General features: G+C 39.7%; 6 protein-coding genes and 1 non-coding gene across 11 annotated transcripts; 3 read left to right on the top strand and 4 right to left on the bottom strand.

The window, feature by feature from the left end:
- Positions 1–28,091: 28,091 nt before the first annotated feature.
- LOC131234929 (heavy metal-associated isoprenylated plant protein 37-like) lies at positions 28,092–30,565 on the top strand. Of its 2 annotated transcripts, XM_058231931.1 has the most exons (4): positions 28,092–28,195; positions 28,291–28,374; positions 28,536–28,611; positions 29,360–30,565. In XM_058231931.1, the coding sequence occupies exons 2-4, from the start codon at positions 28,348–28,350 to the stop codon at positions 30,409–30,411; spliced, it is 1,155 nt and encodes a 384-aa protein (XP_058087914.1). In that variant the 5' UTR covers positions 28,092–28,195; positions 28,291–28,347; the 3' UTR covers positions 30,412–30,565. The 2 variants fall into 2 exon arrangements, with proteins under 2 accessions (XP_058087914.1, XP_058087912.1); XM_058231929.1 differs by having other exon boundaries at positions 28,122–28,374.
- A 6,723-nt stretch (positions 30,566–37,288) lies between these two features.
- On the bottom strand, positions 37,289–42,178 carry LOC131235181 (uncharacterized). The gene is made up of 2 exons (XM_058232324.1): positions 41,744–42,178; positions 37,289–38,385 (listed from the first exon to the last, which is right to left on the bottom strand). The coding sequence occupies exons 1-2, from the start codon at positions 41,754–41,756 to the stop codon at positions 37,589–37,591; spliced, it is 810 nt and encodes a 269-aa protein (XP_058088307.1). The 5' UTR covers positions 41,757–42,178; the 3' UTR covers positions 37,289–37,588.
- A 1,802-nt stretch (positions 42,179–43,980) lies between these two features.
- On the bottom strand, positions 43,981–58,982 carry LOC131234883 (uncharacterized). 2 transcript variants are annotated; one of them, XM_058231871.1, is made up of 13 exons: positions 58,718–58,979; positions 56,340–56,422; positions 53,960–54,017; positions 52,783–52,842; positions 51,667–51,796; positions 50,202–50,425; positions 49,495–49,587; positions 49,344–49,415; positions 48,170–48,202; positions 46,062–46,202; positions 45,498–45,554; positions 44,941–45,030; positions 43,981–44,345 (listed from the first exon to the last, which is right to left on the bottom strand). In XM_058231871.1, the coding sequence occupies exons 1-13, from the start codon at positions 58,811–58,813 to the stop codon at positions 44,286–44,288; spliced, it is 1,197 nt and encodes a 398-aa protein (XP_058087854.1). In that variant the 5' UTR covers positions 58,814–58,979; the 3' UTR covers positions 43,981–44,285. The 2 variants fall into 2 exon arrangements, 1 of the variants encoding a protein (XP_058087854.1); XR_009165826.1 differs by having other exon boundaries at positions 44,296–44,345; positions 45,498–45,571; positions 58,718–58,982.
- Positions 58,983–70,212: 11,230 nt separating this feature from the next.
- Positions 70,213–78,302, top strand: LOC131234511 (multicopper oxidase LPR1-like). Of its 2 annotated transcripts, XR_009165732.1 has the most exons (4): positions 70,213–70,489; positions 73,439–74,890; positions 77,752–77,863; positions 78,114–78,302. XR_009165732.1 is itself a non-coding variant. In XM_058231450.1 (3 exons), exons 1-3 carry the CDS (start codon positions 70,283–70,285, stop codon positions 77,803–77,805), a joined length of 1,713 nt encoding a protein of 570 aa, XP_058087433.1. In that variant the 5' UTR covers positions 70,213–70,282; the 3' UTR covers positions 77,806–78,074. The 2 variants fall into 2 exon arrangements, 1 of the variants encoding a protein (XP_058087433.1); XM_058231450.1 differs by lacking the exon at positions 78,114–78,302 and having other exon boundaries at positions 77,752–78,074.
- Positions 77,786–95,417, top strand: LOC131234512 (multicopper oxidase LPR2-like). Its single transcript, XM_058231451.1, has 4 exons — positions 77,786–77,863; positions 89,318–89,527; positions 92,950–94,401; positions 94,876–95,417. Exons 2-4 carry the CDS (start codon positions 89,324–89,326, stop codon positions 94,927–94,929), a joined length of 1,710 nt encoding a protein of 569 aa, XP_058087434.1. The 5' UTR covers positions 77,786–77,863; positions 89,318–89,323; the 3' UTR covers positions 94,930–95,417.
- A 1,290-nt stretch (positions 95,418–96,707) lies between these two features.
- Positions 96,708–115,884, bottom strand: LOC131234450 (pyridoxal kinase). 2 transcript variants are annotated; one of them, XM_058231339.1, is made up of 13 exons: positions 115,735–115,883; positions 115,535–115,637; positions 112,392–112,485; positions 112,133–112,237; positions 110,838–110,921; positions 109,320–109,393; positions 105,172–105,236; positions 103,963–104,026; positions 101,242–101,307; positions 100,643–100,699; positions 97,854–97,898; positions 97,677–97,730; positions 96,708–96,975 (listed from the first exon to the last, which is right to left on the bottom strand). In XM_058231339.1, exons 1-13 carry the CDS (start codon positions 115,797–115,799, stop codon positions 96,835–96,837), a joined length of 1,017 nt encoding a protein of 338 aa, XP_058087322.1. In that variant the 5' UTR covers positions 115,800–115,883; the 3' UTR covers positions 96,708–96,834. The 2 variants fall into 2 exon arrangements, with proteins under 2 accessions (XP_058087322.1, XP_058087323.1); XM_058231340.1 differs by lacking the exon at positions 100,643–100,699 and having other exon boundaries at positions 115,735–115,884.
- A 12,689-nt stretch (positions 115,885–128,573) lies between these two features.
- Positions 128,574–128,681, bottom strand: LOC131235894 (small nucleolar RNA R71). Its single transcript, XR_009166409.1, has one exon. It is a non-coding gene; the product is annotated as a small nucleolar RNA R71 (small nucleolar RNA).
- Positions 128,682–144,179: the final 15,498 nt, after the last annotated feature.

Here is a 144,179-nt window from a genome sequence, read left to right on the forward strand (position 1 = left end):
TAGGATATCCATACCGTCCATCTGTTTTGCCAGATCATTTTAAGGCATGAGTCCAAAAAGGACACAGATAGAAATCTCAGGTGAACCACAGGACAGTAAAAATTGGTGATTGAACGTCCACCATTAAAACTTCCCATGGCCAACCGTAGTGTTTATTTGCGGACGCGGATTCGGATCCGGTGTCGGATCTCACTAGACTTCCCTTCTCGGATCTGACCCAATTAAACTCATTCCTTGGAATTCATGAATTCAATTACTCCCATTTACTGCTCCCAATCTAATAAGCATTTCTCCAACTGAATCTGGACCGTTGCTACAGGCCATACACTAAAATCTAACAAATAGATTTTCTTTTTAGCCATTTTTGGTGCCATTTTCTATATGCAATGGTTTCCCAACAGACCAATGGTTCAGATCATTAAATGATAGGGGCACTTATACAAACTGGAAACCCGAGTACACAATTCACACATCCTGGGGTCGAAAATCACTAACAGCGAAAGTTCGCTGTGGGCGTTTTCCACCAAAATCTCGTGTGCGTTTACCTAACTCTGTCATCTTCACCTAACGAATGGCAAAACAATTAAAACGACAAACTACAATCGAAGTGTATCTTTCCCGTTATAGGTTTCCTACAGTGCATCCTGACGTACTGTACTAGTATACGCGCGACTTTAGCCGTTGATTCTTGTTCGTCTTACAATAATCCAAACCGTTTATATGATGGCCCTCACTTTGTTCTGTGAATTACAATGAATAAAATCTCCTATGTTGATCATTTCAACCTTTAATAGTTTGGATCTTTAGGTTTGAATGTGGACAACCATCATAATCTTTGTATTATCTAAAGATTAAAATATTAATTCAGATAGTTATTTTGGGAATCATCCATCCAAGGCTATCCCTATATCATGAACGGTTTGGATCAATGAAAATATTAAAATCCAATGGTTAAAGTCCCGACCTATCGTGTTGTAATAAGTCCAGATATATTCTATCAAAACCTAGCTTCTAGTTTTAGCCCTTCAACGTCGGAAGAAATGCGAAATGGCCGAAGGGATGCGCATTACTCGCACGGCGTGGGTTAGCATGTAAGGCTCCGTTACTATTTTATCAACGGACCATTCCAGATCCAACCGCCAACTTTAGACACACGTGCCAAACTTGCATCCGTGTGGGAATCTGAACGTTGTTGTGTCAGGTGGGACTCACGTTGCAGATGGCCTGATGCAAGATATCGAGTTGAAATGCATTGGATGTGGACCGTTAAAAGCCAATCATGGTTTCTGCACACTTGTGGCCCACCTTATCTATTTTGCCAGCCCAGATTTTGCTCCGGGTCCATCTATACGGCAACCCACGGATCAGATGACGTGTCGTGTGCCACGTATATAGAACCGTGTATCAAATGGGAATTACCGAACCTCATGCGCCGACAATGTTTTAAAGCCTTATTGACCGTCCGTTGTTTTCGGTGATTTTTAGAACACCTGAAAGTTCGACAGGTGATTTGAAGGTGGGGTCCCACTTGAAACACGACTCAGATGTTTCACACGCTTTGGCACTAGTGTCCACGTGTATGGAGGTCCGGGGCTTGCGAACCTCGAAATTGGCACTGATACGAGGAACGGAATCCGCTACAAGACCTGTTGTGCAGGAGTGTGCAACAGTTGAGCTCTGTGGGTCCGGCTTTGGTGTTTACGAAATCTACTCCGTTCATCTGTTCAGTTACCCAATTTTAATATCTGTTATAAAAAATAAGGCTAATTCAATACTCAAATAGTCCACGTAATAGGGAAGAGTGAAAATGGAATGACAACCATATAAACCATCTGAAGGCCACCGCGTTGTTTATTTTTCATCCAACCCGTTCATCAGGTGGTCCCCACCAGGATTAAGATACATTAAAAAATCGATCTCCAAAACTCAGGCAGGCCACAAAGATTAAACTTAGAAACTCTACACGTAATTTGTGGTGCAGCCCGAATAAATTCCTATACCTCTATTATTTCTACATTTACAGATAAAATAAGATGTTAAAACTTTTGGACGGATTTGATTGTTTATATACGTTACGGTGGGCCCCACGGTGCTAGGGTGTTGCACGCGCTTTCTACTGGAGGGGCCGTAGAGGAGTCCGGTCTCTGATAAAATGGCACAAACGTAAGTAAATGAAAGAGCAGGGGCTTTTATAAAGACTACTCCCTAGATTATTATAGAACGCATGCAGCTGGCAGTAATGATGGACAGTGGTGTGCATTTGCGTGCTGCCACAACATTCACGAAAACCACCCGAAAATGGGGACTGCAAAATTACTAAAGTAGCCTAAACCGACAAAGGACTAAAGAGCGAGGAGGGGCAGAATAGGTAAAATGGCATTACCACGTTAAAAGAAGGCTTTCCTCAGCGCACAAGCGTGTGCGACAAAGCTCATGTACAGACACACGTGTGCGAGCGTGGCGCATGGTTGCGAGATCCAATCCATTCATCTGGTTGTTCCGACGTCCTAATTGTTTTTCCACAAATAAATCTGGTCAGTTCGGCACGTGGGCGCCGATATTGGAAACAGGTCGATGGGTAAGAAAACTCCAGCCAAGTTCTTCAGAGCCGTAAAATTTTCATAAAATATGTTGCCCATTTGATGGACGGATCAACCTGATTCTTGGAAAAGGATATCATTATAGCGGTTCCTTTCTGATGGATGGATTGGATCTTAGAACTATTATTACTTGATGGCAAATACGTATGTGGTGTGTACATGAGCTTTATTGCAGACCGCGTGCTTCGCAATGCTCTTAAAATAATAATAATAAAAAATACGTCATCAAATTCGAGTCTGTCTCGTGCTCCCCCAGTTACTCTCGTGTGTCCCACCTCAGTCACGGGACTCCTATTTTCTCGCGATAAATTAAAAATCTAGTCTATAATATATTGCCTGGTCCTGACGCGATCCTGGACCTGCGGGTAAGCTAGGGAGTAGAGTTTTCTGTATCACCTGTTACAGGGAGTTCCCGTAATCCAAAGCTCTGTGGGGCCCACGGAGATGTTCGTGTAAAATCTAATCCGTCCATCAGATTTTACAGCTCATGATAGGGTGGGCCAAGAGTATATTGGGCCACACCATAAGAAAGAGTGGTTAATGAACTGTCACCAATGAAACCTTCCTGAGGGCTACAGAAGTTTTGGAACGGGCCGATATTTTAGTGTTCGCTCTGTGCTTGTGGTGATCACCTCATCAACGGATTGGATGGCGCAGAAACATCACGGAATGGGCCTTTTCATCCCTACTACTGTGAGGCGTACTTGAGTCTGGGATCTGATCCCTCGCTCATATCTAAGACGAGCTGGCAAAACTGATGGACGACGGAGTAGATTTTACGCGAACACTACGGTAGGCCCTAAAGAGCTTTTGGATTACATGAACGCCCCACATTCGCAGTTAGAACATCTCGGGCCTCTGATTCAGTTATCCAGACCGTTGATCAGATGGGTGAGAACGTGATGGAAGACTCCTGAAATTCCCTGAGGGTTGGTCCAATCTAACTCTCAATCTAAAGTCTCTTAAGAGAAATATACAGTGATGAGTGATCGGATGGACAGGATCATCCAATAGAAAAGGGAAACCATTCCCCGGAAGCCGATGGCCTACTGAGTAAACTCTGTGGTGTCCATAGTGATTTATATATTTTATCCACTCTGTCCATCCATTTTAACAGATAATTTTAGTTCTAGACCCCAAAAATGAAGCATATCCAAAGCTCAAGTGGACCACATCATATGAAACAGTGTGACTTGAACGTCCACTGTTGAAAAATTATTGGGGCCACAAGTTTTGGATAAGCTTACATTTGTGTTTTCCCTTCATCCATATCCATGTAATCTTATGAATAGGTTGCATGACAAATAAACACCACTGCAGGCCTTAGAAAGGTTTCAACACGTAGAAATCATCATTCCCAATGTTTCTCGTGGTGTGGTCCACTTGAGATTTAGATATGTTTTAATTTTGTACTCACCCCTAAAATGAACTGAAAAAACGGATGGACGGCGTGGATAAATCACATACATTCATGGTAGGCCCAACATAGTTTACTCAGCACCATGAAAGCGTAATGAGTAAACTCAATCCGATTTCAACGCGATGATGCATCAGGATTCAGAACGTGAATAGCGCACTAAAGTGACAATTCATGCAAACGCACCCATTTTAAGTAATCGTGACCGTTTATCTGATGGGGCCTAATCTTGGATGGTGGATAGTATAAAAATATGCTACATCCTACATTGGAAGAACTTATTTAATGGATCAGGGTCCTAAAGATAGAAAGTAAAAGAAAAAGGTGCTGCAGCGGTCCAAAAGAAGTACCTAGTAGTATATCTTCATATAAGTGTATTCACCGTCCATTTTGTGGCCCATCAGTACTACGGTTCCAATAAAAGGCCTGTGCCACAACCTAATGTCTCTTCATGACGTTTGAATAGACGTATCAAATTTGTACGAGATAAGATGCATCAACTGCCATCCACAATCTTTGTCGGTAGTAGTCAGGGGGATGGCGATAGATATCCGTTTACTCGATTGCCCAACTTAAAACCCGTGAAAATTTTACTTGGATCCGAAAATTTTACCCGATTACCTGGTATTTTTATTCACGTGGGTCAAATGCAGATTTTTTTCTTCCGGTTATGCTTGTCTGATCATCCGATGATATTTTCAATTTATTTGATAATAATATTTTAAATTAAAATGTTAAATAATAATATTAACAATTTACTTTACATAATCCACATGGTTTATGGTTTAAATAGTCGTACCATCGAAGATGAAAACTTGTATAGAGTGGATGCATTAGGATATGGAGCATCGATGCTGCCCTAACAGGGACCTGTCTAGAAAGGGCCAGTCTTGTCATGGGCTGCGTGTGGGTCACCATGATATATGTGTTTTATCCGACCAGTTCATCCATTTTGATAGATCATACCAATGCAGGAGCCCAAAAAGGAAGCAAATCAAATGCCCGAGTAGATCACACTAAAGGTGGAAGCTACACCCACCATTGAAACCTTCCTAAGGCCCATTGTGATGTTTGTTCGCCATCCAACCTATTCATAAGGTTATGTTAACCTGGGATGAAGGGAAAACATAAATATTAACTTGGTTAAAAGCCTCTATATTTAGATGATAATCAAGATTTTTTTATAAAGTGATCTACATAATAATTATACATACTTGACTTTTGTAATATCCCATCGTTATGGTTATAAGTGAAAATATTCAATAATGTGAATAGTTTAAAGAATAAGAAAATTATAATTATAACAATTAGAAATAACTTCAACATCTTGAATTTTGCAAGTTAGGGATCCCTTAAAAATTGAAAATGGGTGAAATTTCTAAATTGTAAATCTTGTCATGAGATTTATCAGCTACCATTCACAATCCTTGTCAGTAGTCAAGGAAAGATGGCACTGGATATAGTTTTACTAGATAACCCGACTTTAAACCTATAAAAATTGAATTTAATATGAGAACTTTGCTATTTGGCTTTCTTTTTAGTTCTGTTTATTCAATTATTCAAGAGTACTTTATAAACTAATTAATAATGTTTTAAACTAAAATATTAAATAATCATATTGACAAATCAAATAGATTAAATTAACTAACATTAAAATTATTTGGCTTGTGCTACATTTATCATCTTGTAACGTTATGAATTTTCACTGTTTTGCATTATCAAAAACCTTGAAAATTTTTCATTATAAGTAGCTCATGTTGTCACTAACTGACCCTTAATACTCGAGGTAAGCCTATACACTGGTGCTACCGATAAGGAACCCTACAAATCCGATTTAATCAACTGTGGGAAGCCATCGGTTCTACCTGAGCACTTAAACATTGAGTTTAACCACATGATTTGTTCATCTAGGACCCAAATTTAGCCGACTTATCACTGACTAATTGAAACAACTGTAACTAAATAAAGATCTACCCAAAGTCAAGATATCTAGAGGATAGATCTTAATTAATAAACCAAAGTGACCCAATTATCCATTTAGCCTAAGAACTAATGACTTAGAGTAACTTTGATCGAATCACCATTTTCGCTAATTGCGAATAGGCCACGCTACAACTTAGTTAATCCAAACCCTAATCATTGCGCACAAGAAATCTTGATAATCAATTCATTCCATAAATGCCCTGATTATCCAAACAAGCTCTATACCTATCGTTAGTGGGTCATTAAACTCGAGACTATATAAAGACATTCGTCTTAGTGGGCTTGACGTCCATCGCGAGACATCGAGCTGAGGTTGCATCTCGAATTTCTCAACTTGGACCCACAAGCCAAGTGCATAAGATGTATGAATGCATTAAGTGAAAACCTAAAATTTAAATGAAACTAACTCATTGCTCTTTCGTGAGGTTGTAACTTTCAGACCATCGGTTCATGGTCAAATTTAGGGTATCGACTAAAGATATTTTTCACACATATCTGTATAGTCACGGCCTCAATTAATCATCGGTGACCGTCGATCTAAGTTAGGGCCTTCCCGGATGCCCGATCATCATATATTTGTGTCCAAACAGAGATCGCATTATTAGACACTCATTATATAACTTAGATTGATCCATATGCCTTCTGTTGGGTCCCATTAGTAGGAAACAACCTCCCTCAGGGTTAATATAATAAATAAAAAGTCATTATGGCCATTTACACTACTTCTGGTATTATAAATACTCATTCATTTCATGCCCCCCTCTCCGCGCACTAATTTTGAGCCTAGCATTAAAGGAGAAAAGAAAAAGAGGAGAAAGGAGGAGAGAGATGAAGCTTGGAAGTGTGAAGGTTTGTGTACATTCACCCTCTCATCTCCCTTTATAGCCTACCTTACCGCTCACAGATCCGTTGTGAAGTTCTCTCGGTGGCAAATGGAGGTAAGAAATACATTCTAGTATCTAATCTAGTCTTTTTGGGGTTGGTTTTCTAGTCCTTACAATAGTTTTTGTGATTGTTTAGGCTTTGTTGGATTTTCTCTATAACTTTAATCTTGGGAGTGCTTTGAGTTGGACAAATCATTGCAAATGTACGGATTATTATTCCTAGGTTGTCATTTATCAACCCTTGAGGGTCGTAGTTAACGAATTTATTGTTTGCATATAGATTGGTGCATGCTAACATGTTCACATTCCGATTCGATCGCAACATATGTTATTACTCGATTATCGATGCTCACATGTTTGATAAAATGCCTAAATGATTGAATGTGTTGTTCCATTGATGTTTATATGTTCGATAAAATGCATATATGATTCTATTGTGTTATTAATGCTCACATGTTCGATGAAATATCTATATGATTGTGTTGTTTCATTGATGATCACATGTTCAATGAAATGCTTGAGTGATTGTATTGTTAAATTTATGCTCTATATAAAATCTTATCATGATTGCTTAACGATTTATTAACTCTTAGTGATGTTTAAATTTTCTCACGATGTTGGGTCAGTCGGTAAATTGCCCAAACTGATGGGTGGTCTAAGTTAGGTCTGTCATCCTAATCTTGTTCGATTGACTCGAGTCGAACACGGACGACCGATAGTAGTTGGACTAAATGAGATGTTTGCACCCAATGTCAGTTACGTCGGGGTTCTTCCAGATAAATCAAATTAGTCCACTAGCTGACTGATCATGTATATTCAAAATGTGAGACACGACTAAATAGAATTTAGGATACCCCGTTCTTAATGAATCAATCCATTTTTAACTGTTAGTGCGATACGATACTACTAAGATTCATGAGTCGGGCATAGTGGTATGAGATATCGTGTCCGAGTTGTCGGCCTATGCTGGGGTGATGAGCCTCCCCATAATGACCAGTGAGTAGTAATGGAGGTGATAAATCATTATTCGAACGACCCTCGTCAAATTACCTGCCTGATAGTTACATACCAGAGTACCATTCAAACGACTTAGGTGTGAATGTGATTGGTTGATGAGCCATTTTCTTGTAATAATTTGGTTTTATGTGACAAGCCTACACCTCGGAACTAAGTGATCATACTCGGTTTGAATGACGACCCATACCGGATTAATCCTCATACATTTTGATGTCATGTCGTACCTTTGAAATAATTGATTTGTGATATAAATGGGTGACGCCTAAATTTGAATTAAGGGACACTGGCGAAAAGCCGCTACGTGTCGCAATAAGCCACATGATTCGGATAAGGACTAATGATATGACATCGGTATCCTAACTTCGCTAATATGTTAGATGAATGGAACTTAATAATTACTTGGCCAACATATGCATTCACCGCATTGCATTAGATATAATTTTATGATTTAGCATTGGAGTCACTTGTGAGGGAGTATTGGATTGTAAGGCATATGCATCATTACATAATCTCATTTGTGTATTTAAAAAGAGTATTTAGGAAATGCTTGATTTCTTATTCATCATTAACTGCGTTGATTGAGTTGATAACATGTATAATTTAGGACTAATGGAACCACTGAGTTAGCTACTCACTCCCACCTGGAACGATGTTTTAAAACACTAACTAGGCATTATTGTTGATGTAAGTTTTATCGAGGCATCCAGTAGGTAAGCTTGGATCGGATTGCACTTTCGTCGTGATGCCTTAAGAGCGTCGGGCGAAACTGGAAGACATGTGCTTATTTAATTTTGTTCTTATATATGTTAGAGTTCTAACTCGATGTGCTCCATATGTTGATTTTATAGTATGTTCATTGTGACTTATATAATCCCCATTTTGAATGATTACCATTATTGAAATTGTATTTTTTTTATTAGACTTATATTTCTAGATTTTTCATTATTTCTACTTCGATTTGAATCCGCTAAGTTAAATTGCATTACTTTGATTATTTTTATATTAAATGAATGTGAATCTAAATGAATACACATGCACGTTTTATTAAGTTAACACCAGAAATTTGGTATCAGAGTGTATGTACTCGGGTTCTAATTTTTGAGGTGTTACACTTCTACAACGAAGCCTCATGATCTCCATGATCTAAATAGCCATGTTGTCACCTATGAAACCTTGAGTTGCACTCGTATGAGGTGGATGCATGGGACATAGTGCATCTCTAGTTGGTAATGGATGCATGTTTAAGACTGGTTTGAGAGCATGGAATTGAAATCTAAGATTTAAAATCTTGGATTTTCAAAATGCAGGATTTCAAATTTTATGTCAAGGAGCTTGAATTTTGTCTATTTAATTTATTATTATTATTATTATTATTTATTTATTTATTTTTGTGGTGTGCTCATAGGATAATGATTGTGATGAATTTGGCCTTTCAAAATATTTTAAACAAGGCATACTTATGCAACATAAGACGTCCTATTTTTACATGAAGTGGATTATAAGACATCCCTGGCCTTAAAATAGAGTAATTCCAAACTTTTCATTGCTTATAAAAGTGGGCTAACTAATTTCATAATTAAAGCAACACTTATTCTTTTTTTAATTGTTAATTTTTTGTGGTATAAACTATATAATAATTATATATGCTTGATTTTTGTAGCATTTACATCATGGTATAAATGCATGCGAAAACATCCAACTATGTAAATAAATGTGAATACTTTAAGAAAAAAGGAGATGGTAATTATAATAGCTGAAGAAGACTCTAAAATCTCAAATTTTGCAAGTTAGGAATCTTTCTTGGAATTGAAAAGGAATAAAAATCTTAGATTTTGAACCACCCAAGAATTAAAAATCGAGATTTTAAGGATGCCAAACAATCCCATTTTTTAAAAATTTTAAAAAAAAAATCAGATTTCAATTCCCACTAGCCCAAAAGCTAAGATTTCAGTAGGGTGGGAGTGGGCTTGATAAGAGTCTTGCATGACCGAGCATATAGCCCCGAACATTAGTAAAATAGAGGAAGAAAGAAAGAAAGGAAAAGAAAAGAAAAAAATCATTTGGCCCATGCATTCCTAATCCATCCATTAATGAGGTGGGTCGCACATAATTAAATAAAAATTGAGAAAAATAAAAACCAAGGTCTATGCCTAAGATGCTTGCGTTTGAAGTTACCTGGGCTAAGCCTTGGCAAACTCGGTTGGACTAAAATGACCTAAGCCTGAAAGTTGATTGAGCCAACATGCCAGGAGCCTATCCCTTGGTCAAGTGAGCCACACGTTCCTTGAATTTTGACTCTTCATTTTCATGGGTCTAGTGCATATTTCATGGGATACCACACAAATATGTCACTGATCTGATAGGTATTAACCATTTATCAATGTCCTTTAATATCAATGGTCAAAAATATATTTTACACCAAGATAGGTCCAATCAGACAATATGATCCATCTGTTTGTTAGGAGCCATTATGGGTTGTTTATGATTCTGAAGAATCGCTTTTATTAGGCAATTGTAACCGTCCATCCATGGCACACAAAAAGGATCGATGGGTACAGAAAATATCCCTAAGGATGAATTGGATGGTCTGATCGGTGCCATTTCTGTGTCTTGGCACAAAGAATATGATCGGGACTTAATGGACGGTTCTTAGGCATTTGGATGGTCTGAGGCATTTCTCATTAAAAATTAGACCAGGAGAACCAACTATAGGCTCGGACGCGGGTTGCCTGGAGACTTGGTCCCAAGCTACATCCCTAATGACCCGACTCTGTGGGCCCCACCGTGATGCATGTGTTTTATCCATGCCATCCATCCATTTTGCCAACTCATGTTAGAGCAATGTACATTTATTTGGCAGATCGAATTTTCAAGTGGACCACACCACATGAAACGGTGGCGATTGAATGCCTACTGTTGAAAACTTTTTGGGGCCAAAGAAGTTTTGGATCAAGATGATAGTTTTTTCCCCTTCATCCAAGTCCGTGTAACCTTATGAACAGGTTGGATGGAAAATAAACGTCACGACGGACCTTAGGAAGTTTTCAACGGTGGGTGTCATTATCCCCACTGTTCGTGCAGTGTGGTCCAATTGAGCCTTGGATCTACCTCATTTTTGGGATGTTGTGCTAAAGTGATCTGAAAAAATGGATGAACGGCGTGGATAAAACACATAAATCACGGTGGACCCCATAGAGTCAGATAATCAGGGATATGGCTGATGACCGGGCCTTCAGGCAATCCGCATCCCCAAGACTCAGCCCAGGCCCTCTTGGACTTGGACCCGACCAAGACCCGGGTGATATGAAAATGGACATGTCCCAAACACGAACCACTAAAGCGAACTCGCAGGCTGCTAGTTCAATCATGCACATGGAGGATCTGACCCATTCAACGGCAGGTAAGGAATGTCTTTCCATTAGAACATCCTGCCCATTCTATCTATGGACAGACAAGATCACAGATCAGAAAAGGGTACGCATTAAAAAAAAAAAACCCTCGTGTACAACAATCACCTAGTGGATGAAACAATAACAAGAATACAAGACACACGTGTGCAACAGTTCCAATGGTTAGATGGGCCCCACATGTTGTTTTAAAGAAAATGTAGGGTTCGAAATATCGATTGATGACCCACAACATGATTCACATCTGGCAACCTTCTAGCTGGAACCGTCGGATTTCTGGGCCACGATGCATAGATGGTCTCACCTGATACCGGCCAGGATGCCGCACGCATGCTCATTGATCGGTGGGGATCCGCCGCAACATGGCTTAATTTAAAGAACCACGTAGGGATGTAGTGAGATGCCTACCGCTAGATGGACGGAACAAGTATGAGATCCGCACCGTCCATCAGGTCTGCTGCCTTACATTCACTTTGAAATCCTAAAATCAGGCTGATTCAAAACTCAGGTAGGCCACACCACTAGGAACAGTTGGGATGGGGACACACCATTAGTTGTTGTGTGCCTCACTCTAGTGTTTATATGCATCCAATCCATTCATCTGATGGCCCATATCAAGATAAGCGAGCAGACCAAAATTCAAACTATTTCAAAACTCGGGTGGACCATACCACATGAATTTAAAGTTTCAAGGCGTGATTTCCTACCATTCACTGCCATGTGGCCCAGCTGAGTATTGGGTGTTCTGGATTTTTGAGATTGATGCGGAAAATGCAGTTGCCCACGTGATGCATGATGGATGGATGGATCGCATTTACACTGAGACGCTCCCCTGATGTGCGTACGCCCAGGAGCCTCGTGTCTTCATTTAAGACGCCGATGAAGCCCGCGCGGCTTGTCCGAGTCAACTCAAACCCCATCTCGTTCAATACTGCTGAGTCACTCTTTACTGGGGCGAGTCGAGCAATTCGCCCCCAATACAGGTGAGTCGCGACATGACCAACGAGTTTATCAGAGTCACACGCCAGCTTGGCGCGTTAACGCGAGATCTAAGACGATCATGGGGTTGGCCCACCGTCAACATGATTTGGAACAAAAGTTAGGTCAGGTCCACTCATCATGCGAGTCGCACACATACAAGAAGTAGGTGGCCGAAAGTAAAATGACAAACGGTGTATATCCAACTTATACGTCTGACCCATCCTATATGTGGACCAATGTTATCTCTGTCCGAATGAATGATTATGGTGAAGTAAACTGATGAATGGCGTGGATCTTTCAGATGTGTGCAGAATTAGCGTGTATGCTGTGAATAGCTTCTTCAATCTCTCATCACCGGAGAGAGTCATGGTTTTCGAATGCATAAGCTGGGCCGATCGGGTCGGACCGGAAACAGCCAGTCTATGTGGGGTCAAATAGTTGTATACGTGTCATCCACTTCGTACATCAAGTTCTACGCACGATTCTAGGAGCTGGTGAAAAAAATCACCTAGAAACAAGACTCAGGTGGGCCACACGATAGGGAACAATGGGGATGTAATTACAGCCATAGGTTTACGCGGGGTGTTACCGTGGAGTATATATTTCATCAAACCCAACAATCAAGTCTAAATCAGCCTGATCGAAAACTCAGGTGGCCAACACCACATGAACTCAGAGGTTTTAGGATCAACGTCACATTGTTCTCCTTGGTGTGGCTCATCCAAAATTCTTACCATGCTAATCTTTCGTATATACCGTTGAAATAAGGATTTTCACTTGATGGACGGTCTGATCCACGTGGCGTATGATTAGATGGGGACCTGAGTTTTAGGCCCAATAAATAATTGGGTTGGATTACGACAACTGGGGGACAGTGATTATGACGAATATCATCATGATTATGAAATTCTCCTGAAAATCAGGGTGCGGTTTGTTGCACCGAGGATCATGAAATTTCACGATATGTGGTGCAACCAAACGCACCCTTAATTTACGATTTGCAAATCCCACGTGCCTGGGCGTGTCACAATGTGACACGTGTGTAGGACCTGACCTCTCCATCAGGTGAGATATGGTGTTCAGATCTTTCAGCATAAAAAACACGCCAGCAGAAGAAATTTAAAATCACAGATGGGCCGGATCATAAGAAAACAAACGAACGGCTAGTAAAGAATTTGAACCGTCTTAGCTGGTGTGTCCCAACTTAAGGGTGAAATTATCTGATCATTTAGACAGAAGATCTAAGCAGTATTTCCGACCTCACATAAAGCTCAGATGTCATACACGTGTTTCATATTTGCACTTTTGCCACGTGTGTAAACTTGGGAAACTAAAATACCTTACATCTTCTTATATCTATATAAGGGAGTTATTTGATACTCTGCTTGCCTGTGACACTTGATATGCAGGCATGTAGAATGGTACAGTGTCCTATTAAAACTCAATTAAGCTGACTAAACTGTGAAAGTTACTGCCGTTAAGTTAGAGTTTGAAAATTAGATTGGTCGAACAATCTCAACCGCTAATTCATGGATCCTTATTTTTTAAAATCAAGACCGTTGGATATTTTTCATTTTTAACTATCCATCATATGTCTCGCAATTTAATGGCCAGGTAGCCTTATAAATAATCTTATAAAAGTAATATTTTATTCATTATATAGTTATAATGGTATCCATAAGTTGGACGGTTTATTTTGAATTTTTTTATGCCACGTATGCAGGTTTCTCAGTAATTTCTAACTACCTGCGCATCATCCGTCACGCTCCGCCACAGTATCATAGCATTTCTACCGACATCTATGATTTAAATTTAAGAATATTTATATTTCTATTTTTCACGATATTTTCCAGATAATATCGCGAGAAAATCAATTCAGAAGATGTGGAGCCGAGAAACTGCTATTTGTCTTTAAGCTGCTCCCCCTATCGGCCTCTCTCTTTCTCTACCACGAACTTTTGCGTGGGGCCCACTAGCAGGTGGTCCACTGAAAGTTCGTGCACTACCATCCTTTTCTTCCGTCCTTGGACGGTCCTCTACATCAGAAGTAGAAGTTGCTTTTTACCGCAATGTCCTTGCAGATGGGTTTGAAATTGTGAATTTACACAAGGGCCACGAGGGTACGTTTGGAAGCTTCCTCCATTAATTGGCCGATGGACGTGTCCTACCTTCCGACCATACTTTTTCTGACCTTTTATTTTGAGGGTGTAGGGTATTCTGTGCGCGTGCGCGGGAGTCCACGTTTTTTGGACACGGTCTGCGTCCTACCTCTGCCCAGGGCTGAAAGAACCCGCCCGACCCGACATTGGGTTGGGCTTCAGCTTGTTGTATTGGGTTTAGTCTCGGGCTCGGGCTATACAAACACCAACCCGGCTAAACTTGGGTTGGGCTTGGGTTGAGGTCTCGGGTTGCCTAACCCAACCCAAACCCCATTGATATACAATTGAGTGTAGATCATTTATTTTAAATGCACATGAAATTCCAATGCCATCGGGTCTTATTAGCCCACGTTATTTCCGATAACTTAAGCTAATAAGATATGTTAGATTTCTCTCTCTAAAATAGATTGTGTGCTACACAACATGACCTTTAAATGAATAGTTGCCATATATTTTATCTTATTTATTTAGAAAAAATGAAGTTCTTTATATAAATACTTACATATATAATTAATTAAATTATAGGTACAAAAATTAAAACATATATTGAAATATAATAGACTAATATAATAACGAAAATATTAGTATTTATCCACCCGACCAATCCAACCGAGCTCGCTTGGGTTGAGAATTCCCAATCCGAGGTTGGGTTGAGTTGGGTTGGGTTAGGGTTGAGGTATAAGAACCTTGGGTTGGGCTAGGGTTGAGCACTAACCCGACCCAACTCAACCCAACCCAACCCAACTTTCAGCCCTAATTGATAGGTCTGTTAAGTGGTCAAGCTAGATGTATGGGTCCTATCCACACCGTCTATACTTTTTTTCCTATCATTTTAGGATAGAAATCTAAAACTGAGGTAATTCCAAGACAGATGTGGACTACACAATGGGTATTTAACTCTTACAGTTGAAAACTTCTTGGGGGCCACATAAGTTTTGGATAGAGCTGATATTTGTATTTTCTCTTCATCTAGGGCTATGTAATTTTATGAACAGGTTGGATGGAAAATAAACATCATGTGTTCGACCCTAGAAAAGTTTCAACGGTGAGAATCATTATCACCGCTGCTTCCTTTTTTGTGGTCCACTTGAGCGTTGGATCTGCCTAAAATTTAAGATTATATCATAAAATGATACTAAAAAATGGATGGACGGTGTGGATAAAACCTATACATCACGTTGGACACTCAAATCTCCTGCCCGTCCCCAGCTGATGATCGGATCGGAATGATTTTATATTCCAGGGTATCTAAGCAGTAGGGTCCATCTGATGAACGGCTTGGATCTTGCATAGGTTAGCCACATTCCCATGTGTAGGAAGTGTGCAAACTTGGTCGAATGGACGTAGCATTCCTATTCGAGCGTACGACGAGCATCGGATTCTCAATTTTCAGCTGGCACCAGTGGGAGCGGACTAGGTGCGGCCCCGGCCTCACGGCCTCACCCAAGACGGTGCGCCATTACCGTGGGGCCCACTTTGATGTAAGTATTCTATATCCACGCCGTCCATACGTTTTTCTAAATCATTTTAGGGGATCATCCCAAAAATGAAATAGATCCAAATCTCAGGTGGACCATGCCATAGGAAACAGTGGACACTGACCATTAAAAACTTATCGTGGGCTACAAAAGTTTTTGATCAAGCTGATATTTGGGTTTTCCCTTCATCCAGGTTTTTGTGGCCTTACCAACAGGTTGGATGGAAAATAAACATCCCCGAAACATTACATTGGACCCTAGGAAGTTTTTAATGGTGGGGCATTCAATCACCACTGTTTCTCATAGGATGGTCCACCTGAGATTTGGATATGCTTCAATTTTTTTGGAATCATACCCTAAAATGGTCTGGAAAAGGGGATGGATGGCGTGGATGTAGAATACATACATCAAGGTGGGCCCCACGGTAAGGGCCGCACCGTCTTTGGTGGGGCCAAGGCCGCACCTAATCCACTCCCGGTACTGGTGGGGTCCATGGTTCAGTGGACCGCTGACATGATGTCTTTCAACTGGATGTACCGAGCCTTAAAAATCTCCCAGATTGAAAATCAACCAATGGTATGGATTTTTTAGGGGCATGGCACGTCCAATGTAGGCCGTCATATCAATAGCCTCGATCATTGAACTACTGGGCCCCACCTGTAGAAACTGAAAACCTGAGGGCACTCGTACGTTCAATGTTGAATTAGGTTGATCAGCTCATCAGGTGGGCCACACATCTACCTAGTTGCAATTTTACGGGTGAAAGTAATTTAACTTCTACGCAGTCTTATGCACCCCAAATCTGTCACGTGTGGTACATCCTAGCCGCATAAAAGGTCAACCCCTTCTGGCGTGAAGATGAGACGGATCCACTTCACTCATCTGGTGGGCCATGCCTGTGTGTTGGGTCAGGTAGGTGGATGTAAATTGATTTCAATCACATTGATCACATGATATGTAGATTGTCTTAATTTTCACTTGCCCTGATTTACCCTGACATGATGTAATGAGATTTAATTGAGACATGTGCCATTATAACATATGGTTTTCATGGATTTATCCTAACATGACATCGGGTAAATATAGGTGGTGGTGGGCTACCGAGGGTCACCACATAACCTACGTATGACTTAGAGCATGTTTGATTTTTCAAATTCACTGTAAATGCACGGTAAATAAAACTTGCTTATTACAATTTCACCCTATTTGAAAATAGGTAGGTGATTGGGTCTAAAAGGATTAGGGAAATTTGTGGGCACCATGATGTAAATGACATATTCGTGTTGTCCATTTGCTTTACTATGAAATTTTGAAGTATGAGCCGAAAAATGAAGCATGGTTCCAAGAAGTTTTTAACGATGGGTGTTTGATTCATTTTTTCCTGTAGTGTGGTCCACTTGAACTTTAAATTTGTTTAATTTTTTAGCTCATGCCCTAAATTCAGTTGAAATAACGGATGGACGATATAGATATTCCACATACATCATAATGGACCTCACAAATACCTGGCAGCATCCTCAATTTTAATGTTGAGAAAAGTAAGAGTCAAGTCAATCCTACAAAACAATGCCATAATTATACATGGAAATAAATTATTACCTATCTACAATGCAATTACGTTTACTTTAGAAAATCAAACAAGCCACTAATGTAGATTGGGATCTTACGGGGTTAATTTTCTTTTACACTATTTTATTTATGATTATATATGGCTTGAATAAAATAATATTCCAATATAATATTGAGCCTGGATAAAGAATACAAAGGTGATATTATTTATACTTTTTTTTAAAAAAAATCATATATAAGTTAAATATGAATTTTGGTCAAAGAAGTTAGGTATTTAGATAAGTAGATATTCAACAATATCTATAGATAAGTTAAATCTCTAATAAAAAATAAAATTATAATTTCAATTGTGTAATTAGCTAATATTTAGCTGACATAATTATTGAATATTTAGTTAACAAATCCTAAAGCATTTAAAAGAAAAAACTTAGGGTCATTTGGATACTACGTAATAAGTCACTTTTTCTACTTACAACAGTAGGTAAGTAACTTATTTCAAATATGTAAGTTGGGCTTATAATTAGTTATAAGTAACTTTTTTTACTTAAAATTACTTAATCACTTTAATTAATTTCTTTTCTACTTTTCTACTTTTCTGAAGTTGCGGAAGAGAAGCATAGCAACGATGAAAGAGAAAAGAATCTAATAAATATATATTAACAAGTAGAAATTAATATAAGTTACTTGAGGTGTAAGTAACTTATCTTGAGTAACTTATGATCCAAATGCCCTCTTAATGACTTTGATGAAAGATAGATTTAGTTAACGACAATGGTGTTATATCAATGTTATCATTCAAGTCAATTTTAGAATTTAATATTTTAGTTAACAATATCACTAATTGAGGAAATTATGAATTTCTTGAGTCATATAAGTTAGGTAATTGGATAAATGTAAATCCATTGCCAGCCCTAATGTCAACCTAAGATGGCCACCTTACTTTTCTATCTTCATAAGATCTCATATTGAAATAATATTTTTAAAACGACTTTGATTTAGAAATCAAGTTTGTTGTTGATTGTGTAAAAAATAATTGTGAAATTAAAGTTTTATTTAAAAAAAATTATGAAAAAAAAACATGGATTTTAATTTTCTTCAAAACTAATGTCAATTTACAAAGTTGCCAGATACAGGTCCTTTGTCAAGGAAAACTAGGCGCCAAACCAAACAATAAAATTATTATTGGATTCCACGGGTTTCCATTACCTAATGATTTTGTATCGAGTTTCCATGTTTGGCTTTTGAATTTTCTCTATACAAATCGTGGTTTGAGTAAGTACGGCCTGACGTGTTTGTCTGGGCTCATGTTGGCCCAAAGTAGGCTGACACAGGGGTCATGTGGGTAGCATTGATAGTGAATGGTTACAAGATAGCATACACCAATTTCAAACGTTGATGCAATGAGACAAATGTCTCTTTTGGGGGAAATATCTACAATTTCTAGGGCTATTCAGGAGCTTAAAAATCTTGGAAAAGGAATTAATTATTATGAAAATTTACTTTTTAAAGTATATATAAAAATCCATTTCATTTTGGAAGTTTACCATGGAAAACTTGAAAAGTGGTTATTTATTTATTTATAATCATGTTAAAATGTCAATTTTACAATGACGAGAGATGCATCACGCTATTCTACTATTGACTCTTTAATATTTTCCTTAAAAACAACACTCCAAACTTAAAAAATAAAAATAAATTATCATTGGATTCCACTAATTTTCATTTCTTGAGAAATTTAAAAGGGTTTTCACTGTCCACATTTTGGATTCCCTAGTCAAATAAATCAAAGGAAGAGCTTGAAAATGGAAATCGATTTCAAAGGTTACTTTTTCCTTCAAACATGAAAAGTGAACTTTTTTAGAATTTATTACATCACTGTACATCGCCTTTGCAGCACCTGTACATTACACACAGGAAAACTTAAAAGCCTGTTTCGATCAATGGAATCCAAGGAAAAAAGAAAAGAAAAGATAATAATAATTTGATAATAATCTAGCACTTTAGAATATTGATTCCATTTTTTAGGGTTTTTGTAGATAGTGAGCAAAAATATCATACCTACTAAACTGTCATCCATATCTTGTGTTAGAAAATCTTATATTTATATATATAATGCTAATGATTGCATTGTGAAGTCTGTTTATTTTTATTTTTTATTTCTTTTCCACCTAAACAATACAAAAGTAATTACATTAATGTCTGTCTGTTTCACCAATTACTTTAGTAATATAAAAGATTTTACTATTGTTAAAGCAGACACAGAAATTGTTGGTCAAATACATATACGTATTTAGAAGATAACTAAGCTTAGCACTTTTTCATGCCATTATGGAAAAATGTCGAATACAAACAATGATGGCAATGTCTTTTTCATGATGATTTAATATTAGTGAAAAAATATTATCATTATAATTTTACCATTCATGAACCAAATACGGGATGGTCAAATGCAAATATTGTTATCAAACATGTAAAGTAATTCATAATTATTGCACATTTTCTCTAGGGTGTGTTTGTTTTTTCTAGTTTCGTTTTTCAATTACAACAATAAAACAATAAATGATTGTAAATGAGTTATGATTACTTCTATAATTGTATGGTGATATTATTTAAATATGATGTTGTACGAAGCCGCCCCATGATAGGTACGAAAGTAACCTTAGAATGAATTAAACACGCAATAAAAAAATAAAAAATTTGAACAATCATATAGAACACAGAGATTTTATGTGGAAAAACCCTTGCAAAAAAAAAAAAAAAAACTATGACACTAAGCGACAAACAATCTACTATGATAAAAAGTTACAAGAGACTAAATCAACTTATAGATCCGAAAACCCTAATTTTTTCCCTTCAAATCCTTTGGCTCTTAAGCTCTCACGTTTTTACTTTAACGCTAACTCTAATCCCGCATTAACATGAAATATATAACCCATATATAAAATTAGAAACAAAACAATACACTTATGTTGAAGTTGTGCAAACCACCTATTAAATCATCGATCGATTGACTCCAATTGACGACCTCCAATCGATCGACACTCCCTGTTCAATCGAATCAAACATGCCCAAAAGTGTATAAAGAGCAAACTAATTAATTTGAGATTTTCTGATCGATTGATTAAAAAAATCCTGTATTTGTATCAGATTGAAGGCACTCAATCAACAATTTGCACCATAGCTTTAAACTTGCATCTCCATTATTCCAAACTGCACACTCTGTTTTCATTCATCATTCATTAAGCTTAGAGAAGTCGAGTAAAACTTGAACTTCTCTACATGAATCACTTTCGTAAACATATTTGTCGAATTTTCACTGGTTTAAATTTTCTCAAGAGTAACATCGCCTTCCTCTAGTATTTGCTGGATAAAGTGATGACAAATATCAATGTGTTTAGTTTGGGAATGGTTCACTGATGGATTCCTCCTGACGGGTAATACCACCACTTTTTCATATACCTCTTCCTGCGACTCAGCTTCTTTAGGGATTTCACCTCTATCTGTTTTAATATCAACAACCAATTTTTCAGTTTCCTTGTATTCATCCTTCCAATACAAGGAGTCTTTATCGAATTTAAAGTCACAACTAAAAATGATTTTTCATAAAACCTGTTCGTACAATTTATACTCTTTCACGCCATCACCATAGCTGACAAAAGTTTACTTTTTCGCTATTTGGTTGAACTTATGTATCTCAACTTACAGTACATGAGAGTAAGCATCATAACTAATATCTGCAGCCCCGAGTAATCAACTTATTAACCATTCCATATTTTCTCTGAAATTTTATAATCAATCGGTATATACGAAGATCGATTCACTAAATAGCAAGTCGTATTAACGGCATCAACCCATAACTCATTGCTTAACTCAGTATTACTTAGCATACTTTGGGCTCTTTTCAAAAGGATTTGATTTATATCTTAGTCACACTATTCTGCTATAGTGTATGCTTTACTATATTATGCCTCATGATCCCCTTATTCTTACAATTTCTTTAAAAGTAATCTATCCACCATTATTGATCCTTAAAACTTTCAGTTTCCGCCCTGACTGTTTTTCAACCATAACATTTTACAATGTGAAAGTGACAAATACATTAAATTTATGTTTTAAGGAAATAAACCCAAACTTTTCTAAAAAGTTGTCAATGAATGTGACAAAGAATGACGAACCTCCTCCAGAAACAATGAGCGACGACCCTGCACATCAAAGATAGTATAAGATGTGCGTGTAGGAAGAGTATTAAGTCATACTATGCAGGGTTTTGGGCCCAAGGTAGGTGAAAAAAGAAAAATCAAAAATAGTACAATACATGCATGTATGCTAATGTTTTTGATGTTCAGGGTATGTGCAGAGTGGAATACGAATTGATTTAAGATGTAAGAGGGAAAGTGAGAAATTAATATTAAAAAAAACCATTTTCAATCAAAAGGGATGCCCGAATGTCCCAAATTCTGACCATACTCATTGACTTCAATGTTTCTCTAGCTTTGACTTTGACGGGAGATAGTGACTTGGCATGGATGAGTGCTTTAGAGAGGGTAGAGGGTTTGGCACGTACTACTTTAGGAGTAGGGAGAGTATATTATCATCATAATGGATTTTGGCGTAGCCTCCCTTCTATGATAGAACTCCTTGACTAGCCCGCTCTTCTCATTTATATTCTCCTTGTCTCTTTGTCATTCTTCGTCTCGCTTTGTCTCCATCTCCGTCTCTCCCCCTATCCTTATGTCCTTCCTCTTATGGTCACGATCAGCTGCTTAAATAGGTAAGGGAGTTCCTCGAACAGTGATATGTAAGTTTTAGAAACAGGGTTGGACCACGCTGAACTTAAGCCACACCATGAAATACGGTAGGCTTTGGCGAAACAGAAGGTTTGGATTAGGCCATGCGGTTGCCAAATATGAAAACCGGCCACCATATACTGGTTTTGTGCAAATCCGGTCATTGGCATACAGGTTCACAAGGTTATTTCACTTTTTTGTTTTTTGAAATAGTATCTTTATTATGTGGGTGCACCTAAGACCCTACTTTATTTGGTTTGCCACCTATACACTCCCGTGAGAATCAATTTGACATAATGGTTGTTTTCAAGGCATGCCTTATAATGTATAAGGTGCCCTTATATCGTACAGGTGCTTTAACTGAAGTTGATTTGACCTAATGGTTTGCCACTTGTACGCTTGTGTGACAGTCGATTTGACTTGATGGTTTGCCACCTGTACACTTCTATGATAGTTGATTTGACCTAATGGTTTGCTACCTGTACACTCCTGTGACAGTCGATTTACCACCCATACTTAATTGAAGTCTACAAATGAGATTTGATCCCACTTTTTTTATCCATCCACTTAGGGCCTGTTTGATTTTTAGATGCAAGTGTAAATACCTGGTAAATGGCTAATTATGATACTTTCACCCGTTTGGAAATTTTTGGTAATTCCTGCTTTAGAAACCCGTTCAAAAGTGTTAGTTAAAATTTTTAGACCTCATGGTAATGTATATGACATATCTGTTCTGTCCATCCATTTTACCACAACATTTTGAGATATGAGCCAAAAAATAAGGTAAATCCAATTCTCAACCGGCCCACACCAAAAGAAACAGTAGCCCTTAGAATTTTTAACGGTAAGTGATTGATTTACCTTTTTGTGGCGTGGTCCACTAGAGCTTTGGATATGCGTCAATTTTTTGCTCATGCCAAAAATTCAACTGGCATAATGGATTTACGGTATGGATAAGCGAAATGCATCACAGTGGGACTCAGATATTTTGTAATGTTCCTAGTTTTTGTGTCAAAAAAGTAGGCAGCCAAATCAAATATCGGTGAAAATGTTAGAAATGCACATGAAAATAATTATTACCCCCTTTGCAGGTATTTACCCCTGTACTGGAAAATCTCACAAGCCCTTATACACCCCCACCTGCACCACATGGGCACGTGATCCCTTGTCTCAATGTAGAAGCAAAACCCATCAACCACTAAGCTATGGAGTTGGACCCAAGATTTGATCTAGCTTAACGTGAGGCGTATAGAGTGTTTATCATCCAACCTGTTTTTAAGATCACACTGACATGCACGAAGGGTATATACAAATATCAGCTTAATCCAAAATTTCTGTGGACCCAAAGAAGGTTTCAACATTAGCGTTTCAATTCCCACCATTTATAGTATGGTCCACTTGAGCCTTAAATCTCCTGGATAAGTGGCCCCCACAGCGAGTAGGAAGCAACAACAGTGCCGTTGCCTTAATTATATAGGTAAATAATCATTACTTATTTAAAATGAAATACTCTGGTAAATGAAAAATAAAAAATAAAAATCCCTCGAATTACCGTGGTAATTACTGAAACAAATGAGAGGAAGGAAAACATTTTATAGTTTCCCTCAATTTCTACGGTTTTCCACGTATCCAAAGGAGTAGCTGGACAAGAAATCATAGACGACTGACTCGCCACCTTTGACGTGAAAAGTTAGATAAAAGTAATAATTGCTTTTTGCGTACTGTGGCTGAAAACGTACCTCTACCTTCAACAGTAGTACTGACGCCAGCAGCTCATCACTTCTCCAAATATCCATCCTTACAAGTTAAATGGTGGGCCGGGCCTGGGCTTAGAAAATCGTAGACACTGACTAAGCCCAGACTCATGTCAATATGGCACACGTGCAAAGTCCAAGCCGTCCATTAGATGACCCCACCACGTAATTACCCTGCCCAAAGAATAAGGCCAGTCTAGTCAGCAAACGAATAGATGGTTCAAAAATAAGTTTGTCAATGGTCGACATTCAACATACACGTGCACACCCCATGAATTGATTAGCCGGATTCTCGGGCCGGGAGATCTAAATGTTAGGCCCACCAAATAGAGACACTGTGATGACGACACGTGCACTTGTTCAAGACCATAAGCTAAGAACAAGCACAAGCCCAACTTGGCCCATAAATCAATGAATCGGGCCCTGATAGTTTTAAGCCCAACCAAAGACATTGCATGATTTCTTTGTGTTTGGTCCGTGGAATTGAATGGTATTGAATTATATTAGATGGGACTAACATCATTATTGCACCGCGATTACATGTATGGAAATACCATGGTATTGTAGCCTCCAATTCTATGTTTGGGATATAAATTTTACTAAGTGAAAATATGCTATTAAGCAAAATCATGTTTGGTGGACCATGGAATTGTAATCGATGGACCAAATTCAAAATAGATATCGTTCACTTGTACACATATATAACTTTATGCCACGTGTAAATGGTGTATATGGATAGATGACATGGATAAACACATGCATCAATGTGAGACCCACATGTATACTGGATTTCAAAATCCATGAAAATCCTGCATAGAACTGGATGCAATTCCATCCTACCTAATCCTAACCTTTCTCATCCTCTCCAAATGATGGATGGAATTGCATGGGACCAAATACAATTCTATCCCACCTAATGTCATCTAATGCCTAATTTTGAAATCAAGTAAATTTGTAGGCCCCCACATTGATGCAAGTATTTTATCCATGCTATGTATCCACATGTGCCCTTTATAAGTGACAATCCAGTTGCATTTACATACCATCTATTATAATTACATTTTGACGGTCCATTAAACAAAAGTTTCACTTAATACAATGTTTGTTTCCAAATAAAGAGTTTGATCCCAACCACCAAATATTTTTCATTCTTGACTGTCCAATAAACATCCACGGTCTGATAGTCAAATAACAGGAATAAGCTTAATTTTCTATATATTAATGTAAGATACGCAATTTCCATGCAATATCTAATAGCCTGCGCATCATCCATCACCCTCAGCTAGACTAGCCAAGTTTTCCTCTTTAATCTTTTTTATCCCATCACCAGGGGCGGAATATGTGACAGTGTGGCTTTGTTGTAGGGCCCAACTTGATGCATATATTTTATATCCACATTATTCGTCCGTTTTTTCCATACCATTTTAGGCATCAGCTAAAAAATTAAGCAGATCCAAATCTCTCAAACCATACTAAAAGAGTCAATGGTGATTAAGCGCCACACCATTAAAAACTTCTCAGGACCTGGTAATGTTTCTGTGATGGTTTTTTTTTTTTTTGGTTCCATCCAAACTGTTGATAAGGTCACATAAAAGGAAAAAGAAATCAAATATCAACTTGATTCAAAAATTTCATGGCCCATAAGAAGTAACGGTCAATCACCACTGTTTTTTATGGTATGTTCTGGGAAAGTTATGGATGTTGTGGATATAGAATATATACATTAAAGTGGGCCATGGCCGTACAATCTTTGTTAAGGCCTTAGCTGCACCTAATCCTCTCCCCATTACTTAACTAAAGAGAATTGCATTAGAGTTGTACACAAGTTGAGTTAGCTCGGCCAGCTCGCTCGCCTTGATTCAGAAAAGTTCCACATGCTTCGACTCGAAATTGAAATTGGACTGAGTTGAGCTGGTTTTTAGAGTTCGAACATATTTCAAGTCGAATTCGAGCTTGCCCGAGCTCAACTTTACTCGGCTTGAACCTCAACTCAAATTGACTCTAACCAAATCAGCTGAGTGACTCAATTATAATTTTCTTGATGCTGCTCACCAAGTGTTCTATGAAATGACTCAACGAAATATTATGCAGATGCATACATTTTCCATAGAATAAGCTGGTGGTGAGGAAGTAATGGATATGAAACAAATTACTATATATATATATATATATATATATATAGGGAAAAGGTTTTATGTGCTCGACCTCACGATAAGCTCCCGTGAGGTCGAGCTGTGTGGGCCTTACCATGATGCGTGTCGACCATCAACACCGTGCATTTGATGGATCCCCTTTAAATTATGGGATATCCCAAAAATCAGCTGTATACGGAGCTCAGGTGGGCTATACCATCTAAAATCTTGTGAAGACACCGTTAAAACATATAAAATGACTTGGTGGGGCCCACCTGAAATTTGCATGCGTCTGAAACTTGGTCTGAACCCTCATCCAAGTGGGACACACATATTGGATGGGTTGGATTTGCAAACCACATCTCGGTGGGCCCAAAAAATGGTTATGAATGTTTTAATGGTGCATGGCCCCTCTCCACTTTTGTATGTGGTGTGGCCCACACAAGTCATGGATTGACTTGATTTTTGAGACCTAGGCCCACGATGGAATGGTGCATCTGACTGATGGGGTAGATGTTCGAAACGCATCACGGTGGGGCCCACACAGCTCGACCTCATGGGACAGAGGTCGAGCCCATAGTACCTTTATATATATATATATATATATATATATATATATATATATATATATATATATATATATAGGAAAAGGTTCTATGAGGTCGAGTTGTGTGGGCCCCACCATGGTGTATGTCGAACATCAATACCGTGCATTTGATAGGTCTCCTTTAAATTATAAGATATCCTAAAAATCAGCCTTATACGGAACTCGGGTGGGCCATACCATCTAAAATCATGTGAAGACATGCCTAAAACATATAAAGGCACTTGGTGAGGCTCACTTGAAATTTGGATGCGTCTGAAACTTAGTTTGACCCCTCATCCAAGTGGGACACACATAATGGATGGGCTGAATTTGTGAACCACATCTCAGTGAGCCCAACAAATGATTATGAATGTTTTAACAGAGGGAAACCACAAATTGGCTTGATTTTTAAGCCCTAGGCCCACCATGTAACGGTGGATATGACTGATGGAGTAAATGTTTGACACGCATCACGATGTGCCCATACAACTCGACCTCATGGGGGGAGTTTCCATGACCTCGATGCATAGAACCTATATATATATATATCTCGCAGCCATATCTTTTTTTTTTTTTTTTGCTCACGGAGTGTTTGATGAAATATTGGTAGAGTGCTGTCACTCTTTTACCTTATATAGGAAATTGAGGAAACCTCATGTGTGTACGAGAAAATGTCTCACAAGCACAAACTGACCGGAGATGTTGATAAATTTGGGCCGGGTAGGCCAGTCAAGCTCAAGGACTGAGCCGTGCCAAGTTCTAGCATAGGTTTAGCTACCGGCGGAGCTGAGTCCAGCTATATGGACTTGTGTACAGCTATGAATTGCACAACGAGTAAACTCCATGGGCTCACCGAGATACATGTCTTATCTATGCCGCCTATCCATTTTACTTGCAAGCAAATACAAAACTCAAGTGGACCGTACCACACAAAAACGGTGTAAACTGAATTCCTACCTTCGAAAACTTCTTAAGATCCACGAAAGTTTTGAATAAGTTGATATTTGCGTTTATCTTCATCCATGTCTACGAGCTCATGAACAGGTTGGATAACTAAAAAATTTACTGTGGTAGGGATACGGGGTGGATGAGCTTGAAAAACGGACGGACGGCGTGGATGAAACACGTACATCCACGGGCCTAGTTTACTCAATTACGCGATCCACTTCCTCACATACCTTATTCTTCTCTCTCCACGTGCACGTGCCAGGAAACGAGAAAATAACGATATTTAACCTCGTATTCTCAAAATATCGCGATAAATTGGAAGGGGAGGGAGAGACGGGGGAGGAGCTGTCAAGTCACTGTTATCTTTTATTATTTCTCAGTATTTAACGTCAAATCACATCATTTCACAACCCCTACACTCTCTCCCTCTGACTTTCTTCTTCTCCTCTCTCTCTCTTGCATTCGATTGGATTGGTTTTATACAAACATCCATGTGGGTTTTCTGAGAAGAATCTACCGAAGAAGCTCCATGCAACCCTTTTCACTCCATTAAAATTTTTTTCTTCTTCTTCTTTTCCTCTCTTGCAGAGGGATTTTTCTTCTTGGGACCAGCTACAACGAAAAACAAGAAAAAAAGAAGAGAAAATGAAGGAGGAATTCCTCAAGATCCAGGTTTCTCTCTCTCTCTCTATAACTGTCTTTCTGTATTCAGAGACTTTTGAAATCTATCTTTCTTCTTGTATTCTCTTTTGGGTCTTTGGACAAAGGTATGTGGGTGTTGAAAGCAACATTGCTTTTCTCTCTGTGTTTTTTTTTTTGATCTTTTTCCACAGACTTGTGTTCTCAAAGTGAATATACATTGTGATGGGTGTAAGCAGAAAGTGAAGAAGCTCTTACAGAAGATTGAAGGTACCTTTCATTTTCTTTTGATGTTTTCTCTTGGATTGGAGATGAAAATCCTTGCATGGAAAGATTTATTTTTTATTTTAGAAAATTTGTTTTTGGGTTTAGCTTAGATATGTTTAAGATTTGGGTTGAGACATGCATGCATGCATGAATGCATGTTTGTATGTCTATGTATGCATGTATGGGTATGCGAAACGTTAGCAGATGTTGGTATGGGACTTGGTATTCACACCCTCTTTGTTTTTTGGTGTTAGAATAGTACTCTTTTGGTATTAGTTTGATACCTGAAAGTGGAAGAAAGGATGTAGGTGTAAAAAAACATTAGGGCCTCAGGTAGAACAGATGAAACCATGCGAGAGGATGGAAATTTGCTAATATACTGTTTTCTGATGTTTTGTCTTGGTGTGCTTTTGTTGAAAATCCATGAAGATTCTACTGTTTTTTTTCGGTGGCTCTTGATCTAAGATCACCAGAATCCATTAATGTTGCTCTTATTGAGAGTATGAAATGGAAAATTTTGAACTTCGAACTTTTCTAACAATCTGCTGGGTTGTTCTATAGGTGGTTTTTCTTTAAAAATTATGAAAACCCAAGAAAGATTTGTCCCAGATCTCTTACATGTGTGCCATGTATAAATAAATAAATTTACCAATGAGAAAGGGGTTTTGTGTAAAATAAATAAATAAATTTGGGGGTGAAAATAACAGCTACCTTGATCAATCTCATGTGTTATTTTGCATTTGGTATTCAGGGGTGTATACAGTCAGTATAGATGCAGAGCAGCAGAAGGTTACAGTCTCAGGAAATGTGGATTCTGCAGCTTTGATCAAGAAGCTGGTTAGGGCGGGTAAGCATGCAGAACTCTGGTCTCAGACATCCAACCAAAACAAGAAACCCCAACAGGCCCAATGCATCAAAGATGATAAAAGCACCAAAAACCAGAAGCAGGACTTTATGAAGGGCCTGAAAGCTTTCAAAAACCAGCACAACTTCCCCAGCTTCAGCTCAGAGGATGACGACGACTTTGAAGATGAAGACGACATAGATGAGGAGGAAGACCTCAGGTTTCTTAGAGAGAAAGCTAGCCATTTGGGTCTTCTCAGGCAAGCAAATGGGCCCAACAATGCAAATAAAGCTGTTGCAGCAGCTGCAGCTGTAGCTGCAAACACTAAAGCTGGTAATGGGGGTGGAAATAGGAATGTTGGAAAGAAAGGTGGTGGCAATCCAAATCAGAATGCTGGGTTGAAGAATGCAGGTGGCCCACCAGGTCAAAAGAACATCAATGTTGCAGGCAACAGCAAGATGAACAGTGTTGCCCACTTGGGTGGGATGGGAAATCCAAATGGTGGGGAGATAAAAAAGGGTAACGAAATCAATGGAATGGGACTTGGATTTCACCCTGGCCATGGTGCTGGTGCAGTTGGACTTGGAGGCAATGGGCTAGGTGGGCTCCAAGCATTCCAAGCCCTTCAAGCTCAGCCCAACAACTTTCAAGGGTCTGGATTTCCAGCTACTGGGTTTGGTGGGGGACTTCAGCAACCATCACCCATGATGATGAACATGCAAGGGTACCAGCACCATCCATCACCTATGGGCATGAACATGAACATGCAGAGCAGGCCCAACATCATGCATGAGAATAGATACATGCAGCCTCAGATGATGTACAATAGATCCCCTGTAGTCCATCCATACACTGGCTACTATCACCACAATCCACAGCCAAATTACCAATCAGAGAATGCTGACTATGGGACCCACATGTTTAGTGATGAGAACACAAGCAGCTGTGCTATCATGTAGAGAGAGAGAGAGAGAGAGAGATGTGGGAGTTTGTGTTTAGAACTGTTTGTGATAGTGCTTTGGTTTCTGTTTAAGTGTCTTTTCATTAGTTTGGTGTGATGGGAATGTCTTTTGAATGTTTCCTTTGAAGGTTAGTTAAGATGTGATATTTTCTGAGTGCTATTGCCTTTTGTTATGGGTTTTTGTGGCTGTGGGCAACTAATCGACTATGCTTTTTAGACCATATAATAATACCTTAAATGGCCAAGTACTGCTGCCAGTCAACCTGGGGCTGCTGGCAGATTGTGGGGCAGTTGCCTTTTTCCTGTTCCACTAGTGTCCTGCTTGTGCGGAAGCAATTATCTGTGGGGCCCACCATTTGGTGATTCAAATTGTTGTTGTTGGCCCACCATCAATTATCAGTGGGGCTGCCACTAGAATTCCTTGGCTGGATATGATCATGACTTGCTTGTCCTTGACTGGCCTATAGTTGTTCTAGCCCGACCAGAAGGGTCCACAATCCAGGGGGAAAGGGTTTCATTGATTATTTAACCGAGATTTTAATGTGCAACCTGATGTAGAGTGGGTGGGTCACGCAGACACTTTCATGGCCAAGATGGACCAGAGGAGGAAGTGATCAGGACCGTCAGAACCTTAAAGCAGGATTATTTAGAGACATATAAGACATATAATCATATATAATATATGATTTTGGGGTAGGAGAAGCTAATTTAGCCGGAGAATAAATGGTTAGGCTAAATTGGGCACTTACTATTTTTGGCCGAAATCATGATAGTTATAAATAGTAAGTTTACTATTTATAGCAAGTGAGTTTGATTCCAAAACTTATTTCTATGTTTGATCTCGTTATTTAAATGATTGTAAATTCATTTTTATCATCAATCAATTTATTATCTTTGAATTTATTAGAATTTATTTTTATTTTTCTTTGTGAATTCATGTTGTGAGTAATTATTCCCTTGAGGAAGACGGTGATCAACCTCGTCACATCGATCCGTGCATTATAACCCAACTATGATCAATGGATGAGGATGAACGATCACGGGGAAGCCGGTACACCTGTAGTGTTCCTGTACAAACAATGGAAGTTCCTCAGCTGATTACAACTTCCTAATGTGCTAGCTGCATAAAAGAATCTTAGAAAATGAAAAGGTAAAAAGAGAAATTCCAAACCATTAGAGGATCATTTCCATTGGACCTGCACTCTGATCGATTAAATGCGCAAGTGGGGCCCCACTAGCAGGTATAAAATCAAGTTGGTCCACTCATCAGGTGAGCCTGTGTATGAAACAACCAAGGGGGTGATAATTGCATGTGGGATTAGCAAACCTCCTTGTAAAATACTAACAAATAAAAGAACAAACTTTCATGATACAATGGCCATTTTAAGATACAAACAAAAGAACAAACATGCATACAAACTCAGCAGGAGAAATCAGATGGTTAAGATCATCCAATCCGTTGGATTTTCAGGACATGGCCCATCTACTAAGTGGGCTAGGTTAAGATTGCATGTTTACCATGTGTATGGTGGCTGAGCTGCCAAAATTCAATTATCTAATTTTTATTGGCATGTTGCTGTTGGTGTATGGATAACGGAAGGATCATTCAATATAATATATACATATTGGGGGGTTTGTGTTTGGTCATTTCCCTATATTCGTATATTTTTAAATTGCGATTTCTGCTCTTCTGAATTTAGGAATCAAGCAAAAACACAGGACTATGACTGAAAGACTCCTGAATGACAGAGGTCAAACTGTTCTTCAAAAATCCCAAGCGATTGCAATCTGACAAGCATCACATGGAAATTTGATTTTTCTACTGTGAAAAACCAAAAAGAAAACCCCAAGTAGCTCAGCATCAATGGCCTAATCTACAACAGCACCACTCACTAGCTCAAGTAGAATAATCTCAGCTGCACATGGACATGGAAGCTGACTATTATGTGCTTTTCTCACCATTTTATTAAACGGTGGCAACCCATGGACCCCACATGTGGCACACATGCTGTCGATCCTAGCCATCCTGATCATATGATCCTCATTATGCATGGAAAGCAGCCCAAAAATCGAACTGATCCTGCAATCCTAACCGTCCATTCAGTAGGCACTGTACATAAATCAAAGAGAAAATGATCAACGGCTCAAACTCTGCGTGAGAAATCAAGTGGGTGTCTTTGTTCTATGCTTAAGTATCCCGCAATGGGTCTATTATATCGATGTTTTGGATCAAAATACATTAATAAATGGCGGGAAACGTGCACCCAAGTGGGCCCCAATGGAATACATTTCCAGTACCATCAGTACTAGAAAAAAACAGAGTCTGCTTTCAACACAATACAGTGCTTCTGAAAAGGCCTGTGTATTTTTTTATCTTTGTTCTTCCTTTTGTTGGATAGATGAAATGTGGGGAGTCAATGGCGTAAGAGGGCTGGCATCCTTTCAACAGATTGCATTGGTATTTGATCTGTGTTGATTAAAATACTAACTAGTTTAATTAGTATTTTTATGGCAGAGTGAAATCTGAGGAGACAGTCAAACATCATGCCTGCCATGTACACTTAAAACTCCATGATGGACATCCTCTCTTACATGTCTCACTCATCAGTGTCTTGCTTTTCGTACACGTGGCAATGGAAAATTGTGTATGAGATCCAAACCGATTATCAGGTAGGCCATATCTTAGATGGGGTATATGCTAAAATTCAGACTGATCTGACGATGGTAACAATTTTAAAAAAGGGAATCAACCAAAGCTCCTTTGGTAATTCCATTTTTAAAAGCTGCCCTAATCCTAGGGTTAGGATTGTCCGGTCGTGATTTTTGGGTTGTTACCCATCCAAGGTAGGGCCCACCTTATCATCGGTTTTGATATAGTACAGGCATGCCATTTGTACGGATAGCAAGCAATCTTTTAGGTTCTTTTACTTTTTACCATCTCCATGTGATGCCATGCTTGATACAGCGCCTGCAGCAGAAAACTTCCATGCAGTATCAGCCTCTTACTGTGCACGTGGCAATCATGTGATGAACAACAACTGGTGTTCTTGTGGTCCATCACATCCCAAAAATCCTGGGCAAACAGCTGGACAATTAGAACGGTCCAATCGTTTGCAATTTTTGACCTATAGGCTATCCACACGGTACCCCACCTGATTGACGGTCGTGATCACCACATATTTCTAGCATGCACCTTGAGAACGAAGCTATATAGAATTATTGTGCAGCGCTCCGCGTACCGCCGGTTTATATTTTTTAAAGGTAGGTTGAATACTCCCTGATACGCTACGCTAACTCAATGACTAGGATCAGTCTCTCTTCCTTCAAATAAGGGGGTGTCATGTCGGGGGAATGATAGCATGTTTGGATTGTGATGATTTTCGATGCATCCACATGGCACAGACGATGATCCAACCGTTCAATGGGTGTCCCAACCATGGATGAACACAACCCAAAAATAAATAAATAAATAAATCCGCCACTGGAATTATCGAAGCTGTCCGATAGAAGATCAACAACGGTCTAGATTTGCAACTTTTCGGCTGGCAGGAAAGAAGGGGAATGATCACATGGGTTTGAATTGAATGGTACGTTGCAGCTGTGTGGGCTCCATCCGTGATGTTTACGTGCAATCAAAACCATGCATCTGTTCAGCTTCCCCATTTTCGCTGATCCAAAAATCAAGTGGGACGCCACGTAAGCAATATACATCACACCTAAAAATCTATATATTGCTGGTTTGGCCCACCTCTGGTTTTGTGATCGCCTGAGTTTTGGTTTCTCCCTTCAGCCTCGTGGAATGAACGGAAGCGGATTGCGTACTGAGTAACTCAGTACCCTTAGCGTACTGAGTAAACCTTGTGGGGTCCACGGTTATTTATTTATTTTATCCACTCCGTTAATACATTTTAACAGATAATCTTAAGTTTTAATACTAAAATGAAAGCATATCCAAACCTCATGTGGACCACACCACGGGAAAAAGTATGATTGAACCTCTAACATTGAAAAATTCATGGAGGCCACAGAAGTTTTGGATCAAGCTGATGTTTATGTTTTCTCTTTATCCATGTCTTTGTGATCTTAATAACTGGTCGGATGACAAATAAACATCACTGTAGGTCCCAGAAAGGTTTCAACGGTGGAAATCATTATTCCACACTGTTTCCTGTGGTATAGTCCTCTCAAGCTTTGGATTTACTTAAAATTTTGGACCAACCCCTAAAACTAGCGGGAAAAATGGATGGACGGTGTGGATAAACCACATACATTCAAGGTGGGACCAACTGAGTTTACTCAGTACGATAAAAGTTTACTGAGTAACTCAGTACGCAATCCGATTTCGGAATGAACGGCATTATACAAAACACGGTGGATCCCACATTCCGTCCATAAGATTCTATGGTACGCATCACCCTTCCCAATGTCCCCAATTGTTCTCTTTGGGGTGGCCCACCTGAGTCACGGATCAAGCTGGGGAGTGATTGGGTGGTTCAAACGTATGGTATGAGATCATTCCCAAGGAAAGAAGAGAATAATTACAAGGTACTGATACATCAGAGATTCAGACCATGAATACAGACCTATGCACCACAGTTTTATACAAAGTTGGGGAGCTGTTTAAGTGACGGGTCCATCATGGACTTTAAAGACCCCTATATTATTCCGGATTTGATGATCTAAGCCATCCAATACGTGGCCTTTTATCTGGGCCGTAGCTACATTTTTTTCTTAATCGTTGATTTGTAGGCCACTTATCAAAAAAATAAAATAAAATTGGCGCTCTTGAGGTTATGAATTTTCTGTATGGGTTTGGTTTTTATGGAATGTCTCAAGGAGAGAAGGCTGCAGCTACACAGTGGCAATCTTGAGGTCATCGGCTCAATCCCAACTTAGCCAACTACAATGGCCAAAAGCTCTAGATTTGAACAGTTTCAAACTAGTGAAAATGAGGGGATAGGCAAGGTATTCAACAGATCATATTGACCATTACAGCTTGGCCTGATTTAAGCTAAACCAAATGAGATGCTTAGGGTATGTTTGCATGCACTATGGATTCAAATAGCAATTTATTAGTGATATAAGTTGAAATGACCAAATTGTAGCTTGATTCTTTAGGATCAAAGTGAGGGTCTGGGGTCCAAATTCTGATCAGTTTTAGGTTGGACTTGAAGAAATATAGCTGCAACTCCAGAATGAACTAATCAGGCATCTCGCATTGGAGAAAGCAATAGGTTTAGCTAGTTTTACATCTACAATTCAACAACATATCAAGAGAGATGGCTAAACTTACTCAAAAGGAGTATTCCAAGTTGTCGAAAAATCTATAGAATAAGTTTGTTCCTGCTACTTCTTCAACTACTTCCATTCCTACCGCTACATTTGTGGAATCAGGTATGGCATGTTTAAGATACAAGTTCCCTGCTCCATGGGTCATTAACTCTAGAGCATCTGATTATATGATAAGTGAGTCTAGTGTGTTTTCTTCTATTAATACAATATTAACGTGTTCTACTGTCACTTTGATAGATGGTACTCAACCCAAAGTACGTGGAATGGGTACCAACTCTGGAGCATTTGACCATGTGACATGTGAGTCCAGTGCACTTTCTTTTAGTAATACAATGTCAACAGATTCATCTATCGCTTTGGCAAAATGGTACCTAGTCCAAAGTATGTCGAATTGGTACTGTTCATCCAAGTTCTTTCATTTGATTATCGTCTGTCCTTTATGTCCTTAAATTTCCTTTAAGTTTTCTTTTTGTCAGCAAGCTCACCAAATATCTTAATTGTTTTGTGACTTCCTATCATCTACATTATGTTTTCTAAGATCTAAAGGCAAAGAAGAAAATTAGTGGAGGACATGACCATGATGGATTATACTATCTTGACCTTGACGTTGTTAGCACAATAACATAGAAGAACATTTCTACATACCAGTGGCATTGTCATCTTGATCATCCATCCTTGAAAATTCTCAAAGACATTATTCCTTTATTTTATGTGTCAGTTCTAGAGTGTAAGGTGTGTGAGTCAAGTAAACATCATCGTGTTAGTTTTCCGCCATGTGTGAAAAACCACAGTTTAGTTCCTTTTTCTTCAATCCATTCAGATGTTTGGGGACTAGTTAAAATTTTCAATAAGCTATGGTATACGTATTTTATTACATTTGTTGATGATTTTTGCGAATAACTTAGATTTATTTAATGAAAGACATGAATTATTCTCTATTTTTAAGACTTTTCAAATGAATATATAAAATCAATTTCGCTAAAAAGTGTCTATGTTTTGTTCTGGTAATGCCAAGAAATATATGTCCCAATACTTTCGTCAATATTTTTCTGAAACATGAATCCTACATCAAACCTCACATGTTCGGTCTCAGGATTAACCTGCTGAGGCGATCGCCAAGGTCCTTCACAACTACACGCATATACTTCACAACTACACGCATATACTCCAAGCTTTGCATCAACAACATCTATGCTTCTGCTTGAGGAAGAGTGCTAATGCATGAGGACGTGGGTTGTATAGCTGTACGACCCACCTAATGGATGGGGATGTGGGTTGTCCCACTATACAACCCACCCAGTTTCCTTAGTATTTATATTTCACCCACCCAGCTTCTTTTTCTTTTATATTTAGTGTTTATATTGGATTGAGAATTGTTTAAAATATGAACATTATTAATGAGCGTATTTTTGTACCTTTTGGTTTTTATTATTAATACAAAAGGGAAGAATGTGGATTCCAGCCCTAGTCATTTTACTCTCTCCCAACTCTCTCTTCCCTCTTTTTTCTTCTCCTCTTCTTTCTTTAATTTATGATTTTACAAGTACAAAGACAAAAAAAATGTTATTTCCCCTGGACCAAGCTGAATTTTCACGATTCAAATTCACTTGTGCATCCAAATGAAACACATTTACAATGTTCAAACAGCCGCAACCAACCAAGCTCACAAGTCACATACCATATGCAATCCCTACAAAATTCCTGTCAAACAAGTTTATCATATACGAGGCGTAGACGAGAAATATACACTGATAGAAGAAAACAAAAACACAGCCAAACTGCCAAAGAAACCAAAACACCCAGCTAAGAAAATTAAATAAAATCAAAGACTAATACATGGGGATGATTTGTTTTAAAGGAAATAGACAAAACATTACCAACTCTTAGCGCCTCTTGGCTTTCTTTTGTCTAGACTGGGACTTTTGCCATTTCTTCCTCGAGACTAATTTGCTCTTTGGCTTCAACTTCAGCTCCGGAGAGAATTTAAAATTCGGGTCTCTCATACGTGCTTGTATATCCTTGAAGAACTGCATGTTTAGCTTCTTGGGGCCTCCCTCTCTCAGCTCTGCATACTCTGGCCCTGAGACGATATTTTCAAAAGCTCCTATCAAGATATCTATATCACTCATGACCTCCCACACATTTGTGTAGCGCCCATCTGGTCCTTTCTTCAATTTCTTCAAGGCATTTTCAACAGCGATTTTTCTCGCTTGTTTTCCAGGAGACAACTCCTTGGGTTCTTCCTCATCTTTTAGTAGCTCTGCAATTGTTCGATATTTTGGTGTCTCCTCAAACTCAAACAATTTATCAATATATGGGTCACTTCGCTCATTTGGAAGAGCTTCGGTAGGAATGTCGTCGTCATCATCACATTCACTACCTGTCCACAATGTCTTCTCCTCGTCACTTCCGGACCACACGCTTGCCAGTTCATCACTATCATCAGCATCAATAAGCCTTGATCGTTCCTCAGCCTCCTCTTTCAATTTCTTAGCATCTTTGTTGACATGGCTACGATCTTTCACGTCCATTTCATCTTCATCACTTCCTGTCCACAGACAGGTCTCTTCATCCATTTCCTTCTCCCAGGCTTTCTTGAATTCTTCATCCCCCGGTTTCCCATTGCCAAAGAGGTCATAATGTGAGCGTCCACGAGCATCTCGAGCATAGGATCTTGATGCTAGGCATTCAAGAAAAACCCAGAATACAAGCAAAACGTTAATATCATAAGAACTGCAAAGATGCAACAAAGATGTTACATTCTGCAAAGAAATAGCCGTTGCTGCACTAAACCTTTGTTACATTTAGTGAAGACTAAAACTGTGCTATGAGTTAGCTACACCACCAGGGAGCATTAGAATTGGAAATGGACAAAAGAAAATGAGACATAATAACCCATGAAGCAACCGGTTAAAATTGCCTATTGAGCCATGTAAGCACTTTTTTGGTGTCTTTTAGTCTTGCTCATGCTCCCTTATGGTGTAGCAAACTAACAACACAGTTGGCCTGTTCCAAAGAACATAACAACCAGACATCCCAAAAAATAGAAGAAGAAAGATACAGGTCCTATGAAAGAATTGGGGCCCAACCGAAATTGCAAATAAAGTAAGAAAATGTAGGTAATGCTAATAAGCTTATTAAAATACATTCTTTACTTCTAATGTAAAAAGGTGTCTTACATTTTAAATCAGGAACCTAATATTTTGTATGCGAGTAGGACTACAATGTATTTGAGTAAGCTGCTTGAAGTCGCCCATTGTTATTTACCAGGGAAATTTAAAACTTCATAAAATCTACAAGGAATTCACAAGGGACTAGTGTCTCCGGCTCGTTAGATGAAATCGTAGAGAGTGTAGTGTGTGTAAGTGATCCAGGGCTCAATCCCTGGTATCATTACCTTTCCAGAAATAAAAAATAAAAAATAAAAAATCACAAGGGACTAGTGGCTCAATGTTGATTAATCATTTTCTAAATTTCAGAAAGCTTAGCAACAATCCTCCATTTTAGAAAGGTATAACTATATTCTTCATTCTAAGATCCATCATCATCATTGGACGCTTGCTGAATACGACAGATCTTTATCTTTAAAAATGAAAATTCTGTCTTTTTTCTTTAAACAAAAAACAAAAAACAAAAAATAAATAAATAATAAATAAATAAATAAATCTGTCAATATCCGCTTGCAACAGTTTTGGTAGTCATGAATTATTTGGGAATTTACCATTGTTTAAAATTTTGAAAACTCGACTCATCCTTTGAGGATAACTCTGGGTAAGTCATGAAGTCAATAATACTTCTTTTTTGACAGATAACCAAGAGTCTATTAGACAAAATAGAGAAATACATAAAATGAATGAATTCCGCAAACAAAGAGAAGACGGATTGGGTTTGACAAGTTATATTTTAATGGTGCCTAGAATTATTTAGCAGCAGCAGCGGTATTGCCTTGTGAATAATCAGAACTGAAGGTGGAAATTTCTCAGCAGCTTATAGATGTCCCGTCAGATCATCCCCCACAGGACCGGAGGCTAAAGACCTCTAGTGCGGTCTGCGGTTGGCCGCCCACATGGGAATCACCAAAATCATTATAGGATACTCATAGAGTGATTAATGAGATAAATTTGGCTGTCTGCCATTATTAGGAAGTTTCTGAAAGCATAAAAGTATATCATAACTGCAGGGATCAGCTTAGGCATTTCTGTTGCTAGGAGGCTCGGAAGGTGCTAAGTGAGGTGAAAATAGCTGCAGACCCTGTGGGCCACTAAGTGTTCACTCCACTCACAAGTTAGAGCATGTTAACTTCTAAGAATGTTAGTCAACAATTAAAAAACCTACATGCATTTTCTAATTTGACCGACATTAAACATTTACATATGGTTGAAGAAGCCGAGTAGCACAATTTGTAGTTCAGCTGTCCTCAATTACTTGGACAATGACATGATCAACAGACGCTTCTCAAGCAGTGGAAAAGGAGAAACTGAACTTGGGAGTTAGAAAAGAAAAGATCCTCCACTCTTGGCTTGTGGTCTTTGGGAGTTAGTGGATCAGAGCAAAGGGGTTAATGATTTTTTTTTTTTTTTTTTTTTTTTTTTTTGTTTTTGAAAGATATGATTGCAAGTAATGATCCCAAGTATGATAAACTTCATGAAAAGGATGCAGAAATGAAATCTCAGTGAGACTGAGCGAGAAGTGACAAGGAAGCAATTGTCGTCACAGGAAGAAAGATTTCCTAGCAAGAGTCTGCAAAATATAAGTAGTACTTTAATAAAATTAAGGAACCCAAAATCTATGGAGAGTGGCCACAAAATCCCTCCCTCCCTCCCTCCCTCCCTCCCATTCAACAAGAAAATGTCCATTGGTACGATTGTCTGACCATTTTACCTTTTGGGTTGTGCCCCATCAGGCAGTAGGGCCGAATTTATTTTTTTTTTCCTTCTAAATTGATGTATAACCATCTGACATTTAAAGAAGGTTGTGCATATCTATGATCACCAATACTCCACTTTGTCTATGGAAACTTCTGATAAATTAAAAAGTCCAAGGCCAACTTGGGTTGTGTTCAATCTTCAAACTTCCTATTTCACCTAAGCAGAACACCTCATATATATATAGGAGTGTGTGTGTGCGCGCGCGCCAATTGCATATTGCATTTGGGTGCACCATTGAAGCAAAGTGCATTTGGGCGCAAATTGTAAACAACTAAATTGTAATTTCCAAACTTGTAATTCTGTTACTTTCAAGTTGGAATTGAGAGAAGGTTAACCGCAGTGTGACGGATACTTCCTCACTACGAACACCATAAAACACATTTCTTGTTTGAATAAATCAAGCGCTTGAAATTCAAATATTCAATTCACCTTTACAGAACCAAATGCATCCCTATCATTTTGCTGGTATTGGACTAGAAACAAACACTTCGTAGGCAAAAATTTGGAGCCAAAATGGCAGTTGAAAATTGTAAAGAAGCTACTAACATACATTTCTCTTTGCCTCGAAATGTGTTCTCTCATGGATTGAAGCTTGGAGTAGCAAACACGTGAAACAAAGACAATCAATTATCGATTTGCTTGGGAGGCTTTTATGGCACTAATAAGCATTCAAAAGACCCAATACACATGTACAAGAAATTCACATTTCCACCTTAAGATCATCATTGCTTGCTACTCATCATCGCCTGCAGGATCCTTTCTCTATAATAGTTTGCTTATTTACTAAAAGAGTTGAAAAGGAGTTCCTTTGCTTGGTCCTGAAATCGGTACTGTGGAGCCGACCTACTGTTTATCCAAGCCACTCAATTGACAGGCCCCATCACCAGATGGGACATGCCTCAATCTATCCACTATCAGATAATCCAATCCACCCGATCAGTTTCTTGAAATGAAACATTCCAACCTACAGTCCACATTTAAAAAGAAAACGATGGGCTCGATTACTCAGTTAGAATACCCAACTGGACGACCCACCAAATGAACGGCCCAGATCTCTAAAGATGGCATACAATTATTCCTACATCCAAAATCTTCATATTCAGAATGTACCTTGTACAGTCATCCAATCTCCACCGTTGATAAATGGGCCACCCCAACAAAGCTTTAACCTGCCACGATGAAGATTTCATTATCCACTGGGAAAAAAAACAAGAAAAATCAAACACCCAAAACGGACCAAAACACAAACACAAAAAGCGCGGGAAATGATGAGAAGAGTTTCTGCCTTTGAAATACTGACGGCTGGAGATGGGGTCGAGTGCTTTTGAGAAGTGAAAGGAATGAAAGGGAACAAAGACACCGAGCCATTTGACTTGTTCGGAAATCAACCGAGTCGACTCGAGCGAGTTACTAGGAAGAACGCCTCCACTCCTCTTAGCGAGTTTTCCTATCTGTTTGTCAGCGACAAGGAGCGTTTCTTATTTGAAAGAGAGAGCTTTGCTAAGCCCACACGCGTGTACAAAGGAACAGCATCCGCACCCATCATATGTGCCAGCGTGGCAGACGGGTACAATATCCAAGCCGTCCATCAGGTGGATCTAACGGGGTAGATATTCTCTTTCAAAAATAAATCTGATCCATGGTCGTGAACTTAGAAACAGTTGGACGGATAATAAAAGTTCAGCCAAGCTTTTTTGGCCGTGCATTTGTTTCGTGAATAGTGACCCATGTAACAAGCAGAATGGAATGGTTTCTATATTAGAGAATGTATATAGTATTACGCTTCTGATGAATGGATTGGATCTCGTACTCATATGGCATACTAGCACGTGTGTGGCACGAGTATAGGTTTAGCACAGTTCATTATTTGGTCCTTGACCAGAGGAAAACGACCTGTCCTTGGGTTTTCAGTTTCTGCAAGTGGGCCTATGTTATTGTGATCCAGATCGTTGGCCTGATTCAAACTGAACGCGGATGGACGCAGATTGCAAGGTTTGCCTTTCTGCTTTTTTCTACTCGAATGGGAACCGTGGATGTATTTCTCTTTTTATCTGTCAATTTAGAGGGCGTGAATTGAAAGGTGAGGATTTATTTAGCGAGGGAATTTTCAGGCATGGACCATACACGATGATGCCCAACAGCTCAACGGTCTGGATCCCTGAACCATGGGCCCATTTGTGGAGATTAATAGCTCATCAGTCCAAGATTAGAGCCATCGGATGATGGACAAAAGATGTGATAAGACATCACAGCCATCGGATGGACTTCTCAACATTGCATATAGACGTTTGATATACTTTCTTGTCGATGGCCCATTTGCAGGCCAATAATAGGATGGTTAGGATCAAACCAATGGTTGAATAGTGCAGCACCATCCATCCACGGTGGGTCCCAACAGATGAATGATCCTGATCACTAAAAGGTGAGTGCCATGAGTGCACCCCAGAGCTAGAACTTCCCTAAATTCATGGCTATAGGATACGTGGCCTTATGATAGGGGCCATCTTTCGATTATCCAAACCGTTTATATGGTGGGCCCACCTTGGATGGAGGACAGCCAAAAGAAATAAAATAAAATAAAAACTCTAAAATTGGAATATTTCGACCCTTGGAGATCATTTGAGTCTTGTCCTTTGAAAATGGATGACCCCCCTTAAAGGTTCAATAATCAAAAGATTGAAATATTTCAATCTGAGATATTTTTTGTATATCCCCCATCAACGGGGCGAACCATCATTTAAATGGTTCGGGTAATTAAAAAGGACCCTTATCCAACGGCTAAAGCTGCCCATAGTCGGAATGTATTCGGGCAAACCTCAATTCTCAAACAGGGTTTCTCTAGTCACTCCTATATGGTGTCCTATGTTTATCTTATTTTCCTGCAATCATATAGGTGGAGTCCACCTTCATATACAACACTCATAAGGAGGGTCCCAAAAAAAAATGGGCCATGTCTCCTCCACTTAACAATTAGCTGTCCACTGATCAGGTGGTCCTAATGCATGAAACATGACAGATGATTAGGAAAGATGTGGACCATGAATCCAACACCTGAAGAATCGTTTTTAGGATAGAATGCATCATTGGGGCCCACTTGATAAACATCACAGATCTCAATTGCGCCAGTGGTGCTCGATGAATGCCCTGTTTTTTTTTTTTTTTTTTTTTTTTAATGATTGATTCTTGTAAAATGTCTCATTTACTTCTATAAAGCTCGGATCGCACATTCGCCTGAGGAAGGCTTCAAACTTGTTCTCGGTGCACCATATCAATCACCACCACTGCCTGTATCAGGCCATTTTAAACCTTAGGCCTGAGACAGTTTGCCGCCGAGTCTGAGTCCTGTGTATGCCAACCTTGAATATTCTATATAGTTATCACATCACTGAAGTAAACTGTCCACTCTTTTGTTATTTTGAAACTATCAACAAGTTATTTAAAATCACATAGATATCCCATTGTATGGTCTAGATTAGAGTCTGAGCCTGTGGTTGTTGTGACCCATTTCCCATCTGTTGGCTAGGTGATTTGACACAAGCAATGAATCATCACCACATATGAGCTGGGACAAACCAACAAATCCAGTATTTGGGGAGGTTGCATTTGCTCTACCTGGCTGGTCGTATGCATCTTTCTCACTTTCCTTGAAAAGCTAGGTGGATGGGCCTTCACCATAGGTCGTCTGATCCAACATTTCAACAACAGGAGAATACTGCACAAGTGAGATAGAGTTACACGTTAAAAAGACCAGGCATCCATGAAAGCAACAGTCATCAAGGGTGGCAACAGGCTGGGGTCTGCACAAGGTAAGGGTCAGCCCAAACCTGACCCAATTATCAGTCTGGTCTAAAAGTCAGGCCTGGACCTTGCCATTGATGTTATACACCAGCCTATTATCAGAATCAGATCGGGCATTAGTAGACCTGTTTATGAATGAAGCTTGAAAATGAAGCCCATCCCAATCCACAGACCTCTATTGGAGACCCGGGTACAACCTGCATGGTGCAGGCAACCAAGACCCAGCGGGCTAGCCCGCCCTGTTGCCACACCTAATAGTGTCACCACCTTGCCACTGGTAGATGAATGAGAGCTTCTGAAGAAGTAGAGACCATCCATCCATTTTTTGTGTAGGCCCATTATTTTCAGCGGAAAATTGGAGGCCGTTGAAGGTGAGAACAGTGTACTTCATGTATCATCAAAACAGCCCACTTTGTTCTCCTCATCATCCCAATATATTATGGGGATTTAAATTTTTTTTTTTTAAAAAGGAACTACGAAAATTAGTCAGTTCTGCATATTTCATGTACCTCATCATCTTCTCCATAGATGCCATCTGCAGCATCATTCTGGAAATCCCACCCAAGAGTTGTCTCGAGCAGTCCTTTCAGCTTCCTTGTCTGGAAACAGTAAGTTGCATAAACTCGAGAAGTAACAAGGATCCCTACTAAATTAATTTGAATAGTGCACTTGCCAAGGAGCTTACTGGTTCACACACATCCACACATCACATGTGAGAGATACAAACTGCTCCTCAGGTCACCCCCACTATTTAGATTCCCTGGGGTGAAAGTTCAGATTGGCCCACCCATCAGGGGGCCTGTGCATTTACGAACATAAATGGACGGTAAAGAAAAAATGACGGATGGACTTATTTGACCGAGCTGATTTTTGGGCCACTGCATTTAGACAACCCTCTTGTTGAGCAGCTTGGATCTCACAAATGTGTGGCAGATTGGCATGTAGAAGCCATGAGCCCCTTGCAAGGTTAACTTACATTATGTCCATAAAAAGCAATCCTAGCCATTAAGGCACTCAAAAACAAGAAGACGAAATATAGAGCGAGAGAAGGCATTAGTATACACACCCAGGACAAAAGATCACCGTCCACGACATGGGCTTCTAGGACCAATGAAAAGAACTCCTGAAATTAAATGAAATCTAATTGGGCATTAGAAAAGAAAAATAGCTGTTTTGATAACTGGACAAGCTTTAAAGCACTCAACCAAGTCAATGAATCTTATCCACCCGACTTTCGAACCTTTTTCAATATTTCCAGTGTAGGGTGCTTTTGGTTGCACTAAATATCATGAAATTTCACGGTTAATCAGTCTAATTAGGTGAAAAATATCATGAAATTTCATGATATTTGGTGCAGCCAAATGCAAGCTTAGCTACAGTAATTTATGCATCAAACTTGATTGGCTCGCTACCTGTACAGGTGTCACAAGACAGGTTCACTCATCAGGTATGCCACATGTGCATGCTAGATATAGATGATTGGTACTGTCTGCCAACCAAGGCAAATCATTAACCTGGATCTTGCACATGTGAGCAATGCTTGCACTTTTCTCCCAAATATCCTCTTCAATCAGCCTTAGTATGAACCTTCCTAGCATTTCTATATGTTCAAACAACAGAAGAATTCTACCTTGCACAGACGATGCAAAAAGATGTCCTTAGAGAACCATGAATCATCCAGTAACACTGATGCGCCCTTCTCAAAACCAACTGTGTTTGCATGGTCCTTATGAAACCCATGCTTTAGCTGGTAGTATATCACCTTCACAAACTGAACAAAATTGCATCTACAATCAGACATTGATTATTATTAATAATAATATTATTATTATTTTATTTTTAAAAAAAAATGACTGGAAGAATACATAACTGTTGGAGAAATGCAAAAAAAAAAAAAAAAAAAAAAAAAAAAAGAAGAAGAAGAAGAAGAAGAAGGGAGGCTTTTAAAATCATGTATTACCTTAACCATATGCATATGTGTTAGGGCTAAAACAACAATGCATTTGAACATTTATGTCCTTCTTTTTACTAAAAATAGAATATTACGCTAAAATTCCCTTGAAAAATATGTAAATATGGATTTGTGTATTTTTCTTTCCTCTTTATTTCATCTCCAAAATTTAGTGCAACTTTCTTCCATTTCTTATCTCATTCCTCAAAAATTAAAAAAATTAGAAAATTTAAAATTTAATTTTTTTTTTTTTAAAAAAAAAAAAAAAACAACAACAACAAATCTCATTCCTCAAAAATAAAAAATTAAAATTAAAATTAAAAATTTGAAAAAAAAAAAAAAAAAAAAAAAAAACAACAACAACAACAACAACAATAATAATAATAATAATTAAAGGAAGCATGACCAAGTAGCACAACTCAATTGTCTCCCATTAAAGGAAGCATGACCAAGCAGCACAACGCAATTGTCTCCCACCATTAAGGTAACAGGCCCAGCCCGCACTCAGCAAAAAACAAATTCTAGGCCCAGCATCTGCAGTTTGAAATTCAGGTGTGAGATCTTCCTAGGCATGAATCTACCCACCACATACTTCCACGATCAGCTATTGTCTCTTCTCATCTTAGATTGTCTTATCAAGGTTTTTGAGGCATAGCCAATCTATAGTGGGACACACAGACCAATGGTCAGCATTACTGAAGACCCTACTTGTCAAGAATGAAAAGTAAAACATGTATACCATGGTTACTTATGTCCATCTAGTCTTTAATGCTTGCTTTTGACTTTTTCGGTGACCCTATTTACTTTATTTTTTACTGTTTTGAGGTATGTAGTATGAAAATTAGTTGATATGTAAATTGCATGTGATTGTGTGTGAAAGTGAAAAACGCGCGAGTTACTCTAGAATTCTACGTGTCTACGTTAAGATCCCGACAGCAAGAAGGAGCTGCAATTAACCCCTTCCCAAGCAAAAGCAGCGGCTACATCATTTGCCTCTCTTCCCAAACATGAGAAAATGAAAACTTTGTGAAAAGATATTGTTATTAGTTTTACAGTTTAAAGGTTTGTCATAGTACAATTTGAAAAAATTGTGTGTTTGTTTGTGTGCAAGTGAAATAAAAATAACATCTATACTACAACTTTACAGCTCTAAAAGAGAATAGAAAACCCTCTTGACCCTTTCTCTAATAGAAAATAATTTTTTTAAGACAATAAAAGAGGGAAAAAACCTCACAAGAGTTGAGCAATGCGTATTGACCATATCAGTCGATTCAGTGTGATTTCGAGTATGATCGATTCGCATCAAAATACAGTTGCAGGAATCTACGATTCTTGATAAATATCAGCCAATAGCTACCTGCTGGTCAATATTTTGGACCATGCGATATATAAATGGGTCAGGTTTGCGATGACCCCAACCTGGCCCATTACCACCCCTAGGCATCTAGCCAACTACAACCTTCGCATGGAAGCAATGGACCAGCTGGTACTCAGCCCAAGTAAAGGAGGCTTCATGTCACGTAGGCCACCATTCATGAACTTTCTGCCAAGAAATCATGAGAATTTCTGTTTTGAGTTTTGTCAGAGGATAGGGCCTTACACAGGAATGATCAGTGAAACAGGGCTATAATGATGATGATGAGTTTGTTTACAATACAAGCTAGTTATATTTAATTCAACAGTACATCTAAACAATGCTGGAGAAAACTCATTTGACTTTTACCAAGTTTCATTTTACATGTGCATGAGAGGCCGTTTCAAAACAAATGATCCCTTCAGAACATTACCTTTGTGAATAGTTGACTCCTTGTATGGAGAGGCTGCAACAATGAAGAAAATTTATAATTAGATTTTCACAGTAAATTAAAGTCTCCCAATCTGTTATCCCATAGAAATTTGAATCCATGCTATAGGAAAATGTAAGCTGTAAAGTTTCAATGATGATGTAAACATCCAACTAGAACATAAAAGTTTGGGATGGTCCCTTTCACAAGCGACATTAAACTCAGAATAAATAAATAAATAAAGTTCAGAAACCAAATATACTTCCTAAAACAAAGGATTAGCCATTCGAAGTGATATAAGAGACAGCAAAATGTAAGGTGTGAAGGAGACTGAACCTCTAACTTAATCAATGTATTATGAGGCTCTCAGTTCCTACATTGCTACTTGAGAAAGTTCAGAACTTCTTTTCTGTGTTTTGAGGGGGTAGGCAGGGATTCAACCTGCAACCTCATGACATCTATTACCCTTGAACTAATCTCTAGGTTGGTTTAATCTTTGAATGCAGTCATTTCACATCGACAAGCTCATAGCTATAGAATAGAAAACCAAGTGAAGATAAATAAGGTCTAGAATTGCAACATAAAACATGTTAATGTGAGGATTTTTACTGTTTATTTATTTAATTGCAAAACTTATACTTTTACAATTCATGATTACTCCACTGCATTAAACCTTCATTTCTTGATCATGAATGAAATTAAATTCGAATCGTGAATGCTATTATTCAATGGCATTATTTTGATGCAAGATGATATCATATGCGACTTGTATCACATATAATCAGAAAAGCTCTACCAAAGTACCTATCTATTTCTTTGACAGTTAATGAAGCTAAGTTTCGTAGCTGTCCTAGATGAGATGCACTCAACAGCAAACTGATTACAATCATAGAGTTCTCAAGGGAGAATGAATTTGGCAGCTGAAGAGAAGCATCCAATACATTATATCTCATGAAACTATTATAGTTCGTGTTCCATAGATGATCCTTTTCATTACTGCTCCATAAATGCATCACAATGGAGTTAAAACAAAATGGAGCTCTAGATGCATATCTATCATGCAATCCCAAATAAAATATGGACAATCTCTTCAACGTATGCAGTCTACATAAAGCTATGTTTGCTGCATTCTTAGTAACAGGAATTCTACTTCTGTAGCACCCAAACGTGGACTTACTGCTTCTGTACAGCTGAATAGAAGGCTAACTAGAGCTTTCCACTGAAGAAATGCCTCAAGCGATTGCCCCATCTGCAAGCTTTCAAAATTGTTAAGGATCTAGCTAATATGAATTTGCCAGGAAACAGATCACATTGGTTTTGAGTTCTACCAGAAATGCAATATAGGCAAATTGCAGCTCCCCTAGAAGCAGATCTTCTTCACCTCCAAAATCTTTCATCAGGATGATTTCTAATAGTTGTGTCTGAACACAAATGCAAACCAACAAAATATTTACCGCCAATCAGCAAAAATATCACTTATCAGAAGATGAATAATATGGAGGAATTATAGGGTCCTGAACCTCGTCAAACTTTACAGTTCGCTGGTGCTTTCAAGTTTCAACTGAATCAATGAAGCATATTTTGGGTCCATGGTTCGGTGATCTAGACCATTAATCTAATGGGACGCACTGTGGATGGGCTTCACTCCAAAAATCTCCTAGGTTGGAAGACCCTGACACTTTGATCTTTGGCCACTTTCTCATTAAATGTGAACAGTTGCTCTATTTCTTCCTTAATCATTACTTGTATCACATCCATCAAAAGGTTATCATCTATCTGTGTGGAAGATTATTGGGACACCCCCAATACTGGCGAGGCCCATCAGATCCATGGTCTGGATCACCAAACCACGGGTGCCAAATGTCAAGAATTGAAATCAACAGCAAATTGCAGATTTGCAAGCACGGCAGGATCCAGTAAGTCCTTGGTCATTTAATTTCCCAATTTCATGGATGAAGTCAAGAATGGTATCAATTAAGAAAGATATGATTTTATTCTAGTTTGGAGAATATATTGAGAATGTAGTGAGCATTACTTTGTCAAGGTTCAAAGAGGTAAGCTCTTCCCCTGAGATGCCCTTATGCTTGACAACATGTGGAATCGATGTGTAGTAACATCCTCTTCTTTGGGATTTTTCAGCAGACCTTGAGAACTTACTATTTTGTAACTGCTCCATTAAATGTTTCTCCATAGCAGTGTTAGGAACTGTGTCGTCCAATGCAGTTTCACAAGCTACAGTAATTTCCCCTCCAATAGGTTCTGTAAACCAAACAAACTATTCACAATCAAAACCAAGGATAGTGAAGGGTACATCAGTATTTTGTGTTTAATATGAGGGGTACGAAAAATGAGGCATCTAGCCGTGATCTTCACCAAAGTTGACAACCATTTAAATATAAAGATTAAACATCATAAGAAAATATACAATAACATAATGCTCAATGTTGTCAAATGGCATAAGCGATCCTGTGCGATCGCTTATTACACAACCATTTGTGTAATAATGTATATTTACATGCATGTCTTCTAGTTTTATCCTCATGTTGTCAAATGGCATTCTGTAATAATCGCATATGGGATCACTTTAGGCGATATGTGATCACATACTATCCATATGACATATGCGACCATCACATATGCCATACGGATGGCATTATGCGATCGCTTTTGACAACATTGATAATGCCCTTTGAATAAATGAGGATAAAACTACAAGACATGCATGTAAATATACATTATTACAGAATGCCTCTGATTCTCTAACACAAGAAATTACCTACCATATCTGACATCCACACATCATACATGCGTTTAGAAACTCATTATATTTCTAGGGTATTACAATAAAACAAACTGATCTCAGTAAACACTGAGGCATCTAAGGGAATGAAATGACTGATAAACTTACGGCTTGTTTGCATGCAGAGCAGCACGGATCAAGTCAGATAGGATAACCCAAACCATTTCATTTCCAGGAGAAGATGAAAGGAAACTCTTAGGAAGAAGGGCACCACTTTTAGGGCCTGTTTGGACTCACTTCCGCAAACGGCATTCATGCCTGCTTTTTTCAGTCAACTCGACGGAAACCAATCCGATTGGTTTTTGTTCAAGTCGGACTTTTAGCACCTCTTTTGCAAGCTGGGGATGAGACAGGGTTTGCGAAAGTGCATCCAAATGCACAAAGTGAACCGGGGTTTGGCTCAAAACGTCATTTAGACATCAAACATCCCTTTTGAGGATGCGTAAAAATGGGCCCTTAACATGTTTCTCCTTTGTACCACGAAAATGTGGAGAAACCAAACATCTGACCTTTCCAGATTCAAAAACCTTGGATAAATATCCAAAGAAGTCAGGATTATCTACATCTCAAAGATGCCCTTAAACTGGAAATATTGATTAGCATGCCAACAGCTATATTAGATATTTACAAGACCATGAATTCAACTCAACAACAGCTCATACTTAAGAGGATGTAAGTACCATGAGCAAGAAGGATATACCAATCCGTTCAACAGTATTTTTTGTGATGTAGTTTGAAATCTGCTTCCACTCTCCAAATTGGTTCAAAGAATATGGCCCAAGTTGGCGATCGAACTCCAAATTTTTTACTGCTTCACAATACCTTCCTTCCTATGAGAAATATCAAAATAAGAATATCCTGTAATTATTTATATAATAATTACCATCACTAATACATCATCTCAACAAGAAATTCTCCCTTGGAGGTGCTCAACACTGGTATTCTAAATAATTAACCTATAGAAGCAAAATGTGAAGATTTGGATATATACTTTTTTTTAAAGGCACATTTGGATATGATACAGTCAAACTACAACCAAGCTATTATTCGATTTCTGGTCATAAGAGTCATAAGACCACTCAGGCCAAAATATTCCCAATTTCCAACCATACGTTATCAGTTTTCCAATCATAATCATGTTGACAAGTAGGCACATGCTGAACTTGTCTGACACAAATACAATGTCCAATGGTGGTCCATACAAGTTAGAAGAATACAATTTTACCCCAGATGACAGCTTGCTGATGTTGAGAGCCATTTAATCAGCTGTCAAAATCCTGCATTCAGCTCAATGACTTCGACATGAAGTATCCTCAGCTCCTATCCAGACAGGATTCAACATTTGATCATGTAGTTCTCTCAATACAACTACTGAACTGCATCCATACACTGTCTTCTGAAATAGGATTTGATTAAAGGTGAATGATGCAGTTGACTTGAACCTATAAATATAGGTGGTATCAATCATCCCACATGCATGTGCAGACATTGATGCAGACCAACCAAATGAAGTTGGCAGGTCACGACCCAAAACAGCCTGTTAAATTAAAAATGGGCAAAAATCTGTCTGAAACTAACATAACAATTCATGTACACAAGTACCATACCCTTCAAGTAACCATAACTTGTGTTTCTACTGGACACTTTTGGAAACAAAGATTCAAATGCGTGCCTACAAAATTTCCAAATTCTGTAAGTGCCAAGTTCCCTTCTCTGCATTACATTTTCCAATGACTCTTCAAATTGTGAAGCAAGTATACACATGCATTTTGTGGAACAGCACCTAATGAATAAAATAATCCAAATGAACACAGACCTCTTCTTCTGAAAGTTTGACCAACCGTTCCTCTTGTTGATGCCATTTACGAACAATAACCTGTTGCAGCCAGAAGTCCAACGATTCACATCAGGCCAAAAAAGATGTCATCTTGGAAAGAAACCTTATTTGTTCATAAATTGTCATGATGGACGTGCCCATGTGGACATAAGTACGCAACCTGGCAATCATTGAAGTACTCGTTTTAATTCATGCCTTCTACAATTCTTGTATTATATTTCATCATTATTATGTACGTCTAAAGAATGTCACTATTTATGCCACCCTTTTTACGGATATAACTTTGCTACTTCTAGTAAAATGGTACAAAGTTATCATACTACATTAAAAGGAAATAGCAAAGAAAGGGTGTCTTTATCAAATGCAGAAGGCGAATGTATCAATTCCCTTTTTTATATGTTGCATAAAATATATTTCTAGAGCTATTGTCTGAAACTAGGGGCAAGAGATTGTACAATACCCCAGGCATTTTCAGTTTGTAGTACAAGTAGGGAGCATGGTTCAATGATCCAAAATGTTGACATGATGGGATTTGCTACAGATGACCCATGCACCAAACTTCCCCGCATCCAAACATCTTAGCCATAGCATTTTTGGCTGTTTCTAGGTAGAATGGTAAGAGTTGCTGTATCTTCTTTCTTAACGATTTGTTTACTGGTCACCTGTTGAAAGGTATTTCCATCTGCAAGATTTTTGGTGCATGGACTGCTCACATTGAGGCCCATGATGTCAATGGTTGGATCACTGAGCAATCAGCTCCACTTGAACAAACTGAGAGCCTGGATGTTACTTTACATTCTCTGAGCCCGAGCATTGTATAGTAACTCACATTCATATTGTGTGTCTGTGTCTGTGGAGGAAGGTCACTGTGTAGCCACCCTATGTGGACTATGTCCATATCCAAGGTGTACAGATCAGTGTATTAAAATGCTAATTTGAATTGGAACACCAGATATTAGATATATACAAAAGACTTCTTTTGATTGATAAATTAGACATATATAAGTACAACTCATTTCTCAAAAAATAACCATGTAGAATCATATTAGTTTCAAGCAGGTCATATATACAAAGTTTCAAAACACTGCCCTAACTCCTAACTTGAAAATTTAAGCACATGTGGGTAATGAAATTAGACAGTTTACACTTTACCCACCTCTGAAGGGGAAGTAACAACGAAGAAACCAATTATAGGTGAGAATTCACTGCCATCTCTGTACAGGAAACAGTCTATAAGAAAGTGGCTTAAAAATAAAAAAAGGAAAATCAATGAGACATAATCTTCAAAAGGCACATATATGTAACTTATGTGTGTGGGTGCACACACATATACATAATCATAATAGGGACTGCTCACCCAGAATGCTTGAATAACTTCACCTACAATAGGTCCACATGTGCCAATATGTCATGTGTAAAACATCAGAGACATGCAAAAGGTGGTCCCCACCATGAAGATCAGATTCCGCAAAAATCAGGGTGTCAATTCATTAGGTGGGCTACATGTCTACATTGAGTCAGACAGTCTGCAGGTCCGACTTAAACCGTCCATTGTTATCGTACACAGTGACCTACCTGATAAGTTGATCAGCCTATTTTTGCGCCTGGTGATATTCATGGTGGAGCCCATCTTTTTGCATGACTCAGATGTTGTATACAAGTGACAGAATACCACATGCAAATGCTGAATATGAAGTTTTTTGGTTTTTTGAATGGCAAGAATATTATTTATCAAACAGCGAACAAAGGCGAAAAAAGAAAAAAAGAAAAGCAAAACAAAAGAAAAACACTGAATATGAAGTTCACATGCAATATGTTGTAGTAAATGTTCCGCATGCCATATACATGTATTGGGTCTGTGTGCACAATAATTTGATAATGCACGCTTTCAGATGAAAAATATTGTACCTTAAGATAGCATGTAGTACAAGTTCTATTAAAATATCTGAAAATCACATGTCCACTGTATATGGAAAAGTTCTAACCCTTATGCAGGCTGCGTTTTAAGTACAACGGCATAAACCCTCATGTCTACTGTGGGCTGATGAGTTTGTAACCTCAAGATGCCCGATCTCTAACGCACACCCTGTGAAGAATTTTCCTGATATGTCAAACTCCAATAAGCAATAGCATGCGTTGTATAAGTGTTGGCATTTCCTATGTACAACCTTTCTAGTTATTATTATGTTAACAACAGACAACTACATATGACATTAAAAATTGAGAAACCATAGCATACTCAAGCAGAGTACAAAGGTTGATATTCAGCTCATCTCTGCTGAACTGTGTCATACATAATGCTGATTGGGACTTTCCAATTGCAAATGTTGCCATGGATGAGGTGTAGCCCAAAATTCCCAAAGATCAGATGGACCTAACTGCCTCATCAAGGGCCTTTTGTGTGTTAAGGGGTCCGGTCATGATCAGCCTGAACATCCTCTGAAAACGTAAAGCCCAAGCCTGACCTGAACCAAAATGGGCCAAATTTTTTTAGGCCCATCCCAACTAAAAATTTGTCAAGCCTAAGCCAGGTCCATCAAGCAATTTCTATATGTATATTAACGGTATGTAATACATATATGTACAGCTAATATAAATCATTATTATTATCATGGTCAGGGCCCGGCTCAGCCTGGCCCAACCCGACAAACCCATGAGCTTGCCCTGAGCCTAGGCTGATTGGCTGGTCCAGTGAATTGAGACCCTTAAGTCCTGTTTGGTAACCCAACAAAAGTTCTGTCGAGATAGTTTTATCCAGACGAGTGACCATTGCAGTGCCTATTCAGGGTTTGTGAAATAAATTTAGGCAGTGGTTCCCATAAAATTAATGATACAACTATCTAAAAAAATTGACCGTTAGTTTGGATAAGCTAACATAGACAAAAAGTTATTACAAAACTATCCTTGATAGGGTACACGAAGGAATACTACTTTTTGTATGCATGCATTTCACATGTCCCACATGTAAGCCACAAGTGAGACTGTCCATCTTCAAGCACCCCACATGTCACATCCAACCTTCAAGCACCCGAATTAGGCACATGTGTGTACATCCTGCCACATGTGAGACTGCCCATCTTCAAGCACCCCAATGTGACAATGCGTAAATAGACCAAATGTGCCAGTATCAATCCATAGATACCCCAAATGTCCACATGTGCAAATGTGTACAGCTGCTACATGTGTTAGTCCATCCACCTTATTCCAGGGTTTTTCTCCATGTAAGCTTATCCAGACAGACCTCAACCAGACAACCAAGTCCAAAGTAGCCTATCATCAAACAACATTGATTGTTAGTTTCTTACCAACCAGGCCTTTAGCCTTTTCCCAGTGAATGTGGAAACCCACAATGCCGGACATTGTACGTAAATTAGTCATGTGTATCATATAGATGTGGCTTGGTACGAAGTTTTGTACACAACCTGAGGGTGTGATGTTCCTCTTAGCATCAGTTGAAAAGAACCCACAAATAAACAAAAACTGCATTCAAACAAAACTCAAGAAAGAAAGAAATTTCAAACTATAAAGAAACTAACCTGTTCGAGGAACTATAATACACGAAATGCAGACCAGGAGGGATCATCTTTATACCCTTAAAAGCAGGACCTACAGAAAACATCTGCAGGACACATACAGTGTTGGGTTATGCTTAAGAAGATGGCACCAACGTAAACTCTAGACTCAACAATACGAGATGGCATCCCAAGTACACGCCAATAAATGCACACATGTGGCATAAAAGAGCAAGATCCAAGCCATCCATCACATGGATCTGACCATTTAGATGATCTGGCCCAAAATTCAGGCTAGTACACTGTTCAAGTAGGTCACAATTTTAGAAACAAGTACACATACTACTACAGGACAATTAACTACTTGCTCTAAAAGCTCGAACTGATAGAGCATGGCGAATAAATCCCTTTATCTCATAGCCCAAGCCCCACTTCACATAGGTTAGGACCTCGTGGGCCCTACATCACATGGGTTCCGCCTCACACTACCCACCCACCTCACACAGGTGGGGCCCGCTTCACATGAGCCACCTGCCTCACACAGACCGCCCACCTCGACTGTGCCCATGCATCCCACAGGCCACCCCACTCGAACCTGGTGTGAAAACGCCCCTGCATTACATACTAGAACAATTTTAACATCCATTTGTTTCATTAACCGTCACAGAACCGAGTAGTGGATTGGCCTTATCTTCAGGCCAATGCATCTATAAACTGGGATCCAGTGTTTTAAATAGCCACACTATGTAGCGTGTAGCTTATGCTACGTGGTATAGGTTAGCCTTCACGCTGCATAGCTCATGAAAATAGCTTAAGTCACATGTAGCCTACACTGATAATTTGCGTATGTTGCACGCTACATAGACCACACTACATGCTACATAGCTCGCATCACAAGTTATTTTTTACTACAACATTACAATCAATTAATGTAATGATTTATTACATTTTTTTTCTATTTTCAATAAAAATTAATTAATCTTTTCAATGCTTGTAGTTAAACAATATAAGTAACAGTATTAAATCAGTTTCGTTGGTTTTTCTTTACCTTTTCATTGCCATTTCCTATTACTTTAGGTTGTGTTTGGTTGCACCAAATATCATGAAATTTTATTAAAATTCATGATTAATCAGTCTAATTTGGTGTAGAATAAGATGAATTGGTGCAACCAAGTGCAACCTTGATTAAAAATCTAGATGTAGTGTGTAGCTTACGCATCACTCTTCAGAGGGGTGAACACTACGTCTAGGGGTGTACACGAACTGAGCTAGTTCGGTTGGCTCGCTCGACTCGACTCGACTCGGTTCGAAGCTGAGTTTGAACCGAGTCGAGCTGATTTTTAAAGCTCGAAAACGAGTTTGAGCCGAGTTCGAGCTTGCCCCAGCTTGACTCGACTCGGATCAAATCCAGCTTGAACTCGGCTCGACTCGGTGCAGGGGTATATATACCCTTCAAAAAAAAAAAAAAAAAAACCTACTTACCTCTACTCATTTTCCCTCACCCGGCCGCACGAACCCTAACCCCTTTGGCCCTCTTCCTTACTCAGCCCCCCTAAACCCTAACCTGAGCTCGAGCTCCCCTCTTCCGGTCTTCCTCCCTCTCTCTCTCTAGTCTCTCCCTCCTTTCTCAGGCGCTCACCTCAGTCTTCCTCCCTTTGATATTGATGTTGCTCACCAAGTGTTTGATGAAATGACCCAACAAAGTGTGGCTGGTGGCAAGGAAGGTATGTATATGAAACCAATACCCTTTTTTTCTTGATTTTTATGTTTCTTAGAAGGTGTTTGATAAAATACCTGTAAAACCATTGCTGCTTTCTCAAATATAGTGAGATTTTGAAGGTGAAGTCAAGGTGTTTGTGAAAATGCTGCAATGGTGAACTTGGCTCGAACTCGGCTCGAACTGGCCCGAGCTGCTGACCCAACCGAGTTGAGCTGGCCAGTCAGGCAAGAGGACCGTGCCGAGCCGAGTTCGAGCTGAGGCCAGCTCGACTCGATGTACACCCCTAACTATGTCACATGCTATTCGCTATTTAAAACACTGTTAGGACCCACCTGATGGATGGCTTGGATCTTGTATCCGTGTGCCATAGTGGCACACATGGTGGCAAGCACTACCTTCCAATTTCAGTGGGCCGCATACGTTCGAATTGCAAAGTTTCAGTTTAATCAAGAGAGAATGAAACAAGTCAGCGACAGTCAAAAAGAGAATGCAAGTGCAAAATTAAATTTATGCATCTTTCCAGTGCAACTAAAAAGCAACGCAATCGCAATTTGGAGTGCAAACGCTCGATATTTATGCTAATGAATGTAATTACAATTTGGTCATCTTCACTTTTGTTTATTGCAATTCAATTCGATAGTTCATCCAAACGCAACCATAGATTAGTGTATGGAAGCAGTACCTGAGTATCAATGCCGACAAGGGTAAATTGGGGAACGTCGAGAAGGAGAAGAGTGGAGCCCTGCTGTGCAAGCCCAAGGGCAGTTTCGGGATCCATTTCAATATCCCGAGGTTAAAATGGGAAAGAAAAAAAGAAGGGCAGAAAAGGAATTTCTTCTTCACGGAGTCTGCTACTGCCGCCGGAAGTGAAGACTGAAGAGGGGAGAGGCCGAGACAGCTTGGCGCGGGAGGCAGGGCCTAGAAGAGTCTCATTTTGAGTAGTGATCCCTCGATTCGCGGCACACGTGCCAGTCAAAGGGCAAATGGGCCGTGCAGGACTGGACTGGGCCCATTCGCTTTGGGGTGAGCCCGAAAGCGCACGGTCTATAGGGTAGCAATGGGCTGGCTCGGGGTTGGCCTTAGTAGGGGTGCACATGGAACAACCATTGAATCAGACCGGAATCGATCCGGTTCTAAAGTGCGGTTCTGATTCACAGTTCCAAAACTCGGAGAACCAATTAGTTCAATTCAGTTCTCAGTTTGCCTTAGTGCTAAGGTTAATTGCTTAGTGTTTGTTCCCTAGAAAATGAAAATCCTTATTTGAAGCCAAGGTGGAAGGAAAACAATTAAACAATCCCAAACATTGATTATAGGAGACATTTCAAACTTTCAAAAATCCCAGATATCGCATCCATTCTTCCCCCCACCCACCCCCCTAACGGACAGCACCTTTCGCTCACCGTCTACCAACCATCGCCCGACACTCCTCTCTCTCTCTCTCTCTCTCTCTCTCTCTCCATGGTTCTCTCTTGCCCAGAACTGTAGAACCAATTCGGAACAAAGCCGGTTTTAACGGTCCGGTTCAGTTCCAATTTTCACAAAACCATTAGGAATGGTTCAGTTCCGTTTTCACTCCAGAACTGGACTGAACCAACCCATATGCACCCCTAGGCCTTAGTCCCCTAAATTGTGTCTGGTCAGTACCGAGTTGGATTTCAAGTCGAGTTATTAGGTAAGCCAAACCTGACTTAGTTTGGGTTCAAATTGGATGAAGTCTATTCGAATCAAATCAACTCACCCACTCAGTATCAAGTCGGATCTTAAACAAGTCGGACAAGTTAAGTACTTTAATGAGTAGAGTTGTCCCATGCTCAGCTCTATTACTCCTTTAATGAAATAATCATTTTACCCTTCCCATCATGGTCTCACATTTATATATGCGTACGTGACGCTTTTTCATTTGTATCATGACAATATAAACATACCCTCGCAATGTGTATGAGGGATTATGAGGACTAACTTGCTTGATTTTGAAGCTACATCATTTTCGAGTTAAACAAAATGGTTTTTAAGGGTCCTAAAAGAAGAGAGATGAATTCTCAAAATAATCTATTTATAAAAAATAATAAAAGAATTTATGAAATCCACTTTTCTTCTTTAGATGAAGGAAAGTATATGAACTGATTCGTTTCAACTTCAGTCAGCCTGGGACCCTATGCAAAATATTCTCTTTATTTAACATTGACTCATAGCTTTGGATTCTTAGTTTTCCCGTTTCATTAAAGTGTGGCATTCTCATAGTATGCTGTACCCAATTAACGGTTCAGATTACATAATGGACGGCTTGGATCTTGCACATATTTCCCATGTTGGCACGTGCACTGGAGTGTGGACAGCGGCGCATTACAAGTATGTGGGCTTGGAGTATCTGTAGAACACGCCCCAACATGTGTCCACTAAATGTGAAAGTAACACATGATCTGATAATGTTATTAGTGGCCATATCTAGCCCGCGCGAAAAAGGTGGACCACACCATAATGATCTCCTAGTGCAAAAATCAGGCTGATAAACTCCATATGATTTCAAAACCAAAGCACCGCCTATGGTATCATGGCCCTCTATACATGTATGGCCCACTCAATGAGTGGATCAATCTGAACTCAAATCAAGTTAAGTTCGAGTTACCCAACGACTTGACCCGACGCAACCCGAAACTTGATCCAGTAATACTTAACTCGATCCGAAACCAATTCGACTCGGATTCTATATATATATATATATATCTCCTAATTTTTTAATATCTTTAACCTTACGCACTGCACCCATTTTTTAATATCTTTAACCTTATGCACTGCACCCGACTCCACTCTACCCCGACCTGATCCCAAACTCTCTCTTTCTCCCTCATCCTCCTCTTCCAAGCCTGGCAATGATAGCCCATGTTGAAATCACAGAAAATTCTAATGTTGTTGGGTTTCATTAGTCCACTCATTTCCGATTACTCAAGCTAACAAGATACGCCGAATTTCTCTCTCTCAAATAGATTGCTTGATACACAACACAACTTCTAAAGGAGTATTTATCCTATATTTTAGCTTGTTTGTTTAGAAAAAAATGAACTTCTTTACGATAAATAATAACATATATAATTAATAAAATTATAGGTATAAAAAATAATACATGTATTGAAAGTATAATAAATTAATATAATAATGAAAATATTAGCATATATTTACTTGACCAACCCAGCCGAGCCCACTTGGGTTGGGCTTGGGTTGAGAATTCTCAACCTAAGATTGGGTTGGGTTGTCCTCCTCCTCTCTCTCTCTCCTCTCCACTCCCTCCCACCCTCCTCTTCCAAGCTTGACAGCCACCCACCACCATCACCACCCTCTTCCTCCTCTCTCTCTCTCTCTCTCTCCTCTCCACTCCCTCCCTCCCTCATCTCTCGATCCGAATTGGTGTCAATTCGAACCAACTCGGTACTTTTTATCGGGTCAAACTCGGTTCGGATTAATCCAGGCCAAACCTGGATTCAGATCGGTTCAGGTATGCTGGACTCGGTACCGAGTCAAGTTCGGGTCAAGCCTATTTCAAAACCGGATCAAGTCAGATCAGCCCTAACTTGGTCCGACCTGACTCGAGGCCCAGCTCTACACCTAATCCGCTTCCCCCATTCATAGGGCTCCAACCGAATTCGATTGGGTTCTGGTACATGTCAGGTCCTCATCCGGTCTTTGGATAGATGTGAACCCCTCGTTGACGCTCAAAAATGATACCGATCCAAAATTCAGGTGGACCACACCATAGTCCACTTGAGTTTTGAAATGGCCTGGTTTTGGGGGTGTACGTTCTTATCTGGGGTGGATCTTCTAAATGGATTAGATGGCGTATACAAAACCCGGTGGGCCCCACATAACCTGAAAGGTTTTAAATGATGGGTGTCCCTGTTCCAACTATTCCCTGTGGCCCACTTGACTTTCGACCAAAATGAATTTTGGGTGCCTAGGTGAAGATGATTGGCATGCATGCCCTAATCAGTACTTGGGCCGGCCTCAGGCTCTTACGCTCAAGTCATTTTAGCCTGGCTCAGTCCAACTTCATATATATGCTAGTGTTATATAGTACAAATATGCCCTTCCAAATAAGAACATTCAATTGGGAAATAGGGTTTTATGAATTTTCAATCTGGACCCAACCAATCTCTTTCAGGCTCGGCCAAGGTCCATGCCAGGCCTAACCTGGCCCGTTAGCACCCCTACATATCATGGTGGACCCATACATTCCCTTGCAGGTTAATCTTAACCAACAAATCTTTGCCCTTTAATAAATATAATAATAATAATAAGAGGTTAACGGTAACAGCAGCAGCAGCCGCAGCAGCAGTAATAAAGGGTCAAGATGATTGTTTTAATCGATTGTGATAATCCAAGGTTGATGATACCGACAGCCCCGGATTGCATCTACGTGGGTGAAAGACAACTACTACATTACCAAGCACAAGAGCCATTCAAATGAATAACAAAATCCCCTTTACTGCATCATCGTCATCTTCGATTCATTTAATGTTGATTAATTAAAAACAATCATATTTATTAGTTTAATCAAGCAAAAGGTATAGCAATATCATATAGCACAAATGGCATGTGGATGCAAAATGGGCCTTATCAATAGTTACAGATGATATAGACCGTTGAGCTGGTGGGCCAACTTATACATGGCCTATAAACTTTAAATCCAATTGATTGAACAATTCAAGGGCATTTTTATGATATTCCAACCATGATGGGACAGTCATAATGAATAGCCCAGATCTTTTTCTTGTGAGTGAGGTCAGAATCTGGTTGGGCCTTTTTTGGCCAGTATTGGGTCGTGACAGAATTGGGCCTAAGGTTTACTATATGGGCCGGACTTGGATAGACCTTGGCCCCAAGTAGCTCAGCAGGTTATGAATGCCATCTAGGCGTTCTAAGAGATCAGATGACTGGGACCCATATGATGCTGGCTCAATTTCCAGAAGAAAATTGGGATGAGCCCAGATGGGGATGATCCAAACCAGGCTCAAGTTGGGCTGTATGGTTGTGCCAGCCCAGCCCAGCCCAGTTGGAAGTAGCGTTGTTTATGCTCTACAAAGCGTGATCGTTGATACACATGAACTTCGAAAATCTATAGGGTGGAATACACTCTCTGAAATTAAACCGTCCAAAACTAAGGGAACCACTATAGATAGGTCATCATCCAAAATCAGATTGATTGAATAATCTAGCCTTTGACAGGTCATCATCTGTTTATTGAATTTGAGCCGTCCATCAACCGTCCTCGGATCAGTCTAAATAGACACCCATGATTTGGATGGATTAGTTTAAGCATCAGTATGCCACGTGTGCAATTCCTAGTTTCTTCTCCTTTGTAATAGAGAACTGACTACAGACAACGGTACTCCAACTTGTGGCACTGTACCATCTTTCCCACCAACATGCCACTTGAGTAGGGAATCCGTACCATGGAAAGGGTAGCCCCACCATGAAGATCATCCTCCCCCAAAAATCAAATTGATCTGATTACTAGGTGGGCCACATCTGTATGTTGAGTTATATTGTCGGTTGTCCATTGTTCTAAGGTGTTGTTGCCTACCTGATTAGTGGACCGGCTTGATTTTTGTGTGAGATGATCTATTGATCTCCTCCGGTGGGCCGCATGGTTTTCATGGTATTAATTTCCTACACAAATGGCACGTGGGCAGGAAAGATGGCACCGTATCATAATTTGGGAGTACCACAAGTTATGGTACCTTGCGTGTGGTTGATCCGTTATCTTTGGAGTATACATCATACTTGTCTTCTCTCTGTGATTGATTAGCAATAATCCTATACTTTTATTAATGCGCATATATTTATTAAATTGGAATTAATGATTACTTTTCATTCAGTCTTAAACGTCCACTAAGCAATAATCCAAAACTTTAATTAATGCGCATATCTTTATTAAATTGGAATTAATGATTGCTTTTCATTATAGCAGTCTTAAAAGTCCACCAATATTCCAGTTCTAAAAACGAGTGAGTAAATTTTTGTTTATGAAAATGAGCTAGTGAGTAAATTTTTATTTATGATCCATCAAAATAAAGGCCCACAAATTGAACGGCTTAATTTGAATTATTTGGATATTACGGGTGCATTTTCTTTGTGCCTACTTATCAATTTACCACAGTATACGAGTACAACCCCTTCAAAGCGTGCGATTATTTTCCTATACATTTATATCAGGCCGCATGTGTACGTCGAATATGCACAACTGGCCATATTTTTGAACCGTCCATTCTCTCGTGCAATTATGGCCCAACCCTAAATCACACCTGCCTGATTTTTGGACCAGGGATCACTCATGGCATGTCTTACCTGATGAATTGTCCGGATCATGTACATGTCTGACACGTTAGCACGTGTTCAGTGAAGCCCGTGTACCACCCCAGAGAAGGTGCATATTATTCTCAGACATGAAATTCCTTCTAGTGGGCCATATTTCAGTCATCCAGACCGTTGATTAATGTGGCCGCATCAATTGGTAGCGTCTGATTATTTGATCCATAAACATTTTAAAAAATAAAATATTCTGGACCAGTTCCTTGTACATTTCTTGACCGTCCAAATATGAATAATCAATCAGTTAGTTACAAACTTCCAACCTATGCAATCTTTGATTTAGGCTCATCCAGGAGGTGGTCCACTAATTGAGCGGTCCGGATCCATTGACAAAATGACGTACCATTTAGTAAGTAACAGAGTCAATTCACCAACCATGATGCCCACTTCACTGTCACGACTATTGTGCTTGACACTTAGGAAATCCACAAAAGTATTATCTTATTTTTTAAAATATTTTTTGAAGAGATTAGCCAAATCTCTACCAAGGTTGTTATATGATACTCCGGATGCGTATGACGCGTGATACACAGGCACCTAGAAATGGTACACTTGACATTTATTAACTCAAATCAACCAACTAAATTGTGGAACCTACCGGTGTTAAGTTAGAATCCAGTAACCAGATTACAATCCTGACCTTTGATTCATGGAGACTTGTCTGATGAAATAAGACCACTGGATTTTTTTTCCTTCATTTTCAACCAAAATAGACGTCCCCCAATGTTAGAGCCATCTAATTAGATAAACGTAATTTTTGGTTCGTGATACATCTAATGGTCGGTTTATTCTGATTACTTGTAGGCCACGTGTACAATTCATATGTAATTTCTAAGGGCCTGCGTATCATCCATCCCAGTCTGGCAGAGTATCAAGGACTAAAAGCCACTTTTGTTTTTTCATCACAGTTCTTTAAGATCCTTTGGAACATGGAGACCGGTTCCTCTGTCCCGTAGGTAGAATAAGCTTTTTCTACAGCCCACGTGTGTGGGGCCCACCGTGGTGTGCACGTGACAACCATTCCATTCACACCATGTAAAAATATGCCCACCACCACTAAAATCTGTCGGTGAGCCCACCTAATTTTTGGAATGGGCTGGTTTTGTAGGTATCCATTCACCCCAGTGTGGGTCACACCGTCTGTGTATTGGATCAGCCTGATTTTTGGTAAACTGGACGGAATTGAAGGGGCACACCTCATGGACGGAGTGGATATGAGCCCTACACTATGATGGGCCCCACATACGTATTTGTAGAGTAAGCTTATTCGATAGACCGGCCTCCATAATTCTAACGGATCTTTTGGAACATGATGGCTACATGGCCCACCCAGGTTACATCATGTAGTTCATGCGAGAGGACATTGAATGATGGATATGAGAAGAAATACCCACCCACAATCATGGACTTGGATGACTCTGGAAAGGTAGAGAGACCTGAAAAGGGTTCTAGTGCCCAATTGCAGTCTAAGCACAAACGACTGCACATAGCAATTTAACGCATGGGTCCAAGATCTAGACCGTTCATCATGCGAGTTCCATGGTGGATGTGCCTTGAACGAGAAATCAGGACCCACCCACTTTTCAGGTGTGCCAAATGTAGAAGATTATTGGTGAGCCCACTGGTTTGTAATATCAGTGCACCTGTATAGCCATGGGCTAGGGGTGGAAAGGGCTTGATTGGCTGGGCCTTGCCTGAAGAAAATGGTTCAGTGCGGGCCCGGCTAGACCCAGACCTGAAAATTGAAAAAATCCTTATTTTCCACTTGAATATTCTTAATATATTGGTGATCAAAAGGGCAACACATATTTAAAAAATATACACATATTAAAAATATATATATATATTTTTTAGAAGAAAGAAACCAACCATACAAGTGTATACATCATATAAATCATATGTAGGATATAAATCATATAAATAAAAAATATAAATCATATAAATAAAAAAATGGCTGGGCTAGGCTGGTTGAGGAGGATTGGGTTGAAATGACTTGGTCCAACCCAAAAATTGATAGGGCCAAGCATTTGAGGCCTAAGCCTATTCCCAATGCCGACCTAGTAGATCCGGGCTCAGGTGGGTCTGGTTCCATGGTTAAGTGGAGCCAGACTCTGTTTCAACAGGGAAATCTTGAGATTTGCCTATGTGGTGTGAGTGTGTGAAAAAAATAAAAAAAAAACATTTAAGCCTGGTCAAAAGTTAAGACTATGGTTATTCTCATGGTGGCACGCAGACTCTGTTTTAAGATTGAGATCTTAGTTCGAGTGCATATGTGGTGTGGGTGTATGTGAGGAAAAAAGTCTGGTCCGGCCCAAAGTAAGGCCATTGGTGTTCCATTGCTAGCCTTACATTCAACTTTATAAACTTGTCTTTTTGATTCATGAATCTCTCTCTCAAATAGAAAACAATGCAATCTGTCCTGTGCAAAAAGCGTGTCATCCGGAAAAAACAAGTCAATCCAATAATAAAGTGGGCCACATAGTAGAAAACAAGGGACAACCACATACAGCTACTTCCGTGTAAGACAATCTCATTAAAAAAAAATGCATTGGATGTATAAAATCAATTGAAAATATCTTACCAACCGTTATACATTTTAAAATGAAGCCGGATCCACTACAAAGCTAGAATTCGTGGATCCATGTTCTGTTTGGAGGCAATTGAAAATATCTCTCCTCCCCCCCAAATGTTCTATTTGGAGGCACATCCAAAGCTCATGTGGGCCCCACACCATGTAAAATATCAGAAAATAGCACTTTCCCTCAGCCTGCCACGCGCCCCATTAATTAATAATATTACGTCTTTTATAAGAATATTAAATGGTAAATGAAATTCCATTTACGGAGAAGAATTTTAATACTCTGACTGATTGTATGGTTTATGCGCCTGCACTCTGAAACCATACACCTGGCATCCATGATCTAAATCGTTGGCATGTCCATGAACCAAATATTACATTTAACTGCTGAGGTCGAAACTTGCAGGTTGGTGGACAACTTATGGAGAATAAAATGAAGTCGATGACAAAAGCAGCTGGTCCCATGATTTTGACGGTTTTGATCAAGTGATATGTATGGCAGGAGTACAATTGTTAAATGCATCTAATTATTGAATCATCTAGTGGTCAGGACATATGGGTTCACTTTCAAGACGTGGGGTCCACCATAAAAGGAGGGCATTCAAAATTTCCAAGGAGACGTCAGTATCATGGCCCATGGAAGCAGGTATTTGTCTAAGAGAAATGTAGAAAATGAGGCATTGGCCGTGTGAAAGGAATACACTAGAAAGTTAGCATCCTAGCAAGCGAAACAAACGTTAAGGTAGATCTGGGAGAATTGGAATATGGTAGTGACCCATCTCCATTGTACAAGTGTCAGGTGTATGCATCGATCGGGACCAACCTGATCGTAAGCCCTAGCATGGATGTTAAAAATGGAATTGAGAAAATGATATTTGCTTGCAATTCTCTTTACTTCTCACCATTGATTTCTGGCCGTCCATCATTTTTGTTTTCCTTTTTGGGTCAACACCATAGAGAGAAACTATCATCTGGGTGGTGTGGTTCTCAAAAATAGTGGCCCATCTAGGGTCTACGTGTATGGTGCAGCAGGTCTATGCACTGTCTTCCATATTACACCCAAAGTTAGATAATTTCTTTCCGAATAGTGGTTTCTTGTCTACTTCAGTCAATGAAGATACTTGGAAATTGCTTAGACGTTCCCTTCATTTCATGGCACTTGTATGCAATTGCTTGTAATAAACGTCGTATAATTAACAGCATGTCACGTATTAGTGATATCCAAACCGTAAAAAACGTCTTCCCCACGAAGAAGATCAGGCCAATTCACTCATTAGGTGACCAATAGCGGATAACATTGACGTTGTACAATGTTCTGTCTTATGTGAATCGGTTGAGCTAGACTTTTACATGTAAAATCGACGGTCAGAGAGAAAGCGTTCCACCTACTATTCTAGAGTAGATAAATGACTTATGTGATGCGAGGAGCAGACTGTCTTTAGGGCGGGTATGTTCTTGGCAGGAACCACTTGATGGACGATCCATATCCCCGGACACGCTGGCACTCGGCACATGAAAATTTTCTTCTCGCGAGAACCGCCTTAGACATGCACCTGCACGAAGAACATGTTAGTTTTGCTTCGGGATTAAGAATAATTCGTGCATGCCCACCAACTGAGCTCCACATTCTTAGATAGTACAATGATTTGAACCGTCAATATTCTCATTAATAGCACGAAGAAGCCAATGGCTCACCCTAATCACATTCATTTATGACTTTAACCTTTGATTTATAAAGATGATGAGATCCATTGAAACTTTTTTACCATATTATAAATTCATATGTACATAGTGATGGCCAAAATTACCATTGGTTCCGATCATTGGATTATTGATGAATGTGGGCCACAGTGAGCTGTGAAACATGCTGTGTCTTGAATCGCGATTGAGGCAGAAGGAACTTAAAAAATTGCGAAAAAAATAAACCATGCGACGGAAGCGGATTGGCGGGTGTACCATACACTACCGACCAACTGGCTGATGTGGGTACGTATCGTGCGAAGACGATCGCTGACGCTCCTCGAGCTCCGAGTTGTAGGAATGGTTTAAATGAGATCAAAGTTACATGGGCCATACAATGATGTATATATTATATCCACACCGTTCATCCATTTGGCGAGATCATTTTAGAACATGATCAAAGAAATGAATCATACTGTTAAAACATTATGATTCAGTGGACCACACAAAAATTAGCAGTGGGACAATGACTCTTACTGTTAAAACATTCATGGGGCCATGAGAAAACACATATTTTATTGATCCAGAACTTCTGTGATCCCCGTGAGGTTTTCAATGGTATACGTTTAATCTCCCACTGCATTTTGCAGTGTAGTGGCGTCAACACACCAGCCGGTGGGGTGTGGCACACCAGCCAATCCGCTGCCGCATGCGACAGACCCACTTTCTTACTTCTGAGAATTATCGAAGGCCCGCTTAGAAAACGATGCTCCAATCCAGCCAAGCAACTCACTCCCTTGACATGGTAAAAACAAAAAATCCACGAAGGATGATTGCAGCCATTGTAAGTTATCTTTCACATACAACCCCTCCTTTCCCGCAACCAGTCTTACGTGTAAAAAATCTGAGCCACTTAAAAACCAGGCAACATTGCGAAGATTGCCTAGCACTGAAATCAGGTGAGTCCACTCATCAGTCAGGCCATTCTCAAAATCAATGGACGCCCAGTTGTCTGACTCAACATTCACGTGGGCATATCTAATTCGGCATGATTCTCATCCAGGTGATTTTTATGATGGGGCTCACATTCGTGCGAATTGATTTTCCTACACATGTGACACGTTGGCGTGTGTGTTCATTTTCTCAGACAATAGTCAAAACATAATTGAAACAAGAGGTATGCAAATACTACACGCTTGTCGCAGCTGTACACATCCACACGTGGGTGCATATATCAGTGTGACACGTGCATGAGATCCGAGCTTTCCATAAGGAAAGCCACACTGTTTTAATCTTCTGGCATAAAAATCAGACCATTGCACACCTAAGGTGGGCCACACCATATCAAAATAAACGAATATCTAGAAAAATGTTTGTAACCGTCAGTTTACATTGCACGTGATGGCCCACCTCAAGACTGAAATTGTTTAATTTTTAGGCCGAAGATATAAACACTAGTACCAACATAATTGAAATTTCAAAGATCACACACGAGTTTCAAAACTGCACCGTATGTCTAAACGCGTGTGGAATTAACAAACCTCCAGAATCAAATCCTTCCTCGCCTTATATACATGTTCTATTTTTTCAAACCCTTATCTCCATTTCCTTGTGCTGGAAAAAAAAATGGCTACTCTGAAGCTTCTCTTCTTCATACTCTACCTCTGGTGGGCCATCAGAGAAACATGGGCTAACGAACGCCTCATCAGTCCATCAAAGCTGGAGATGTTCGTGGATGACCTTCCAGACATGCCCAAGATCAAGGGTTTCACTATTAGAAATGGCGTCCCAGGGTCGAGATCAATCAAGATAGGAATGTTCGAGAAGAAATGGGTACGTATCATTATCTTCCAACGTTTATTAATATAAAAAACACGACACTTTGAGGGTTGAACACTTGGGTCATTGCCGTTCAGCTGGACGGTAGGCTCGATACGTCGGAAACATCAACCGTTGGATTTAGGTCTTTTTATATAGTGGGCCAACTGCAAGCTAGAACCCAAAAGCCAATGTTTCAGGGGATTAGGTAATGTGCAAGGTGAGATTGAGCAAGTGATTTGGGTACATGTGGGACGAGGCATACCTGTATGAGATCTGGGCCATTCATCAGGTGGGGCAGCTCAGGCTGGCCTTTTTCTAACTTTCCATGCTTCCCTTGCTTATGTGGCCCGCCTGATGAGAATACCAGCCTGTTTTTGGGACCACAGCTTGTTCATGGTGGGTCCCACTTGATGAATGGTCCAGATTGTGTCCAGCCAATCGTCTTACAATTTTTCTTCTATTTTTTTTAAGGTGAAGGAAGACAGCTGCGCATTACTCAGTGATACATGCACCATCACTGGAGTTGGGACTCGAGCCCATCCATGATGTTCGCTGGTGCCGTCCAAGTGTCTGTACGTTCGGATGATTTTGAACTGTCCATCTGGTGGGAAATACAGTGGATGGGCTACGTACCAAAAGAAGGGAGTCTATTGCTATTTTTTTATATCATACCTCTGGTATCATCCAAATGGACGGTTTAAACAAAGTAGTCAACGGTTCACATTCAACAGTCATGTACGTGACCTTCATATGGGCCACCTGGATCATCTGAACATGCAGCCATGTGGGCTCCATCCAACAGACCATATAGGGGCGGGACTCATTGGGGAGTTGTACATAGGCGGGCTCCATCCAACAGTCTGTATATTGGCGTTATACTCTCATATCAAATAGGAGAGTTACTTGATAAGCTTGCAGAGCGAGATGTTCCATACACGTGCACTAATAAACTTTATACGTGACATACGTGTAACTAATTATAAACCGTATATATGAGCCATATCCTCCAAACCGTACTGGTTGGACGATCCTAGCCTTTGATTGATGGACATTTGTTTTCTGAATTCTGCCCACTGAGCACTTTCCATTTTAACCGTCCGTTTAATGTCCCCCAATCGAGCAAATTAGGATATATTCTCAACTTAACTTTTGGTTTATAACCCACATAAAGTGGGGCCGACAATTGGACGGTTCAATTGAAGTTACATGCATAAAGTATGCACACTATATGAGCGAAAGCATCTCAACCATTGGACTATACCAGAGTATAAAGTCTTTCTTTATTACATCGGCATCTTTTAAATTTAACTAATGGGGCCCATGTTTTCAGTGATCTAGACCGTTGGTCCGTTGAAAGCCACAATGGATACTCAGCAATGGTCTGGTAGACCGAGAATAATCAATTTTTTAGGGGTAGTGTCCTCCATAGGAGTGGTCCCAAGATCAACGGTATGGATCATCGAAAAGTGGGCCCCACTAACTGAAAACCGTAGGATTCTATTCATAATGTCGAGCGGAGAATCATAGATTTTTTATTTTTTATTTCAAGATTAGAACACTGCATTTCAACTTTTTTAAAGCCTGACCAGAAAAAGGACAATATTCAATGTTCCAATTCCCTTTCTTCCTATTTCTTGATAGCTTGTTCTGTGAATTGAGAGCCACACATTTTTTGATGATTTTTCCAGTGTCCCATGGATATTTTCACTTTTAGAATCCAGTTGCAGTGAGATTTTGATGCGCCGATAATTCTCTTTGGGGTCGCGTAAGGTGATCAGGTGAATGGTGTCTTCTCTCCACACGTGCCAACAGGGCATGGTGCGAGATCTGGGCCATTCACCAGGTAGGGTGCACTGTAAATGGTCTAGACCAAAAATCAGGGCGGTCCACATGTCATATAAGCTAAGAACCAACGTTGTCATAAGTTTCTGTTGTTCACAGGCATGCAGCATTCAAAGTTCAAGTGGACCACACCACACAAAAAGCAGGGATCAACGCTTATGATTGAAAACGATGGGAGAGATCCTAACCATTAAAATACTCCCCACCTATATGCTATAGTGCCTACCGTGTCTATGCCATCCAGTCCATTCATCAAACACGCTGGGTCATGTTTGCCATCCAATCCATTCATCAAATACGTGCGCTCCACCAGGATGAGTTTCAATGTCTGCTCATGTGTGGCCCACCTGAGTGTCTAATGGGGCTGATCTTAAACTTTAAGGTGAAATGAGGCAGAGCATCTGATGGATGAAATGGATGTCATGTACACATGGTGGGACCCACAGAGGTCAACTAGGAATGGATTTTTCTGGTGGGGACCGGATGATAAGATTCTCCTATGCCAAAAACTTGTGAAAAACCCACCGTCCTACGTCTCATTTTTATCACCATTCCTTTATTGGACAGTGATAGAAGGTGGGCCTCACTCTCCTTGACTGTCCGATATTTCTCGGAACGGTGATTCGATCGATTTGCCAAGGGACTTTTGCATGCGGTCATTGCCCCCCAAAAAGTTTCTATATTACATCAATGCCCTTCTTCAAGACACTATTATGTTCTCTACACGTGACCATCACATTCAAGAGATCATGATCGGATGATCTGGTCCGTCCATCTAGCTGACTGCACCGTGGATGGAGCACTGGCCTCCAAATGGGCACTTAAAAGCAATCATTTTCCTAGTTTTAACCGCTGCCTTATGGGCCATTAATGATGGATACAGCAGGTGTTTCACACTATGGCCCACCCGTGATGCTGTTTACATTGTGAATGTCACGTGATCGGTGAGTCCGATCATACACACGTTGTCATTTTCAACCGTCAATAAACGAGACATAAGCTTAGTTTTGATTCATTACACAATTTTGCTTACTGGTTTATGCCCGCATATCATCCATCACATTCCGCCAGAGTATGAAAGTTTTTCTCAACTCAAAGGACTTTCGTTTTGCATGGCAGAAATTCCACAGGGACCTTCCACCTACACGTGTCTTCGCGTACGGCACTTCCAACGAGACGGCAACTGTACCGGGCCCCACAATCGAAGCTCTCCAGGGAATCGAGACACGTGTCAGATGGAAGAACCACCTCCCCTCCGAGCACATCCTCCCGTGGGACCCAACCATCCCAACTGCCACCGTTACTAAAGGAGTTCCAACGGTCGTCCATCTACACGGCGGCATACACGAGCCGGAGAGTGACGGAAACTCTAACGCCTGGTTCACGGCCGGCTTCAAACAGACGGGCCCATCATGGTCCAAGCAAACGTACCACTATCACAACGTCCAGCAGCCTGGAAATCTCTGGTACCATGATCATGCAATGGGCCTCACACGTGTCAACCTCCTATCGGGTCTGATCGGGTCCTACGTCATCCGCCAACCTGCCATCGAGGACCCACTTGGGCTCCCATCGGGACCCGAATTCGATCGCCACCTCGTGATATTCGATCGCAGCTTCCGAACCGATGGATCGATCTACATGAACTCCACCGGCAATAACCCGTCGATCCACCCCCAGTGGCAGCCGGAGTACTTCGGCGATGCTATGATCGTTAATGGAAAGGCATGGCCACGGATGAAAGTGGGCCGCAGGAAATACCGGTTTCGGATCCTCAATGCCAGCAATGCGAGGTTCTTCCGGTTCTTCTTTAGTAATGGTATGACATTCATCCACGTGGCATCGGACTCGGCCTACCTGGCAAGGCCTGTCACCGTCCGTAAGCTCCTCGTGGCCCCATCCGAGATCGCAGATGTAATTGTCGATTTCGCCACGTCCACATCCGATGCGGTGATCCTGGCCAATGACGCGCCATATCCATTCCCATCCGGTGATCTGGCTGATGAAATCAACGGGAAGGTTATGAAATTCATCATCGATCAGAATCGGACGGTTGACACATCACGTGTCCCACCTAAATTGATAGAATATCCCGCACCGACAGAACATGATGCCGTTGAAACTCGATACATCGCAATGTATGAATATACAAGTGCCACGGATGAGCCAACGCATCTCTACTTAAATGGGAAGGCGTACGAGGAGCCGGCCACGGAGACCCCTAAAGTGGGGTCCACCGAGGTGTGGTATGTGATTAATCTGACGGAGGATAACCATCCATTGCACATCCATCTGGGATTGTTTGTCACGTTGGAGCAAACGGAGCTGGTGGGGATTGAAGAGCTGAAGGACTGCATGATGAAGATAAACGATCCGATCAAGTGCAACGTCAGCAATCACTCACGTGGCAAGCGGATCCCAGTGCCTGCTCACGAGAGAGGGTGGAAGAACGTGTACAAGATGAGCCCAGGGGCAATCACTAAAATCCTAATCAGATTCTCGCTCCTCCAGCCAAACACTCCTTACCCTTTCAATGCGTCCGCGGAGCCCGGCTACGTGTACCATTGCCACGTAAGCTTCTCAACTTTTTTTCTTTTAATTTTAAATAAGTGGTGGGCCGCAGTCATCAGCACCGTTTGTTGTGATCAGACGGTGGTGATTACTGTATGACTTAATGCTCGATGGATTTGGACTTTCACTATGCCGTGGCCACGTGGATGGATGTTCATGGGACGTGTACCATAACTTTCATTACGTTGGAAGGGCATTTTACGGTTTGAAAAGTTGAGAACTAATTAGTTACAGCAAGCTGCATGTTAGCCTATTGTGCAGTTCCATTTTTCATGCGGACTATCTTTTATTTAAAAATCTGATCCATGAAAATGGTGGGCCTCTCCATGAAGATCATCTGATAAAAATATAAATCTGGAACACTCATCAAGTGGGCCTCATTTATACAGATAAATGTAAAGCCGACAGTCTGAAGCAAGATATGGCTTTGGCTGATCTCGGCCTGATTTCTAAAGAACGAATTAGTCATGGTAGGACCAAAGTTCTGCAACTGTCAGATATCCTACGCACATGACAAATTGGTAGGAAAAAAGAGCTGCATGCTAACTTTGAATACAGCCGGCTGTACGTGATCAGTTCTTGTCCGAGTGAACAGGCCTGGGCTTGATCAAGAAGATGTCCATGATGTTGTCCTAACCTTGAGACTCAAAGCTAGATGACTGATCTACTCGGTCTAGGCCTGAGTCTGACAATCTGACCAAAAGCTCAACGGCTGGGATGGAGTACTGGTTAGTTGGCTGGTTCTGTCCCAGATCATTAGATCAAGAACTGGGCCTAACAAACCTCGGTGTGCTCTGCCCAACCGAATATACCTTTTGGGCCGATTAGCGCTCTCCTTTCCCAAAAGACCAAAATACCCCTTGGAGCCCAAATTTGGAATTATATTGCACACATCTAGTTAATGGAAAGAAGTCCACATACAACCACATTCAATCATCTAGAGAGTGTGGCCCACCCCTGAAATTATGAGATTAACCCGTGATAGCAGGTCCCAGGCCTACTTATGAAAGTGACTGGCCATAACTCTTTTGGATGTTTCTCTCTGTTTCTTTTGGAGGAAGGCTCCCAATAGATGAAACCGTCTCTGTCAGGTTCGTAAATGACCTTACTTGTCAGTGGCCTTCAAAAGCGATGGGCAGAAGCAAATATTATCGACCAGTAAAAATGTTCGTGCCGATCTGATGGTTAGGATCATCCGATCGGTGTTATTTTTTAATGATATCAAATGAACGGTCAGGATCACCTTACAATGCAAATACTTGTACGTTGCTGATAGGCGATTGACCCATCTCAGTCAATCACGGAACTGGGAGGTGGAAACATCGTCAGTGTACATGCAGCCGCAGGGTGTCCATCTGGTGGACCTCATTGTAGATGAGATCAAACAATCCTGACCGTGGAAAACCAGATTTGTTAGCATCCCCACTCCACGCTTAGCCCATTGACACGAATTTGGAACTGTCGTACTGGTTCATCCGTCGTGGGCCCCACCAAATGGGCGGTGTAGAATTTCGAGGACAGTCACGGGCATTTGTTCCTTCGTGGACAGTAGACAAAGGATCTGAAACGCTGACTTGTCAGAGGATTCGTTCACACTGAATCGTTGGGGGCCTCAGACGGAGAGCTGTCATATCTGTACATTCAGGGACAGAGACGCTGCGGCGATTCGCGCGAGGATGTGAATCGAGACACACGTGTGCAAGATCCGAGCCGATCATTACGCGCGGCTATCTGTGTGCCAAACCTGGCATATAAATCAGTCCAATCACTCATCAGTGGGAATCGTCCGAGTGCGATGTGACTCTGTGAACACACTCGGCCCACCTGATGAGTTGACTCTGTGATGCGATTAACCTCACACGCTGTAGTATTTGTCACTGAGTAGTGCAGCAACTCATACGAGTCAGGTGCGAATTTTCGTAGTCAACTCAGAGTCGGTCATCTCTGATTGTGTTTGCACCACGAGTCATGACTGAAATAGGGTGACTCGGCACGACTGGCTGAGTCACTGCGACTCGAATTGGACCTAACCAGTCGGTCCGAGTCCCCGAGTCTTAAAACCTTCAAAGGGAACTGGCGAGCGTGAGATGGATCAAGGGCCTTTCCGTACGTGCCAACATGGCGCTTTACGGCAACATCCTGGCCACAAATCAGGTTGGTTCCACTGCAAGCGTTCTCCGGTCGAAAATGAAAAGAGGTTGGTTCAACTGATCAAGTGGGCCACATGTGGCTTGTATCTTAGTTAGTTAGCAAACAACCGTACATGTGGCACTATGTATTCACCTTAGATGATCCTAGCATTGGTTAAGCATTTATCATCGAATGATGGACGCCCATTCACGATATAGGGCCCAATAGATGAAAGTCTCAGATCCTGTTAGAGGACATTGCATCCAACGTCTCTTTTATTGCCAACATGCCACTTGAGTAGAACATCCGAACCATGCAAAATGTAGGCCGCATGATAAATATTACCCAATAGGAAAGTCGGCCCTATCCATTCACTACGTAGGTCATCTGCACCTTGACACAGATGAAGGACTGAAGATTGATTTCGATGGTGTGGTCCACATGATGAGTTGAAAATTCTGATTTCAGTCAAGGATGATCCTTAAGGTTAAAACCACCTTATGTACGGCTTGGATGTTCTACAAGAATGACAAATTGGAAGAAATGAACCCGTGCACGTGAAAGTTCATATTGACACTGTCAACATTTCTCTCGCTTTCATGGAACCATATATGCCCTTTTTTTCTTTTGTTTTTTTACACACTCACTCACACTACATTGGGATTTCACCACAATGGGTACTCGAACACATAGGCATTTGCTTACACGTTTTCTCATGTACGCGTGTGCAGATTTTGGATCATGAAGACAATGTCATGATGAGGCCCTTGAAGATCACTTCCTAATATAAGACAGGGATAGCCGTTGATCTTCTTATTAATGAGATGATACATGCAGATTTAGGTAAATAGTCTTTCATACATTTTCATACATGATTGCTATGTAATGGTAAAAATACTTTACATGAGAACTCGACTCAACTCGGAACGCAGTTGAGTCGACTCAAAAACTCGTCAGAGTTTTTCTGAGTAATTTCGCGGTATTGTTTAATATTTAAAAGTATAGATAATGTACGAGTAATGAATAATTTCGGGTGGAGCTCAGTTGAGTTTTATTTGACAGTTTCATTTGTGGTTATTTGATACTCTGGCAGAATGTGTTGCTTGATACGCAGGAGCTCAGGAGTTGTACACGTAACAAACATTAACGCAGGAGCTCAGGAGTTGTATACGTAACAAACATTAACGCAGGCTATACCATTGGAACTGTGTAGATAGGTTGTACTCTAAAAATCAGATTGGTTCTTGAACTCTGGCTAGTTTGATAAGTTAGTTTGATACCACCTAATGACATTGTCTTCATGATCCAAAATATACACAGCACATTCTCATGTACTGTGTAGATACCACCTAATAAATTATTTTTTAAAAACTCATGTTAAGAGATAAGGTTTTTATTATTATTATTTTTTTTATCACTTTTACTTTAGCTAATAAGTTATTTTTTAAACTCATGTTAAGAAATAATTTTTTTTTTTTTAAAAAACTTTTACTTTAGTTAGTTTGATAAGAATCACTGTAAAAACAACTTATGTGCTTAAATTAAAGCTACTTATCACTGTAAGCTGTTTTTTTTTTTTAATTTTTTAACGTATTCTCTCTCAGTCCATATCAAGGGAGACCTCATATGATGGATTGTCAATATCCAAGGTGGGCCTACACGATGGGCGGTCCACAACAAAGATGGCCTCATGATGGATGATTTATATTACTATGGGCCTATGTATTGGATGATACCCTTATTTTTTGTTAGCTTGTTACTACACCCACTGTCAGTTCACACTTCAGTGTTAGCCACCCCCGCAAGAGAATTAATACCAAGACCTTAGAGTTGAAACGAGGTATCTTTCACTCAGCCTATCACTTGAGCTATGGATCAGGGTGTCATCAAAGGTTGCCCCTAATGATAAATACCACACATCCAAGGCAAGTCAGTATGATAGATGACCCACCTCAAAGGTGAGATCTACACGATGGACAATCCACATCAAAAGTAGGTTCCACGTGATGGGCAATGGATATTGAAGATGGGCCTCACATGATAAACAATCTACATCAAAGGTCATCCCTTAATGATGAATGGCCACATCCAAGGTGAGTCCCACATGATGGGTAAAGCACGTTGAAGGTGGGGTCCACATGATGGATGGTCCACATTAAAGGTGGGATCGACATGATGGGCAATTGATAATAAAGGTGGCCCCACGTGATGGATGGTCCACATCAAAGGCCGGCCCTAATGATGAGTGGCCCACATGCATGGAGGACCCTACATGATGGGTGGTGTATATTAAAGGTGAGCCCCATGTGATGGACAATATCATTGATGGTGGGCCTACATGATGGATGGAAACATTAAGGTGGGCCCTGCAGAATGGATGATGCACAATAAAGGTAAGCCCTAATGATAGATAGCCTACATCCAAGGTGGGCCCCACATGATCAACAACTTACATCAAAAGTGAGTCCTACACAATGGACGGTCCACATCAAAGGCTGGTCCCACATGGTGGATGATGGATAAGAAGGTTGATCAAACAAACTGAAGGGATAAATACTTATGTGATGCTAGGAATGAAGAAGTTCATCCACTTTTTGGCTGACATGTTGTTTACCGAACATACTTATTAACTAAATAAGTAAAAAACCGAGATAAGCTACTTGAGGCATACGTGGCTTATTTGAAGTAACTTATGATCCAAACGCCCTCCCTAAATGTCATATAATAAGCTAGTTAGGTCATTACCAAAGTGCATAAGCTCGTGACATGATCTGTGCATATTGGAGCACACAACTTTAAGGATGTCAGTGGTGGCTGTGTACCAACCATGACACTTTAATAGAGTATGAAGGTTTTTCGTCCACTTACATATGTTGTCATTTTAGATGTTTGGAATGAGAGAGAGAGAGAGAGAGAGAGAGAGAGAGAGAGAGAGAGAGAGGTGTGTTCATGTTAAGAGAATGATATTGTCTAAATGATTTCAATGGTGGGCGACTCATGCCCACTTTCAGGTGTAGTCCGCTTGTTAGGTATGGGTTGGTGGGGCCTACTAGTGGGTGGGTCCCGCATGTTTTTCTCTTGGCTTTATCTTTAAACTTCTTTCAAAATTTAAATTTAAGTTGTAAACTTAAAAAGGGAAGACATACAAGAGAGAAAGATTGATAAAGTAGGACAATCTCATCCAAACCTCTCCCATGTCCTTTGTGATCCATCCCTTGCAACAAGGGATGCATTTTCTCATCAAAGATATCAAAAAAATTTAAGAGTTTACAAAGGGAATATTGAGAGTTAATATACCGATTGTCCATTTGGCAAGTCTCACAGATTAACTTATTGATCATCTCAATTGTGGAATTAGAGGGGTAATAAGATTCTCTCCTCTTGTAGTGATTAGGTAAACCTTTATACATTCGCCTTTTATTTTTAGCGTATCGATTCCCTATTGGGGGTGGCTAACCGTGGAGTGTGTACTAATGGTGGGTGTACTATTCCCAAAAAAAAGAGCTTTGTGGGAAGGTACTAACATTGTTGATGGTACCATATGACTATTTTCTATCAAACCCATTACCCTCTAAATGAGGGAGGAATAGGAGACCATTCACCAACAGATTAGTTGAGAAGAGAGAAATTAAAAGAAAAATAAAAGAGAAAATCAAAACAAAAAGGAAAAATAGAGTTTAAATACAAGATTGGTTTTAAAATAGAGAAAAGGGAGGGGGTTGCCTGTGGATATAGCAACCCCAATAGCCAGCGCCACCTCCAACAGTAGAAACAACACTAAGAGTGCTGGTTACTGCCGTGTGTATGCATATAGACATGATCTAATCTTCCTACTGTCTTGATCATCAATCAGAGAGATATATCCCATGTTGATCAAATAGTGGACAGGAAAGTTTTTTAATATTTTACCGTCCACATTTATTATAAAAGCAAATGTAAAACTTATATTAGATGTCCTCGCATGATCATCGGTTTAGATGTTACTGTGAATTATATGGATGGAGCATTGGTGTCGTTCATCATTCGAGTTCTACAGTGGATATGCCTTCACCCATAAATCAGGACTGTCTCAAATGTGTAAGGTTAATTGGATGGTCCCTAATTAGTGTACATGTTTGGAATACCTAATTAGTGGACTAGCTTATTTATGAGCCGGGGATATTGATCATTTGGCCCTCTGGCTTGTGAATATCAGTGCACCTGTACATATAGCCATCAGACTATGGATTGAAATGGCTTGGTTCAGGCTGAGCCAGGCCAGGGTTGGCTGGACCCTTACTCAACCATGAGCCTGCAGAAATTGGTTGGGTGCATGGCCCGACCTGACCCATTTGGCTACACCCTAAAATTGATAAAATTCCTATTTTTTACTTAAAAGTCCCTACTATACATGGTGATCAGGTGGGCCATGCATACATAAAGGAATGAACCCATCTCTCTTGTGCAGACACAAAACCATGCAATTAAGTTTACCGGCTGTGAAAATGGTTCGACCAAAAAATATTAAGCTAGTTCAAGACCCGGATTGGCTAGTGACACGCTTTGTGGACCGTACCATGGTGTATGTGTTTCATTTACATTGTTTATCCATTTAGAATGTTGTTCATCCATTTTTCCAAATCATTTTATGTTATGAGCCCAAAAATGAGGTAGATCCAAATCTCAAGTGAACCACAGGAAACAATGTTTATTTAAAGCCCACCATTAAAAAGTTCTTATGGTCACAAAAGTTTTGGATTAAGATGATATTTGTTTTTTCCCTTCATCTATGTTTGTATGACCTAATCAGTGTGTCACGCTCCAAATCTCATATAGATTACATTAGGCCTCATACTTGGGCCTCAAATACATCACAATGGGCCGCATCACATGTGTCTAATATACATCACAATAGGCCGCACCCCATGGGCCTAATATACATCACAATGGGCTGTATCACATAAGCCTCACTCATCACAATGGGCCGCATCACATGTGCCTAATACACATCACAATGGGCCGCATCACATGGGCCTCACTCATGGACCACATATACATCATAATGGGCCACATCCCATAGGCCTCATGTACATCACAATAGGCCTTCAAGACAGGCCACATGCTCATTATAATAGGCCTCATATACAGGCGTCATATACATCACAATGGGCTGCATTACATGGGCTTCAAATACATCACAATGGGCCACACCTCAGGGCCTCATATACATCACAATGGGCCACAACAATGGGCCTCTCATATGGCCACAATGGGCCTTGCACATCCATCAGGTGGGCCTTGCTCGTGGCGGATGGGCCCCATCGAGTGGACCGTGTGGATGTGAAACACATACATCATGTGAGTCCCACCATCGCTGCGGATTTATAACACATACATCAAGTTGGGACCCACGGCTGCTGGAAATCGTGGATAACATACATAATGGTGGGTCCCACTTGGAATTTAGATCTATTTCATTCTCTTTGTAATGCCATATAACGATCTCTATAGATGGTTGGACGGTATAGATAAAATACATATATTATGTGGGACCCACATCCTTGGATGGTGAGGATGAAACCCATACATCAGGGTGTCCCACGTCCTCAGATGAACGGTGCGGACATAATGCACATACATCACGGTGGATCCCACCAACCTTACACTGGACGATGAGGATGCCACACATGTGTATCAGGTGGGAGCTCACCGTCCAGATGTTGGACGGTGAGGATGAAATACATACATCACAGGTCGGTCCCTGCGTGGGACCCACAGATGAACGGTTGAGATATAACACATTCCTGTGATCAGACCACACACTTGCTGACGTCAGTATAACAACTATTTGGCCGGTGTGGCCCGATAGGTAGACGATTAAGGTGAAACACGTGCATCACGGTGGATGCATGGTGTGGATTTAACACATGCATGGAGGTGGGTCCCACCGTCCCAGACAGTGGACGGTGGATGGATGGTGTGGATATCACACATACCTCATGATTAGACCCACAGAATTTGGGACGTCAATACAACAGCTATATAGCTGGTGTAAGCATACACCAGTCAATCCTCTTCACAGGTGGGTCCCACGTGGGGCCCAGCATAACGTTTATTTTCCATCCAATCTGCTCATAAGGTCACAAAGACCTGAATTAAGAGGAAAAACAAATTTCATATAGATCGAAAGCTTTTGTGACCCAAATAAGGTTTCAATGGTAGATGTTCAATCTCCTACTACCTTTCGTAGTGTGGACCCCCTGAGTTTCGTATACGGTTGATTTTTGGGGAAATCTCATTTTTAAAGGGGACCCATCAAATGCACGGTGTAGATATTCAACATACATCAAGGTGGAACCAGTGGTGGGACCCACCGTCCCTGCCAAACACAAGCACTGGGACACTGCTTGCTACTCTGGACGCTGATTGCAAGTGGCATCCAGGCCCTTTTTTTGGTTCAATTGTGGTTTTTCATAGGTGGGGCCCATATCAAGATGATCCAGTCCATCTGTTAGATTTTATGGCTCATGATAGACTCAACAAGCCTAATATTCAGCATGTTTTGACGTGCAAAAATATTATAGTGGGCCCTAACAGATTTTAACAGTAAATATCACTATTTTCTATGATGTGGCCCGCCAGAGATTCGGATTGACTTCAATTTTTGGCTCAACACCTAAAATGAGCTAGGAAATTGGATGGACGGTGTGGATCAAATACATATACCAAGGTGGGGCCCAAGTGAGTGGCCCACCAGAATTTCTGGATAAAGCTGATATTTTATGTTTCCCATCAAACAGCCCTGCATGACCAGACGGTCATGCAGGCCCTATGACAGCAGCAAGGTGGGCCCACTAGGTGGACGACAAGGTTAAAATACATACATTAGAGGGGGTCCACGTAGGTGGGCCACCCAACTTGGGATCAAGCTGATCTTGGCGTTTTCCCCACTGTCCAGGCCAGCCCAAAAATGGGCAACAAGGTGGCCCTGGACAGTCCAGCAAGGCTGTCCCATTTGTGAACAGCGTGGATCTCATATACGCATCAAAGGTGGGCCATTAAACTAGGGAAGAGAGAGAGAGAGAGAGAGAGAGAGAGAGAGAGAGAGAGAGAGAGGTGGAGGGAAAAAGAAATGGTGGAGATGGGAGGAGCTTCACCATAATGAGCTCTTTCATGTATATGCATACATCAAGATGGGCCCCAAAAATCATGTGGACCCTAATAAAAAATCAAAATCTAGCGCCATAAACACCTACCGATTTCGCTCATTCTTGGCTCCTTGGAATGCTAGACTCCTAACCTTTCTCTTTGATGGTGGGAGATGAAGATTGAAGGGTTGGATTAAGAGATATGGGATAGGGAGTAGGCCACACACTTGGCTCTCTCATGGAAAAGCTAGGACGGTCTCTCCTCTCTTGGGATTGCTTGGGAGTGAAGAGAGAAATGAGAGAGAGAGAGAGAGAGAGAAGTGATTGGATGAAAAGGGATGGAGTGATGGGTGATGGGTGTAAGGAAGGGATGGGTGGAGAGAGAGAGAGAGTTGACTTTAGATGAGAGAGCTATGGGTTGTCATGCCTTATTGATAAGAGAGGGATGGGTATTGTACTTGATTGATTAATGGGATTGATTTAATATATTGTAGAGATTCTCTTCTCGGGATTTGTAACGCGCGGCGTTTTCTTTAAATAAACGCGGGCCCACAACTCCTCGCATGGGTATCGCATAGGTGCGCAAGACGTAGCGTTGAAACTACGACGACGGCGTGGTCGCTAGGGTACAAGTCTTGAGTCGAGTCGACTTAAATATATAGGATGCAACTTAGGGTCGCGCACAAACGCCAGTTATAGGTCGCAGTTTATTAGAATTCAACAGGGGGATCAATAAGGATCGGTGCGGACTAGGATACGGGCCTTACATAGTAAGCCCTAAGAGAATTTTAATGTTAGATATTCAATCGTTACTATTTTCCTGTCGTGTGATCCACCTAAGATTTGAATCTACATTGTTTTTTGTATCAAACCCTAAAATGATATGGAGAAATAGATGGATGGCCTGGATAAAACACATAATCATGGTGGGGGTCCATAAAGCACCAACCCGTAGCCTAGCCACCTGGCTACTGGCAGCGTAACTAGCCAAACCGCGTCGGCTAGTCCAAGAATCAGGTGGGCCACATCATAAAAAACAATGGACAGCCACGTACAGCTAATTGCGTCTAAGGCAGTCTCATTGAAAAATGCATTGGATGCATAAAATCAATTTAAAAGAATTTCACCGTCTGTTAGGCAATTTAAAATGAGGCAGGATCCACTTCCAATCTTTGAATCCTAGCCTCAAGCAATTGAATGCCGGGTGCGGAGCCCATTGTATTGTGTGAATGACGATGTACGCCCCCTCATGTTATTCTTGGAGGCCAATCCAAAACTCAGGTGGGCCACACCATCTAAAATATCATAAAGTAGGTAGTTTCACTAAGCCTGGCACGCGACCCATTAATTAATAATATTAATTGTCTTTTATAAGATTATTAAATAGTAAATGAAATTCTGTGTACGGAGAAGATTTTTAATACTCTGGCTGAGTGCGTGGTTTATGCACCCGCACTCAGAAATGGTACACATGGCATCCATGTAACTCAAGCTAATTATCTAAAATCGTGGGCATGGCCCATGAAGCAAATATTATATTTAGCTGGTTATAGTTACTAAATTGCAGGTTGGTGGACAACTAAATACCAATGGTGGTTAATCACTGGTTATGATCTTTCAGTCAATTTGATTTTGGCACAGTATCTATATACTTTGCTTCCATTTTACAACCAAATTAGAAAATTTCTTTCTAAAGTGCATTTTGCATCCTTTTAAGTCAATGAAGCGTGTTTCCATTCCTTTTAAGTCAATATAAGTTGCCATAACATACTTGGAAGTTTCCTTTTATTTATATTTTATTTTATGTTTTTTGGCACTTGCGTGCAACTAGTTGTATGATAATTTTAGGGTCCAACTAGTGCATAATTAGCATCATGTCATGTACGGTTAATATCCAAACCGTTGAAAACGTAGCCCTACCATGGAAGATTCGTTATAACTAAGATCGAGCCAATTCCGTTATTAGGTTATGCTGTTCCAGCCCATAGGATTATTGGACTGGACTGATTTTTTGCAAGAGTAGTCCTTCATGGTGGGACCAATCTTCTGGGTTACACATCCCAATAGATGGACGGTTCTGATTGCTAAATCAACCTGCCATGCGTACTGCAATGGCTCTACCATATTCGGTTCTAGTTGTACCGGCCCCACCATATCATTTCCCTTGACTAATACATTTCTAGCAAGGTGGACCACTAAAATTAGCATTTTTCTTTCTCACCTTTTTCTATGTAGATTGTAGACGTGGGACATGTCAAGGGTGATCGGAGCCGTTAATCTAATGGGCTCCTTATAGACGAACCCCTGCCCAAAAATAAGATGACGTGGCTATCTTACTGATTGCATCAGCTGTCTGAATATGAATCGCATGAAAACATCTAAGCATAAAATGAGCAACGGTGGAAATTCATTTGGAAAAGCTGCACCAAGTGGATAAGTCGACTGTCCAACAACATTGGACATGGGGGCCAACTAAATCAAGGGTGTAGATTACACTAGATGTTGTCTAAGTGTCAGGTGAAGATGGTTAGAGAGGAAGAGAGATAAACGCTTACAAAAGCGACGTTGACCATTAACTTTCGAATAAAACACTTCATTTTTCCTAGGCGTGATGGACCGAATGACAAAGATCACATGAGGCAAAACCCAAGATGGTCCATTCATCAGGCGGGCCATGCCAATATCATTGAAATCATGAACACTCAATGATCACTCTGGGCCCACCTGATGAGTGGATTATTCCAATTTTGACTAGATCAGTGTGACCCACCTGATGAGTGGATTATTCCAATATTTGCTCCGGTTGATTTTTTATTGGTGTGGCCCACCTGATGAGAGGAGTAGACTGTCTTTTGGGTGGCCAGTATTCAATTACGAGAAAGTGGCGTTAACGAAATTAGTTATTGAGCTTACTGAAACTTAGATCCAATTCGTTCATTTTCTTTGCGGACCTATATTATATGGAAAGATGTTAACTTCTTGCTGACATGATTTTTGTGCCCCCACAAAACTCGATAACTTATTATAGTGTTTGTTCGATACGAATTATTTTTTGAGATGTGATAAATGTGATTGGCGAATGTTAATCATATTTCCAACCATGGCCTTTCATGAAATTTCAAAGTTAATGGATAGAGTGGATTCCACACATATGTAATGATGGATAACACAGATGGTGTATGAATGCCCTTAGAAGTTTTCTTGTGATGTAGTATATTTAAGAAGTTTTTGATAGTATGAGTTCAATCACCATTGTTTCTTGTGTAGTCCATCTAAGCTTTTGGTCTGCCTCCTTTTGGAGTTCATGTATTAAGGGTTGAGGTTGTCATGTATTGAGGGTCGAGCTTATTACGCATTAAGGTTTGATGTTGTCATGTGTTAAGGGTCGAGGTTGTCATGCATTCACTACCATATGTGGACCAAATGTTACAGACTATATTCATAGCAAAAGAATGTTCTAGTTCGTAGTCATTGGTACTGTAGACATTGCTTTTTCAAGATTGAAGTTGTCATGCATTCAACGATATTATTGTTGTTTTCGAGAGCTTACCATATGTTTCAATCCCTACTTATTTACAAATGCAGGTGTCTACTTGTCACATTCCCCAAAGAAATTAAGATTGGGTAACTTTCATTAGTATTTGGATGTGTAAACATTCTAGGCCATAGTTTGGCATGGGCCCTTAATTACATCTCTAGGGAATATCCTTGATTAAAAGGTAAAACTAGAGCGGAATCCAAGTAATGGTCCATGAAAGTGTGACTAATAACTTACAAGATATTATGCACAAGTACAATAAAATTCATGTTCATTATATATATTCATTATACATGTATAAAGTAAAGAAACAGTACAATTTGGCTTTTATTGAAGCATAAGATATCTCTTAATGAATATGATAAGATCGTTTGAAATTTTTTATGTGAATTCACACTTAGCATGAAATTTCCATACAACAGGTTCAAGCTATTAGAATTCATATCTTCAAAAGTGCTAGTATTTGTGATCATTTTTAGTTCCACTTCAGTAAATGAGATAACGATTGTCATTACTACATACCAGTCGTTTTAGTGGATAAGATTATACAGGGTATTTCCCATGATCCATTAAGAAAAATCTAATAAAGTCTTAAACTCATAATAAATGTATCACGTATGTATTTAAAAAAAGAAAAAAAAAATCTAGTAAAGTCTTGATGTCATTGCGTATATTCTAATGTGCCATAATTGACCTAAAGTGGGAGAATGTAAGAAATAATTGAGGCAACACATGGCATTAACCATAAAGGCAATGGGATGAAGGGCTTGGAAAATATCATGTACTCCATCGAAGTACCATACCTACTCATAAGGAGAAAATCGGTAAAAAGCAAGGGCCGAGAGGCAAGGGTTTCATTGGTGGAATCCGTCGTTGGAAAGTAAATTCCACCACTAATGTTATAAAACTGCTTCGGTCTCCTCTCCTCTCGCCCAACCCAAACAACTCAGAAATCCTATTGATCAGACAGTGAGGGGTGAAATCACTGATGGCGTCGATCTCTTCAGCAACATTCGACAGTGATGGCTGAAGCAAGTATCATTTTCCCCTTCCCTTCTTCATTATTGAGTATATGTTCATCCGAATGAAAGACCCACACTATATATATATATATATATATATAAAGATGCCCCAGCTATCTACACCACTCACTTCCAAGATAAGGTAAAAACAAAAGATCCAAGAAGGATGATCAAGGCCATTGTTAGTGATCTTTCACATACAAACAGCTCCTCCTTTACCACAGCATGTCTCACGTGTAAGAAATCTGAGCGGCTTAAAAGGAAGGCGACATGCACTGAAATTATCAGACGGGTCCACTCATCAGTCGAGCCACATAAAAATCAATGTACACCCAGTTGTCTAACTCAACATACACGTGGGCCCATCTAAATTGGCATGATTCTCACATAGGTGATCTTTATGATGGGGCTCACATTCGTGCCGTTTGACTTTCCTACACGTGTGACAAGTTGGCGTGCATCCTTGTTTCCTTAAATAAGAACAAAACCATAATAGAAACAAGGGGTTTGCTAATACCACACGCCTGCGGGCCCTTTATAATCAACTCATTCCTCTCCTTAAATACAGGTATTGTGTTTCGTAAACCTTACCTCCATTTTCTTGTGCTAGAAAAAAATGGCTACTTTGAAGCTTCTCTTCTTCCTCTCCCTCTTGTGGGCCCTCAGACCAACAAGGGCCCAGGAGCGCCTCATCAATGTATCGAAGCTGGAGATGTTCGTCGACAACCTTCCAGACATGCCCAAGATCCAGGGTTTCACTATTAGAAACGGCATCCCAGTGTCAAGATCAATCAAGATCGGCATGTTTGAGAAGAAATGGGTATGTATCATTCTCTTCCTACTTCTAGCATTGAAGGTTGCACACTTGGGTTATTGCCATTTTAGCTGAACGGTTAGCCCGTCATGCTACTAGATACTTACAAAATATGTTATTTTATCCTTTTAGTTCTTGCGTGTGGATGAAAATGGAAAAGATCAATGAGTTTATAGAAGGAGAGCTATTTGATATTACGTGGGGATATTACGTGGTTCGGAACTCGGGCTGGCCTTTTCAAGATCGGCACAGTGGGGATGTTACGTGGTTCAAAACTCGAGCTGGCCTTTTTCTAACTTTCCACTCTTCCCTTGCACCTGTGGACCACCTGATGAGACCACCATCCTGATTTTTGGACCAGAGCATGTTCATATAAATGGGCACATTCACCATCACGTCAATTGGGAATCCTTGCCGATGTTGCCCACAAAAAGTTTGGTAGGTGACCAGCTCTGTAGTCTCACCATGCAGTGTGTGTTTTATCCACACTGTCCATCTATTTTTCTAGTTCATTTTTGGTCATGAGCCCAACAATTCAGTGAATCCAAAGCTAAGTGGACCACACCATAAGAGACAGTAAGGATTGAACGCTATCAATAAAATTTCTTAGGAGCCACGAAAGTGATATTTGTGTTTTCCCTTCATCCACGCCTATGTAATGACAAATAAACATCATAGGCCTTAATTAGGAGGGTTTCAATGAGAGGTATATCATTCTCCTCATTTTTTTTTATATATCCGTGGTGTGATCCACTTGAGCTTTGGATCTACCTCATTTTTTCCATCATGCGCCGAAATGAGTTGAAAAAATAGATGAGCAGCATTGATAAAACATATATATATATATATATATATATATATATATATATATATATATATATAGGTTCTATGCGGCGGAGCTCATTAGAACTTCCCGTGAGGTTGAGCTGTGCGGCCCCCACCTTGATGCGTGCTGAAAATCTACCCCATTCAGACGCACCATTCCATGGTAGGCCTCAGTCTTAAAAATCAAGTCAATCAATGACTTTTGTGGGCCACACCGCGTACAAAAGTTGAGAGGGGTTACCCTCCCATTAAAACATTCATAATCATTTTTTGGGCCCACCAAGCTGTGGTTCACAAATTCAGCCCATGCATTATATGTGCCCCACTTGAATTAGGGGTCAGACCAACTTCCAGATACATTCAAATTTTAGGTGGGCCTCACCAAGTGCTTTTATATGTTTTAGGCATGTCTTCACATGATTTTAGATGGTATGGCCTACCTGAGTTCAGTATATGGCTGATTTTTGGGATATCCCATAATTTATATGGGCCCACACAGCTGGACCTCATGAAAAGTTCCCATGCTATTTATTTACTTTATACATGTACAATGAATATATATAATGAGCATGAATTACACCCTGATCCATAGCTCAAGTGGTGTACGAGTGAAAAATACCTCATTTCAATACCGAGGTCTTGGTATCGATCCCTAGTGGGGGTGGCTAACGGTGAAGTGTGAACTGGCAGTGGGGTGTATTAACAAGCTAACCCAAAAAAAAAAGAAAAAGGCTTAAGGTGACCACACATAGGAAACAATGGAGATAATGACGTCCACCGTTGAAACCTTCATACCGAGAGAGTGGAGAGGAGAGGGGGGATAGAGAGATTTTGGGATCAGTTAGAGAGTCGGGTCTAATCGGATCGAGTTTCAGGTCGAGTTACTAGGTAACTTGAACCCGACTTGGTTTGAGTTCGAATTGGGCGAAGCCTAATTAGTTCGGACGGACTCACCCATTTGATTCGGGTTGAGTCGGATATAAATGAGTCGGGCGAGTCGAGTTATCCGGATCGAGTCGTCCGGTGCCCACCTCTCTGTTGAATGGAGGATCAAAGAATTCAACATTTTTGTCGGATTTTTTATGGAATTTGAAAAGGAACCACCCACTTAATATAGAAATCACATTCTCCCTATCTTTTTCAAAAAGTTTTTCAATAAATTATTATTATTTTAAACAAAAATCAGCTGAAGTTAGAGTTGGCCGCATGAGAAAAGGGATGTGCATGTTGATGTGAAATCCACCTCAAAAACCAGGTGAGTCACCTGCATCTGAAGCTTTGGTCCCAAGAACCTCATCTGATATATAGGTGGACCACATGATTAAAAAAGGTATACTGTATAACCCTTATCTTCCAATCTGTTAATTTCTCTGGTTATGACCCTACTTATGTCATCGATGGGCCTGATTTTGAGCAATTTTGGTGTGGTATATGACGGTTAGAGTGGATTTCATATAATCACTGTGTGCCCTCTGAAACTAAAAGGTGTAGGCATCTCCCAACTATTTCTCTTAATGGCTCACCAGAATTACAAGCTTGCCTGATTCTTTAGCCTTGGGCCTAAAGTTGGATTAATATTTTATGGTAAGAGTTCTCATATGCATATTACGGTGGTCCCCAGAAAAAAATCAAGGATGCCGTCACTCTACCAATGTTTAAGAAACATTTAAAAAAAAAAAACCAAATATTAGAAGGAATTTATGTAACTCAATCTTGATTTTTTTTAGGGTCGATCGTGGTCAATCATAATGTTTAGTTTAGATCTACTTCTAATATTAGATGTGTAATCCAGCATTAGTACCACGGCCAAAAAAGTCAAGCTGACCAGTGATTCTGCTGGGCCACGCTAAAGGAAAGAATTGGGATAGGTGTACATCCTTGAATTTTATAAGGCCCGTATGATGATTATATGAAATCCAATCCAACCATTAGTTTCCACACAAAAACTTAGGCTTGGGGCCAAACATTCACACCCAACCGTTGAGGTGGACCACATCAAGAGAAATAGTTTGGAGGGTGAGGATTATCCTTTACGCGTTTCCAATTATGTGGTCACGTGAATCACGAATGAGGCTGATTTTGACGAATGCATCGAATATAAATTTCCAACTAGGTAGGTATTTGTAAATCTCTCTCTCTCTCTGCCGACACTGCCTTCACTTATTTTAAAACAAGCCACGCTTTCGTCCTATTTCTTCATATTTTATTTTTAGAATCCAGTTGCTGTGAGATTTAGATGCTCTAATAATTCTCTTTGGGCACGCGTGAGGTGAACATGGTCTCTGCTGCACACGTGCCAACAAGGCATAGTTCGAGATACCATTCACCAGGTAGGGTGCATTGTGCAAATGCTATAGACCAAAAATAACCGGTCCACATGTCATGTAGGCTAAGAACCGACTTTGTCATAAGTCTCTGTCATTCAGAAGCATGCAGATCCAAAACCACATATGAGATCCACACTCCATCATCGACAGTTCCTAGCTATAAAATTAGCAGTGATCAGACGGTCCAGATCATCCTTAGGCAGGCGTTAAACCCTTTTATTGTGGACCATTTCTTGTTCTTGTCTCAACTCAAATGACTTTGGTTTTGCATGGCAGAAATTCCACAGAGACCTTCCACCTACACGTGTCTTTGCGTACGGCACTTCCGACGAGACGGCAACTGTACCGGGCCCCACAATCGAAGCTCTCCAGGGAATCGAGACACGTGTCAGATGGGAGAACCACCTCCCATCCAAGCACATCCTCCCGTGGGACCCAACCATCCCAACTGCCATCGTTAGTAACGGCGTCCCAACAGTCGTTCATCTCCACGGCGGCATACACGAGCCGGAGAGTGACGGACACGCGAATGCCTGGTTCACTTCCGGCTTCCAACTGACGGGCCCAACATGGTCCCAGAAAACGTACCGTTATCACAACGTCCAACAGCCTGGAAATCTCTGGTACCATGATCATGCAGTGGGCCTCACACGTGTCAACCTCCTAGCGGGTCTGATCGGATCCTACGTGATCCACCAACCCGACATTGAGGGCCCACTTGGGCTCCCATCGGGCCCCGAATTCGATCGCCACCTTGTGATATTTGATCGTAGCTTCCGAACCGATGGATCGATCTACATGAATTCCACCGGCAATAACCCGTCGATCCACCCTCAGTGGCAGCCAGAGTACTTCGGCGATGCTGTGATCGTTAATGGAAAGGCGTGGCCATGGATGAAAGTGAGCCGCAGGAAGTACCGGTTTCGGATCCTCAATGCCTGCAATGCGAGATTCTTCCGCCTCTTCTTCAGTAACGGACTGAGATTCATCAATGTGGCATCGGATTCCGCTTACCTGGCACGTCCCGTCACCGTCAGCAAGCTCCTGGTGGGCCCATCAGAGATTGCGGATGTGATCGTCGATTTCTCCATGTCCACATCCGATGTGGCGATCCTGGCCAATGACGCGCCATATCCATTCCCAACTGGTACCCCAGCTGATGAAATCAATGGGAAGGTGATGAAATTCATCATCGATCCACATCAGACGGCGGACACATCTCGTGTCCCATCCAAATTGATAGAATATCCGGTCCCAAAAGCAGATCAGTCGTTTAAAACTCGATACATCGCAATGTATGAATATACGACTGGCACGGGGGAGCCAACTCATCTCTACATAAATGGGAAGGCGTTTGACGAGCCAGTCACTGAGACCCCGAAAGTGGGGTCCACCGAGGTGTGGTATGTGATCAATCTGACGGGGGATAACCATCCATTGCATATCCATCTGGGGTTGTTTGTCACGTTGGAGCAAACAGAGCTGGTGGGGTTTAATGAGCTGAGGGACTGCATGATGAAGATGAACGATCCGATCAAGTGCCACGTCAGCAATCACGCACGTGGGAAGCGGATCCCAGTGGCGGATCACGAGAGAGGGTGGAAGAACGTGTACAACATGAACCCGATGTGCATCACCAAAATCCTAGTCAGATTCGCTCTTCTCCAGCCAAACACTCCTTACCCGTTCAACGCGTCCGCGGAGCCTGGTTACGTGTACCATTGCCACGTAAGCTTTTCATCTTTTTTGTTTATTTCAAATACGTGGTGGGCCGCATTCATCAGAACCGTTTGTTGTAATCAGACGGTGCTGATAAATGTATGACTGAATGCTTGATGGGTTTGGACCTCCAGCTTCATGGGACCCACCTCATGGGCGGTGAAGAATTCCGAGGACAGAATCACGGGCATTTGTGGGAGTCGGACTCAGTAGTGGCCCCTCCAGTACGAGATGTCAGTATTGGTGGTGCTGTGGACCCCACCATGATGTATGTGTTTTATCCACTCCGTCCATCCGTTTTACCAGCTTATTTTAGGGCACGAGCCCATAAATGAGGCAGATCTAAATCACACGAACATGTGGTCCAATTTGACTCGGACTCGAACACACGCGGCCCACCTTGGACGTAACATTGTAGGTATGCTATTTATGGAGATAAACAGTAGGTTTTGCTAACACGTTTTCTCACGTACGCGTGTGCAGATTTTGGATCATGAAGACAATACCATGATAAGGCCCTTGAAGATCATTTCCTAAGATAAGACAGGGACAGCCGTTGATCATGTTCTTATTAATAAGATGATACAAGTAGATTGAGCTAAATACTCTTTTAAGCATTTTTCATACATGGTTGCTATGTAATGGTAAAATTAATTTAGAAAGATGTGAACTCTTACTCAATTCGTGACAAAACTGGTAAGAGTATTTCTGAGTAATTTTCAGTGTTATTTAATATTGAAAAATATGTGAGTAATGAATATGTATTTGAAAGTTACATGTGTGATTATTTGATACTCTAGCAGGGTGATGCTTGATACGCAGGAACTTGGGAATTGTAAATGTGGCGAACATTAACTTCCTCTGTTGTACATGTGGCAAACGTTAAGGCGGACTATCCCATGGAAGCTCTGTAGATAGGTCATAATAAAAAAAATACCTAAAAATCAGATTTGTTACTGAACTCTGATTATTGGATACTTGTTCACTGAAATGGGAATGTTGGCTATGTTTCGTCTCAACCCTTAAATAAGGGTGCATTAGGGAGCTTGGAGTTAGAATGCATTGGAATCCAAATCACAATTTCCATTTACCTCTAAATCTAAGGCCACCATACACAAAAAGCAGCTATTTGGATTTAAAATACACACATTTACCACCAAATCTAAGGTGCCAAATGAGGTCTAAATATCCAGTAATAAGTTAGCTAGGTTATTGCCAAAGTGCACAGTTTGGGGCATGATCGGTACAAATTGGAGCCCACAACTTGAATGGTTAAATGTCAGTGAGAGAGGAGAGAAGTGGAGGGAAAGGATGATGCAGCTACACAACAGGCGTCTGCATGCAAAGAGAGAAGAATGCGAAACGTTGGGCAACTCATGCCCACCTTGTCGGGTATCATTGTGGCCTGCTATGATTTTAGATTTATCTCATTTCTAGGTTGATGTCCTAACATAAGTTAGCACAACCACTGTAGAGTGGACTTTACAGAGTCATCACGAAGAGTCTCAGGGAGTATTTATTACACGGGCTACTAACATGACATTAGAGGTGTGGGTTGTACACAAAAAGAAAAGCATGGAAGTAGGCTACTTGTTTGAATAGAATGAAAAGAAAAGTTCCCTCAGTTAAAAGGCCAACTGCCTTCATTTACTTTAAAAATATGCCTCTATTCAAATGATCTTGGGGGTTAATTAAATTGACCCAATGCTCCTTGTAAAAGATGAACCGATGCAACCGAAGGTTTAAAATAAAAACGTATGTGGTCCAAATTTAAAGGAAAAATATCAGATGGTTAATATTATCTTCTCATTGTAAACTTAGGAATAATGGCCCATCCACAGTTGGGTGCGTGATTTGGATGTTCTGGGTTGATTGCAACTTTGCCATGTACTTTTGGAGAGTCAGCACCATTTTCTAAATGGTGCTTAACTCACAAAGGACATTTAGACCCTAGCACATAGCATGTCATTTCAAGTTAAATTTTAACAATTGACTCATCTGCCAAGTATCCGTTCCAAGTTGACATCCTGCAGATGGCCCCAGATGCCAATCTGGCCATTCGGCCCCATATGCACATCCACTATAAATACATCACTGATGCTTCTACAAGTATGGATTAACAACTCATCTGAGTTGGATGTGGCTCATCCCAAGTAATCCAATCCAGTTCTGGTTCGGCACTACTGGTTGGGATTGAGAGTAGGGGGGGACCTGACCCAACTCATCTGAGTCGGATGTGATTTGGCTGAGTCTGAATCCAATTCAGGACAGGATGAGTTGGTCCTAGTCGCTGACTATAACTAGTATATAGACAATGGTCTGTAAATTCAATCATTTATTCAAGAACAGTAGTAAGATAATCTTTTAATTTAAAGACATGCCCTTTTTGCTTCTTTTTTTCTCTTTCAGTTTACTACTTAAATTGACCAGCATCTCTCGCTCTTAATTATATTTCACAGCCTTGTAATTGACCTGTGGGTTGCGGATGTCGTCCAGGCTCTGAATCAATCGGATCTCTAGACTGCTCGATTGAGGATCGAATCCCGCACTTCTGTAATCCGCTACTGTTCTTTGGAGCAGTGCCTGCACAAATCAAGCCTAGAAGTTCAGGTTCATAACCATAGTTCCAAGAACTATGCTAATGCCACATGTATTCTGCTCATCAGGTTCTGGAACAAAAAATGGATGTTTAAAAACCGACTGGCAGTCCATGCTGAACTCATGTGGGAGCCACCAAATGAGCAGACAGACCTAACTTATGGGATAGATTATCCAAATAGTGGGGGCACATGTCATGATTGGCTTCAGTATTGCATGCACGCTTGACAATGTCATGCGTGGCCATCAGTTCGCTGGCAAGTCCAAATTCACGAGTACCATTAGCATTTCTCCTAAGGTGAAATTTGCCAAAATGATAATGGATCAATTCTTGTTTGAAACCATAAACACTTTCTGATAGCTTATAGAAGAATCGCACTGGGTCAAAAGCTTCATGTATAGCATCCAACATTCACAACACCTTCATGCATTTCGAATGGTGTATGCTATCTGGACACTGCAGAAAGTACATTTTGCATTTGGGCAGAAAGGGCTTTCTCCATAATTCTAGGCCGGAATGGCTTTTTCCTTCCTTCTAAAACAGGCACAATGGCCTTGGGTCAAATAGCCTTCTAATCAATGGAAATTTAGTAACATGCAAAGCAAGGGGTAAAACAAATGTAAGCAAATGTGAATAGAAAAGTTGAGCAAATTCTAGAACAACAGCAGTGGTACAAGTAAGATACCTGCAGACTTGACACAGCAAGCTCTGATGCTTTGTCAAGGTTATCCGGATATTTCTACACAACAAAAAAGCAATAAAACAGAAAAGGTGATAAAAGGTTTGATGCGGGGAAATATCACCCTCAGTTGTTAGATTTGGGCACGGGAATAAGCTGATAAGGAAGTTTTGGAATACTTACATTGCTCCATCCTAGTAAAAGTGCAGTCATTAGATCACCTGTCCCCTAAGTCACATCCAGATACATGTCAGACCAAAAGCATGGTATATTGGAAACATCCTCTAGCAACCATGAAAAAAGAATTATAAATGAGAGAAAAAATCAATGTGGCTTCAATGCAGTATGCACACAACATTGCAATTATGACCAATCAAATTCAACTTAGACCACCTACAGAACTCAAACAGTGCATGTTGATGGACTGATCACAACTATTTGTAAAATGGGTGTGTTTGGTTGCACCAAATATCATGAAATTTCATGAAATTTTGATATTTGGTGCAGCCAAATCCACCCATAAAAAATAAAGTACCAAAATAGTAATTTCCTTAGCAATCATATTGAGGGTCTGGATCCTGGCACTAAATTGCAATTGCAAAATTATGCTCCTTTCAAGTTGGATTAAATAGGAACCATTTCTGCAACCTGAGGGCTACTTCCTCATAAAGAATACTAGCACATTAATTTTTGTATTTCCAATTCACTTGTGCATCCACATGCGCCATTCGAAATCACTCAATTTCTTTTTTCCTTTTTTCCTTTCTTCTTATCTCCTTTAAAATCCATGGTAAGATGACCCTTGGATGAAGAATTTTCAATGGAAACAGATCCTCAAAAGATAATAAAAATAAAAGGAATAAAAGGTAGAATTTAAACTCTACTGTCTTTAGGTATCTCATGCTTTTCCAAGAACAGATTATTGTCTTTAAATTAAATTTAGAACAAAAAATCCTCTTACACATGGGAAATAGGATTTTACAGCATTATAAAAGGCAGTGCGATAAAGCATCAATACTGATTCGTCTATAATTAGATGAATACGGTTCATAGGAAAATACCAATAATAAAGGGCCTCAAATTAATAGAGACTGAGGAGATTGACTTGGGAACAAACTTAAATTGAGGAACTCCATTGCAGAGTTCAGGCCTAGTAATTAATGGATAAGTTATGGGAACAACGGAACCTGTGACTGCAGAAGATTCTGTTGAAAACGAATCCTAATGATTCATTGGGAATGTTCACACAATGGGGACTGTTATAATTCAATATTTTGCAAAGAGAAGAGAGAGAGGAGAGGAATTTTGGACATAAGGGTTTAACAAACCCACAATATCATTTTATGTAAAATCCTAAACACAGAAATATGGTGCACAAGAGGAAACTATATATATGCATGTGTGTGTGTGTCCCTCCCTCCCTCCATCTATCTATGGGAACCAACGACAACAAGGGATTCAATACCTGCTAATTGTGAACTAAACAAAAGTTCAAAACCTCCGTGGTTAATATAGAACAAGATAAACAAATTCGAATAGCCCAAGCATAAGAACAAAATTCTGAACTTATTCCAAGGATCCCTTTCATGAACATATCCAATACGATGAGACAAAAATAAATAACAACTGTCCAAACAAAAATAAATTGTCAAGACGAGAGTTGCATCTTTTGTTAATAGCATTCTAAGTTTTTAACATAATGTATTCAACACAATACATTGGCTGCTGAATAAAAGTTGCCTTGACTGGACTATCATAACCATTTCATGAATGAACTTCTCACTGAATGTGAGTTATTGCTGATTTTTGCCTTTTAGTGTCCATTAGTACGCCACCAATTGAAGGGTTGGGCTCATCCAATCTGTGTGATTTTGGTCTATGGCCCATCAACTATGGACCGACTAAATGAATGGTTTCAATCTCATGCACTGTGTTATGCATGCAGCCATTATATGGAGGCATGAATATATGCCACATACACAGCAATTACAGAAACTATATGCCGTACGTATGTGGATCAGTTCCCAGTTTAAAGGACACATTCATAGTCTCCAGCTTTAGCAGTCACAAATGCAAAGAATTCTTGGGCGACTGCTGCCGGCCTTGTTGTTTTCCTATTAAGGCACCGAGACCTGAATTTCATACTGAGTTCTTTTGCAGAAGTTGAAGTTTTAAATTTTGACCAATATTTGATCAGAAACCATCTAATTTAATGTGATTCCCCTACAAACAGCTTGCACTTGAGCAGCAATATCTATCCATGAACCTTGCCAAGCCCAACACCTGTGCAATAAAGCTCACGCAAACACCACACATGCACCAGCAGGCATGTTAGGGTCCCAGATCCAATCCATCTATCAGAACAGCACCACTATATTGAAGTTGAAGTTCTAAAATTTTACCAATATTTGATCAGAAATCTTCTAATTTAATGTGATTCCCCAACAAACAGCTTACCAACACTTCAACGGTAACATCTACCCATGAACCTTGCTAAGCCTACATGTGTATGCAATAAAGCTCATGTAAACGCCACACATGCGCCAGCATGGCATAGTAGGTCCAATATTCAATCCATCTATCAAAATGGGACCACTATATTGATGCCCTAGCCCAAGAATCAGGTTGATCCACCGGTCAAGTGGGCCACAGCTCAGAAAAACTTCACTGAAATTTTCTAACCCATCCACTTCTTTCCCATATTAGGGCACACAGACTGGTGGACCAGATTTCCAACATTTATCGGGTCAGACCAACCTGATGGATGGATGGTATCTCGCACCTACATGCCATGCTGGCACACATGATGAGTACATGAGCTTTATTGCAGATTAGTGTGAGCTTAGCAAAGCTCTCTACACATAAGAAATTTCCAGAAATATAAAAACTATTTACCAGCAAAGAAATATAATATATACATAAATATGCAGACATATAAAGGAAGACTGCAAGATTACAAAATAGTAACATACTGTAAAATATGCAGGTATTTTGGGTATCAAGATCTTGAATTGCTCAGGTGGCTGACCCTGCAACAGTTCAGCAAGTTTTTAGAAAAACATCATAACACCAATTACAACACCCATTACAAACAGTGGTACCAGTCACTCTCTATCATGCCATGTCATGAAACATGGCTGTTAAAATAACAACCCTTGTTCACAATTGAATAACAGCCATTATTAAAAAAGACTCCTTTTTTAACACAACGGCTTTATGATATGAATTATGAAGCTGTTTTCATAGTAAAAGCACAGCTGTTATTTCTAGGTTGTTGATGTTTTCCACTAACAGCCATTACTGTGATACAAATGCAGTACCAGTCAGCTGCTATGGGATCATAACACTTCTTTAAACCTTGCAATTGAGTACTCACTGAAATACTATCTAGAATTTATTTTTTTAAATCCAAAGATTCTAGATTCTAAATCAGTGTATATTAAATATTACAATGACCTGTTAACCCCAATTCATCATCCCATTATTTCAAATATATAGAGGTCAAGTCTGCAGTGTGTCCAGTTTCCTTGCAAATCCAATGAACAGACTTTACAAGTAATAACAAACATACATTTACTTTCTGATGACTACCAATGAGGACAAAGCTGTCTTCTACATGAACACTTGTTATCACTACCTGCAAAAATATGGCCAAAGGATTATGGTATAAAACAAACTCGGAAAAGGTTTAGTGGCAATGCTTGCATAAATATATATATATATATATATATATATATATATATATATATATATATATATATATATATATATAAAACATATCTAGAGAAAATAGTCGTGAACTATGTAATTTATACAAAGGCGTGATTTGGATTCAGAAGCAGCAATGAATGCAATCATACGATAATAATAGTTCATAAACGTGCAATATAGAAAATGAATCCACAAGAACAAAATATTATCTACTTCTGATTTAATTGCTTTTCTTTCTTTATCTCTTGTTTAAAGTCTTTCTCTTTTTAATAATGCTCCTATCTTTATTCAATTAACTGTTACACTAAGAAAAAGAAGTCACAAGATAGCAGCACAAGAGAGAGAGAGAGAGAGAGAGAGAGAGAGAGAGAGAGAGAGAGAGAGAGAGCAACACCTGTTAGTTGAACCATATGATCAATGAAAACAAGTTTGCCATGAAACTCATCACAAATACAAAGGTTTGTCTTTTATTAACTTTAAATAAGGAATATAACCACAAACAAGTCACAAGACTAATAAAATTTTCCCAGGGAATCTCATGTCTATGGGCTCACTATGTGCGTGGTCGTAGGTGTGCATGTTGATGAAGGCATCAGAGCACCTTCATACAAGGCCCCAGCCCCAGCTTCATCATGGTTGAATGATCATTACATGGGGCTCAGTTGACCCAATTGGAGTTCTTAGCTGCATTAAAGACTCCGCATGCATGGTTGTGCATCTTTGAAGGCATCACACTAGGAAGATGCATGTGGGCTTCTTATTTGGAATTGATTGATACATCTTTGGATTGTTTGGACGTCACCCAACTTGACCTAAACCACCTCTGGACGTTATAAATGTTAGACCATGCCGTTGGAAATCTTGGATACATTAGCTTGGTGATCCGAACCGTTGGATATGTTCGGAGACATCCAAGTTGTTGATCGCGTGTGGACGTGTGGCATACCTGCTGCACGTTGGAGATCATCCTTGTGCCGTGTGGCACATCTTTATTTTTGTTTTATTTTTGCAGTTTTATTTTAGATTATGAGAGATTCATGTTTTGATCTTGATCATTAATAGATTCGGACGATCAAAAATAGTTCTAGACTTAGGGTTTGCTTAGGTTTTCTTATATATATCTCAAACAAATTTGGAATAAGGGACATATTGAATGAAATTTCTCTACATTGCATGGATGGAATTTGTGTGTAGCCATTGGAGTGATTCCAAGTTATCTTTCTTATTCCTATCCAGGCATTCCTTTCTCTTTTACAAACCCTCTTTTCCCATTGAATTTTCCTCTCCTCTCACAAACCCTAACTCCACCACTATCAATCCAACTCATCACCAACCAAACCAACCCACCCCACCCCACCGTCTGTATGACTGTACAAATGTGCCCGTACACTGCACGGATCAGTCTGTACAGCGTCCATACATCTGATCAGCCTTCCCCCTCTCTATTTTATAAAACCCTAACACTAGCCCTAGCCTTTTCTAAAACCCTAAATTCCCAGTTTTTTATTTTCAGACCCAAACCCTAGTCCATTCAAACCCTAGTAAAGCGAAATGAATCCTCAAATCTAAAATGAATCCTGTGTGGTCTCAAGGATCTATTTTGCAGGATCGTGATGTGGTCTTGAACTTGAGCTTAATTGAATATTTGATTTTCTCTAGCTTTGTGGTATATTGGCTTTATTTCCTGCTTTGATCTACTCTAGTAATCTATTGATTATTTCAACATCCTAGTTTAGGCTATCCATCTTGCATCACATGTTCTCTAGGCATTATGACTAAACAAACGGCCATTTTTTTCATACACACACCCATCCACACCACATGGGCACTCGATCCCTGGTCCCAGTATTGAAACAAAGCATGTCTACCACTGAGCCATGGAGTTGGAGCCTAAACCGACAACCATGGAGATCAAAGAACCCCGTGAAAAAATTCAAATGTTTGCACCTACTGATGTGGCCAATAACCTTGATAAACCATGGGCTATTGCTTCCTAGAGGTCACCCCTTTCTTTGCTTAAGGCTATTTTCTTTTTGTTAGGCTTTTTTTCCCGTTTCCAGAGAGCCTCTATATTGTTCTTCACGGTCTCTTGGTAAGTCATTTATCCCAAAAAAGAATTAAGCATTGACAACATCTTGGTTGTTACAAGCAAAGGTGGCTCTAATAATGGCCTCGGTGATCTTTATTCCATAAAATCAAATTACAATTCATACAAAATTCTACCTTGTGAGATAAGATTATTGGCACAAACAAGTAAGTGTTTTTCCATATGGTTGGAATATTACGAGGAAAAGGTATGCTGCTGATATTCAGTGTAAAGACCTGATGCAGACCGATTCATTGGAAAAACAAGCTATAAGCCTGTATAAAGCATCTACATTCCTACTTGTGTGAAAGAAGAAAAGAAAAAAAAAAAAAAAAAATAGGCCATAGACCTATACTAGAACAACATATTAACAGCAGAACTTACAAGAAGGAAGGTAGAAATATTAACATATGAATAAATAGCTCCCAGACCAGAAGTGAATTAGCATTTCATTAGCAGATATTATTTTGGAATTGTTAACAAGCACAACAAAACCTTTGAAGGCCCAGTGGCATGAAGAAGGTTGCAAGCTTTCAAGCCATCACTTTCAGAATTAATCCTGTAAGTGCATATAATTCTTATCAAAAGACACACAGAGGCAAAGAGTACTAGAATGGCACAGCAATGGAGTTAATAATACCAAAATTTCCTTTTGCTGCACAATAAGAAATACCTTTTTAGGTTCACAGACAAAGATCAAAATGGAAATATAAAATTACTCTGTGTAAACAAACAACATTCTAAGCGTAGATAAAGTTTATGAAGGATTAAGTCTCCCTCCCTTACTCTCTGTGTGTGTGTGTGTGTTTCTTTTTTCCTTTTTTTTTTTTTTTTTTGAGTGATGAGGATGTGAACTTGTATGTGAATCATAGCTGCTTTTCAGTTATATCAAATTACCAATGGAGGTTATGCATTTCTTCATTTTGTTCTTGGATTATCAACAAATTAGCATGGCAGACTTTTCCTTTGCTAGCATCATTTTGTTAGAAACTGAATATAAATGTGCATATATGATTCCAAGCTCTGGTCCAATCACCTCCGCCATTCAAACCATCCCCCATGAGGCTCCATCTCACCCACCACCAGATTGGATCTCCTCAGGCAAACTGCTTTTTACATCTTCATCCGTTCAAAATTCATTTGCTTGAGAGATCATGGCCAATCTATCAATATTCAATTGCAAAATTCTTTTCACTGGAAAAAGAAGGGATTGGAAAAGGATTCCATTGCCGGTGGTACCGTGGTAGTGATGCGCTGAATCATTGATTGGATCTACCAGCACAAAGGAATTAGGGTTTTCCTCAATCTGCTCTACAACTATCTCAATCTGATCTCCACTATTTATCCATCCTATTGGGACTTGTCCTAGACTTCCTATGGATAAATCAGATATGGAAAGAAACTTCTGCAAGGATAACACCAAGTTACAAAACACATTGGATATTCCTTAGAAGTTGTTCTATCTCGCTGAAAGAGTAGAATAATTAAGATCATTGTCCTGACATTTCACTAATTATTTTAATGAATTCCATGGTGCATGTGCTGATGACATTAAGCATGGAATAGGCATTCCAGAAGCACCTGTGATCTCGTAATGACTAATTAAAAGAAGAAACATCGAAAGTGAAATATACAAAGAAAAACACTAGAATAAACTTGGCGTCTACTAAATGCTCAAAAACACAAAAATGCAGTAGTTAGTACCTAAACCCTGTCAACTGTTCCGCTTCAAATTGGTTAGGTGTCAACATTGAAGCCACTGGGACAACCTGAACATGGAAAAGTTCATCAAAGCATGGATCCACCAATATATTTCCACGATATAGTACAAAACAAGGATGAAGTATGCAAGATATACAAAGACATCTTATTAAAATCTTATAACAATAACTTTCAGGCATGTTGCCAACTGAGGTGCACCCACACTGACCATCAATAGAATGAAACATTCAGTAGTTGAGGTCAATGTAGAAGTGAGACAAAGCAAAGGGCTCAAACTTTCCCCTCACTCCCAAGCACCAATCAAATTAAAGCCACAATAAGAAGAAGGAAAAAAACACATGAAAAAAGTAAGCAAAGTAATAATCTAAAACAGTAAAATGATGTAAAATAGAGTTGGCGCATCATATTAATGTGAGTTTTAAGCTGCACAAGCACATGTATGGACTGAAAGGGATAAGGCTACTTTATGTGGATAAAGAGGGTTTTATTCTTGGTTTATTTGTATTACATAGAGACCTAAGTAAAACCCTGCAAGTATTGGCCACACATACAAGAAAATGGATGATGATTACTGATTGAATAATGTTTGGTTTTGTATATTTCTCTTGTTTCCTGCAATGGGATTCAAGTCACTATTGGTGCAATGCCTCTAGGCACACTTTGAGTCCAATGCCTAAGGGTTTTGAATGGAGCTATTCCATTGATCTACCATTTTCTTCATTATTTAATTATCTATTCGTTTTTGGGCAACAGAAAGTTTTATTTAATACCAAACAAAAGCAGAAGATTACAAAAGCAGAGGAAGGACGAAGGATGATAAGAAATCAGCCCCACTTCCCCACCAATAAAGGGGGAGCCCTCCAACAAACCTAGAATCTCTTCCAATCTACAACCTTCATACTAGGAACCCCCAAGGCCCATATAGACACCCTCCCTCAAGCCCTATGGAAGATCACTTCATTACTTTCTGAATGTTAAAAATTATGTTGTTGGGTTCTCTCCACTAGGGCCAAATACTAGACAACAGAGATAAACACTATAATATTTTCGTTGTTATTGTTGTTTATTTGTTGATCTCATATTGATAGAAGTTCACTTGTAGCATCTTGGAGACAATCTAAAGCCCCAAATTGGGGTTTATTTTGAATTTAATTCAAATGATATGTGCATCCATGCACGATGCCATGCGGGATCATGGGATCATTCTCATAACTTTACCATTGAGTTGTTAATTGAGCCAAAGAATCATTGCACTTGCGTTGCAGGTAGTTTAGTAGACTACTAGATTGGTAGGAGAATAAGTCAAGTAGGATGTCAACCAATTGAAGTTTGGGACACATGTCGTGTAGTTGAGTAGGTGAGTTTTTGTGGGTGATGTAGCTATTTAATTATGTGTTGAGCAATGAACAAAAATCAATTAGTCTTTTTCCTATGATTTCAATTAGTGTCAGTCATTTGATTAGTGGTGTGGTCCCCTTAGACGCCCCTACACTGGGTGCAGTGGAGGCCTTGACCCCCTTAGGTCGCATCATCTTCCTTCTTGCAATCAACTTTTCCACTTGAAGTCTGGCCAACCTGATTGCTGCTACAAGGGACCTAGGATTGAACATCTAAACATCCAGCCTAAGCTCATCCTTAAGCCCACAAACAAAGCAGCTCAGCAGGAAAGACTTGCACAAGCCTTCAATGCAGTTAGCCAACCTTTTGAACTGAGCTTGATAATCCCACGATGACGTGGTCTACCGCAGCTTGGCCAAAGTCCTGGCATAGTCCTCGAACTCTATAGGTCCTAACCTAGTGTTGAATGCCACAACAAACTCATACCAAGACATTGGGCCTTGGGCCTTCTCCAACCATCGAAACCATTAGAGGTCTTCCCCACTGTAGCGAGGGAAATACAATTTGAGCAACCTTGTTTGAATGGTCCCAATCAAACCGGATTGTGAATAAACCCATCCGGCTTCAACTCATGAAAGTTGGACATGGGAACACCCTTTGGACCTCTCACCTATGTCCTTCCAGAGAGAAGTTGCAAGATGGTCATACTTGATATCTATGGTCGTCAACTTTCGGGACGTTAGGTAACATCAGCTCCTGCTTGGTTGATGGTTCCTGCAGACACCCAATCTCAGCGTCATGCTCATCAACTCGTGAGGTCAGCCATTTCCAAAAGTGGTTCTGATACCACTTTGGTATGGCCTTTCTTCTTTTTTGGTGGAACTGTAGTAAAATAAAAGATAATGCAAGTTGATTTAGTTCAGGGAGAACCGGCCTCCAAAATTTTCATAGAAGAAAGAAGATTAATTTATTCATCTTCATTGCTTAACACGTAATTAAGTAGCTACATCACCCACAACAACTCAACTATATGACATGTATTCTACACTTCAACTAATTAACTCCCTACTTGACTTATTCTCCCACAGATCTACTAGGCCATTGAATTACCTACGACGTGGGTGCAACAACTCTCTGACTCAATAAACAACTCAACATTTAAGTCATGGGAATGATTCCATGATCCCACATGGCATCATGCATGAATTTGCATATCAAATTTATTTCATTTCTTCAAGTTGTTGCATCATTTTTTAGGTCATATTCAGTAGAATCCCAGGCATTTGCTTGTTTCCTTCTTCATTAGTAGTTTCTTTTCCACAATTTCCCCATTCCAAAATCCTAATTTTCCTAGTTACTCAAAATTCCAAATCACAAACCCTAGATTTTCATTGGGCCCAATTTTCTCAAAATCCCCAATTTCTCTAAACCATCGGACACCAATTTTGCAAAATCCCCAAATTCTCAAATCAAAAGTCCCAGTTTCCCCAATTTCCCTAAAACCCAAAACCTTAATTTTTCAAAATCCTTAAATTCCATAACCCAATATTCTTACTTCCCCAAAATCCCTAATTTCCTTAAAACCTAGAAAACCAATTTTACAAAGTCCCCAATTTTCCTAACTTTAACCTTGGAATTCTAGTTCCACAAATTCCTCTAATTCTAAGCTCCAATTCTCGTTTTTCCCAAATTTCCCCAAACCCCTAAAACTAATTCCACGCCTGAATTCCCCTATTACTAAGCCCTAAATCCAAAAAGTAAAAAAATAAAATCAGAACTTCCCCAACCATACACCCCACTTTAACCAATTTTGAAATCTTAAACCCAACACCAATTTTTCCAATACCCAAACATTTACCACAATCCCAATTTATTCCAATTTTCCAATCTGCACTAATCATAATCCCCATCCTAACAGTGGCCCCAAATACCACCCCAATATTCAACCACAGTACATACCCAGAGCCTAAAAATGTTCAATTTACAGCCCATGTTCCCAAAACTCCAAATTAATACCCTAAAATCCAACTGCAGTCCATTGTCAGCCCAAACAAACTGCACCTAATTCGGACTAAGCATATTAGAGCATAATGCCATTTTGTACAGGAGAAAGTCACTCAGTAATCAAATATGAATTACAAATTCCTTATGTGAAGTCTGATTATCAAGTTGTCAATTTCTTTACTAAATCTCTTTACACATTCTGGCTCCATTTATCAGAACATTTGAGTACTTATTATGTCTGCACACCAACTTGGGGGTGTGTTTGCATGCACATGCACAATCGTCTGACCATGCATGTGTATATGGTAGTGTTGTAGTTCGTTTCCAGTGTTTAAAGGCATTTCCATCCTTCTACTCTTTTTATTGATAAAGTTGTGAACAGGCCTGTTAGACATTAGTCGCCGCTTCTCCCTCTCACATGTCCTTCCCTCTTTCTTATTTTTCTCTTTTTTATTGTTCATTTTCTTAAGTGTTTTTCATTCATAGGAAAATGAAGATCAGCTCTCATAGCATTTTTAATATTGAATGGCAAGATCAACTCTCATTGTTGAAAGACAATGTCCACTATTCAGCTAATATAAGTTTTTTAAGCAATATATCGAGTATGTAGGCTAGGAATGTAGCACTTATAAGCACCATATGAACATATGATAAACACTGGTTCAGATCACCAAAAAAAAAAACAGTGATGGAAATTTATAATACATAGTATGCAATTGAAACTTCATAAGTATAACTCATTGAAACATTAGAATCCCATGCAACTCATTCTAGATGGGAAAGCTCACCTTTTGCCGATATACATTAACTAGCTCAGGCGGGACATACAATTTTCCTTCATCGCCCATGACTGGATCACAAACTAGATATAAAACGATCTATCAATATCAATAATAGTTTTTATATAATAAAAAAATTCATAACCAAAAAGATCAATTTCTGACAAAACACCTTTAATTTAAGGCACAACTTGATATTAAAGTCTTTATTGTGGAGTTATCACTAGCTCAAAAGTGTTACTCTATATTAATGCACTTAATAGGTTTATGTGTATACATGCATGAAATGTAGTTAATAACATGGTATCTACATGGTAGAGGAATGAAGCTTATAGGGGTTCCAGTTATAATGTACTGGGTCAAGTGGCACATGGAATGTACGTACTGAAGGGATGGGAGAAAGAAGAAGCAGGAGAAATCAGAAAACGGGAGAAATTTTAAGAGAAATTGTAGGAAAGGTGCGAGCATCAAGCAGAGAGAGAGAGGAGGGTGTTCATAATTTCTACAGTGGGCGACTCATCTCCAAGTTTCCATGTAGTGGGTCCTACTCGAGCTTTATATCTGCTTCAGTTTTGGGCTGACGTCATAACTTGAGATGATCCAATGGATGCACTGTATGGGCTTCACACAATCATCATAGTAGGCCCATAGAACCTTTGTTGCACGGTCACCCTATTACTACGCTCCCTAAAGGCTACATAAAAAGAGGAGGAGATGCTTAAGCAGGGTTGGCAATGGGTGGGGCTGACCCATGGGTCAATTGCCCCGAACCACTCCAAAGCCGGGTTTGGACCAAGTTGGGTTGGATTGCGGGTCAAGCTCGAGCCAAAAAGGTAGCCCATTGCTTAGGAATCCGGACCATTAGTTTGTTGGATCCACCATGGATGGACTATGAGTGTATAATAGTGAACTCCATACACATAAAAACTCCAAGAAGAGCCAAGAAACCTAACATGATAGATTACATGTAGTATATGGGCCAGTTCACGTGGGTTGGTTGAGCCTGACCCGACTGCAATTAATAGGGCCGGGCTCTAGAATTTTTAAGTGGGTCGGGTCGGGTCACCAAGTAATGGATAGCGAGTTCGGTGAAGTCCAGATTTCTCGTTCCGTTAATTAAATGGGTCAGGCATGGCCGCTGGCACTGACCTTGTCCCGGACCAAACCCGACCCACTGCTAGGCTTAGCTACACGTGTCCAAGAATTGAAAAGACAAAAAATACTTGGTTGCAGATAAAATCCGAACTGTATGGTGGACAACAACTACATTTTCCAGTTTCCAAAATACCCCTAACTTCATTTAAAATGTCTTCTCATATCCTTTTAATATTCAAAGTTTCCCACCCTACAAAACCAATTGTGAGGGTAAAAATGTCCAAAAGCTGCTTGCTTTAATACATAGTATAGATAGATACAAGCATTCGGTCAGTTAGCTTTCTGTTGCAAGAAATGTCATAATGCAGGCAAGTTGCATGTTTGTTCATGATGTGCAATGCCTGCTGCAACCAAATGGTCAACTCCACTTACCATATGTAAGCTGTGGATTAACCGAGCGCAGCTTATCCACAACCTGCAATACGGTGTCCAAAAATGAAACAGAACCAATATAACCTGCAAATACACCAAAATTGAGATGATGTCACAAGAAATGAAAAAACAACATTCAAGTCCATATATTATAAACTGCAGGAATTACAATTCAAAAGCTAGGTCAAGGCCAAAAAAAAAACAACATATTTGAAGGTCTAGATAAGCTACAATAACATGGTTTTTCATCACAATTACAACTTGATGGCTTTCTTTGAATCTTTTATGGGTTAGAAAATATCCTCAAAATGAAGAGCAACAATATCCTTGCAAAAATGAAGATCTAGCATGAGCAGACCTTTTTTTTATAGATAGAAATCATGTCCCATTGAACCAGATGCTGTGAGATACACATTTGCTAACCAGATTGCATAAATAAATTGTGTTTTGTGTTTGATGACTTGGACTAGAATCAGGATGGATCCTAGAACATCTTGATGAAAATCATATATGGAACCAGAGTCTTAAATCCTAATAGTCATCTTCTGTTGGCTTTGACAGATTTGACATTAGCTTACCCCAATTAATTGGAACAAGATTTAGATGATTATGATGATGACAGATTTGACATGATGCAAAAGACCTGCAATGCTGCTACAAGAGACTAAGCTAGACAAAACCCCAATGAAGGTAAGCTAGAGAAAATCCCAATGAAGTCCTTTTCATTGCTACAATATGATTACGGTACTTCTAACTGTGGATAGGTGGGAGGCAATGCACGAATCTGGAGTTGTATCTAAATGCAAGTATTTGCCACTCCATCTCCAAAAATTGCATCATGTAGCTAATTTCCACTCAAAATTTGCATCTAAATGTTTCCATTATCATGTTAATAGTGAACCATAAATTTCAGGCATGCACAAAATCTCTATTCAACACAATGGAAGGAAGAAAGCCCTACATGCTTTATGAGCATTCATAAATCAAAACAGAAGAGCAGCCAAAAGTATATATGTAGAAGAAATTTTCAGCAAAGAAGCAATGTCATTCAAATTCATGATCCATAAAGAATGGTTAAATCACTTATTAAAGCAGCAGTTTATGAAAAAGAAAAGAAAAAGAAAAATGAAGAAGAAGAAGAGATGCACAATTTTTCCTTAAGATAAGGCCTATTTTTTGTCCTAACAGTCACAAGGCAAATTATTGGCAGAACTATACAATTATGACGGCGAACAGGACAAATATAGAACATAAAAGATGAAACAGACAATAAAGCTCAAAACACCATAGCATACCGGTCAACAAATGAGTGTAGTATAGTAAATTGTTTGCTTCAAGGCCTTCTATAAGATCCCAAAGTTGTTGACCGTTCAGAACCTGGCCTTTAAACGTAGGATATCCTGCACAACCCCTGATTAATTAGACAATGACCTGCCCTACATCCAAACTAGGATTTCAAGCAGCCACACACTTGTAAAGGAACAGATAAATTCGCACCGTATCAGGCCTCTGAGTTCTGAGACTGTTGGAAGGAAGTGATATAAAGCAGCTTGCCTGTGTGGTTAGAGAACTGCACTGAGTTGATTGGATCCACATCATAGCCCAGAAGTTGGAGAGGAAAGACTGCTGATTTGTTGCCAACATATCCCTAAGACACAGCAGAACAATTCGACTGAATCAAGATAAAGCAGAATCATCTAAAAATTGAAGCTGGAACCAGGTTCACAGTGCATTGCTTAAAGAAGAGAGCACTATTAGCAAGTCCCCATCTGCAAACGTTGCAAACAAGAGCCCATACACTCCACCATGACAGACATGTCCAATGACCTGGGGCCATTCACAAGTCAGCGCCCACAGTGAATGTGCCATAGCCCAGAGACACTTGTGATACATGTATGAAAAATGTATGGACACATTCAAAGTACATGAGTGGCCAGCCTGATGAGAGGACCAGTCTGAATTGTGGGGGCTAGGGCCCATACAATCCGGGACTCAGATTAAATGCAGTTCCACCTGGCTCCTGCTGTCAGAATATTATCCTAGACTTGTAATATATATGACTCTGTGTTTCTCAGCTTCACAAAGTGATTTATGCATTAAGTGATTTTGAAACTACTTAATGCCTTTAACTGTAAAAATAAAGTAAATATGATCACTAAAAAGTCAAAACAGCATTCAAGAATAGACCAACGGACAGCTGTCAGGAACAACGATACCATAAATGTAACCGATACATGCAGAAAACATACTTTAAAACATGAAATAAATACGAAGTAGTCTCTATTTATTTGACTTTTCATTTTTTTTTAACTTCAAAAAGTTCACATCAGTTCCGTTGATGTAGCTGATATACACCTATTCATATTGACTTTGGGACATGACATGGCTACCAATACCAAAATTTTAAACCTAGTTCTTGCCCCTTGCACTCAAGTAGTCAAGCTTGCCTCCATTCTTTTGTGTCGAAGAAATTATTCATGAGAACCCCCTTTCAGTGCACACACCAAGTTTCAGTTCATTTTTATAGGTAACATGATCCATATCAGGGAAAAACAAAGTAGTCCCTTCTTTCCTTTTCTTTCTTTTTGTTTGTTTCTTCATCTTCTCCTAACATTTTAAGAGTACAACTCAAGATCTTCAGTATAATGTTCATGCAAGCTACTATTTTTTGAGATAAGTATTTTGCCATTTTCTATGTTTTTCAATAGATTATTTGTTAGTTTGATTACTACTGATTACTGAATAGTTTTATTTTAACCATGCAATGTTCTTTCTATATTGCCTTTGAATTTTACAGTTGTAATTTTCGTGTATTTTTTATTGAATTTATCAGTTACTCACTTAAAAATTATTTATTACTGTAAGGAAGCGTCTCTTTTCCTAGATATTTTGAGCTTATCGTGACAGTGTTTAATACACTTCCAGACTTGGCACCCACACCCTGTTCCAAAGTGACATTACCATGGTCGGCCGACTATTGTGGCAGATGTAAAAGGTGGAAATCCATGGTTTAAACTGCTACAAGCTGATTTCTAAAATTTCTAACCTCATTCAATAAGGAAAATCATCTCGTGCACTCTTTATGAGGCCACCTCAGCTTCTTTTTGTAACTCTCCAAATGACATCATGAATAGAAACCAAGTGCCACTTTAAGAAACTCCTAAAAGTAGCCAACCCTACTAAAAGACTTGAGGCACATTTGAATGTACCCTCGCCCATGGATCGGCAGGGCCAGCACAACCTGTCCATGAATAGTGAGATAGGCCATAGTGGGTCCACAACAAGTCCGGCTGGAAGGATGGCCCTTGTTCTCCCACCTACAAAACTATCCTGAAAATCCAAACAGGATGATAGGAAGAGAAAACTCTGTTCAATCTTAAATCCATTTTGCGATGCACAGGCTGTCACACTAACACCTGCCTTTTCAGGTAAAAACAACCTAAGTCCATCCAGATTCCATGTTAATAGCAACCCCAATTTATTAAACCTCCTAAAACTACCGAAGTTCAAAATAATAACGCAAAAGAGAAATTATCCAGCCATTTGCCTCATGATGAGTAGAGTGTCTGCCTTCATCAAGGATCCAGATTAGAAGATTGTATCCATGCACTCTGCAGATTTTGCTTCCATTGAATGTTGATCATTGCAATAAACTTTTTTAATGGCTGCAATGAACATTTTTTAACTATCAATTTTTCAGGCAATAACAGAAGGGTCAAGATCTTCCAATAAGGCAGACTTCTGAAGTATCCACCATCCACAGTGGGGTCCCTTCGGTCAACAGTTTGTATCACCGAACCATGTAATCTGACTTGGACACCTAACAGAACTAACATGCATCCTGGGGAGCACAGGACGAGGACCAGAATTTGTCATAAAAAAGACTCGTCCTTCAGAGAACTTAACACAACATTTCGACAATTTCCAATCATTCCGGAAACATGAAACATAATACAAACATAAAATCACTTCTTAGATCATAAAATTTACATCCTTTCACAGCAAGAGAGGGAAAAAAAAGAAAAAAAAAGAAAAAAAGATTCACTTCTAATTAACAGCAAATTGAAAACATGATGTACGAAGAAAGAAAAAAACACTTCTAATTATGTAAACCAACCTGATTGATATTCATATACCCAATTTTCCATTTTGGGAACTGAAATGGGTGTATGCAAATCAATCAGGGTAGTTATAAATAGCGAATTGATCAAGATCTTAATACTAGGATGCAATATAACTCAGATACTCGAACGTATACATATGCATGTACTGATGTATACACATAGGCATGCATGTATGCAGCTCGGCACGCCTCCATGACTCGAGATCACCAGCATGTGTCGCCCCATTGATGCCCACATGCTGAGACGGCCAACAATTCGACCCATCCATCTTCTCTGTTCTGTCATAAACAAGCTCCAATCTTGTAATCACGCTTCAGCGGTGATCCTGACCATCGATTAATGAAGTTGAATGTTGGCCATGGAAAATCTTCATTTTAGTAAAATGTTCCATATTCATTTACACATAGTAATAGCCAGAATCATCCATTTTTCTTACGATGGCCCTAATAGCATAGAATCCAGAACATTGACGGTTCCAATCATCGGTTTATCTCATCATGTTGGGGTGATAGATAGACAGAGGAGAGAGAGAGAGAGAGAGAGAGAGAGAGAGAGAGAGAGAGAGCGGGGAACCTGTACGGTGTGAGATTGGATGCTGAGAACGCGACCCGTTTCAGATGGAAGCACGAGTGAAAGGATTGGAGGCGCCATTGACGATTTCGTCTCAAACTTCGATCTGCAGATGGTATTATTGCAGAGAGATTCGAGAGAGATTCGAGAGAGAGTCTTACCTTGAAATACAGAGTTTTAGAGAGAGAGAGAGAGAATCTTACCTTGAAATACAGAGTTTTGGAATAGTCGCCGACTTGAGACGACTCGATCGAAGGCAGCGCATCATATGATATCATATAAGGAGGGAAAGATGGAGAAGATCGGAAGTAAAAGAGGGAGAAGAAAAAAAATCTTTGATACTCCGGCCCAGTGTCATAGATAATACGCGGGCATTTAGAAATTCTTGCAACGTGGCATACAAATAAGTGAAATTAAACTTTTTAAATTATGAATACCAGCTTCGATGAATCATTAACTGAAAATTAAGTCCAATTATTTGACGACTGCTGTTGGACGTTTATTGGACGGTTAAAAATGAAAAAGAAGAATCCAACGAATCCTATTTCCACGAATCAGAAATTATTACCGTTCAGCAGTCCTGATTTTGGGACACTGATTAGCGACTGTGGGTCCCACAGTTTAGTCGGTTTCATCTGACTTAATGAACTAAACGTACGCAGCTTCCGAGAGTGCCTGTGTATCAAGCGTCAGATCCTGTCTGAGTACCAAGTACCAACTCTCCTGACCACAAAGAACGAAAACGTCGGGACTTTTCCCGTGCAATGCCACTTGTTTTTGTGGGGCCCACCGTGGTGTAATCTGTCCAGTTTGGGTTCCCTTCCATGAAATCTGAACGGACCAAAAATCAAACAGATCCAAATATCTTACGGTCTACCACCTAAATTTTTAGGTTTTTGTGTGGTCGACCATTGTTTTCTATAGTGGGGCAGGCTGTATGATTTGGATAGGCCTGATTTTAAGTATTTTATTTTTGAGAGATTTTCTCAATTATATCTTGAAAAAAAAGTTCAAAGTGTAAAAATCTTTCAATTCCAAAGCTTAACAATGAGATTTGTCATTGTGTCTCTCCAATCCTATCATGGTCTCAATCAAAAAACATTATATGCACGTTTTTATGAGGCCTTAAAGTGAAAATGGTAAAAAGTCTTCCTTTTTTTTTTATATTAATTTTTCTTTTTTATCATATGTCATGCATTTGATACGTGCACGTTACCAATTTTTTTTCCATTCATCCGTTTTAGCAGTTACAAGAGACTCTTGCAATTAAAAACAACGTACGTCTTCAGACAATATGGGGACCCACTCGATGTGCCCTAATGAAAAAGGTGCCAAGTGTGCATATCAAGTATGGGCCCGTAATCGAATGGGCAAAGGTTCTTTGGGGTGAAATGATGGTTTATCATTTTTACTGTAGACATCACATATGCCATGTGCACGTGTTTTTTCAGTAAGTCATATCAATGACTATGAATCTTCGTTCGTTTGCAAAGATTACTACGACCTCTAATCATATGCAATGCATGCCTTTGTCAAGGATTCATATTATGTAAATGTTGAGAAAAGTATAAAAATTAATTTTTTTTTTGTAAAATATGCAAATCAAAAAATCAAAATGATCTGGAAATAAGGACAAGCTGAAGCATGTTTGGAACGCTATCCTTAAGGCATTATTTGTCCCTACTCAAGTAAATTGGGTATATTGAAAAGGTTACATGCAAATTGCTTATATGATACGACAAGCCTGGTGTGGGTCTGCGTTTAGCAAATACAAAGACCCACTAATGAAACTCTGTTACACAATATTTAGTAGAAAAATAAAAGAAAAATTTCAGAAAAGAAAGAAGAAGAAGTGTGAATTAGACCACTGCACTGGTCTGTTCTTCAGCTAATGGTTCAGATGAACCATTTTAGACCATACTGCTGGTCTGTTCTTCAGAAAATGGTTCAGATGAACCCTGCTATCTTGTTGGATTTGCTGGTCTATAGTAGTGGAGTGGCTATGGTTCGTATGGGTTCTGCAGGAGTGAGATGTGGTGGATTGGAAACCCATCCAAGCCCTATTTATATAAGTATTAGTGGCTGGGGATTATGGTCTAGCGAAATAAATCCCAAGTGACCGTTTTCTAGCTGCTGGAGAAACTAGCCGTTGTTGGCAGTTTCTAGCTATTGTGCATGAGCCATAACAACTGCTACATGTTGTGAGATACTGGCTAGCCGTTTCTAGTTGTTGGGCTAGTCATATTTCCAGCCTCTATATATACTGAGGAACCTCATTCAATCTTCTAGTCTTCTAGCCAGTCATCTGCCTTAGACTCTTGGTCGCACCGTGACTCGCACACGTCTCGCGCCAAGTGCAAAGTGCACCATTAGCGCCTCTATAGCCACACTGCCTCACATGCCCACACCCTCGCACCGAGCCTAAGACCAAGACTGTGCCCGTGCCTAAGCGCAAGCGCACGCGGGTGTTCCAGTGCGAAACGCAAGCCCGATTCTCCTCGAATTAGGTGGGTAAACATTACAATACTCCACCATTCTCATATATACATAAGATTTTCCTTCTCCTTGTCCAATGTGAGACTATTCCCAAAACCCAAGAAAAATGTATTTTGCAAACCTTTTTGTGTGTGTGTGTGTATGGGAAAAGGTACTATGCGCTCGACCTCACGATGAGCTCCCGTGAGGTTGAGCTGTGTGGGCCCCACCGTGATGCGTGTCGACCATCAACACCGTGCATTTGATGGATCCCTTTTAAATTATGGGATATCCCAAAAATCAGCCATATACGGAAATTAGGTGGGCCATACCATCTAAAATCATGTGAAGACACCGTTAAAACATATAAAAGCACTTGGTGGGGCCCACCTGAAATTTGCATGCGTCTGAAACTTGGTCTGAACCCTCATCCAAGTGGGACACACATAATGGATGGGCTGGATTTGCAAACCACATCTCGGTGGGGCCCAAAAAATGATTATGAATGTTTTAATGGTGCACGGCCCCTCTCCACTTCTGTATGTGGTGTGGCCCACACAAGTCATGGATTGACTTGATTTTTGAGACCTAGGCCCACGATGGAATGGTGCATCTGACTGATGGGGTAGATGTTCGAAACGCATCACGGTGGGGCCCACACAGCTCGACCTCATGGGACAGACTCGTGAGGTCGAGCGCATAGTACATTTTCCATATATATATATATAATATATATATATATATATATATATATATATATATATATATATATATATTAACAGTAAAATTTGATAAGATGATTGGTTTTTATTCCCAGAGATCACGTGATGACCTTGTTTTGATGGTAATATTGTATCATTTTGCTTCCATATGTATTTAGATATTACGTTTACTTTTTTGTATATATAAAGATATTATTTTCCACATATAAATGTCCCATTGTGACTTATGTAATATATAGAAAAATTCAGAAGAAATTTTCAAATATTCTAAAGTTATCATGGTATTAAAGTATCACATTTGAGCCATTGATCCTTGAGTCCTTTACCCTTACAGTCCTCATTATCGCCGCTAGTTCAGAGATCACTTGTGCCCGTGCGCCATCGCTTCCGCCCTATCATAGCAACACTCATCACTCATCTGGTAGCCACACACCTACCATCCCCGGTAGACCCCGCACAAAACCCTCTTTCCAAACCCTAAACCCCTTGTCCAAAAACCCTCTTCCCAAACCCTAAAATCCTTGTCTAAAAACCCATCTCCACTCCAGTAGAAACTGGCAGAAACCCCACCATCATTAAAACCAATAGTGGTACAAACCCCACCATCATCTCTTTGCCAATCCTCACCATTTCAATAGTAGCCATTCATCTTCATCTGTCCACCGCCATCTCTCCGCCAATCCTCATCATCTCTATGTCATCTCTATTATGGCCACACAACTCTACCAACAATCGTTCCCGTCGAAAACCCACCAGCACACCTTCGATATGCTACAATTGCAATACATACTGCAGTCGCAGACGCAACCGCAGCCCCATGTCGTTACCGCAACCCTTGCTGTAGTCGCATCTTTGATCTCTAAACTACCACACATCGTCCCTATCATGACGCCCCCGTTACACCTCCACCTAGGATTGGAGCCTCATCATCCTTGTAGCCCCTGGCCCTCTCATATGTTTCGGTCCAAAAAATCCTATGCACTGAAATTTAGAAGGACAACCCTCCCGATCCGTGGAGGAATAGGTTCCGTAGCCTGTGTGTTCCAACCTTCATCGTTAGCCGCTGCCAATTCCGACACTATTTTAATCCTGATTCCACATCTATTGTTGTTAATTGTCCGCTAGCTTATAGCTTTGACTCCATTGGCTAATTCTTCACGACACACTTAGTGACGAATTACTGCAATCCATCAAGGTACCACATATTCTTGTATCTAATACATTCCTTCGCATAATATGAATCATGATTTTTCTTCTCGTTACACTTTTAATGGCATCAATTATGGACTTTGGTCCATTCACTTTGAGAATTTTCTCTACGAACGCAAATTGTGGGGTATCATAAATGGAACGGACCTTACTCTCACCATGGATCAACAAAAGAAATGGCTGATTAGAAAATAAAGAACGAAGAGATTGTTACATGGATATTAGATTCAGTTGAAAAGACAATTGTTATTGGTTTAACTCCTCATAGGACTGCAAAGGCAATGTGAGATCATTTAAAAATAATCTATTAGCATAGTAATGATAATCTATTAGCATAGTAATGATGCTTGTTTATATCGACTAGAGTAAAACTTGGCTCAAATCGCTCAAGGTGATCACACAATCCAAGAATTTATAATGCTATTGTTGTCATTTGGACTGAGATATTGATGATGAATCCCGAGTTTCCAGAGGATGCTATCACCATCTTTCAAAACATGCTGAATGCACCCATGTGCGCTAATACCTTATGAAACTACGCCCTAAATTTGAAAATTGTCGAGTTGCATTACTCAATCGTGGTCCACTTCCTGCCATAAATAAAGTTATATCTAACTTATTGGCATAAGAACAACATCTTTAAGCTCTTGCTACTCTCTCTAGATTCCCGCAACCTCCATTATAGTCCTTTTGGCATCTACATGAGAGAAATGTGACATATCTATAGTCCAGTGTAATTGGCGCAATGAAATTCACCCATCTTGCAACGACCTGCAAAGATATTATTTCTGTACGTATTACAAGATTCATGACCATAGCATGCATGAATGTAGAAAGAAGAAGAACAAAGACAGAGGAAAAGCTTACCTCACCGCAACTAAGGACTCGCCTGATACTGCTTTGGCTACTCCCTCTACTGGTGGCACTCATTCTCAAGAGATGATCCAATAAATCATGCAAGCCTTATCTGTGGTTGGATTGTCAGGTACAACTCCTCGATTTCCTTAGTATTTTGATTTTTGGTGCATGCAACCACATGACATATATTGTCTTTTATCTTCACAATCTTCAGCCATACTGATAACTTTTGAATATTTGGAGAACTCTCTTGAGTTTTCCTCTATATATTACTCTAGTCATAATTGGGCATTTATATAAATGTACATCCCATATGTGGAAAAGAATCTCTATATACATGGACATAAAGTAAATGTAATATCTAAATATACATGAAAGGAAATGATACACTATCAAATGTACATCCAAATGCACCCATAAGGTTTTTAAATAAGGCTGCAATTGTATGATTCAGTGGTTTGAGAGTTTTTTTCAATGGTTGTGTTGGCATGTACATGATCTACAACGAAACACCATTATTTTTCCTTTGATTTAATGAGGGGACAAATTTTTTTGTCTAAATGCCAATGGATGCATATGTTTCATAAATATATATTATATTGATGTAGTATGCAATGTAAACATGTGAAATACCAAAAATCAAGTAGTACATTGTGGACACGGATCGTGGACAGATTGCACTCACAGGGCCTCCGCATGCTTTCGTGGTTATTTGTAATTCGGGGTGTTGTATATTTGACTTGGAGTCACTACTAGCCAATTACTCGAGTTTCCATAGTCGGCTAGACCATGTAGAAACCTTAAGCCAAGGAATCAAAGAATTCCATGTTTTTAAAATGACTCATAATTTGTGACAAAAAAATCTGAGTAAGTGACCACAATGATAGAGGGAAGGCGTTAGGCACCCTCTTTGCCCATACAAGTATAAGTCTCTACTTCACAGGACAAGATGAAATTTTTAGAGATTGGATTAGTTCGTGTGCACAAACGATACAATGAAGTGTATAGAATGCAGTGTGACAATGCGGTGCCTACTTCAAGCAATGGATCAAGTTAGACTTCTCTACCCGAAGTCATCAACCTGGAGAAGCAGTTGAAAGCCTAATCGATTCGAGATTTTAATGAGCAAGATCCAATATATCAGCAAGCCATAGAGCACACACTCGAACCGACTAGACAAGCAAGTGGGTTAAGAGTGGAGATGATGATGCACAATTCAAATGCAAGTGTAGATGAAGCTGATCAGAGTTGGGCAGGTGGGTGTATGGGTTGTCACAAGAGATGATTGAAATGGATTAGATTAGTCTTTCAAATGACTCAGGCAGCTAAGGCTTAAACTCAACTGGGGTGACCCGGATAGAAGGCTCATTTCCTTCACTCTTGTATCTCTTTGGTGGATGGATAGGCTAGATCACACTCTCCCTCTTTTCTTCTCTTCTTAAGTGAAGAATATGGGTGAATAAGATATGATTTAAAAATGAAATGAGAAGGGATATTTATAGGTATTTTGGTAATTTTTGGAAAACTTAGGGGGTTAAAGAAGGCTCTAGGGGCTAGGATTGGTTGTTAGAATAGGTGTGCCATGTGGCGTGATGTAGATGGTTTGATTAGGTGGGGTGCTAATTCCCCACCAGTTTACTCTTTTACGTCTTATTGTGATCCTAATGGTTAATGAGCTTAGGCTTTGGATGGTTTTTAAATGAGCTTTAGGGTTCCTACGGTGCTTTGATAAGCTTGTCACCATGGGTGGAGTGTTGACAAACACTCATTAAGTGAGCCATATTTATATGTTGAATTATATATTGGACTTCTTTTCTTAACCACCCATTTTTCTCATATAGTTTTTGACATGCCATGTCAGTAGACCCACATTATTATTATTATTGTTGTTGTTGTTGTTATTATTATTATTATTTTATATGACATATTCACTCCGTGCACTACCTAATGATTGGGGCGGATCTCTAACATGCATGCTATATATGTAGATCTCTAACATGTATGTTCTGGCTCTTCCCATGAGTGGCCCATCATTGAATCATGACCCCTTGCAAGTAAGCCCTATCTGGATTTGAAGGTAAATTAGGGGAATGCAAGAGAATATATATATATATATATATATATATATATATATATATATATTAATGGGAGGTAAACTGCCATCGATGCTAAGGGAACAAACTAGGGCTAAAAGTTGGGCGGGTTCAACACGACTAACCGTGACCGACCCGACATTGGGTTGGGCTTGGACAGGATGCATTAAGTCCGATCTCCGGCTTGAGTTATACAAACACCAACCTGATAAAACTTGGGTCGGGCTCGAGTTGAGGTCTTGGGTTGCCCGACCCAACCTGAACCCGAACAATATATAAGTTAATTATAAATTATAATTGGGTATGGATTGTCTTTGTTGAAGGCATAGGAAATTTCAATGCTGTCGGGTCTCATTGGTCCACATCATTTCCAACGACTCAAGCTAACGAGATATGCTTGATTTCTCTCTCCCAAATAGATTAAGTGTTACACAACACGACTTTTAAAGGATTAGTTGTCATATATATATATATATATATATATATATATATATATATATATATATTAATGGGAGGTAAACTGCCATCGATGCTAAGGGAACAAACTAGGGCTAAAAGTTGGGCGGGTTCAACACGACTAACCGTGACCGACCCGACATTGGGTTGGGCTTGGACAGGATGCATTAAGTCCGATCTCCAGCTTAACTAGTCTACTGAAATGAAAGAGGTCAAGTATATACAAGTCCAAATAATAGAAATGGGTCGCATAAGGCATTGCCCAACAAAAACCACAAAAAAAATGATATGTCCAAAAGAATAGAGCTGAGCCCCACTGCTCAGCGATCCAAATCCTACCTATCAAGCCGATGGAGAGCCGCCCATCAGCGGGAAGTAAGACAACTCATCCTCCTCGTCAAGACTCATGCCGTCAGGCTCCTTGTACTCTGCGTCACCTGCATCTAAGGGAGAGTCTGGTTGGTGTTTTAAAACACCATCCCAGAGTAGGAGTGAGTGATCAACTCAGTGGGTGCTATTAATCTTAAGTTGTAACAAACATCAGTTATATAATGAATTTAATGAAAAAAAATCATTCATAAACACCTAACTAATCTTATTAATGCGCATGCATGACGGATGATATGATGTATGCCCTCGCCACGACACTCCCTCAAGCGATTCCATCTAATGATCGCGTATGACCAACACTCTCTTAGAGCGACCTCGACTGTCGAGTCGCCACCCTAATTAGTGCGATGCAATGTGATCGTGTTGGCCGAGTTCTTAGTTAAGTCCATTCATCCAGCAGGTTGGGGAATCTGATACACCCCACCTATCAATGCCCTCAACTGGTTGCGATGCCAAGGCTCCTCAACGTGCGAGGCCAGGGCACCGCGATCCTTGATCCCGTCGAATTTTTCCTATTTCCGACTTCAAGCACATGGGGAGTGCTAAGAAAGGGATCGCTCGCAGTCACTAGGGGAGGCGCATCACCCCAACGTAGGCCGACAGCTCGGCCACAGTATCCCATTCCACCATGTCCGGCTCACGAGTCGGTGGATCGGCTTCAGGTGGTTATCGATGGGCTACAACGGTTGTAGGGTGTGCCAGGTTCCATACATGTATGAGCAAACAGGGTTAACAAACAAGGTTGGTCAACCAGTAGACTAGACCACATGAGTTCAGGCAAGTACGTGGCGGAACGACATCGGGTACGAGCGACCCATGTAATCTAACAACTGTCGCCCACACGCACTCGCCCAAATCTATGGGTTTAGCCTGAAGACGGTCCTACCAACGGGGCTGCCTTTGCTCTCCTCGTATTCCTGACCAACCCAAAGGTTTGGGTGGTGATTCATAATATGCCAACTAACAGAGTCATCAACTAGCATAAACAACATCATATTCTCATACTCCTCAACATATAATTCAAAATCTTCTAGTAAGAGAGGCTAACAATATCATGAATAAAGGTGCATGTGCGTTGTGTGGGTTAGTGAGGAAGTTAAGCACTTACTACATCTCATAGAGCCAAGTTGTACAAGGATTAATAAGGCATACATGCTATATGGCAATCATCATGTGAAGAAAACCAAACAAGACATAAACATGAGATCATCAATTTATACCAAATCATGTGAGAGACAAGAGCAACATCATATGAGGAAATCAACATGACATACAATTCCAAACAACCCAACAATTCCTAGGTTTTTCCTTAGATTCTCCAATACATCATCCAAACAAATAAAATCATTAAACTCATATTATAATTGGTGTTAGGCCACCTAAGGATAATAGTCCGCACCTATGGATCGTTGAAAGCTTGAAAAACGACCTACGAGCATCGAACTCGGTGTCAATCGGTCAAAATCCTAAAGCAATGTACTTGTGTGTTAGGGTTATATGCAAATCCTAGCTCAACACAAAAGGTTACAAAAAGATGGGTGCTTACCTCTCCAATCGGTTGGAAATCGAGCTTGGAGTTGTGGATGTGGGATAAAGGAAGGAGATTGCCCAAGTTCTAAGTTTCCTTGGACTCCTCCCCCAACAACACCCTCCTTCACTCTCTTCTTTCTCTCTTCTGTCTCCTCTTTCTCTTCTCCCTTTTCCCTTTTCCTCCTAGGGCAAATTCGTATGGGGAGAGGGGTGCTCCAAAGAAACCCCTTTTATAATGTCATATTTGGTGCAAATGGCCCCAAGTGTTGGTTTTTTACTATACTAACCCTATGGGAGGGTTTTTCTATCCTCTAGGGCCCACTATGTGATGTACAAGTCGATATACACTGTAGGATAGTTAGCCCTAATGATGATCTACGTATGGATATGATCGGCCCGCCATTTGGATGTGCTAATCAACAGATATAATTAGAAGTCTGTTTAACGGTCACCGATGGTCGATCGGGGCCGCGGCTATACGGATATGAGCAGGAAAATATCCTTACTCCACGTGTGAAGTTTGGTCATAAGTCGATGGTCCGAAATCCTCAACTTTGCATAAGAGTGGACGACCTAATTCACTTAAGTTTCAGCTTCTTCTTTTAGGGTATTTGCACTTCTCATGCACTCGTCTTTTGGCTTAAGTTGAGCGGTTCTGGACAGTACCCAAGTTTGACTCCCGCCATGGACGTCAAGCCCAGTAAGATGAATATTATTCTATAATTTTGGAACTAGTGGTCTGTTGAGACTCAAATATTGCATAATTTTCCCCATTTATATCTTGGTTTTATGAACATAAATCATCTTAATATTCTATTTTACTCATGTATGTGTTGTAAGGTGAATTTAAGAGCTTGGATTGAAAAAGGGTGTTAAAAAGTAAGAATTTGATGCTCAAAAATCACCAAGGCAAGGGATGGATCTTAGGAGATCAAGATTGAAGAATTCACATGCCAAAGATCTAAGAAAACCAAGCGAGGAATAAAGAGAATCGAAGATTTGAAGTGAAGAATCCTGAAATCGTCCTTAAAAAGTGTATTCTGAAGCTGTGAAGTTTATTTTGGAAAACTGCGCAGCAGGAAGTCTGTTTTAAACGAACTATGCAGCGTGAAGTCTATTTTGGAAAAATACGTATATTTGAGACGTTTTGTAGGGTTTTCAACTTTGTACGAAAATTTGGGTTCCCTACTTATAAATAGGGCCTCCTAGGGCATTCTTAAACATCATTAGAAGCATTTAAGGGCAATATTTAGGATTTTTTAAAGAGTTTTTAGTTTTATTAAAGCTTTATAAGTTGTTTCTTTCCTTTTAGATCCTTTCTATTTGCAATTTTTCTTCTTTCTTTCTTGTTGCTTTTTATTTCTGCAATTTAATTATGTTTTTCTAAGTTCCCTCTAGCCCAAGCTAGAAGGGAAGCACATGGGTTTAATATTTCTTTAAGTTATGATGATTGATTGTTTTAATGATGAGAAGAATGATGTATGCATGTTATCTATTATTTAGGTTTTGTTTTTATCCTTTTGTAAGATCCATATGTTTCCATCATATAAGATCCACATTGATGGATAGGCTTACCCAAGATTAATCAGATTTCCTAGATAGGAGATGTTCTCAACCTGTTATATTTCTTTGATATTCATTATCCTATAGATATTGAATACTTAAAATCACTGGCGCTTGAGAATATATGTCAATGGTACAGATCCATTATTTTCTAATATTTTATATCATTTATTAAATATTTAAACTGTTTTATTTTCCGATTAGACTGACCATAGTGCTTAGATCCTAGTTGTGTTATCCAAGTCATCATGATTTTGGAACATTAACCTATGTGTGGAACTTTGAAGCTTGGGTGTTATTTTATTCAGTTGAATTACATCCATTCAAAAATCCTAAAATTAAATCATCAGTTTAGTTTTTATTACTTAGTTTGTTTTACATTTGATTTTTTCCTTCTCGCAATTCATCTCCCTGTGGGATCGACCCTGTATTCACAGGATATTACTTATGAACCTCTGCACTTGGAGGCAAGCAATCAAGTTTTGGCGCTGTTGCTGGGGAGAGACTGAGATAGATTAGATCTGTGCAAGATAGCTAAGGTAAGTTTTCTTCTAAACCCTTCAGATTTTCTGTAGATTTTTTTATTTTTTTTTATTTTTTTTCTTTTCTTTTTCTTTGAAAATAAATTCAGTTGGGTCTTTCAAGCACTAACTATGACATAAGGTTGCCCTGCTTGGGATTTTATCACCCAAGTGCTATGGTTGTCCTACAGTTGCTGTTTGATCACAAAGATCATCCGCTGAATCTATTTTCCATATTAGCATAGTTTAATTTCTGCATTAGTTTTACTTTTATTTATTTATTTATTTATTTATTTTTTGTGGACTGAACCCTCATGGTCGGCTCTGCCACCTGGGTTGTTGATTTATTTTACTTTGTGGACTGAACCCTCATGGTCGGCTCTGCCACCTGAGTTGTTGATTTATTTTGCTTTGTGGACTGAACCCTCATGGTCGGCTTTGCCACCTAGGTTGTTGATTTATTTTGCTTTGTAGACTGAACCCTCATGGTTGGCCTTGCCACCTGGGTTATTGATTTATTTTGCTTTGTGGACTGAACCCTCATGGTTGGTCCTACCACCTGGGTTGTTGATTTAAGTTTTTATTTTTATTTTAAGTATCATACTTGCGATTTGAATTAGTGGTATTTGTTGTGTGGTGTGGATGGTTTATGTCCCGTTGGAGTAGGGATCAAAACAATCGACTCTCCTCTAAAGGGGGACTAGTTCCAGGCCTTGATAATTCACTTAGAAGAGGCACTCAACATCACTTGGATTCCATGGCAGACCCAGTTGATAATCCAAATCCAAATCTGTCAGATCCAACTATAAATTAAAATAATCCTCCTCTTGAGGATGAAAATGAAGTTCATAGGAATGTGTTAAACCAACCACGGACTTTACGTGAACATTTACACCCTGAGAGATCAACTTTACCATCTTGCATAGTGTTCCCTGCTCACACAGGGAACATTGATTTTAAACCAGGTATGATTCAATTAATTCCTAAATTTCATGGCTTAGATTCTGAAAGCCCCTACTTGCACCTCAAGGACTTTGAGGAAGTAATTGCAACGTTACAAGTAAACAATGGCAATAGGGATGTACTTAAGCTTAGGTTATTCTCATTTTCTCTAAAGGATCGGGCCAAAGCATGGCTCAACTCTCTAAGACCTAATACCATCACTTCATGGCAAGCCTTAAGTAGAGAGTTTTTAAAAAAGTTCTTTCCCGAGCACAAAACAAATGCACTAAAACAAGAAATCATGTCATTCTCCCAAAAGGGGAATGAACTATTTTTTTCAAGCTTGGGAGCGCTTCAAAGACATTCTAATTACTTGTCCACATCATGGTTATGAACCATGGCACGTGATTGATGCTTTCCGAAAGGGGCTCACCATGGATACCCGTCAGTTCATAGAGATGATGTGTGGTGGAACCTTTCTTGACAAAGATCATAATGAGGCTTGGGATTTTCTAGATATGTTAGCAGAGAATACGCAGACATGGGATGTCTCTGCTAAATCAGACCAAACTAGACACATTCCTAGAGAGAAAACGGGAATGTATGTCCTAAGAGAGGAAGACGACCTTAATGCAAAATTCGCTGCATTGGCTAGAAAGGTCGAAGCCTTGGAACTTAGGAAGGTTGATATGGTTAAAGCAAACACTTTCTTAGGTAATTTTTGTAGCATTTGTGGTGGTACAGACCATGACACAAAGGATTGTCCAATAATCTCAGTTGTACAAAATATCACGCATGAGCATGATCAAGCAAATGCTATAAATAATTACCAAAGGTCAGTTATGCAACCATTGGGAAACACGTATAATCCAAATTGGCGTAACCATCCTAATCTTAGTTGGAGGAATAGACCACAAATTAATGTGCCCAATGCACCTCAAATGCCTCCACAAAATAACTTCTTTGGGGCACCTAATAATGCACCATATGTGCCCTCGCCAAAGCGATCATCTGTGGAGGATGCATTGACCATATTCATGAACTCTTAAGCTCAAATGAATCAGTCTCTAATCCAATCAAATCAGGAATTAAAGACAGTTGTGGCTAGGATTGAGATTCAACTAAATGCTAGGGAAAAATGCACCCTTCCTTCTCAACCTGTGCCAAACCCTAGAAACACACATTTCATTGGAGACTCAAATCCAAGTGAGCTACATCATGAACAAGCTAATGCCATCATTACCTTGAGAAGTGGAAAAGAGATCGATAACAAGATAATGCAACCAGTAGAAATACCGGAAGATGAGCCACTGCCTCAAGAAAATGATGAACCGGCTATGGTTCAAGAGCCGCAACAACAAAAGGATAAAGAGACTAAGTCATATGAGCCTCCAGTTCCGTTCCCATCTAGACTTCGGAATTCAACTGTCCCCATGAAATATCAAGAGGTGTTGGATGTGCTCCAAAAGGTTACTGTCAATATTCCTCTGCTTGATTCCATTAGACAAATTCCATCATATGCTAAATATCTCAAGGACTTGTGCACTGTAAAGAGAAAATTAAATGTGCACAAAAAGGCCTTCCTTACTGAGAAAGTGAGCGCTATCATTCAACAAAGGGTTGTACCCAAATACAAAGACCCGGGAAGTCCCACTATTCCTTGTGTTATTGGAAATTTTCAAATTGAGCATGCTTTGCTAGATTTGGGTGTAAGTGTCAACTTAGTACCTTATTCGGTTTACAAACAAATGGGGTTAGGTGAGCTTAAACCAACCACGATTATACTCCAACTCGCTGACCGCTCTATTAAGGTACCAAGGGAAATTTTAGAGGACGTGCTAGTCCAAGTGGAGAAATTCTACTTCCCCGTGGATTTTATTATACTAGACACTGAATCATGTGTAAATGCTAGCGCTCAAGTTCCCATCATTTTAGGCCGCCCATTCTTAGCAATTTCAAATGCAATCATAAATTGCATGAATGAAATGATGAACTTGTCTTTTGGTAACATGACTCTAAAACTAAATATTTTCAATCTATGTAAGCAACCCATTGATAATAATGAGATCCATGAGTTGAATTTCATGGACTGCTTGATAGAAGAAGAGGAATTAGAACCTAGTCTAACTGAGGAATTGATTCAAGTCATTGAAGACTTGAAAAATTATGATTTAGAAAAAGTGCTTGCTAAAATTTCTGATGATAATGAAAGCACTACCACCCAGGACATTGGTATGTACCAATGGAGACAGCGCACTCAAATCCTATCTATCGAGGACTTGCGACCTCTGCCATCACCAACCAATGATCCAAAGCTTGATTTAAAACCACTACCAAATGAGCTCAAGTATGTATACTTAGGTGAAAATAAAACTTATCCTGTGGTGATCTCTTCATTTTTAGAGAAGGATCAAGAGATTAAATTGCTGAAAGTTCTAAGGGACCATAAAGGAGCCTTGAGCTGGACCATTTCTGACATCAAGGGTATAAGCCCTTCCATATGCACCCATCGGATCCACCTCGATGATGACGTCAAACCAATTAGACAACCTTAAAGGCGTCTTAATCCAAACATGATGGAAGTTGTAAAAAATGAGGTGATCAAATTATTGGATGTGGGAATTATCTACCCAATATCCGATAGTGTTTGGGTGAGTCCAACTCAAGTAGTCTCAAAGAAATCTGGAATAACTATTGTGCAGAATTCTAATAATGAACTCATACCAACACGTGTCACCACTGGTTGGCGTGTTTGCATTGACTATAGAAAATTGAACCAAGTCACAAAGAATGATCATTTTCCTCTACCATTCATTGATCAAGTTTTAGAGAGGATAGCAGGTCACTCCTTCTATAGTTTTCTTGATGGATATTCTGGATATAACCAAATAGAGATAGCCCTGGAAGACCAAGAGAAAACCACGTTCACTTGTCCATTTGGCACGTTTGCTTTTAAACGGTGCCATTTGGATTGTGTAACGCCCCAGCAACTTTCCAACGGTGTTTGTTAAGTATTTTTTCAAATATGGTTGGGAAGTTTCTTGAGGTTTTTATGGACGATTTCTCTGTATTTGGGAGTAATTTTGAGGAATGCCTCAACAATTTATCTCTTGTCTTGTCTAGATGTGAAGAGAAACACCTTGTCTTAAATTGGGAGAAATGTCATTTCATGGTTCAAAAGGGAATTGTTTTGGGCCATGTTATATCCAAAAATGGAATTGAGGTAGATCGCTCAAAACTCGACATTATAGCTAATCTACCTATCCCCCGAACTGTTAGAGATATTAGATCACTTATAGGGCATGCTGGTTTTTATAGAAAATTTATCAAGGATTTTAGTGCCATTACTAGACCCTTGACTAATCTTCTTCAAAAGGATGTTCCATTTAAGTGGACAGATGAGTGTGCAAGTGCCTTTAATAAAATTAAATCATCCCTTACCACTGCACCTATCATGCGTCCACCAGATTGGATACTTCCTTTTGAACTAATGTGCGATGCAAGTGATTATACCATAGGGGCTGTTTTGGGCCAAAGGAAAGATAAACGGCCTTACGTTATTCACTATGCGAGTAAAACTCTAAACTCGGCCCAAGTGAACTACTCAACAACTGAAAAAGAGTTACTTGCAGTAGTTTTTGCTTTGGATAAGTTTATGTCCTACTTACTGGGATCCAAAGTGGTCATTTTCACGGACCACTCGGCTTTAATATTTGTTATCTAAGAAGGATGCAAAGCCGAGACTTTTGAGATGGATCCTCCTACTTCAAGAATTTGACTTAGAGATAAAAGATAAAAAAGGAGTAGAAAACGTAGTGGCCGATCACCTTTCTAGATTGATGTTAGATGATTCCACTGAGGAGATACATATCCAGGACACTTTCCCTGATGAACAATTATTTACGATCTCTAAATTGCCTTGGTATGCGGATATAGTGAACTATCTTGTAACGGGAAAAATGTTATATCATTGGAAGTCACAAGATAGGAAGCGTTTTGAAATCGAGGTTAGGAACTTCTTCTGGGATGACCCGTATTTATATAAATATGGGACTAATCAAATTTTTAGACGTTGTGTCCCAGAGGATGAAGTTCGAAGTGTTATTTCTTTTTGTCACATGGAAGCATGTGGTGGCCATTTTTCTGCTAAGAAAACCACAGCAAAAATCCTGCAGTGTGGTTTTTATTGGCCCACCATGTTTAAAGACACCCATGCTTTCTATGTTGCTTGTGATAGATGTTAAAGGTTGGGAAGAGTGTCCCGGCACAACATGATGCCTTTATCCCCAATTTTACCATTGGAGATTTTTTATTGTTGGGGTATTGATTTTATGGGTCCATTTCCATCTTCTTTTGAATTTCTTTATATATTGGTTGGTGTGGACTACGTTTTAAAGTGGATTGAGGCAGTTCTAAGTAGGACCAATGACAACAAAGTGGTCATACGATTCCTCAAGGAAAATATTTTTGCTAGATTTGGAACTCCAAAGGCCATCATTAGTGATGACGGGTCTCACTTTTGCAATAGAACATTTGAGGCTTTGATGAAGAAATATGGCATCAAGCATAAAGTGAGCACCTCATATCACCCACAAACGAGTGGGCAAGCTGAGATTTCTAATCGGAAAATCAAACACATTTTAGAGAAAACTATAAGGCCAGATAGGAAGGATTGGTACCTCAGACTATCCGACGCTTTATGGGCTTATAGGACTGCTTATAAGACCCCGATTGGAATGTCTCCATACAGATTGGTGTACGGGAAGGCTTGCCACTTGCCTGTGGAATTGGAACATAGAACCTACTGGGCAATAAAGAAATTAAACTTTGATATGGATTAAGCAAGTGGACAAAGGAAATTAGAGTTAAATGAATTAGAGGAGTTGAGGAGAGACTCCTATGAAAATTCTAAAATTTACAAAGAGAGGACCAAAGCTTTTCATGACAAAAATATCCTGAGGAAGAATTTTGAACCTCAGCAAAAGGTCCTATTATACAATTCTCGTCTCCAGTTCTTTCCGGGAAAGTTAAGATCAAGATGGACAGGCCCCTTCATTGTGCAGAATGTTTATACTCATGGGGCTATTGAAATTGAGAATCCACGTAATGGTAATGTGTACAAGGTTAATGGTCAAAGATTGAAGCCTTATGTGGAAAACTTTCATTTAGGAGAGGAGTCCGTCCCTCTTCATGAGCCAGAATATTCAGAATGATGCTCCTGGTCTGACGGAGCATTTGTGTAGGATTTGTATCATATTCAATTTTTTTTAGTGTCACATAGCAGGTGAGTTTTTCATGGCAGGTACTATCCACCATTTCTTTTATTTTTATTGTTCTCTGCATTACATTATCATTACATTGAGGACAATGTAGATTTTAGGTTGGGGGGTGTGGATAGTCATTCATGTGAAGGTTTTTTTTTTGGTTTTCAGTTTATATTATTATTATTTTTAGGTTTCAGTTAGGTTTAAGTTTTTTTTTTATAGGTTTATGGGAAAAAAAAATTTCAACATTTTCAAAATAATATTTTTATATGCAAGAATGTGAACATGATATTATGCGAATTCCAAAGGCAAAGTTAATACTTAGTTTAGGTTGATAGTAGTCAGAAATCTGACAACTGAAAATTATAAACTTGAGTTCAATTATCTAATCACTAGTTTAAAGTGAGTTGTAATTTGATGTACTGAATTCACAATACACCCTAGCTAACTAAGTGAGGAATATGATATGTGAACTAGAATAACAACTTTTGATTCAAACAAGGTTGAATGAACTAGTACCATTGATATATGTTTAAAAGAGAAAATATTAAAGGAAAAAAAGAGTGATGGAAAAATAAATTTTTATTATAGAGCATGAATGCAATGACCATAACAATCGTGTCAGTAATCCGGAGTAAGAACACCTAAGTATCCATTACTGTTACCATTACAAGTATGATACCTTAGGTTATGAAGCAAATCCGATGAGAATCTTCATCTAAGGGTGGTCTATAATAATGAGGATATGATGATAAAAGAAGAAATGTCATAAAAAAATGAGATAACTAGAGATTTCATATTCTTGGGATGATTGAAAGGAGTTAGGATAGGGAACATGCATATTTCTCAAAGTTAGACTAGTGTCACGAAGCACCTAAGGATATTGGGTTATAACTATTCTAAATTTTGATTAGGTCTCTGAACTCAAGGATGTAATGGATTAAAAAATTAAGATTCTATCTAACTTCATATCTAGGGTAAGTATTGTTTTGTTTTGAATTCATATGATGAATGGAGGCATAATTGTATAAATTTTATAGTGTTGAAATATTTTTCTTATTTTCAATGTTTGTGGATAACATTTCTGGAAACCCTCACGAGACTATAACTCGTCCACTAGGGGAAACCTAGGGGTTTAAAGGCTTGTTGCATATGCTAAATGCAATCGAGATTACTTGCGAAAGTGGTGTAGTTAGAATTTTGTTTTCATTTTAATTTTGTTTCTAGAATTATTTTTTATTTTTATTTTTATTTTTCTTCGCTTATTTTGCTCGGGACTAGCAAAATGCTGGTTGGGGGGTGTGTTGAGACTCAAATATTGCATAATTTTTTCCATTTATATCTTGGTTTTATGAACATAAATCATCTTAATATTCTATTTTACTCATGTATGTGTTGCAAGGTGAATTTAAGAGCTTGGATTGAAAAATGGTGTTAAAAAGTAAGAATTTGATGCTCAAAAATCACCAAGGCAAGGGATGGATCTTAGGAGATCAAGATTGAAGAATTCACATGCCAAAGATCCAAGAAAACCAAGCGAGGAATGAAGAGAATCGAAGATTTGAAGTGAAGAATCCTGAAATCGTCCTTAAAAAATGTATTCTGAAGCTGTGAAGTTTATTTTGGAAAACTGCGCAGCAGGAAGTCTGTTTTAAACGAACTATGCAGCGAGAAGTCTATTTTGAAAAAATACGTATATTTGAGGCGTTTTCTAGGGTTTTCAACTTTGTACGAAAATTGGAGTTCCCTACTTATAAATAGGGCCTCCTAGGGCATTCTTAAACATCATTAGAAGCATTCAAAATCAATATTTAGGGTTTTTTAAAGAGTTTTTAGTTTTATTAAAGCTTTATAAGTTGTTTCTTTCCTTTTAGATCTTTTCTATTTGCAAATTTTATTCTTTCTTTCTTGTTGCTTTTTATTTCTGCAATTTAATTATGTTTTTCTAAGTTCCCTCTAGCCCAAGCTAGAAGGGAAGCACATGGGTTTAATATTTCTTTAAGTTATGATGATTGATTGTTTTAATGATGAGAAGAATGATGTATGCATGTTATTTATTATTTAGGTTTTGTTTTTTATCCTTTTGTAAGATCCATATGTTTCCATCATATGAGATCCACATTGATGGATAGGCTTACCCTAGATTAATCAGATTTTCTAGATAGGAGATGTTCTCAACCTGTTATATTTCTTTGATATTCATTATCCTATAGATATTGAATACTTAAAATCACTGGCACTTGAGAATATATGTCAATGGTGTAGATCTATTATTTTCTAATCTTTTATATCATTTATTAAATATTTAAACTGTTTTATTTTCCGATTAGGTTGACCATAGTGCTCAGATTCTAGTTGTGTTATCCAACTCATCATGATTTTGGAACATTAACCTATGTGTGGAACTTTGAAGCTTGTGTGTTATTTTATTCAGTTGAATTACATCCATTCAAAAATCCCAAAATCAAATCATCAGTTTAGTTTTTATTACTTAGTTTGTTTTACATTTGATTTTTTTCTTCTCGCAATTCATCTCCCTGTGGGATCGACCCTGTATTCACAAGATATTACTTATAAACCTCTGCACTTGGAGGCAAGCAATCATGGTCCACCAACGAGCGGTTTAGAGCTTGTTTGGAAAATTGAGGCATTTCTGGAATGAATTTGGTAGTGAGATTTCTCGTAGGCAATGATTAGGGTTTAGATTAACTACATTTATAGTGTGGCCTATTTATAACTAATGAAAGTAGAGATTTGGTCATGATTACTCTAAACCGTCGGTTTTAGACTAAAAGAGTAACGGAGTTGATTTGGTCTATTAGTCAAGATCCGGGCCTTATCTGACTCGGCTTCGGTTAGATCTTTAATTTAGTTATGATTTTCTTGATTAGTTAGCAATGAGTCAGTTAGATTTGGGCCCTATGTGAGTAAATCATGAGGCTAAACTTGATGTTCAAGTGATCGGGCAGATTTGTTGGCTTCCTACGGTTGATTAAACGGACTTGTGCGGTTCTTTACTAGTTCCACCCACGTTTAAACTATCATTGAGTGTTAATGGTCATTAAGTGATATTATAAGTTAATTAACAATAAAAAAAATTTCAAGGATTTTTAGAAATCCAAAACAGTGAAAATCCAGGATGTTACATAAACTGCCATCAATGCTAAGGGAGCAAACTAAGGCTGAAAGTTGGGCCGGTTCAACACGACTGACCGTGACCGACCCGACATTGGGTTGGGCTTGGACAGGATGCATTAAGTCCGATCTCCAGCTTGAGTTATACAAACACCAACCCGATAAAACTTGGGTCGGGCTCGAGTTGAGGTCTTAGGTTGCCCGACCCAACCTGAACCTGAACAATATATAAGTTATTTATAAATTATAATTAGGTATGGATCGTTTTTGTTGAAGGCATAGGAAATTTCAGTGCTGTCGGGTCTCATTGGTCCACATCATTTCCAACGACTCAAGCTAACAAGATATGCCTGATTTCTCTCTCCCAAATAGATTGAGTGCTACACAACACGACTTTTAGAGGAGTAGTTATCCTATATTTTAACTTGTTTGTTTAGAAAAAATGAAGTTTTTACGATAAATAATTATATATATAATTAATAAAATTATAGATAAAAAAATAGATGTGTATTGAAATATAATAGACTAATGTAATAATAAAAATATTAGCATGTATCCACTCGAACATCCCAACTAACCTGACCGATCGAGCTCGCTTGGGTTGGACTTGGGTTGAGAATTCCCAACTTGAGGTTGGGTTGGGTTGGGTTAGGGTTAAGGTATGGTAACCTTGGGTTGCTCACCCCAACTCGCTCGACTTTCGGTTGTAGAACAAACTCTCTAGACAAACTCTTTGGACATGTTTGTAACTATCTGGATTGCCAATCCCATAAAGGAGAACCTTTTGTCCTTATAAATTGTCATTTAAAATGTCACATAAGAGGTAAATTCTTTTACTTTTCTATAAACACCTCACCTAACATGAGAAGATAAATCATAATGAAACACGAACTTTGAATGATCTCTTAGTCTCACAGCCATCACTTCCAAGTGCAAAAACAAGCTTAGAAACTATCCCTTAGGGCATGTTTGATTTTTTATGTATCATGAAAATACCCTTGAAAAAGGTCATTAATACCTTTTCACCGTTTGAAATTTCAAATGCATTTTTGTCTCGAAAATTGGGCCAAAAAATCTTACTTACATTTGTGGACCCCACTGTGATGTGCATGACATATCCACACATACATCTATTTTAGGATGAACAGTATTGATATATCATGAACATCACAGTGGGCCCTCTATTCATTTGGTAGCCATCATCGATTTTAACACCAAAAAGTCAAGCCGTCAATGTCAGCACAAGAAACAGTAATTACTAGAAAGTAATTATTATTTATTTATTAGGTAATTACCTATTCCCTCGTGAATCAAACAGGCCCTTAGAAACCTTCGGTAAACTCATCCAACTGAAGTTAGGTGGATTAAAAGTTTTTACTTCGGTTGATTAAAAATTTTCACATTGAAGCACAGGAAGTAAACTAAAACCATGCCACATGGAGTATTGCCCGCCAGCGATTACCGTTTGACCCAAAGATGGTAGTGGTTCAAGGGGAGGTGCATTCAAGAGAGGTCACATCTTAGAGCAAAAGTCAAACATCCTCTCTGTCTCTCTCTCCTGATAATAGTCGTTGGATCTTTTTAAAACCACATAAAATGTCACCCCAGTGGCTAAAGAAAGGATGACATGTGACCCCAACCTCTCCTACCCTATTCAAAGCGTGCGTCACGAGGTGTTTTAACCCTCATCTATTCTCATATTGCATGGACTACGACCAAGAAAATGTCCTCAACCGGATCCCAACCATCAACCTCTTAGTTCCTACCCTGCCAAGAAAAAATAAAAATAAAAATCCTGAGAGGGTGATCCCAGCCATCAACCTCTGAGCCATTTTCAGTTTAATGCAGATCATTGGCATGTTTATCATCATGACCATCTAGTCACTAGTCATAAATTAAAAATTTTACCATTTTCATGTTGGTTGAATTTTTTAATACCATAGGATCCACAGTACATCTAACAGACCCACGCTCTATGGCTATCTCACTATTGAAGGGACGTCATCAAATTATGTGGGCCCCACATTTAGAGAGATCATTTTAGGGCATGAACCGAAGAATGAGCAAATAAAAAACACTAGTCATTGAACGTCTATCGTTAAAAAGTACTTGGTGTCACAGAAGTTTTCGATCAAGTTAATATTTGTTTTCTCTTATCTGTGTGAACTTATGGATAGATTGGATCCCAAATAAACATTATGGTGCCCCAGTAAAGTTTCAACGGTGGCCATTATGGCCTCTACTATTTTCTATAATGCGGTCCAATTGAACTTTGGATTTAATTCATTTTTAGGCTTATGCCTTAAAATGATCCCATCAAATGGATGAACGGTGTAGATACAAAACATATATTATGATGTGCCACATAACTTGCTGATGTCACTTAAATAAAAATTTTAGGCACTGAAATTGGCAGTAGCTAATCGTGTCGGTCCATATGATATCACTCAGGCATATGCTCCAATTGTGCAGAACACAACTTCGCTGAGATCCGATGCCCCACTTGTGCAGAGAGTGAATGGAACCAGCAATGTGGGTGGGACCCTGATAATAGATTCCGCTTAAATATATGCATCTGTATATCCATGCTGTCCATATGTTTTTATAGCTTATATCATGACATGGTCTTAAAAATGAAGTAGATACAAATTCTAGGTGGACCACCTAATATAAACAATGATTATCTGCTATTAAAAACCTTTTGTGGGCCACAAAGGTTTTGGATCAAGCTGATATTTATTTGTTATTTTCAACGAGGTGTGAGTAACTTTATCAATGGATTAGATGATCAATAAATATTTCAAAGGTCTCTAGAAAGTTCTTGACTTAGTACTTGTGGTGTGGTTCACATGATATTTTTATTTATTTTAATTTCACTATCATGGCCTAAAATAATCTAGCAAAACAGATGAATGACGGGATAAACTTGGCATATATCTAGGTGGGCCCTACGTTCAGGGTCCCACCCACATGGCTGGTTTGGGTCGCAGCGAACTGTAAGCAGCCGGATACTGGACGCACCGTGCACATGAAAAAGCGTCATGTTGCATGGGACAGATAAAAATTCTCTACACAAAACTTCGATCCTACCCTTTCTTCAAGGTGGGTCCTACTCTTGCGAAGAGCACATGTCCCTTTTACCATCGCGGTGGATGGGGTTCGTTCTGCTGAGGGAAACCGATTAGCTACTGAACTCGACAGTAGTAGTATGCCTACTGAATTCACGTCACTACATTATGTGGGCTCCACCATAATGTATTTGTTGTATCCACGCTATCTATTCATTTGGAGACATCATTTTAAGAGATGGGCCGAAGAATAAGGCAAATCCAAAGCTCAAATAGACCCCATCTCAAAAAACAGTAGGGAATGAACACCTACCATTAAAAACTTCTTTGGGTGATAGAAGTTTTTGATGAAGCTAATATTTATGTTTTCCCTCATTCCTATCTTTATTAGCTTACAAACAGGTTGGATCTCTAATAAACATAACGGTGGGCTCTAGTAAGGTTTTAATGGTAAGTATAAATAACTGTTTCCACTGTTTTCTAATTTTGGTTCCACTTGAATTTTGGATCCGTCTCATTCTTTGGCTCGTCCTCTAAAATAATCTCTCCAAATGAATAAAGGGTGTGTATCCAACATATACTTTATGGTGGGGCCAAAACAAGGTTACGTAATCAGACTCGCTACTGTTGGTTCAGTAACTAATCCGCGTCCGCCCCCGCAGGACGCAATCCGGGTGATTATATAATTCCTCGGCGGCAGCGTATCTGATAATTCAGACAAAAAGACGATTTGCTAAGATTTTCTCCATTAGGTAACAGTAGGCACTGGATATTTGGTGCATTGAGGGGGTTCCAATCCTCGTAACCGTCTAGTGTACCCTTTGGTGATTGATCCGTACCCTTCACTCAGTGGGCCATCACTTGGATGGACCATATCCCAAAATCAATGAGGATTGGAAATTCTCCACCATGCGATCCCTGCTCATTTTAGGATGATGAAGAAAGATTTAGATCAATGGTCCAAAACTAAATATAGAGATTAAAGAGCTAAAAACATCTGATCGCCTTAAGATTTTACAGTTGGCCCACCGATGAAGTGGATGATCAGTTAGTGGGAACGATCAGCATAACATCCAGTGTTTGGTAACAAGTAACAACTACTAAATGGCAGTGTGTAGACAGGATGTGATCCTTTGGAGAGTAATGGACGGCACATATGCAAAGGTTTTTTTTTTTTTTTCTTAAAGCTTTGGAATTGGAACAAGCAGTGGTTAGTGGTAACAGCATTTTAAAATTCTCTTACATTTTCTTTTTCCTGGATTCGGAGGTACGGTAGCTCTGCGGGCCCACCTGCGATGCATGAGTGCCATCCAACTCACCCATTAGATGGCCCCCAGCATTTTAGGTACGTTTCTCAAAATTGAGCCTGATACATAACTCAGGTGGGCCATACCAAACAGAACAGTTGGGTACATTGGGAGGGGATGCCCGTTATAGAAACTTCCAGATGTAATGTGGGGTCCACTGTCTTCTGTATATGTCATCCAAGTCATTCATAGGGTGTGCCCCACCGTAAGGAAGGAACGAAAAATGGAACTTGCTGTTCCGAAGCTTAGGTGGTCACGACAAGTGAATATATAAATTTTAGGCTTCTACTTTACTGATGTGTCCAACATAAAGTTTAGATCATATTATTCTTGGGATGTACGGTTAACATGTGTAGGAAAAATGGTTTAACGGTTTGGATTCTACATGCATATCACCAGTCAGCCCCACATGGTTCCAACATTTGGTAATTACACTACGATGAAAACATGGGACTGTCCCTATTTTTTCCACCTTTACTGACGTTTCCCAAATTAATGAGATTTATTTGCTGTCGGTGGCAGTCTAAACCGTTAGAATCACTTATTTGTGAGCACTTGCTCAGAATCAGTTGTGGATGGACAAGGGAAGCGGTTTGGCCGGTGACCCCTGTGCGAGCCGGCTAGCTGGTGTCAAAGCTTGTGGGTCCACCATGATGCATTCTTTTAATCCATGCTGTCCATCCATTTTACCATATGAGCTCTAAAATGAAGAAGATCGAAATCTCAAGTGGACAACACCATAGGAAAACAATGTTGATTGAACCTCTACCATTAAAAACATCCTAAGGCTCAGTACTGTAATGTTTATTTGCCAACCAACTTATTTATAAGGTCATATAGACATAGACGAAGGGAAAACAGAAATATCAGCTTGCTTGATCTTAAACTTCTGTAGCTCCTTGAGAAGTTTTCAACAACATGCATTCAATCCCTACTATTCTTGTGGTGTGGTCCACTTAATCTTTAGATTTGCTTCATTTTTTGGCTCATACATCATGGTGGCGCCCACTGAAATTTGAAGGGTCACCGGCTAAACCGCTCCTGTGGAGGAGAGGAGAACTTGATATGATGGCCAGTGGGATGGATGTGATGTATGCACTTAGAAATTACTTCAAAATATATACAGCAAGGGTAGCATCCACGTAATTTAAATTAAGCCATCCCCATCATGGATCCAGTCTACGCTGATTGGACGGTTGTAAGTGAAAAGCATTCAACTGCCCCATTTTAACAAACAAATTGCACGAATAAGAGGTTGGGATTCTTCAAGGAATCAGATTTTGGGCCCATGACTTGCCGATGGTGGGTTTGACAAATTAGTTACTTTAGCTTAAGATACAATTGCAGTATAATTTTTGAGTGATTGTGTATAAGCATGTAAATTGCTTTGATACCATGTCAAACAATCACTTTCTCTAAAAGCCATCACGAGCTGGTGTATCAATATATATCAAGGGACTTGGCTAACACTAACAATTTGGAAGGCAAGATCTATCATCACTTTAAGAACAAAGATGGGAGTTCCATTTCTTCTCCTTCTTTTATTTGGTCTTCTTCATGTTTAGATGATAGAGTTGGTAGAGAGAGATGGGAAGGAAAGGGATGAGAAAGAGAGAGAGGTGGTGGAAGCTTTCCATGTCCTTTATTTGACTAGATTCTTGCAGAAATTTAAACTTTTGGATCATAACATAACATGTAACAAATTCCTTGTGAAATTCCTGCAAACTGGAAAAGGGTACAGGGGAGACTGTTTCTTTGCTCTCTCTCTCTCTCTCTCTCTCTCTCTCTCTCTCCATGTTTTCTGTTTTGGATGGCACAGAGTTGCAAATGCTTAAGTTATTCGAATGGTACATATCTTCCTTTTCTTTCTCAGTCTTCGGTTCTTATGTGATGATTGTTTGCGGAAAAAGTTGATGCTTTTCCTCTTCTTATGAGTTCAACCTTCTAAAGTTTTCATTTTCACCTAGGGCTCAGGGAAGAGGTCCTCCTACCTCGAATATCTTTCTTTCGGCCCATGTATGTGGAGCCACCTACAGGGAATTACATTCAAAGAACTCTCTCTCTCTCTAGGAAAGGCCGGGTTTAGGCTCAGGCTAAACTGCTTCGGCCCGTCGGCCCAAGCTGGGTTTGGGCATAGCTTTAGAAGTACGGGCTGGGCTTGGACAGAGCTTGGCCCAGCCGTAGCCTAGCTGTTGACATCCATAAGGGGGTAACACATAGCACTAGTACCATGTGCTCCTGAAAAAGCTCTATAGTTACACCATGATGTATGTGTTTTATCCCTGCCGTCCATCTATTTTTCTAGCTCATTTTAAGGCGTGGCCTTAAAAATGAGGCAGATCCAAATCTCAAGTGGATCACGCCAGAGGAAACAATATTGATTGAACGCCCACAATTAAAAAATTCTTAAGATAACACAAGAGTTTTGGATCAGGCTGGTATGTGTGTTTTTACTTCATCCAGGTTTGTGTGACCTAATAACTCAGGTGGGCCACCTCTAAGGGAAAAATTGGGCAGGGGATGCTTACCATTGAACTTTCAGATGGAATCTGGGGTCCCCTGTGTTGTGTATATTTCATACACCCCAGTCATCAGGTGTGCCTCACCAGGATGAAGAGATGCACAAAAGCTAACACCATAAAAAAACTCAGGTGGGCCACTAGAAGTGAATATCTAGGTTTTAGGCATGATTTACACGGGTTCCCTGTGATGTGTCCCACCTGAATATCGATCAGGATGGTTCTTGGGATGTACGGTGAACATGAGGAGGTATGCCAGATGAATGGTTTGGATTCCTCGTACAAATCACTGGTGGGCCCAAAAATGTAAGTGACCATTCCCCATTGCCTATACACGGCAAAATTAGGAACACAATATCATGGGCTGGACGTGGGCCGGGCTGGGTCAAGTTGGGCCCCTTTTAATAAAGACCCGAATCCAGCCCATGTGCATGAAAGCCGGGCCCGACTTTGGTCCATGATCTCCCTGATTAAACTGTACTTGGGTGAGCCTTGACAGATTATCTTGTCAAACCAAGGCCAAGGGCTGGGCTTTTCATGTGCTGGGCCTAAACATAGGCCCAGTATCTGAGTCCTTTCTGAAGAGGGCCCCTTTG

Source organism: Magnolia sinica, chromosome 19 (assembly GCF_029962835.1).
Source record: "Magnolia sinica isolate HGM2019 chromosome 19, MsV1, whole genome shotgun sequence".
NCBI classification, from domain to species: Eukaryota; Viridiplantae; Streptophyta; class Magnoliopsida; order Magnoliales; family Magnoliaceae; genus Magnolia; species Magnolia sinica.

What these genes read in the sequence shown, in the direction of transcription:
- LOC131234929 (XM_058231931.1), top strand. Translation starts at nt 28,348, where the DNA reads ATGAAGGAGGAATTCCTCAAGATCCAG. An exon ending in AGGAATTCCTCAAGATCCAG is followed by an intron (nt 28,375 to 28,535) that starts GTTTCTCTCTCT and finishes CTTTTTCCACAG; the next exon opens with ACTTGTGTTCTCAAAGTGAA. An exon ending in GCTCTTACAGAAGATTGAAG is followed by an intron (nt 28,612 to 29,359) that starts GTACCTTTCATT and finishes TTTGGTATTCAG; the next exon opens with GGGTGTATACAGTCAGTATA.
- LOC131234883 (XM_058231871.1), bottom strand. Translation starts at nt 58,813, where the DNA reads ATGGATCCCGAAACTGCCCTTGGGCTTGCACAGCAGGGCTCCACTCTT. An exon ending in TATTATAGTTCCTCGAACAG is followed by an intron (nt 54,018 to 56,339) that starts GTTAGTTTCTTT and finishes TTTCCTGTACAG; the next exon opens with AGATGGCAGTGAATTCTCAC. An exon ending in TCAAACTTTCAGAAGAAGAG is followed by an intron (nt 51,797 to 52,782) that starts GTCTGTGTTCAT and finishes TATTTCTCATAG; the next exon opens with GAAGGAAGGTATTGTGAAGC.
- LOC131234511 (XM_058231450.1), top strand. Translation starts at nt 70,283, where the DNA reads ATGGCTACTCTGAAGCTTCTCTTCTTCATACTCTACCTCTGGTGGGCC. An exon ending in GAATGTTCGAGAAGAAATGG is followed by an intron (nt 70,490 to 73,438) that starts GTACGTATCATT and finishes TTTGCATGGCAG; the next exon opens with AAATTCCACAGGGACCTTCC. An exon ending in GCTACGTGTACCATTGCCAC is followed by an intron (nt 74,891 to 77,751) that starts GTAAGCTTCTCA and finishes ACGCGTGTGCAG; the next exon opens with ATTTTGGATCATGAAGACAA.
- LOC131234512 (XM_058231451.1), top strand. Translation starts at nt 89,324, where the DNA reads ATGGCTACTTTGAAGCTTCTCTTCTTCCTCTCCCTCTTGTGGGCCCTC. An exon ending in GCATGTTTGAGAAGAAATGG is followed by an intron (nt 89,528 to 92,949) that starts GTATGTATCATT and finishes TTTGCATGGCAG; the next exon opens with AAATTCCACAGAGACCTTCC. An exon ending in GTTACGTGTACCATTGCCAC is followed by an intron (nt 94,402 to 94,875) that starts GTAAGCTTTTCA and finishes ACGCGTGTGCAG; the next exon opens with ATTTTGGATCATGAAGACAA.
- LOC131234450 (XM_058231339.1), bottom strand. Translation starts at nt 115,799, where the DNA reads ATGATGCGCTGCCTTCGATCGAGTCGTCTCAAGTCGGCGACTATTCCA. An exon ending in TAATCCACAGCTTACATATG is followed by an intron (nt 109,394 to 110,837) that starts GTAAGTGGAGTT and finishes TTTTATATCTAG; the next exon opens with TTTGTGATCCAGTCATGGGC. An exon ending in GAACAGTTGACAGGGTTTAG is followed by an intron (nt 104,027 to 105,171) that starts GTACTAACTACT and finishes ATGCACTTACAG; the next exon opens with GATTAATTCTGAAAGTGATG.